We start from the raw sequence: 133,844 nt of genomic DNA, 5'->3' as shown, positions 1-133,844 counted from the left end.
TTGTTGCGGCACCTGGCCACACTGCACGAAACGATGAGTGGCGAAATTTAGGTAGTTGAATTCAACGCGCGTCGGAAATGTCAACCATCTAGAGAAAGGGAGAAACAAAAACAAAACCAAGGATTGCGAAGAGCTATTGCGGTGTGAATTTGTTCCTGAAAGAAAAGTTGAATTATCGGTTAAAGTGAATTAGTAGTACGGGTGTTATCAGTAATAATAGAAGGTAAAATTGAAGTTGAAAAGATTGAAATAATACTTACCGGAATTTATATTGTAGTAACGGACAGTTTAGAGAGATTGTTAGAGGAAGTTTGGAAAGTGATAGCGAGGAGTGAAAAACTATTCATGTATGTTAGAATTAGAACAAAATGGTGAAAAATGAAACTAATATACTATTTTTACAGTTTTGAGCTGCAACACCAGAAGCTGCTTCAAAAATTAGTTTGAGATCCGAACAGGCATAGACGAGGACAATGCTCGAAAAGGACCTGCAAGCGCTAGGAGTTTTTGAACGACGTGTGCTTAGGACGATCTTCGGCGGAGTATGTGAGAACGGCGTATGGAGGAGAAGAATGAACCACGAGCTTGTGCAACTCTACGGTGAACCCAGTATCACGAAAGTCGCCAAAGTTGGAAGGTACGATGGGCGGGACACGTTGTGAGAATTATCGAAACTGTACATTTAAAAGGAGAAAATGTGTATTATCTTGCCAAAACTGCAATTTTATGTGGGGATTTGAATTCGAAACATGTAATCTTCTGAGCTATTGGGTCACCAAGTGGTTCGGTAGCTTAGTTGGTAATGCACTTGTCTAGCATACAGTTTTACATACATACAGATACAGATTTTTTTTACAATTTCACCAATAATTTATCTATCTTTACCAAGCGTAAGGAGTTAATTAATTTGCAATATTCTTTTCAAATTTGTAAAATATTTTGTCCTAGAAAATTATTCCTTTTTTGACTGTTTTCACGACATCCATCGTATTAATGTATTCAGAAAATATTCAACTATATATTTTGCCCAATTTCCTTGGTAACCATTTTTTTTTTTAAATATAAATGATTTTGCATGTCATTTACCAAGCACTTTTCATCAGATTCGAAAAAATCTTCTGGAGTAATACGCAAATGACTACTTGTCTAGATTCTCTCCGCAAATTCTACTGAATAACGACAATGATTTCTGTACCACCTGGAAAGATAGTTGGCAAATATCTATTAAAGAAATTAATATATACTAACGATGGATCATCTATCGTGGAGTGGCACACGGTAAATTTGGTAATTTAATATTGGTGAACCTTTTATCTGCTAATCTACCGATATTGATGTTATAGGTGACCCTTTATTCTTTGAAGACCTGTTTCAGTCATCTTCTTCTTACTTAGGCTTTCAAATCTCCGGCTCGGTTACGTGCTCACTTTGAGTTTAACTTCATTACAATCGCCAAGAGTTGACAACGATGCTGCTGCTGCTGCTGCTGTTGAATTAAGAAAGAAGGAAAAAGTTAACGAAAACGAGAAAACCCGTAGCACGTGCTTGCATTTTCTTTGTGGATTGTGGATTCCCGATATGCATATTAATGTTCGCGTAAGAATTTTCCACACCGCCGCGTTCTTGTTGTCGTCGTTTGATGAAATGGATTTTCCCCTTTTCATTACTTATTTCTGCATTGCTTGGCATAAGCTTTTCCGACGAAAGCTTTTCTGGAAATTCTGCGGCACATTCCTTTACGGAAGGGGTGACGATTTGATCGATTGCTGGTCGAAAGAGGAGGGGACATCGCAAAGGCTTAACTACATCATTCGTCAATTTCGATGCGGTGGTTATGAATTTGTTGATGATTTTGAATGAAAAAGAAACTTCTTTGAATAACAACACGTTTAACAAATGGTAAACCATCAGGGTAAGCAAACTGATATGTTTTACCGGTATCACGAACTAAATCTGTTGGTTGCAATCATCCCGAAGGGATTTTGCAAAATGGAATTTCATGCCATGTTGCCACTTTGACGGTAAACTATAAATCATCAATTTTATTGATTCGATATCCATCGTCGGATGCCTTCGGGTGAAGAATTCCCACAAGTTCGAAACAAAGCAAAAAAAGTCTACCCCAAAAGGAACGAAACAGTACATCAATCTGGAAGATGATTATGGTGAAAAGGACAATCTCTTGTACAGAATAAAAAGAATGAAATCGACTTGGACACAGTTTATGATAACTAAGAAACTGGAAGGGGCCTTTCTCCGGAATTGATAAATGACAGTGTGTCTGGTTTAATAGCATAGACACTCTTGGAGCCCAAGCATGACAGCGGAGAATTTTCCTTTCTGGTAGGCTTGCGGAACGAGTTTTATTGGTTTTCACTCACACAAACTGGCGAAAACCCCGGAGATTCGTAGATTTAAGAAACAAGCTGCTCTCTTGATGGTTCATTGTAGAAGTATTTTCTACGAACGTCTTCATGCTCTGGAAAGTTTCAAAGTTTTCGAAGGACACGTTCATTTGGTCTTGATTTGCTGTTTGAGTAGAATGAGCGAAATGAAAATACAATGTCATAAATCATGAGCACAATGGAAGGAATGAAAATGAATCTTAGTTTGCCTTGTGAATCGATGAAACGGATAGATACTAAAGGTATAATCATGGTCATAAAACTATGCGAACAGGACTATTTGCTCAGAGTTTTTTGACAAATGATTTCACCTTCTTTATCGTTATCCGTAATACAGACTTTTTTTTTTTTTTTTTTTTTTTTTTTTTGTGAAATAATAAGTACAGTTCGCAATTGGATTACATGGTAGCTTAAATCTACAGCTTAAACATAACGCCTGCTCTAAGTTTCCATTTAACAAATGTTTAAATAACGTCCAAAATGCTTAAACGAAATCACTCGCACTGTCAACCATAATGCAGCTTTTTGTTTCTGCGATCTCAAACATACTCTTTGTGAAAGGAAATTTTCTAAATCAGATACGTCCGTTTTCATTCGCGTCCGAATGATCTCACTACACCATTGCCATACTCGCTTAGCATTTGGGCACATTTTAAGTCTGTGGGACACGTCATCTACGGCCCCGCATTTTCCACACAAGCTTGCATTTCTTCGAACATTGTAGGCTGAAAGCTTTTCTCCTGTAGGGATCAAATTGTTCACAAAACAAAACATCTTTGATCGGTCATTGAGCGTAATAAAATTATAATTAATATTCTTCCTCAAAGTTGCCCAATCAACGTTAATTTTCTCTTCAATCTTCGGAATACAGTTGTTCATGTCAACGAAATAGTCATAAAAACGCTTTGTTGAGTTTAAATCTGTTCTCGCTTTTAAGGAAACTGCATTTGATATTCACTCTCTTGCGTTCTTCGTCAGCCTTTGCGATGTACTTAAATCAAGTAAATATTTCTCTTCAAAAAAGCATCCTTCAGCATCTTCATTGTAAAGCAAATTTTTCATGAAAAGTGCTTTCATTTTTGCTTCTGGATCAATCAACCTTAATCCGCCTTTCAAATAATCTAGATACAATTGATTGCGTTCTACCCTAAAAATCGACCCGTTCCAGATAAAATTTCCACAATGTTTCTTAATTTCTGCTATGTGTCGATTCAGAGGTGGAAAAATTTGCGCAACATACCAATTCTTTGACAAAATGAATGTATTTAGTACTACACATCTTTCAAAGAGATTTAAATTCCTTATTTTATGTTTTTGCATTGTACTTTTAATGTTGATTATCATAGAATCGTAATTAGCTACAACTGTCTGATTCCAAGTTTTATAAAACTTTACACCTAAAATTTTGATAGTGTCTACTTCCTTGATTTTTTGTGGTCCTAACTGAGCTTTATTAATACGCATAAATGAAGATTTATTAAAGTTTATTTTTATTCTCGCATATTTTGAATAACACTCAAATATATTCAAAAGTAAATCAAACTCTTGCTCACTTCGCACTATCACATTAAAATCATCTGCAAAAACTATAACTGTTATGAATTTATCATATACTAAAAACCCCTGCAAATTTTCAGCAATTGTCCTGACTAGAGGCTCTAAGTAAAGCACAAATAAAACCATGCTCAAAGGACAACCTTGTCTCACCGACCTCGTTATCCTGAAAGCATTCGTTAAAAAACCATTCACCAATACACGAGAGGATGCAATATCATAGAGATTTTTAACACAATTGATCAAAATTGGAGGGAAACCAAATTTCTCCAGGATTTTCCACAAGTACTCATGGTCTACTCTATCAAAGGCTTTGTTCAAATCTATGCTTACTAAACACCCCTTGAATCTTTTGTTTTCGCAAGATTTTGTAAATATCCTTCTTAGATCCTTCAGGTTATCAATACACGATTTTTTGGGGAGACACGCTGTCTGACCAATTCCAACTAATTTATGTAGCTTGCTTTTAATCCTTTCTGCCAAAACTTTTGTGAACAATTTATAATCGCAATTAAGCATAGAAATTGGTCGATAGTCATCTAACGACAAACTATTACTTTTGCCTTTCGGTATCAACGTAATCACTCCATCAGAAAAACCTTTCGGAGGCAAAAAGGCGCCAGAGAGATAAGCGTTGAAAATCTCTAAAATATCATTTTTCATAACCTCGAAGTTTTGCAGGTAAAACTCATAGGTTAATCCATCAGGCCCTGGGGATTTTTTCTTTTTAGCTGTTTCTAACACTTTCTTCAATTCATCTGTGGTGATCGGGGTTACAAGCTGTTCTCTATCTTCATCATCTAAGCAATTTGTAAGGAAGTTTAATGGGTCATTTCTCTCTTCTGGATCCGAAACGATTTCTTTCTTGAATTGATTTGAAAAATGTTCAAAAACCATTTTTCTAAGCCTTGTTGAATCACTGACCACAACGTTATCTTCTTTCAACTTTAAAATACTGCTTTGTTCTTGACGTTTAATCTGCGCGGCTATTTGAAAAATATTCATGATTTCACCTTGAAGTACATTTTGAGCGCTATAAGTGCTGCCTAAATGGTTCAATCTTTCTGTCTCAATTTCCATTATTCTAGATTTCATCACTTTTATATCTAAGTACGTATCCTCACCCTTATTTTTCTTTTCCATGTATTCCCTAATTTTACAATAAAAATAATGTTTCTCATTCGTTATTCTAGTTATCAGCTCCCAGTTTTTTGATTTGTAAAATTGTTTGCACTTAGTTTTGAAAACATCATTCCACCATTTACTTTTATCGATATTATAAACTTGTCGTAACTTCCACGTATCGCACTCTTCAGAAAATTGTTCCAAGACTTGTTCGTCCTTCAGAATAGTGGGATTTATTTTCCAATATCCTCTTCCCCGACTGACAATCATTTCTCTATTCACTTTAATCTTCATGATTATACCACAGTGATCAGAAAAGGGAAGTACTTCCGTTTTAAAATCAAGGATGTTATCGCAAAACTTTCGTGGAACATAGAATCGGTCCAGTCGGGAGGCTGAACTCATTCTATGGAAAGTGAATTGATTCTGTTTAAGCTCGCAGGCTACATCTTTCCATTTAAAAGCTTCCACCAACTGTCGAAGACCAGTGCAGTAATTTTTTGAATCACCCACGCAATCGGAACTATTGATAATACAATTAAAATCCCCTCCCACAATGTTCACAGAAACGTTAGCCTTTGCCAAATGTGTTGTGAGATCATTCAGAAATAAATTATCTCTCTCTTTTCTACGGTTTGCCCCGGAAAAAGCGTACACATTCACAAAGTTCATGTTCTCAATCACTATAGATGTAATTCTTCCATTCAAGCTGAATAGAGGTTGACCAGTATCAAATGAATTTCGCACTAATATAGCAGTCCCAGATTCCCCCTCATTCAAATTGACAAACGGTATGAAAAATGGAACAAAAGAAAAGTTCGAGTAACATACTTCTTGCAAGAAGACAATATCTAAAGCGTTGTTGAAAATAAAATCTTTTAAAAGGCATTTGTTCACTAAATTTGAGCTACTGTTTAAATTAACGCTCGCTACCCTAATTATATGATTCATCATGAAGTTTCTAAACTCTTCCCTAGCTGAAACCAAAAAATTAACTCATACAGATATAAGCGCTCAGCATCAATCAAAACTACTTCATTTTTCTGATACCTAAATACTATCAACATCGTTGCTTAAGCAATCTAATGCCGCAGACCCACCTTCGACCACAGTAATAGGCTTCTCACTACCACTAATTTTTCGCTGTTTCGACTTGCTACGCGTGATACGATCAAGGGACTCACTTAAAGTGCCTGACTTGTTCCCTGGCTGAGTGTATCGCTCTCGATGAACTTTACCCGAAGCAGATTCATCCGAATCCGAAGTACCCTCTTTATTTGTACCCGACCGCTGTTGCTTACGTCCTCTTTTGCCCGTGACCTTGGTGAAATCGCTCTCTGCTACTACCATATCGACGTTCGACTCGACATTGTCTACGCCTCGCTCTGCTAGCCCCATTGTTACTGGAATACTCTCATTACCGTTGTCTGGGGCTGTTTGACTTTCATCTACACTGCTATTCTCCCTCCCCTCTGCTTTCTCCTCACCACCGAGTTCACTTTGATCTGATTGCAGCTGACCTGTATTCAATCGTTTCGGCAGACCTTGACCGAGTTTGATCATCCCTTCGCTATCGGTATTACCTTGTTTAGACTGGTGCTGTCTCACCCACCTTTCTCCGCCCTTCAGAATTCCACTGTAAGACGTGCCCTGGTGTTCTCGCAATCGATCGTTGACCGATTTCTTTTCGGGACACTCCGCTTTCAAGTGCTCCTTACTACCGCACATGTAACACTTGTTGATGATACCTTCATACGAAACTCGGGCACGCATATTTCTGATGTAAATCGTGGCTGGTATTTCTACCCCTTCTCGCAACTCCAAATACACTCCACGGACCGAGGTCCAAATAGGAAACCCCGTTTCCTCCCCATACTTCTCGCGTACCATCCGGACAATCTTCCCGAACCTCTGCATTACAACCGAAATCTCCTTATCATCTATCTCCGGCGGCAGATTGAAAAGTCTGATGTATCGCACTATGGCGTTCGCTGATGATAACCTAACTTCAGTACTGTCATATTTATTATATTCGAAAAGCATTTTTCCCGGTAGATCACTCAACGTGTTACGCATGTCTTCCTCCTTCTTGAACTTTATTATAATCGACGTTTCGTTTTTATCCTTGTACATCGACAGTAATTTGTCACTGTTTAGCTTCATCTTCGACTTCATAAACTTGAAGATCTCACTATCGGCTGGTTCTGGTACACCACGCTCAAACCTGACTCGCAGGGAGTTAGCTCTTAACTCTGTATCCGCCATTTTTCTCGCTTTAGTACCCACTATCGCACTTTTATCACATGTGGCTTCAGCTCTGCTGAGAACCGACTCACAACCGACACACAGGATTTGATTTCTTTTTCTGCTCTATCTATCGCACGTCTGTACAGCTCGAAATCCAAGCGCGAACTGATAGGATTAGTGGTCAGTTTATGTTTTTGGTAGAACCAACCCGTGCGGCACATCAAATTTTGCAGAATTTTATAACAAATTGATCCAAAACGTTGCCACTCGAATATGGCAATTTTGTCCACATAGGTTACCATGACAGATTTTTGGGTGCCCTTGGGGTCCTGGGAAAGTGGCAAATTCAATCATTTGGTAGAATTACACCATGCGACCTATCAAACTTTTCAGAATCTCATACAGACTTTATTGGAGATGCCTTCAATTATCTAAGGCAACATTGGCCACCTATTGGTTCCGTAACAGGTTCCGGGATTCCCGGAGATTGGCCACTTCTCAAACATATGATAGAACAGATCAGTGTGGCACATCAAAATTTTCATGATTCCATTTAAAATCATCAGATATATTTTCTGTTACTCAAAACAACATTGGCCGCCTAGCGGTTCCGTAATAGGTTCCAGGAATCCTGGAAAAGTGGTCAATTCGTTCATTTGATGAAACCACATCACGCGATACATAAAACTTTTCAGCATTTCATACAGAATTCATGAGACATTCATTTACAGTACTGACCCGATTTTGCCACGGAGAACTTTTTGCTTAATTTAATTATTAAATTTTCTCTCAACCCAGTTAAAGGTAAATAGGGACGTTCCGATATATCGAATCAGTTTCATCAACTAGTTCCTTTTTCCTGCTCGTGACTTTCAAAATCGATATGTTATGCTGAACTTATATGTTTATCCAATAAACTAATGAGTAATGATCACCATGAAAAATCTTAACCTTCGGGCTGTCGCGCTGATGTACTTTGTACAATAGTTGTGATTTATATGCTATCATTCTGCAACAAAGATATCTATCGACACCAAACCAAAATGTATTCCTCAAGAATCTTCTTAAGAACAATACTCGACAGTTTTTATTTACAGTATGGCCCTTTATAATACGGTAAAATCAACAAATGTACATGCAAGTCGCATTATAATGAACGCACTATGTACGGTTCGAGGAAACCACAGTTTGAAATCGTCATATCTCAAAATCCAGATAATATAGAAACCATTTAGAAGGATGTCGTCTTCGGCAAAGTTGTTTAATAAGTTACGGACTATTATTTTTCGAGCTAGTTGATTTAAAATTTTGCCACTAGGCGGCGCTAGTGAGCATGAAACTTTTGTTTGCAGATATCTCAGGAGCCTGACCACTTAGAAAGATGATGTCTTCGGCAAAGTAGTTTGGTAGCTCATGGGCTATCATTATTTGAGCCAAGAAATACGATATTTTGCCATCAGGCGGCGCTTGTGAGCATGAAATTTTTGTTTTGCAAATACTGCAGGATCTTGACTTTTTAGACAGGCACCTTCGGCAAAGTTGTTCAGAAGCTCAGGGACTATCATTATTTTGCAAAATCTCGAACTTTAAGGATTAAACAAAGAAAGAATTTTAGCTACTGAACAACTCTGCCGAAGACACCATCTTTCTAAGTGATCAGGCTCCTGAGATATTTGCGAAACAAATGTTTTATGCTCACTAGCGCCACCTAGTGGCAAAATTTTGAATCAACTAGCTCAAACAATGATAGTGCTTGAGTTACCGAGCAACTTTGCCGAAAACGCCATCTTTCTAAGTGGTCAGAATCATGAGATCTGGGAAACAAAAGCTCACTAGCGCCACCTAGTGGCAAAATCCCGAATTTCTTGGCTATAATAATGATAGCCCTTAAGCTACTGATCAATTTTGCTGAAGACGTCATCTATCTAAGTGGTCAGACTCCTGAGATATTCGCAAAACCAAGGGTGTTGTACAAAGTACAACGCGCGGCTACTCGCGTTACGAAAATTCGCACGACGACCGAAAGGTTAAAATAATCAGCACCTACGCAAAAATAAAGAACTTTGTATTTTGGATTCCTTTCGATACTTTTTTCTTTCGATACATCGAAACAAAAAATATCGGAAGAAAGTCATACGAAAAACCAAAAGTAAAATAATGTTTTCCAACATATTTTTATTAATACGATAAACCTTATACTTTGAATTATTGATAGAAAATGTTACATGACGCAAAAACTTTAAATTGAACTTTCACGAATAGCAAATAGGAGTCGGTAGGTCAAAATGATTAGATATATCGGAACGTCCGCAAATGTAATATGAACATGTATGACATAGTGAAAAAAGAATTTCGATAACTTATTTATTTTTTGAAGGTGAGCTGTAAAACGTTTTGAAAAAGGGGCTAACAAAAACGGGTCATCTATGTAGTTACCTTTGTAAATATTGCTTACCATGTGGTTACAGGTTCCGGGATTCTGCACCGTGCGGATTGTCAAAATTTTTAGAATACCATTTTGAATTTATCAAAAATATCTACAGTTATTTCAGTGACCTTAACTGGTATTTTGAAAACATATTTTTGGGTTCCGGTTTGCAATCACAATCAAAAGCGTTTGATTGTAACTGCAAGCCGAAATCCAAAAATAAATATCTTTTAAATAAATTTCTACTACAATAACATAATCTTCTATATTCAACAGATGCGTAATACCGGCTGAATTGCTGGGCAGTGCTTCGGGGAAGCCCAAACAATCGTGTTTTTTTATTGTATCGAGGCAACGTTACGTTTTTATGTTTTTTTTTTTTGTTTTTTTCAAATGAACCATGAATGGTTCGTCACTACAAGTGTCGGCATAAACCCTCATTCTGTTTTAAATAATTTTAATTTACATATAGGGTAGGTATACCAGTTATGGACATAGTGGTTCCCTATTTCGCCATACGAGATTACTTGAATGTTTTCACACTTTGAAAGATTTGGTGTGTTGTAATAGTAAGATCTAAGATATATCTTGATGTTTATACATTCAAAAAGATTTCAAATGTGAAAGTTATCGAAATTTCACATATAATCAATAGCCTGGGACACGGTTATATGAAAAATTAAGATTCTCGCTCCAGTCCACTTTTTGGATTGCATTTAGGTCCCATAACAACTGTGCAAAATTTCAGCTCGATCGGAGAAACTATGTTTTAGCGCCGGCCGTTCAAAGTTTGTATGGAATTTACTATGGACAAACTTACTTTAGCAAAGAAAAATTGCCAGAGGTCGCCCATTGACCTCTATAAATATTCTGAACAGAGATCTCGATAGGTATTTTTACGATGTACAACATTGCCGAAGACCGCAAAGCAATCCGATGCTTGTAAAAAAAATTATTAGGCATAGATTATTCTGAAATTATGCCCGATTTTGTTATTATTGTTATTCCTTTACGTGTTAATCAACGTCGCCTTGCCAATAGGTTTTCATTGAATAACTTTTCACAAGTGTCAGATTCTTTCGCGGTCTTCGACAATATTCTTCATCGTAAAAATACCTATTGAGGTCTGTATTCAAAATTTTTATAGAGGTCAATGGGCTACCTCTGGAGATTTTTCTTTGCAAAAGTAAGTTTTTCCATAGTAAATCCCATACAAATTTCGAACAGCTGGCGCTAAAATATAGTTTTTCCGATCGAGCTGATATTTTGCACAGTTGTTATGGGACCTAAATGCAATCCAAAAAGTGGATTGGAGCGAGAATCTAAATTTTGTCCCACACTAATGACCAAATAGGAAACCACTATGGCCATAACTGGTGCGCTTTCCCCACCTTTCCTTTTTCGTCATTACTAAGAACTACTATGGGATCCTATACTATAGGATTACGTTTTCTTGGATATATTCAATAGGTTTTTTAAGTCAATTTTCATGACTGTTTTACTTATTTACATCGAACTGCATTAATTTAAGAAGTTTGATTAGAGTTTTGAACTTACTTTTGAAAACTTCGTTTTTGTATTTCAAACCAACTATGGATGACTCGTCACTTAAACACTTCATTCATTTATTTAGTTAACTTCTAAACAGATAGCACTGAGTCAACAATTTCACGCCACAATACGTACTTAATCCGCCCACCTAGCTCGCTGCGCTCCACGCCTTCTTGTACCAACCGGATCCGACGCAAACACCATCTTTGCAGGGTTATTGTCCGGCATTCCTGCTACATGCCCTGCCCATCGTATCCTTCCAAACTTGGCCACCTTCTGGATACTGGGTTCGCCATAGAATTGGGAGAGCTCGTGGTTCTTCCTTCGCCGCCACACTCCATTTTCCTGCACACCGCCAAAGATCGTCCTAAGCACCCGACGTTCGAAGACTACAAGTGCTTGCAATACCTCCTCGAGTATCGTCCACGTTCCATGCCCATGGTAGTCCTCTATTACCAGCCTTATGAGCGTTTTATACATGGTACATTTGGTGCGGGTGTGAATCTTTTTTGACCGCAGCTTCCTGTGGGCCATAGTAGACCCGACTTCCACTGATGATGCGCCTCCGTATTTCATGGCTAACGTTATTGTCAGCTGTCAGCAAGGATCCAAGGTAGACGAATTCGTCGACCACCTCAAACGTATCCCCATCTATCGTAACACTGCTACACCACCAGCCCAACTTTTGCTGCCTCGCGTTTCAGGCGGGTGTACAAGTCTGCCACCTTTTCAAATGTTCGGCTGACAATATCCATATCATCCGCGAAGCAATCAAATTGACTGGATTTTTTTAAAATCTTACCCGGCTGTTTAGCCCGGCTCTCCGCATAACACCTTCTAGCGCAATATTGAACAACAGGCACGAAAGTCCATCACCTTGGCGTAGTCCCCGGCGGGATCCAAACGAACTGGAGTGTTCGCCTGAAACCTTTACACAATTTTTCACACCTTCGATTGTTGCTCTTATCAGTCTCGTGAGTTTCCCGGGAAAGCTGTTCTCGTCCATGATTTTCCATCTTTGGAGGATTTGCCGTAAAGTAAAGATCTGGTCCGTTGTCGATCGGCCGTCAACGAAGCCAGCTTGAAAACTTCCCACAAACTCGCTAACTATAGGTGACAGACGAAGGAAGATAATCTTGGATAATACTTTGTAGGCCGCATTTAGAATGGTGATCGCTCGAAAATTTTCACAATCTAACTTATCGCCTTTCTTGTAGGGGCGATCCATTAATTACGTAAGACAATTTTCGGGGGTTTTCAACCCCCCCTCCCCCCATGGTAAGATTTTTTGTATGAAAATTAAAAATAAATTGTATGGCAAGTAAGAAATCGCAAACCCGCCCTCCCCCCATAAACCCTTACATAATTAATGGACAGCCCCGTAGATGGGGCATACCACTCCTTCCTTCCACTCCTCCAGTAGATGTTCTGTTTCCCAGATTATGCCTATCAGCTAGTGCAAACAAATGGCCAGCCTCTCCGGGCCCATCTTTATGAGTTCGGCTCCGATACCATCCTTACCAGCAGCTTTATTGTTCTTGAGCTGGTGAATGGCATCCTTAACCTCCCTCATTGTTTTGATTATTAAATTATGTTTGAAATCCACAAACTAGCCTTCCGACTACTTTCGCTTTGCCAACAACAGCTGTATTAGACCTTCAATCATGAATACCATATTATTTCAACATGATATCCTTTGCGTTTAGTGGATTTATGACTAGAGGGTTGTCCATTAATTACGTAAGGGGTTATGGGTGGAGGGGGGATTTGAGATGTCTTACGTGTCATACAAATTATTTTTAATTTTCATGCATAATTAATTGACGGCCCCTAGGTGATTTACAGCATCAATATTGACAGATTTTCTTCGAGACTCATGGTGTAGTTTGAACGAGTTACTTGAAGTCTTTCTGGCGATAATATTTTTAGAAGATCATTGATGTGCTCATTGAAATTTTCTTGGTAAGATCCATTGGAAATTCTATAACAATATCAAATATTTACCTAGCAGTTTGTTAATATTCTCTCAATTTCTCTGCCAAAGATTTGACAAGGTAAATAGTTGCTAATCAAGTAAAAATCTATCAAAAATCTGTCACTGAACAATAACTTGTCGTTTTTGCAAGAATAACTCAGTTCACCAATGTCTAAGATAGCATTCGCCTATAATCTCGTAGATTGCCATAGCAATCCTGGGGATCTCGATAAAAATGTATCATCAAATTCGGCTCTCAAAGCATTCCCTTAGAAATTTGAATGGAAAACTGTCAATGAATACTCATAGTCTTTTTGTTGATTCTTGATAAATAGAATTGTTGATTCCTGAAAAAAAAAACGAAAAGAATTAGCTTATAATTTCTGGAGCAATTATTGAGTAACTTCCCATGAATACGGCATGGATTTGACTACAAGTTTATCGAGGAATATCCAATAAGGATATTTCACAGGAGGGGCCCAGATAGCCGTAGCGGTAAACGCGCAGTTATTCAGCATGACCATGCCGAGGGTCGTGGGTTCGAGTCCCGCTGGTCGAGAATCTTTTCGGGTTGAAAATTTTCTCGATTCCCAGGGCATAGAGTTTCTTCGTACCTGCCACACGATATACACATGCAAAAATGGTCAATCGGCAAAGAAAGCTCTCAGTTAATAACAGTGGAAGTGCTCATAAGAACACTAATCTGAGAAGTAAGCTTTGTCCCAGTTGGGACGTAATGCCAGAGAGAAGAAGAAGATCCAATAAGGATCCTATGTGTGATATCTGCAAAGGAATTTGCAAAAGATTTAGCATTAGACTCAGGACTTGGCACAATCGGGAAACATTCTACGCAAAAAAAAAACTTTCCGGACTGAGGGGGAAATCGAACCTATCCTCTTTGCGGATAAAGACCTAGTGACTATACGGCTAGGAAGGCCAAACTAAAACCATCGTATAACGGAACGTTCATAAATTACTATAATTACATCCCACACATAAAGTGTTTGTGTAAGGGAACGTCCCTATATTGCGTCATGTACCGACCACTTAGTTTAAAACTGAGTCTATGAATGAAGAGTTGCGCAAAGAGAACTGGCAACAAGTTTCCCAATCACAAATCATTTAATTATTCTGGCCACCTATTTGAATGTGCTTTCCAGTGACTTCACTCAAATGCATTCTCAGCTTGGAAGTCGCAAAGAGCAAAATTGAAATTGATCTCTATTGGAAAACCATGCGATGTCGTTTTGCAACCCTGAATTGTGATGCTACTATTTATTTGGTAAGAAGATAAAGGTCAGTGATACTAAACTACGTGATGTAAAACAGTATTTTTGAACCAGTGTTTCAAAATACTTGAATTATTATTCTGCCTGTGAACCAATCTCCATTCGAAATCATCGCCAAACAACCCCAAGTTGCAGATTTTTCATGTTCATGTATGGATACAACGAAATAAGTTAAGGTTCAATTCTGCTATTCTAAACATGATGTTGGGTAGTAAACTGAAGAATATAACCATACAACTTGTAAACTACTGTGTACTGTAAATTTTAGTAACGTAAGGTAAAAACGCTGTAATTTAATAGTCATAAGCAAGTTCAATTGTTTGATTGAATTCACTATCTCTCTGTCTCACTCTGCGTCACCAAAACTGTCAGAGAGCTGCACGTAACATACAGTATTGGACAAAACATTTGCAACTTTTTCGATTTTCTATACAAAATGACCAACTTTGGTAAGATAGATCTCAGGTATTAGAGACCCGATTTGAATAAAATTTTCACAGAACATCAGTCATAACTTAAATTTTAGGGGGAGATCCCCCAGTGTCGGACAGCACCCAATACCGGACAAAGTCGAAAATTGAGAAATCATGGTCTAATCAAGATTGTGTTTTAGTAGAAAAGGAAGCTATTATGGAGACTAATGTTTGCGTAGAATAACTGATCCTTGAAATATGCACGCCTTTTCAAAAAAGTACAAAAGCTTGAAAATTTAAAAAAATAGACGTATCGCCTTAATTTTGAGCCTATTTAGTTATTACTTCCAATATGGAAAAATAATTTGGATCACTCAAGCATGTTCGAACATAATCCTTAATTGATAGTAAGAATGTATTTTGTACCATCATTGAACTAAACATGAACAAATTACAATTTTGGTTGAGCACCTCATGTCCCCCACTTTCGGACAGCTTGATTTGTTATTTGATATCTTTGTAATTATTGGACCATTGTCTCAAAATACATTCATTTTTCATGGATTCCGTCAATCATGATATCAAACATGCAATAAAATTAAGAACAATGAACATTCAGAATAACATCGTAAAATGTGCTATTTTTCATCCTATATGTAAGAGGTTTTTGTTGGACATCTTGCAAACTAAGAAAAACTCAAATTGTTCTTGTAAATGTTGCAAATGAATTGAATTGGCAATTATATACTATTCCTTTAGTAAACACATTCAAAGATGTTCAAATTCACATAATTCAATGCATTTCCAGATCGTTTCCGGTATTGAGTAACACCTTTCAAGATCGATCAATTTGGTACTAAAATACATCATCAAAATGCAATGTCAAAATTCATATTTATATTTTCAAATTTATTTTTGTACACCATAAAAATGATAATATTTATCATAAATGGGTAACACGAGCACATGAAATTAATGTTTTTCGAATTATGAATTTAGTGGCTTAAGTGTCCGGTACTGGGGGATCTCCCCCTAACACCTATTTTTGAGTGATTTTTCCAATCACGAGTTCAAAAGTAGTAACGGTTTGACTGAAGTTTTTTTTTACGATTTTTTATAATTGACATAACTAAACACATAATTTTTTAAATTGACACAACTAAACACATAAAGGAATAGCTTGATGGGGGATCTTCAGCAACGTTGTAGATTTTGACGAGATGAACAAGTTTGCTGAAGACGGTTTTTGTGTATGGCTATCAGATTTTGAGATAAATAGTTTTAAATTTTTCGTCAAAACTTGCATTTTGGTTAAACTATTATTAAATTAAAACTCGTAGTTGGAAAAAATATTCAAAAATTTATGATAAAATTCAAGTTTTGTCTGATGTTCTGTGAAAATTTTATTCACATCGGTCCATAAATATCTAAGATCTAGCTTACCAAAGTTGGTCATTTTGTATGGAAAATCTAAAAAGTGCAAATGTTTTGTCCAATACTGTATCAGCACATATATTTATATTCCACCCTGAATACCATCAAACATCCATCTAGCAAGATCAAATGTGGTGCGCTCTTATCAGCAAGTTTGTAATTCATCTCAATAGAATGTTGTGTTCTGGCTGAACGCTCCACATAGGCGGAATTCATTATTAGTCAGTATTGCTCTAAAATGGAAAAAAAAAGTTGTTGTTAATTTTATCCTGTTTCTCCATAAATGCGAAAACCCCGAATAACATACCTCATAAACTGTGGCGAGCCCATGCCCTTGTTAACGGTTTTACCGCCAAGTCTTAGGGTAAATTGTTTCTCGACCGGATCCGGCAGTGTCTGAAATTGAAATATATTTATTACCTCAAAAGTCAGCCCCATTCACACTTTCAAGCGTACAAGATAAGGTCCGTCAGCGAGCATAAAGCTTGCCAACGCAACAGGTAGCTCGTTCCCCTGTTCGTTTGCCGCCATCTTTGCCTCGGTGAACATGCTCAGCACTCGCTTTGCTATCGAGCTTTTCGCCCCATCGTCCAATTCGCTTTCGAATGCTTTCAACATTTGCGATAGCATCGATTTCTCCACTGCTCTATCCGAAGTTTCTCCGCTGTCGTCTTCGGATGAGGGGAAAAGCTTTTTGCGTAAGCTCCGCACTTGGATAATCACGTTCTCTAGTTGAGTGATGTCGCCGAGGAGGCTCTCGAATTTCCTCAAAGACGTTCCCCGAGGGGTCGGAGCATTGCTGATCCAGTTTTCGCGCGAAAGTTTGCAACATGTGCTCGTAACTTTTTCGAAATTTTCGGCAAAGTTGGGAATAATCTCACTGTCCGTTCCTGCTTCGCTCTGAAGCGTTCTCAAAGCGGAGTGGAACAACGACGACATGGTTAGCTGAGCGATTTGCCCTAAGGTTCTCGAATCGAAATAGTGCAGCACCTTTTCCGCTTCCTTGGCATCATCGAACAAGCGTCTTTGGCGTCTAGCAGGAACCGGTCTGGCATCGTCCCAAACCGTCTGCCAAGTGTTCCCCGGAATCATCATCCGAGAGCTCAAATGTCCCTTCCTTCCGAATGGATCCCTCTCATCAGTGTCCTCCTCGATCCAATCCCTCGGACTGTACCATCGGATGAAGTCCTCCAGTTTCCCAGCCGGATTGGCCGCCTTGAAGCTCTCCATATCGGACAGCAGCGAAGCGCTCATCATCTGGGTGCACAGCTCGCTGCCAGGACCCAATTTCAGCATCACTTCGGCGTCATCCTCCAGCTGGTCTTCGGTTTTCGGTACCGGCTCTTGAGTGATCGGAATGTAGAGAGGCTCATCCGAGTCGACCAGTAGCATTTTTCCCAGCTTCGAGAGCCGTCCAACTGGTTGGTTCCACGGGGCGTGACGTCTCTTGGATTCTGCGGAATAGAAAGAGAGTGTGGGTGTGATAAATTATCAAAAATAATTAATATAGAATCTTCTCATCAAGAAAAAAATATATTAAATTGACGAACATGAAACATTTGTAAAATCTAAAGGTCGCATAATTAATTTACATTCAAATTAATCACAATAGATCATAACTAATCAAAATTGTTCGAATAACGGCATACAGTGACAAAAGTTAGTAATCAAATAATGTTTTCTACACAAAATGGCCAAGTTTGGAGCTCTACACATTAGCCTCTGGTGGTCAGAATTTTCTGAAATTTGAATGACGAACTACAAAAACTGGATTTTCTTGTGTATTCAATTCATTGTCATTTTTCAAAGTGTTTCATAGGATTATGCAAACATAAAAATAAGGGACGGAGAGATTATTAGCATTGTTTTAAAACCGATTGGATATCGAAGGTTGTTTATTTTTTACAAAGTTGTTCATTTCCATGCAACATGCAAATTTTCCGAACACACGAACCAATCACAATTTTATGTTTTTTGAATCATAAGAAGAAGAAATGACTAAAATTTAATCAATTTATTACAGACAAAACTATAGGTTATTTGCAGTTCGTCATTTAAATTTTAGCCAATTTGGAGTACCAGAAGCTGAGATACAGACCCCTCAACTTGAGCATTTTGTCAATAGCATTTGGTTATTAACTTTTGTCTTTGACTGTAGATATTAACCAGGAATATTTGAATATTCGTCGCAGGTAAACCTTTTGAATTGATTGTAAATGTTTTTGGATTTGTGCGCCAACATTGTGAACGGCTCTTTCAACGGCAAGAATAAGTGGTTCTAATGCCGCACTCCATAGTGGTCAAGAAAGTAGATTTGCAAAAAAACAAAAGATTCTTCAGGAGTCTTAGTCATATTTTTTTTTGTGGTGGGGAGCGCTTCCCAAGAAGAATGTCACAAATACTCTAAAATATGAAAATATCACGTTAATAAATAACAGTATTCCACCGGAGGAGCTTTACTTGCATTAATTGTCCCTCGATTTTCAGTTATCGAACTTTTTGATAGTTGCAACGGATTGTTTCATATGTATGTGAGTTTTATGTTCTTGTATTCTTCCATGAAGACTAGCCTAGAAATTCATCTTAAAATCCTCGTCGAACGTTCATTTGTTTTAATCTAGATTAATTTGTCTTCATGTTTGCCAACAATGATAGAGAAATGTTCAGAAATTTATTCAGTGATTCCTTCAGAATCATCTTTAGATTTCTCCAAATACTTACAATCCTCATGAATTTCACAGAAATAGTTCCAGAAAATCCAGGGACTTTTCCCGTAATACCTCCACTAATTCCACCAGCAATTTCTTCAACCTTTCCCCTAAGTTGTTACAAAAGCTCTTCCTAAGATTCTTTATTATTACTCCGTTAAATCAACCCTTACAAAAATTCTAAGAACAATTTCTTCAGCGAATCATTTAGAAATTACTTCAGCGATTCCTACAAGAACTCTTCAAAGGATCCTTCCAGGAGTTTTTTTTTACAAAAAAAAAGAATAATACTTTGTTTTTGCCGTTTAAAGCCTGTCTGGGAATAATTGATTTGAAAAACTCATGTACCCAACATTGGCCACTTCATTAGATTATCGCAATTATTCTACTGTAGTGAGGATGTCTACGTGAGTTTCGCGAAATTCAAGACAATTACTTACAATCCCCGGCCTTGTCTAGAAATATTGATAATAAATTATCAAGGATTCATTCAAAAAAGAGATTTCTCTTGAAACATCTCATTCATGGAAGACCTCGTCAACTTTCTTTGAAAAATCTTGAAGAAGATCTATCTCTTTTTAACACTTTTATCAATAGTTGCAGTTCTATAGAGATCAAACTAAAGCAGGTCTGCCCAAGGTACTCGATTTATTGCGGAAGTTTAAAGGGCCTGCCCATATCTGGCCCGTTAGAGAAGATTAAAAAAAGACGTCCATTGTTTTCCGAGATGAACTAGCCCAGGGCTAAAAATCTCGTTAATAAAGATAGAAAAAAAAAAAAAAAAAAAAAAACGTCCATTGTTTTTAGAAATTTCTAGAACTCCTTCCCCTACTGCACTGTGTTTTATTTTCTCGATTTCATGCGCTTTTTGAATAGTGCCTATACCGTTGATTTTAGCGATATAGTTTGTTCGGAGAAGTTGCTTGGTGTATTAAAGCGCATCTTTTGATGCAAAAAGTTTTGTGATCAATCCACCTAGCAGTGAGATAGAAAAATTAATTTTTCAAAACATCTAGATAGACATATGGTGTCTTCGGCAAAGTTGTAGAATAGGCTATTTGAAACAACTTTGTCGAAGACACGATTTTTCTATCCTTATACTTTTTGAGATACATGCCGTTGTATGTGAATGGCCCCTAAAAATCATACTTTTTATCATAACTTTTTTCCAAGATTTTTAACATTTTTTGTGTCTTCTACAAAGTTGTTTGTCATGAAAAAACCCGTGTTTTTGTTGAACATATTATCACCCTATCTTTTGAAGTAACAAAGTAATTCTTTAATTACTCTTTTTTCAAGGGGTAGTTTAGGCCGTTATAACTGGCTTCGGCGCAAAATGGCGCAGACAACTCTTACAAATCATGAAAGTACCATATCTCTCCTTTTGGCAGTTGATAAAAACTTTTGTCTTTAAGCGTCTTTGCATGGGTTTTTACTATCAAACAAATAAGCCTTGTTTAAACGAATTCGACTGATAATTCCTACACTTTAAGAGATAGGGAGGTGCGATGTTCAACAAAAACACGCGTTTCAAGATGTTTAACAACTTTGTAGAAGACATGAAAAATGTAAAAGAATTATCAGTCGAATTCGTTTTAACAAGGCTTATTTGTTTGATAGTAAAAACCCATGCAAAGACGCCAGTTATAGGGGCCTAAACTACCACTTGAAAAAAGAGTAATTCATGAATTACTTTGTTACTTCAAAAGATAGGTTATCCTTTTGATGCTTTCGACTGGTATGTTTCGCACTGGGGGATTTTTTCGGCAATGCAGTCTTAGGAGCAATTAAAACGACAAAATTTGTTCTATGCCCGACGTTTCAATGGTCTATGCCATCTTTCTCAAGGGTTAGAAAAAGGTCGTTCTTCGTCAGGTGGGACGTTATACACATTCAATATCGTCAAAGTTTTACAAAATGCCATCAATTTTTATTAATTTAATCGAAAAAAACTAAATTAATAAAAATGGGGAAACAACTTTGTAGAAGACACAAAAAATGTTAAAAATCATGGAAAAAAGTTATGATAAAAAGTCGAAGACTTGTCGAAGACACCATATGTCTATCTAAATTTTTTGAAAAATTAGTTTTTCTTTCTCACTGCTAGGTGGGTTGATCACAAAACTTTTTGCATCAAAAGATGCGTTTTAATACACCAAGAAACTTCTCTGAACAAACTATATCGCTAAAATCAACGGTTTAGGCGCTATTTAAAAAGCGCATGAAATCGAGAAAATAAAACACAGTGCACTGTCAAGCTTTTCCAATATCTAACACACGCTTTCGTAAAATACGCGAAATATCCGGGAATTTTGAGAACACACCCGGATAATATGTATTTCAAACATAAGAACACCGATTTGTTTCAATTTCAAGCATTATGGGTAAAACTAGTTTTTTTTTTTGCATGAGGTGCTCAACTGTCTGTCAACTCATGCTTCGCACCATGACTAACTTTTGGCGAGTTGGTAGAGAGGAAGCTAACGATTAAGATCTTTGAAACATTTCTTGAAGGGTACTTAGAGATTTCAGGCAAGGTTATTGTTCGGGAGTAACGTCACCCTATCGCTACAACCCTGGGCCTAATAATTCTCTCGAATCAAATTACCATACACTTACACATATCTGGGAAAATATTCGGCAATCATGAAGAAGTAGTAAGAGGCTTAGATAATTAGGCATTCGAGTCAGTACCCACTAGCCAACGGTCAGGAACGGTTAGATGGAGTAAAATCCAATATTTTAATGTGTTCTTTGTATAATTAATTGTCCTGTAAATAAATGTAAATTATGTGTAGTTATTTGTGAAATATATGTAGTATTTGTACGGTATTTGCGAATGTTTTGAGTGCCTGTAAATTGGAGCTTAATAAGACTCTACTGGAACTTGTATGGCGTAGGTACCCCCCCCCCCCTCTCCTTTCTTCTGGATGGAATCGTGTTGGGGTCTGGAACCAATCCCACTGCTCGGCTATCGAAGGATTCCTGGCGAAGGACCACTCCCCAACAGTTATTGATGAGATGATTGTTAGATTTCTTTTTACATTCATGGTAAATTTTTAGTTTAAATCTTTACTGAAATCCTAACGGAATGTTCTTTTTCATGGATCACTGAATAGTATAGGGGGAGATCCCCCAGTACCGGTCAGCGCTCAATACCGGACAAAGTCGAAATATTGAGAAATCATGGTTTAATCAAGATGGTGTATGAGAAGAAAAGAAAGCCATTCCATGAAAAACCGATCTAGTGGGTCACCGGATTCCGTGATTTTTTTTTTCTTTATCCGAAATAAGGATACACAGGATGTTATTGGATTTTTTGATTAGGGTGACTATTACCGAAATATGGTGACCAGAAAAATCGCGACTTTGCAAAATTTGTATTTTTGAAAAATCACAATTTTTGAACCGCTTGACCAATTTTCAATTTTCTTGGACGAAATGAAGGCAAAAAATTTTAATTTCCAAGAAAAATATAAAAATTCTCTAAAATTGTTTTTTGTTTACATGACAATTTCTTGTGATATTGGGTGCCACATATTAAGATTGGTCAATTTGGCACTTGAATACATCGTCAAAATGCAATGTCAAAATTCATGTCTATATTTTCAAATTTATTTTTTTACGCTACAAAAATGATAATATTTGTCATACATGGACACCAAAACCACATAAAATCAATAGCAAATTTCTTGTAATATTATTTATGAATGCAAATAAGGGGCGGTCCATTAATAACGTAAAACAATTTTGGCAGTTTTTCGACCCCACCCCCCACTCCCCCAGGGTAAGCTTTTTGTATGAAAGTTACAAATAATTTGTATGGCGCGTAAGAAATCTCAAACCCCCCATCCCCCCATAATCCCTTACGTAATTAATGGACCGCCCCTAATAAAGTAAATAGCGACGTTCTTTAAATATTCTTGTCTTCTTCGTATAAATCTATGGTCCTCGAAAATTGCAATTTTGGATTTGTTTCAAACATTTTAAACAGTTCCATAAGAAAACAACAAAACAAAATGTGTCGATATATTATTCTTGCTAAAAAGATCTTTCATTGGAGCCAACATGAAATTAATCAGATCAAAAATTTCTCCAGGAACCAGTCATGGGCCATATCTAACGCATACCTACAAAAGCATTCTTAGGCATTTGCCCTTTTGTGGAAAATAAAGATTTAGATACACAGAGCAAAATATCTCTGAACGTCCTACAAATTATAGGGGGTGGATAATCTGTAGGAATTTTCAACAAATAGTTTATATTGGTTTGTCCAAAAACTTTCAAAATTCAAACGGTTTAGAGCTCACAGTATTTTAAAAATATAAGCAAAAACTAGTTCATAAATAAGTTTGATCAAGTCCTACACCTTTTTACCATTTATTTGTTTATTGTTTTAGCCTCCGGGAAAGCCCGAGATGACCCTTGAAATTTTAAACGGCCACAACTCAAAGACTAGTAAATCAATAAAAATGAAATCAATTTTGAAGTAGGTAAGTTAGTAAGCGATGAATTGGTCTTACAATCCTTGGGTTAGACATTCTTCTGAACCCTCCCCTTTTTCTAAGTAACGGGAAAAAAAGTGGGCACAAAGGGTTCAAAATTGGCCTCAAGTGGATATCTTCAGCTATTTGGCGTTGGAAAAGCTGATTAACCCCTCTACCGGCAGCTTCATTTTTTACCGCAAAATTCAAATTCAAATCGTTATAACTTTTTTGTTTTCAATATTTTTGTACCATATTTTCACAAGTTCTCAAAAAACTCTTCTAGTTTTAGGATCTGTATCGATATTGATCATTGGTCATCTGGTGTTGAAGATATTCCAAAATTCCTTGGGGGACCGACCCGTAACTAGAACCCCCCATTAATTTCTCAGGCTACAGAATTTTAATCGTATTCGGATATTCACTCTTAGGAACAATTCATTAATGAGAGTATGTTGTGAAAAAATGACGCAATTGGGTGCAGCAAAGTAATGAGCATTTAGGTTTCTGGAACCACGCTGGCCAAATAAAGATAAAAAAAACTTCAAAAAACATCATATCGTAATTTTCAGATATCTCCAAGATTACTGAACCGATTTGTATGATTTTTTTCAGAGTAGCTTTTTATTACCTGGCGTTATATAGCCCACATTTATTGATCAAAAATAAAATGGCCGCCAAAGACATTTTATATGGAAAATGTCGGTCCCCCAAGGAACATCGAAATATCTTTGAAATCAGATCACCAATAATTAATATCGACAAGGATTCCTAAACTAGAAGAGTTGTTTGAAAATTTGTGAAAAAATTGTGCAAAAATATTGAAAAACAAAAAAGTAACAACGATTTGAATATTTATTTTGCGGTAAAAAATGAAGCTGCCGGTAGAGGGGTTAAGAATTCATTCGCTAGGTGGCTCTAGTGACAAATTTTCTTCAATCATATGTATCTCAAGATCCTAATCAGTTGGTAGGTTGGTTGTTTTGGTAAAGCTGTTCAGGATATCAAGTGCTATCTTGCGGAGAAGACACTGATAGGAAATTAATCCGCTAGGTGGTGCTAGTGAAAAGAAATCTTCAATCTACTCTACCTTAAGATGCTTATCATCTACAAGGTTGCTGTCTTCGGCAAAGATTGAGGACTATCTGTAGAAGAAAAGTCTGATTGAGACCTTATCCGATAGGTGGTGCTAGTAATAAATGTTCATCAATTGTCTGTATTTCAAGTTTCTTATCAGCTAGAAGTTTGGTGTCTTCATCGAAGCTTCAAACCAATTCTGAAATAAAGATTCAGGGTTATCTGGAGCATGATCATGAGCATACATGACCGTACAAATCGTGGTTGCTACTCCGTGATTGACCAGAACAATCAAAGTTGCACAGGGAATTAATGAATGGGGCTTGGGATTAGTTTACCATTAGTCTCAATGTGCACAAATCCAGAGCTCAAATTTTAAAAATCAATAACGGCGTCGGCCACGTCCATACAGTCAACGAGGAAGGGAAGGAATGTTAGTTAGACAACCGTTGTTACTGGAGACCGAGTATACCTCTGCATATCCACAGTTGTCATGGAAAGGATATTGGGTTAGTGGGATAAGGTATAGATCTGGGAGTCACCAATGTTTGGTGATGCGATCCATGATATAATCACGCTTAACCGGATTCGCGAAATAATTCGATAATCGCATTACGACGAACAAGTGTCGTCGCCCACGCAAGAGCAAGCGACGTGATCAATAGGTCAAACACTACTGACGAATCGCGGCATTTTTTTTTCACTATAACGCGAATGACGCGCCACATGTTTGATCCTGCCCTCATCGCCTGCCCCCGCAGGAGCAAGCGTCAAGTTCGAAGGATCAAACACTACTCAAATAAAGATTAAGGGTTATCTGGAGGAGAAAAAATATTGGCGCTAATATATGCATGTATGTATGCAATGTAATGTAAGTTACTCAAAAAGTTATACAGTGTAAAGGCTAAAGTTGACTTCCTTAAAACGCAAATCATAATAAGAATGGCTGTTCAAAACCTGATTGGACACATGACCGTACCATACCAGAAACAATACTTGAATAACCTATGATCTCACCATGAAAGCCATTGGTAACCTAGTGTGTAGCTCGTTGTTTTTAAGCAAATGAATCGACCAAGATAAAAACTTTCATCACTGGGAGATAGAGGAGGTTCTTCTCTTCATAGATGAATTGTTGAATAACGTGTAAATCCATTTCGTTGCTTAGTAACAACAAGATACACACTCGGTTACCAATGGCTTTTAGGGCGAGATCAAAAGTTATGCGAGAATATTGTTGCTCTAGATCTTTATCAGCTAGAAGGTTGTGAGGAGGATCCTGCAAGGACCTCCAAAATTCTAGCTTTAACGCCAGACGACGTAAGTCGTCTGCCAGAATTCACTGTTTGATTGCCCAGCTAACTCAAGATCTAGTCCTTTGAAGAATCCCCCTCCTTTTTACCTTCCAAATCTCCCAAGCTTCCTTCCCAAAATTGGTTTTCCTTTCCAACGCAAAATTCAAAACTATTCACTAAACGTTCTTTTAAACATTCCCAAAGTTTATTCATAAAATTAAGTTAAAATTTTTGAAGCTGATCAAAAGAATTAAATTGTTCTCAAAAATCTATTTATTATTAGAAAAAAAAAAAAATAATTTAGTTTCAAAAGCTACTTTGCAGTTTGAATTTTGTATTTGGTTGCATGCAACACTTCTTTCCTAGCTATCTCTCATCTCTGCAACATTTCCTTGAGCTTGCAACAATTTATTAAAAAAAATCCTATCAGTGACGTCACTTGCAAATCTATTTATCGGTTCTCTGTGAGTCGAAACAAATTACTCTCGTTTTCACTACTATTACAATCCCATCGGCCGTTACTGTTATTAGTGGTGGTATCAAATCGGTTCACTACTGTCGTGGTATGGTTTTGGTACTTACAGCTCTCCGTAGACTCGTGGGTTACCTGGCGGATAACGGCCGCCGGCCGTCGGTTCTTGCACGATCACTTTCGAGAGTCGGGATGGTAGGCCCCGATGAAACTGTGGAGGATCGTACTGCTTCAATCTCACGGCAGCACGAGGTTCGGGGTCGTCGTTTGGGCGTCGTCCACGAATTGAGCTCGGGCGAAGCTCGATCCCGCGACGGTCGATGTAAACAACCCCACGACGAGATGGATCCCGATGATGGGGTGGATGGAAGACGGATCAGACGGCCTGATTACCATGGGTTTTTCCCGGGACGTGAGTCAAGGGCGATTCACTCCGGCGATGACAGACTTTCCTCACTCAGACGTCTCGCAAATCTCTGCAACCACGGGGTGACGGGTGGTGCTCGCGAGACCGGACTCCTTACACCGTTGGCCACGCTCTCTGGGTATATCTTTAGTGGCCTGGAGCCACGAGGCGAAATATATCCCCAGGGGATCGCCCCTCGTCTGATCCTTAGCACATGTGTTGAAGATAGGTGCTATTGGTTTCTGTGCTGGCGGTGATGGACTCGCATGCACTAGCGACGATTCGCTCCTCCACACTATACACCTCCACTAACCACCCAATGGCGGTGTGGTCACTGCTGGTGACTCACAATTCAGCTAGGCTTTTCTTTTCCGTATTTTTACTGGCTATTAATGACTCACGATTGATTTTCCCTGATAGAATTTCTTCCACAACTAGACTCACGATTTTTTTTAATAATGGAATTTTAGCAAAACTTCACTCTGAAAATAGTTTGAGCAAACTTAGCAAACACTTTTAATTAGCTTCTTTTGAAATATTCACTTTATAACGATCTTCTCAGTCCGGTGGTCTGAACGGGAAAAGCTCGAGTAGATTTGATCTCCGTTCCAGGACCCCTTATAATTTCTTTTTTTCTTTTCATTTAGGTTTCCGGTTCAATTTCTTGATTACCTATTTCATATTAAAAATTTACTTTCCTGGTACTGCTTAACCAACACACACTATCGTCCGACTGGACTTTAAACAAAATTTTAATACTTTTAAAACAACTATCGATTCGAGCACTTTTACATAAGGGTTGCCTATTTTGCAGGCGCAAATTCAATTTGGATAGGGTTCTGAATGAGACGGTTGTAAATCCGTTTCATCATCCCCCACTTATCCCAAAAAAATTGCTTCGCAATTTTTTTTTTCTTACTTTATCTACTATGCACTTTATCTTATCTAGCACATAAAAACGCTTTTCTACTAACCGAATTCATTCTTAATGACGATACCGACGTAATAAACTAATAACCGAAACTTTTTTTGGCGAGAAACCGACATTTTGAACCGAAACAGCGCACCCGAGATCCGTGCTTTCCGGATCATTTACACGACACTAACTGAGTTGTATCCCAAAATCTCCAATAGACTTATTGGAAACTCCTTTGTCAAATTATTTACTCCAATACACATATTGGATACTGAACCCAAACTACTATGAATACATGTTCCAAACAATCCAAAAACGAATCACGAATTGAATAATGCGTATTCGTATTGGTTATTAAAAAAAATGTATCTACTCTAACCGATTCTACACCATATCACGATATGGAAACAACCTCAACTCTCTGAAAAAAACGTGTATTACCGCACATATCTCTCGGGTTTTGTATTATTGCTTTTGGGTACCTAGGCTATTGCTGGCTATCAAATCAAACATTGCGAGCAGTTGAATATGAAATCTATAATGCCAATGAACTGTGTGTACCGGGCTATTGTGGATAATGATCGTGGATGAAAACCTGTGTTTACTTCACCATAAACGTAAGTACCGTATTCCTTAATAATAAATATTCTATTTTTTTTATTACTTTAAATATTTAGTTTATATACATGGCTTTTTGAACTTGTTAGTGTATTCTTTGACCTAAAACTAATTTTTTTTTTTGAATAATTAACTCCAATGTATTGGATGGTCTCGGTTGCTAGATTCTTGTGAATCTAACGCTGAGCCAACCTTTATTTTGTTTTGATTTTTTTTTTTAAACTTTTGATGTCTTTTTGCTAAAAGATTCAAAGCTCTGGCTATAATTATTTAAACCTACTATTTACATATTTACAAAATAATTTCTTATTTTAGCACACCAATTGGAGGAATCAAACACGTAGGACACTTGATCCTCAGGCATGCAATGATTGTGGTTTTTGGTAAGTCGCTAGTTTTTATTCCGTTTTCTTCATCGTTTTAATTTTTGTCCTTCCCTACTAAAACTCCTATTACCGACTTAGCGTATTTTTGTGCTTCAGTTATTTTCCTGCAACCTTGTTTGTGTACATAGCTTGTAATTTTTCTTTTCATTCGCTTTTCAGCTTGAGTTTCTTTTTTTTTTTTTTTGTTTTTTTTGTACTATTATGCTCTTTTAAGATAATTCGAATTCAAAAACTCCTTTTTATATTTCGTAGTACGTTGCGATGTGTAAAAATCCTGTAAATAATTAAGATTTGTTTTCCTTATTTGCTCGTTTAGCTTTTTTTTTTTATTTGTTAAATTTCCGATTTGACGTATTTTTATGCATCAGCATTTGCAATTTGCTTGCTTTGTTTCTGTACATAGCTGGTTCCTTTTTACTTTTTACTTTTATAACTTTTTCAATTGGGATACATGGTATAGTCCTAACGATTTCCCATTTAAGTCTTCTAAAATGTAACAAACTTCCCCTACTTTCTTTCTTATTATTGCCTCCGAAAATTTTGGAGCTAATTTGGCATTGAATGCTTTTGATTTATCTGACAAAAAGTGATTTTTCCTTAACACTTTGTCTCCATCCCGAAATTCAATTAATTTCCCAGTTCTTAAATTATAATATTTTGAATATTTATCATACGCTATTTTTAAATTATTTCTAACCTTTTCATATATTTGTTTCATTGATTCAGAATGCTCTTTCCCTGAGGGTGTGGTATCATTGTTTAAGTCTCTCAGATTTTGATATTCTTCACCTGAACTTATTTGATTCTTACCAAAATTTATAAAGTACGGCGAAAATCCACTGGATGAATGAATCGCATTATTAATCGCATTTGCAATCTTGTAAATATTTTCGTCCCAGTGATCCTGTTCCTTTTTTATTAGAGCCTCAATCGACGAAGTAATCACACGGTTGGTCCTTTCAGCATTATTTACTTGTGGAAAATACACAGGCGTTAACCAGTGAGTCACACTGTATTTTTCCAAAAGACTTTTGAAGTCCTTAGACAAAAATTGGGCTCCATTATCGGATAAAACTATTTCGGGCACTCCGAAAAGTAAAAATATCATATTTTCTAGGAAGAAAACTAGTTGTTTGGCTTTGGCTTCTTTTAACGGCTGTATTATAACAAATTTAGAAAAAATGTCAGTGATGACAAGGAGGCATGTATTTCCTGTCTTTTTCGCCCTTGGAAATGGGCCAACATAATCAATAGCTATAATTTGCCAAGGTTGTGTTGCTAATTTTTGTTTTCCCATTGGTGGGACATGATTTTGATTATCAGATTTAGACGTTTTACATGCCAAACATGAATTACAAAATGCTTTCACTTCCGTGTACATTAAAGGCCAGACATATTTTTCTTTAATTTTTTCTACCGTTTTTTCAAATCCTAGGTGTGCTTCCTCATGGGTAGTTTTTATTAGTTGAAATCTCTGATCTTTTTTAGGCACAATTTTCCAATTAAATCGATTGTCTGCTATTTTAGAGTCATCTTTAACATATTTGTAAATGTTATTATCGATCACTTTAAAATCTTTAAACTCATTTGGGTATTCTGAGATTTTTTTCTTCAGGCTATCGTGCTCCAAGTCCTCCCATTTCGTTGAAATGGTGTTGAGAGATCTTGATAGGCAATCAGCTGTTATATTGTCGCGCCCTTTTCGATATTCAATACTGAAATCGAATTGTTGCAGTTTTAAAGCCCACCTGCACAATTTAGCCGATCCTTTCTCTGCACTTACCTTAGATAGCCATACTAAACTACGAGCATCTGTTATAACTTTAAAATGTGTTCCTTCTACGTAATTCCTAAATGCCTCAATAGCCCACAAAACCACCAAACACTCTTTTTCAACAGCTGCATATTTTCTTCTGGTAGAGTTCAGTTTCTTACTGAAATAGGCTATTATTCGTTTTTCCCCGTTTTGAATTTGGGTCAAAACTGCCCCTACTGCCAGATCAGATGCGTCAGATTCGATCGTAAATAGCTCATTGAAATCTGGGTTAGCTAAAATTGGTGGACTTATAAGAGCTTCTTTGAGATTCTCCAGTGCTTTCTCTGCCTCTGCAGTCCATAAAAACTTTTTATTCTCTTTTCTTAATAGCTCTGTTATAGGCGCTGTAATCGCGCTATAGTTTTTAATGAATTTCTGATAGAAATTCGCTAATCCTAATAGTCGCCTTATATCCTTTACCGTCTTTGGTGGCTGATAATCCAATATCGGTCGCACTTTTTCCATATCAATGGAAATTCCCTGCTCAGAAACAATATAACCAAGGTATCTAACGCTTTTTCTGCAAAATTTCGACTTAGCCAAGCTAATCGTTAAATTATCTTGTTTCAATCGTTTTGCTACCTCTTTTATTAGTTGAATATGATGGCTAAGTGTTTTGGTAGCGATGATGATATCATCTAAATAGACCCACACATATGGTTGTAAATCGCAGCCTAATGCTAGGTCCATTAATTTCGCCATGGTGAATGGGGCTCCTTTTAATCCAAAAGGCATTACCTTAAATCTAAAAAGGCCCATTTTCGTCCTAAAAGCCGTGAGACCCCGAGAGTTCTCGGTTAGAGGAATTTGCCAATAAGCTTCCTTTAAGTCGATCACACTAAAATATTTGGCGTGTTCTATTCTGTGCAAAATCTCATGTAGATGAGGCATAGGATATGCGTCATTTTTTGTCGCTGAATTAACTCGACGCGAATCGAGGCATACTCTAAATTTACCATTAGATTTTTTTACTGGAAGCAACGGACTTGCGTATTCGGACTCGCATGGTTCGATAACATCCATTAGCTTCATCCTTTCTATTTCCTCATCTACGAATTTTTGTACGTATGGAGAGCATGTGTACATTGGAGATGCCTTCAATTCTACACCTGGGATTAACTTAATCTCATGTTCTAGCAAAGCTGTTTTCCCTATTCTGTTTTCTTCAGAAACTTCAAATTGGCCTATCGCGTCGAGTAATTTTGCTCGGTCTTGTTCAGTGAGCGAATGTTCCGTTTCAATAGTGTCTATTGGCACAGACTCGAAATCTAATGTCGGAATATCGAGAGTTAGGTCCTCTTCATTATCCATGGTTTCTTCCAGTGCCCCCACAAAGGTGTTGAATTTTAAGGCAATGCATTGATTCTCACTCGAAAAGTGATTTTCTGAAAATTCCAATGAATCATTTGATTGAATTTCTGACAAATGAGTAGTGCAAATCTGATTGCTTTCGCCTTTAATTGCAGGCACAATGTCAAAGGCCTTCCAAAAATTGATTCCAAGAATTAACTTTTTTGAAAACTCTGAGACCACGTAAATCCGAATAACTTTGGTGATATTATTATAAGTGATTGGTAAATTTACAAAACCTACGCATTCATAGCTACTATCACCTGCCGTATCAACTTTTAGCTTACTTTTATGTAGTTTAAAATTATATTTATTTACAATATCCAAGGAATTCATAACTGATATTTCCGCGCCCAAATCTAAGAGTGCCATAATTTCTGAGTCCACTATTTTAATTTTGATATGAGGGCATTTTCTGGGCTCAACGATCAACTCATAAACATTGGAAATCTCCCCGTTGTTGGGGTTATTTTTGATATTTGGAAAAGAAATACCCCTTAGTTCTCTTCCAAAACCTCGTTTTTTGAGTTTTTTTGTGGTAGCAAATGGCTTTTTGGGCAAGTCAAAAATGTCACCCCTGGCGTTCCACAAGCGTGACAAAAAATTATTTTTGGCTGTTTGCAGTCTCGCCAACGGTGCCCATATTTTCGACAATTCCAGCACAGTAGGTTCTTTCAACACTTCTTTCCCTGCTGACAAGTCACCTGTTTTCTGTGAAAAATATTTAGATCTTTCTTTTTGTTCTTGTCTGTTCCTGCGTTCAAAAGCACAAACATCAGCGTCTTCCGAAGATGACGATGAAGATTCTGAAGTAGCTTCGACATTCCTAACATGTTTTTTAAACGGTTGAGTATTCTTGGAATAAATCCTACCACTGTCTTTGTCAAGCTGTTGGCATAACATACTGAGATGAGCAATGCTTTTAATTTTGTAAAACGTAAGTTTTGTTTTATACCACCTACGCATATTATTTCTTAGAACATTTAGCCTCTTTCTTTCGGAATATTGCTTCGTCATTCGCTCAAACATGCCTTCGATTTCTGCACAAAACGCGACAAAAGATTCCCATTTTTTCTGTTTCCTGTCCTTAATATCCTGCAGTAACTTTCTATCTTTATTCGGATCTCCAAACCGTATTTTCAAGTGCTTAGCAAAACTATTCCATGTTTTGTATTTCTTCTTATAGGTGAAGTACCAACGTCGCGCTTCTCCGGAAAAAAGAATGTATGCCTGATCTAGAAACCTGTCATCAGGGATTCGTTCCGAAGCTATCAATTCTTTTACTTGGAATACAAAATCAGCGACATCCATTCCTTGAGCATCACCACTAAACTGAATTCCCCATCTATCTAAACGATAATGCTGAAAACGATCATCGCGACGATTCCTGGAGAATCCTCTCTCAGAACTTTCTAGAAGTTCTGCATCTGAGCTAGAATCTGAGGACAACAAACTACTCAGCGAATCTAAGGAAGAACTCTCTTCTGAGGATGACGAACTTTGAGGTAACCGTTTTTTACTGCTCTTATCATGTTTCTTGTGTTTCTCAACTTTATGTCCTTTGATTTTAACTTCCTTATGTCTCTGATTAAGGTCTTTTGGTCTTGTTCCTAATCTCAACGCCTCCCTTTCATCCATCATGCTCCTCGCGGTTTCTGGACCAATTCTAATATCCCTAATGTTCGGTAGATTTGTAAAAAGATCGCCCACTGTTTTATGAGTATTTTTACCAGCATTATTTTCATAAGGCATTTCATTAACTTTAGGAGCCCTAGGAGCCAAACTACTGTGAAATTGTATATTACCCTCAACTTTCTCCTGAAATTGTGTTTTCGGTTTACTGTTCTGACCTAGTTTTAATCCTTCCATATCCCATTTTAGCTTATCCTTTTCGGAGTCGCTCAAGTTCATTAACTTTTTAATCGTTTCTTTATAATTATTCATGAGCTGTCGAATGGCCAATAAAACATCGTATTTTTGTTCTTCTTGTGCCAAATCTGTTACTTTTGCTCTTTCTATGCGTTCTTTCCAATGGCGAAGCTGAGATATCCACCGAATGTGAATGTCTCCTTTTAGTCCTTGTTCAATAATCCTGAGTTTTCTTACAGCTATGGGCCACTCATTTAGGAAATAAATGGCCTCAGTCAGCACTGGTGCTTGACTTTCATTTTTAAAAGCATTCCTCAATCTTTCTCGTTTGTGTGGTTCTGGTTCTTCTAGAAATATGTTTCTGATTTTAAGTTCGTAGTCTAGTTCTTCTTCACTTAAATCAAATGCATTTATTATGCTTGCATTACTAGCTTTCGCCATTGTTAATTATTTTTATGTTTATTTTTTTTTTTTAGGAAATCGGTACCCCGTTGATGGTTAAGGAAAACAATTTCGTCCGAATAAAAACTTTAAAAGAAGAAGAAAAAAATATAGAAAATAGCAAAATATAAAACAAAATTCAAGAAAGAAACAAAAATCTTTTTTTATCTACTTATCCTTTAAAACAAAGAAAAAAAAAACGTTTCACCAAAAAAAAAGAAAAAAAACACGAAAAGAAAAATAATAATAAAGAAAAAACTTTGCTTAATTCAATATCCAATTCAAATATTTCTTAATCTAAGTGCTCGAATCAATAATTCTTCAATATATCTCATAAACTAATATAACTTTTCCTTAATTAACTAAAATAATAGGTGTTGTTGGTCTAATTCAAATATTCAAAATTCCAATTCCAGTGGGTCGAAGCTTTAAGAAAGTTGGGCGCCAATGTGAGAAGGATTGAAGCTGATCAAAAGAATTAAATTGTTCTCAAAAATCTATTTATTATTAGAAAAAAAAAAATTTAGTTTCAAAAGCTACTTTGCAGTTTGAATTTTGTATTTGGTTGCATGCAACACTTCTTTCCTAGCTATCTCTCATCTCTGCAACATTTCCTTGAGCTTGCAACAATTTATTAAAAAAAATCCTATCAGTGACGTCACTTGCAAATCTATTTATCGGTTCTCTGTGAGTCGAAACAAATTACTCTCGTTTTCACTACTATTACAATCCCATCGGCCGTTACTGTTATTAGTGGTGGTATCAAATCGGTTCACTACTGTCGTGGTATGGTTTTGGTACTTACAGCTCTCCGTAGACTCGTGGGTTACCTGGCGGATAACGGCCGCCGGCCGTCGGTTCTTGCACGATCACTTTCGAGAGTCGGGATGGTAGACTCCGATGAAACTGTGGAGGATCGTACTGCTTCAATCTCACGGCAGCACGAGGTTCGGGGTCGTCGTATGGGCGTCGTCCACGAATTGAGCTCGGGCGAAGCTCGATCCCGCGACGGTCGATGTAAACAACCCCACGACGAGATGGATCCCGATGATGGGGTGGATGGAAGACGGATCAGACGGCCTGATTACCATGGGTTTTTCCCGGGACGTGAGTCAAGGGCGATTCACTCCGGCGATGACAGACTTTCCTCACTCAGACGTCTCGCAAATCTCTGCAACCACGGGGTGACGGGTGGTGCTTAGCGTTGGGCATATTTGACCAGAACATCGATGTTACTGAATCGATTCAAATTCAATATGTCGAATCGATTCACCGATTAAATCGAATCATTTGAATCGATGTTTTTAAATCGATTCGTTTATCAAGCTCATATGAAAGTTTGCAAAACAAGCTTTCAAAATAAGATCAAATGAAATTGCATGTAATTGGTAAATTCCTCCAATTGAATGACGTTTGAAATTAAAAATTATATATTAAAAACTTCAAGGCAGATTCAAAACTATGTCAACTCATTGAAAAATTCTAATCAATTACATCATTTTGAATCGAAACAAAAAATCGAATGAAGAAAATCGATTCACTCGATTTTGAGTACTCCGAACATCGATTCAAAAAATCGATTAATCGGAACAAAAAAATCGATTTTCCGAACATCGATTCAAAATCGCCCATCTCTAGTGGTGCTCGCGAGACCGGACTCCTTACACCGTTGGCCACGCTCTCTGGGTATATCTTTAGTGGCCTGGAGCCACGAGGCGAAATATATCCCCAGGGGATCGCCCCTCGTCTGATCCTTAGCACACGTGTTGAAGATAGGTGCTATTGGTTTCTGTGCTGGCGGCAAGCTTCCGAATTCTCACTCACTCTCACGATAATGGATTTCTCCATCACCACAGTTTTCAGCGAAAAGCTGCCTTGCGAAATTATCCGTCTACAAAACAAAGCGAAAATAGATAATGGCACAACTCCACAGCTGTGAGAATTTTAGTTTTATCATTCTCCTCTCCATGGAGAACTTTTCATGTGTCCATCGTCACAAGCAGCAGTTGCTTTTATGCATCAAATTAACAGCTGCTTTCGTCAAGTTGATGTGGTAGCATGGATAGCGTGCACGCATCGCGGTTGTTTTTAGCAATGTTCTAGGATCGAATCCCGTCGCCGGCACTAGTTTTTGTGTATCCACATAGTGATAATTATCGGGAGCAGTTGGTGAGCGATAATATGATGGAGTGAAAAATAAATTATCCCCAGAGTGGAGTGATTTTCGGTTATCCTCCATCGTAGCTCCAGGGAAAATTTGAGTGAGCGATAAAAGATGTTCACGTGAGGAAGCGAAAAAAGCATTCTCCTTACGTGCGAAAAATCGTAGATTTCGCATCATTGATACGAAAATTCAGAACCCTGGCTGGCGGTGATGGACTCGCATGCACTAGCGACGATTCGCTCCTCCACACTATACACCTCCACTAACCACCCAATGGCGGTGTGGTCACTGCTGGTGACTCACAATTCAGCTAGGCTTTTCTTTTCCGTATTTTTACTGGCTATTAATGACTCACGATTGATTTTCCCTGATAGAATTTCTTCCACAACTAGACTCACGATTTTTTTTAATAATGGAATTTTAGCAAAACTTCACTCTGAAAATAGTTTGAGCAAACTTAGCAAACACTTTTAATTAGCTTCTTTTGAAATATTCACTTTATAACGATCTTCTCAGTCCGGTGGTCTGAACGGGAAAAGCTCGAGTAGATTTGATCTCCGTTCCAGGACCCCTTATAATTTCTTTTTTCTTTTCATTTAGGTTTCCGGTTCAATTTCTTGATTACCTATTTCATATTAAAAATTTACTTTCCTGGTACTACTTAACCAACACACACTATCGTCCGACTGGACTTTAAACAAAATTTTAATACTTTTAAAACAACTATCGATTCGACCACTTTTACATAAGGGTTGCTTATTTTGCAGGCGCAAATTCAATTTGGATAGGGTTCTGAATGAGATGGTTGTAAATCCGTTTCAAGGTTGGTGATATTCCACTAAGCAGCTCGAAGATTCATTATCACGCCAAGATATTTAATCTCACGCACGAAATCAATCATCAATTAAATTCTTCCATATCAAATGGTATTGAAAATATTAGCTTTAATCTTCAACATCACCACTGTTTGCAATACGAGTCGTGTTCGGAATTTGAGAAACCACGGTAAATATTTAGTTTTTATATTGCACTTATTGGTTTACAGTTATATTTTGCAGAGAAGATGAACATTTCACAAATATTAGCTGATTTATGCCTATAAGCTGCGTGTAAAGTCACTGTAACCCTTTAGTGTTCGAAAAATGTGTCAAAACGGTGCTTCTTCTATGTCTCGACCACTCGACATTGAACGGAATTCGTTCGTCCTGGCTAGTGATGTTCAAAAGTTCCGTTCTGTCTCTACTTCCGAACAGACGAGATTTCTAAAAAAAATAGTACTTATAATAGAAGCGTTTTTTCGAAGACTGTTTTCGATCATAGTCATGGGAAGAAAGAATTGAATAGTCATATGTCATTCCGGCCTAACGGTATTCGACCTAAAGACATTCAACCTAACGGCCTGCTCCCGTGATGTTTAAATGTTTTGCATTTCCGTTTTCCATTGGAAGGTGGAGTGTTAATTGTATAAGAAATGTTTAATTGTATAAGAAAAACTGAATTTTCATAGTGTTCGCAACCACCGATTTGAAATTTGTTTGTATCATTGGAAAGCTACGTAAGATTTTCATAAAATATATTCAGATCGGAGGTGTATGTTTTCATCATCAAAAGTTATCTGTGATTTTGTGTAACATTACTTATAGCGCTGGTGCGATGATATGATGATTTCCAACAATTAAAATACAATCATGCGTAAATCACTATTCGCACCAATATATGATTGCAAATTACACCAGTGCGATAGGAAATGTTTCAAAAAATTGCACACAACTTTTGATTAAGAAAACGCACACCTCTGATTGTTAAATTATTTATGTCAAACTAACTCAGCTTTCATTTGATTTTTATTGAAGATTTCAGGTTGAATTTAAATGATTATTTTGCTGAATAATGATTTTCTGCTGTATTTTATCAAAATTATTAGAGGATTTTTTCACAGAGTTATAAGTATCTCAAGAGGAATTTGTAGTAAAATTATTGAATGAATTTGTTATGGAATTAAAAAAAAAAGTGGAAAAGGAGCCTTATAAAGAACAGCAACTTTAGCCAAATGAATTTTATATAGATCCGAAAATTCAAAATAAATGCCTTTTTAATTTATCCAATGATTCTCGTAGAAATCTCAACAACGTAAGGGTCAAAATTCATGCAGGATATCTACCATTAATTTGTCCCTATATTTCAGCTACACTAAATTCAAACTATCTCTTAATAAACTGTCCAAATCTGTTATAATTTCTTCTTCCCCTTTAATTTCTATCAGAAATTCCTTCTTCTATAGGGAATTCAATAGAGGAGACTTTTTACACACCAACACCTTTCACAAAGAGCATTGCTAGCGTTAAAATATTCAAATGCTATAGATTTGTCAATCAGATTCTTTGAATTTTTGTTGGCATGTTATGTTGAAAATAATGAGCATATCATGGAATTAAATCAAGGGTTTTGAATAGGTTGCCTGACTTAATTTTTTTTCTATTCCTACACCAATGATCACTGCACTTATAAAAGCATTTCAACGTATCCGATTCAACTTTTGGTCATTCGACATTTTGTCCTTTAGAAATTTTGACATTCGATAAAGTTTAAAAAAGTCTAAGTGAATTCAAGATTTCATAATTTGTCTTCCTTAGTTAGATTTGGAAAAATAATAATGAAGGGGCTCAGCTATTCAGCAAGACCAAGCTGAGGTTCGTGGGTTCGAATCCCACCGGTCGAGGATCTTTTCGCGTTGGAAATTTTCGCGACTTCCCAGGGCAAAGAGTATCTTCGTACCTGCCACACGATATACACAAGCAAAACTGGTCATTGGCATAGTAAGCTCTCAGTTAATAACTGTGGAAGTGCTCATAAGGCCACTAAGCTGCGAAGCAGGCTCTGTCCCAGTGAGGACGTAACGCAAGAAAGAAGAAGAAGAAGGGCTTGCTGAATTTAATTAATTGAATCTACTCCATTTGTACAAAAACATTCATCATGGCTGTCATAATAAACACAACTCTGCTCAAATCTTACCTTCCTCATCCTCATCAGAGCAATCGAAGAACTCATCCTCCGACTCGTGGCTTCCCTCGCGGCCCTCCATTTCGCCTTCTGCACCCGTCATCGAGAAGGGCAATCCTCCCTCACGAATTCTCCTCCGCTCCATGCAAACGTTCAGCATCTGCAGCTTCTGATGGAGCAGGCATGTTCTCGAATCCGGGAATCCGGCAGCCACTCTGCAATTTGAAACAGAAAAAAAAGAATAATGAACCGATCAGTCTTTGGAGTATTGGTGGATATCTTCGTCAGCCAACAATTCAAATTGAGCCCAACCCCTCTTGAATCGATTGGGAGAGATAACTCTCATCGATGAAGCTTGGTTTTACGATTTGGGTAACAGGTGGCACGCAAATGCTCGCGATATCAAGTGCCAGAGGAATAAATCAACCTTTGAAGATCTGCTAGGAAAGTACTTCCCAGCGCCTCTCAAAATCAATCAATGGGAAACAACATAAAACGATGAACTTGTCCGTCGAATGGTAAAAGTCTCGATGGGAAACATTATTCATCCACCGTGATGACGCCGAGAGTGACTTGCGTTTACAGAAATTGCACAACAATTCGCCGGATGGTTTTCTGCTAAGCTTTTGCGGTTGAAATCAGTCTAGTGAAGGAAAAATTTGGCTGAAGAATTTTGATTTTGATGACTTGATTTAAGAAACTATATTTAGAAAATTGATAAATTTCACATCTTATTAACAAACCTGTAGAAAAAAGGATTTTGTGATCAGGTATTTTTCAAAATTTTCAATTAGGATCGATGTACCAATAGCCGCATAGCTAAGAACAAATATTTGTATAAAATCGAAAAATAACGCTAGCGTCATTATTTTTACATCATCTGAAAGCTTTTTATCTTGGGGGAAAACTATGAAAACTACGACAACTCATATGTTTGTATTTATTATCGCTTGTGCCACTATAGGAATACATGTGCCTATAGTAGCACTATTTCTACTCTCTGTTCCTATAGTAGCACTAGCATCACGGTGTTGGCAAAATACTAATCAAAACCATATTTTTACAAAGCTTTTATATTTTTCCTTCAAAGTGTGGATCAAAAGCTTTCGTTTGATGTAAAAAAAGTTCTTAATTCAATAATTATTTCGTATAATAAAAAATAGTTTCTCTCAGTAGTGCTACTATAGGAACAATAGGTTCACTATAGGCGCAAGGGAGTTCAAATTTTAAGCAAAACTAATTATTTCGATCATTTTTGAACAAAATCAAGCTGTGTATCAATGGTACTTATATAAATAGCTTCTGACCTTCATGTAAAAAAATATTTCAAAAAGATTTATAGCAAAACGGCCGTTAAAAGCCACTAGTGCGACTATAGGGGACTGTCCACTAAGGGAACACTGACCCTACCCTATGTTGTCGCAAATTATATTAACTTTGACATTATTGTTGAGTAAGGAATTTGAAGCTAGTGATTCCAGAAAGAAGATTGCGAGGCAGATGATTCCTGTTTATACCTTTCGGGTAAAAGTTGTGGATGCGGGGGGAAACTAAAAATCTTTTTTTTTTTTTGTAAAAGATAGTAAGATAATGATGCCGTGAAACAGCTTCAAGACTAGCATCTAGATTTCTATCCTGAAAAAAAAAATGATAGGAATTATTTTGATAGAATACTTTGAAGATTTTTTTCTTCTGGGAATTTCTGCATGGAAGATTTCTGTAAAGCATCACTACCAATCACACAACCATTCTGTTTCTGTTCGGGATGAACCACTGCGACCAGTTTTCTTTGATCTTTTGAGGTATACCCGTGTCCTTTGTTTAGTGCATGTCGTTCTACTCCATTACTATTGAGAAATAATGAAGTAGTCGTTTTTATACAAATATCATTCTTTACCATTTTGCATAGAGCCTCTTTAGAAAAAGATACCGCTATTTATACCTTTTGGAGAAAACAGTTTGTCACCATAAAACTCTCAAAACCGCGCCCCTTAATCAGGTTCGGCCACTAAGCTGGTTGAATGATACTGATTTTGACCATTCATCGGTACTCTAGCGTATCATATTATTGCTTCTACTTATAAGGTTCAAAGTCGTTTTTTTTTGTGAACAGGTTTCATCGCATGAGACATTTAGATTCCTTGAAACAAAAAGCTTATTTTAGAAGTTAAGAGGTATGCTACTCCACTGATTCGGAATCGTTTCCCTCCTAGATATCGAAAGATAAACTCTTGAACTTGGAAAGAAGCTGTCTCATGCGTTGAAACCAACCTCAGATGCTGATTGAGCCATTTTTCCACTTCGACCTCCTCATCATCTAGGACAAATAGGTGGGTCTTAGTGGCTTGTTACTCTCTTATACTCTTCCGACCGTAACTTATAAGTATTCAAAAGAACAGATACAGAAAGAGTACAATTTGGTAGATCTTACCCCGTAACGCATCTCGAAAAGGTGATCTACCCGCGTTACGGTTAACCACACAATCATGCTTATGTTTTCAATTTCAATATTGTTGAAGGTCTCTTGGTTTTGAATCTTCATTCTAAGGTTTTCATCCAGATATTCCTCTGTAAATTCCTTATTATGTTTGTAGCGAATGTTCAAAGAATGTTTCAGTAAAACTGGTGACACTGTGATCTGGAGGTCTTAGGCTCCATTGATAGTGTATAATAATCAGTCGGTTGGGGAGTATGTGTCTCTAGTAGTGTCGATTTAGGAACTATCATGTAAGCTATAAATCATGTTATTGGAGTATTTGAAATGAGTTTAAATAAATAATTACAGCATTGAGCATTGGGCCTTCCTTAGCGGAGTGGTTAGAGTCCGCGTCTACAAAGTATAGCCATGCTGGGTTCGAGTCCCGGTCGGTCCAGGATCTTTTCGTAATGGAAATTTCCTTGACTTCCCTGGGCATAGAGTATCATCGTACCTGCCACACGATATACGATTGCGAAAATGGCAACTTCGGCAAAGAAAGCTCTCAGTTAATAACTGTGGAAGTACTCATAAGAACACCAAGCTGAGAAGCAGGCTCTTTCCCAGTGAGGACGTTAATGCCAAGAAGAAGAAGAAGCATTGAAGCTGATGTAAAGTAAACGCTGCTTTCAATATGTGTTCATCGTACTAGAGACGACTGAGCCATTGAAGCCATGAGAAACATTGTTGTTCTTTTATCCAGTAGCTTAGCTAGAGGGGTGCGGTGGATGCGGACCGTACTGGGCCCCGGGTTCTTAAAGGTCCCAAGATCGTGGTGAAAATTCTTCACAGCATTAAAAGTTGAGTTTTTGACAACCTGCAATGCATCGGCAAGGGTAATCAGGTTTGGAGGGGGCCCTGAGCTGGTAATATAATCAGTGGGGGCCCTTATGTCATCTAATATATTGATAAAGGTAGCGTCTATTCCAACACTATAGAACAGTACTTATGAACAGAACATCGTGGTTTTGAATTCGAAAATACATAGTTCTATGAGTCATCGAATATTAGGGACCTTCTATAACTTGACCCTGAAGAAGCCAGGAACTGGTTTGGAACTATTTAATTATGAGCCATATTCTGAAGTAAGCCGAAACAATATTTTGTATATTCTCAAAAAGTACCAAACCATATTTCGGTAACGCGAAAAGAGGTGAACAATGGTCTCTAGTCTATTTTCTACATCTTCTAAACATCTAATCTATGTAAAGTATTTTTTTGCTTTTTGAATTGCAATGAATCATAATGTAAATTATTGTGGCTCCAGAGATCACTACTCCAAAGGGTTAATACTTTTTCATTATCAGGAATTTTTCTAGAGATTTATTCAGAGCTTTCTTCACGTATACGTACAACAATTTCTCCGGGATCGCCCCAAGAATTCATATTCCTCTAGCAAATCTTCCACAAATTGGTCAAAAAATTTCTTAAACGATGTCCTTATAAATTTCCTCCAGAAAATCCTTCAGCAGTCCAATAACGGAATCACAACGAAAATTCTTTCACAAATTCTTGTAACTATTTTTCCATGTATTACACTGAGACACCTTAAAAATATTTCTACAGATTTTAGGAATTTTTCCAAAAATTTCACAATAAATTCAACCATGGATTCCTCATAAATTTCTCCATAATTAAGGATTCCTTTCAAAGATTTGTGGAATTTGTTTTTAAGTAAATTCTACTTGGATTCTTCAATTTAAATAATTATTCAGTGTTTAAAATCACAATATCCCACAGCAATTATTTCTGTAGTTCCTCAAAGAGTTCCACTCAAGATTTTCCAGGGGTACCCTCTTGAATGTGTTGGATGGGTAAGTTTACAATTATTTTATTTTATTAGTTTCTCTGAAAACTCATCCAAGACTTTCTCAAGAGTCCAGAAGAGATCCGGAGATCTTTGAAATACTTCTCTCTTGTAGGAATTAATCATGTATTTCATCAGTGATATCTTTACGGTCTCGTTTAGAAATATATCTATCCTCCAATAAAATCTGAAACATTTTTTCAGCATCTTCCTAGAGACGTCTTTTAATAATTCTTTGAGGACTCCTTTGGCAAATTTTCTGAGGGGATCATTGGAAAAAAATCTGTGCGTGTCATTCTAAAAATTTATGGTTGAGTTTTTCAAGGTACCTCGAATTAAAATTCTGGAGGAATTCCTTGGAAAGTCTGTGAAGGATTCGTTCAACGTACTCGTTGAGAAATCTTCAAAAATTAAAGTTGAACCTTTCTTTTAGCAAATTCCTGAATTTCGAAGAAAATCAATAAATCCCACAAAAACTTTTAAAAAGACGCTTGGGGAGTTGTCTGGTCCCTGTCTCATTTTGTTTTCATTTTTCAGGCAAAAGATATAGCTCATTTTTTAGATACTTAGTTGCTATTAATCCTGAATTGGTTGTAGGTGTCCATTCAAAATCTGTTTTCCAATTCTCGGATGCCTAACATTTTTAAACCGGACTACATCAAGAACTTTTGATTTGATATTTTCTAGGCCTTTGTCAGTAAGTTCTGATATTTGAATTGACTTTAAAATATTCGTTTTTAAATTCAAAGGATTTTTTACCGTTATGTTTTAATACTTTATGATAACATTAGAACATAATTTATTTTTCTTTACATTTAGATTGTCAAATATTGGAAAATATTAACAATACTATTGCAATGAAATCTAAGATTAAATAGAGTAGGAGATTTAATAGGTATTGAAATCTAAACATTGAAGCGTTTTTTTTTAAATTCTGCAACTGTTAGCTATAGGATGTTGAGTAGTACAGAATTAGGCAAAGCATTTGCAACTTTTCATTCTGTTTTCATACCATAAGCTAGTTATGCTGTTCCGCTCAAGAAAAGTAAAATGTCTGCAGAAGAAATAGTCAAGAAATGTTATACAGTTTGAATTGACATTCAGCATTTCGTACAAGAAATTTCCCACTCATCGAGATAGGCGATTAATTTTCTTTTCTGGAGCATAGTCCTTAATATGTTTAAATTTGGAGGACTTGATCTAAGATATTCATGAATTATTTTAATGATATTTCTAATGCATTTTGGGTTAAAAATTATGTCGGTTTAAATTCCGAAAAAGTTTCGGACAGACACATATTAAAAATGTATTGGAAAGTCCAAAATATCAGCACTAAATCATCAGATCAGCATCTTTTCAGCAAACTTCAAAAAAATGTCAGGACTAAAAGAACTGTGGCCTAAATTACCTTTAGACTAGGTCTTAACCCTAGAAAAACTCTTAATCTAGTTTCTTAATTCTCATTGGAAAGATATTTTAAGCAGAAACGATATCTCGCCAGAAGAACATTTCGACATAGATTTTTCATGAAGCCTTATCTGCATTCAACGATTTCTCTTCATCGTTGCTCTCTTTGCATTATTGCACTGATTTACTTTTCGTAATACGTTTACGTGCTGTAGGAAAAAAAAACACTAGCTTCATGAACAAGAAATATTACAGATTCGTTTAATTTGGCGAAGTAATAAGCGAAATATAGGATCGATGACAAGGAACCTCTCATGTCAGTTAAACCCTTATGAAGGAACAGTAAATCGACACGTTTTTTCATCCATGAAGCTTACTAAAAAATTGATATTAACCCAAAACAGCATCTTTCCAGCAATCCATCTGCCCAAAAATACTTAACCAAGAATAAGCATATCCAAGAATCCATTAAACAGAAAATTTGAATAAATCCGCCTGGGCTTTCAGCAGTAAAACCACCTAGATCTCCTTAGAAAATTGAACGCAAATCTTTTTAGATTAACTTTCCACCATCCACTTAGAATCTGCTAAGATAAAAAAAATTAGATTCTTTTATAAAACCTACTTGAAGTTTTATTAGATATCCACTACTTAACTTTCAAGTGATTTTTCAAAGCACCTTCCCGATATTTTTTAACAAATTCTCGTTTTAATTAAATAATACGAAAGAGCGTGTTCTCACAAATACTCTAGCAATTCCAGCTGAAATAACGGCTATAACATATTAAAGATTTTATTTTAAAAATGGTTTAAAATATGAACCTTGACACCTTAGATCATGTTTGACGTTCACTTTGTTGACAAAAATTACCCAGTGGTTTTAGTTTTAACACTGGGGTTGTTACTATTTGACATTTCGAAAATTTTAGTTTCAACCAAGGGGTATGACAAAATCTCAAAAACCTTAGCCATTTTTTTTTTACTTAACTCCTCAAGAATTTGCTATGAATCCCAATAGAAATCTATCAATCATCTCACCAAGAACGTTGTCAAGAATCTTCAAGTGCCCTTCTAGAAATGTTTCAAGGGTAACAATGTTTCATAAGATCTCCTTTTAATTTGCTCAAAATGCTGTCGCCAGAAATCTTTGAATCATCTCACAAAAAATCGGTCTCTCGGAGAAAATTTTTGGCAATTTTTTCTAGCTAAATTTGCCAAAAATCTTTCCAAAAAAACAACAATGTTTGTTCATTAGGAGTACTAGAAACCGAAAATTGCTCACCTCTAAGTACCATTGTATAGAGAAATGAATTTACTACCATTGAATCTCTATACATTTCATGCACTACCTTGCTTAAGCGATAAAAATAAATATTACGTTTCAAATGTTTTGAAACCAATGTGTTTGACATTGATTTCGGAAACCATAATCATGACGACAGCATCACACCCCAACGGTCAAATTAAGGTTTTCGGGGCGTATTCTAAAACTTGTTCTCAGTGTTTGGATTTTGATCCGAATAAGCCGATCGAACGATATTCGCTGAGTGAAACAATTCGTGACACATCAAATCAGAGAGCCTTATGAATATTGCTATTCACTCTCTCGTTTGGTATGTGACAAGAGAGCGTTCAAGAACAGTAACTCTCACAGACTACAACGGTATCGAAGGTGATTTATTGTTTTGGCAAATAAAAGAGTTATGTGCTCTTTGATTTGTCTATTTGAAAAGAGAAAACCGCTTTTTCAGTTTTGACTATTGCACCATTTTTAATTGGGCCTTAAGCAACTTGATTCTAATCTATTGGATAATCGAACACCCCTTTGGCAGCAAACATAGCACAGAAAATGGAAAATATTCCTGTCTGTTTCTTGATCAGAATGAGAATGTATCAGCGAACGTTAGTGCTGACACGACACTCAGTTTTCGGCGCCAAACAGCGGATGGTGTGTGTCTGTCTTTTTTCCTTTCGCGACTCGAACTAAAAATGTCATACGTGTTGTGTGAATGCAACCGGACAAATTAATACAAAAAATAAAAAATAAAAACATTTATTTGTTTGAACAAAATAAAAACATTTATTTGTTTGAACAAATATTGTGATTCTCGATATAAAAGTGGTGCCCATACTTTCTGGGACACCCTATATTAAAATCAGATTTTGAATTTTGGGCGATTGTTTTGCTACTTTTTAATTGAAAGAGTTACATTTCTAGAACCTTTCCTTATAAGTTTCGCACAAATCTGAGCGACTTTGTTGTACGAAATTTGTACTTGGCCATAAAGTATTATTGATATAATAAATAATCTGATTATTACTTATTTTAATAGAAATATATAAGCTAAGATTTATGAAATTTTATTACAAACTGAAACTCAGATTTCTGCTGATATAATTTAAAAATGATCAAAAACAAATTTTTATGTTTTTAAATTATTTTTGTTCGTATTAAAATATCTGAAAAGTTAAGATTTCATGATGTTATCTTAATTCTTAATTTTATCATTTTGTGAAATGCTTTTTAGCAAAGCCAAATAAAATTTTAAGCAAAAACTTTTGTGGAGCATCTTAGATACAATGCACATGAACTCATCACATCGATGGATTTTGATAAACACATTTAATACTACCGTCATTTCGGGTGAAATTGATCACTTTTTACGGTTTTTCTTGTCTGATTTCTATAATGTTGACAATGCCAAACAACTGAATGCAGGAAAACAAGTATGAAGGTGAGCCTCATTGACTCAAGTATCGAAATTTTCTAACGAATGTAATTTTTGTGCTAAGAAATATGTCTAAAATAAAAAATCGGGAGATCTCATTTCGGGGTGATATTGATCACATATCAACGCCATTGTTGTTAGTTCTCAAAACAACTTTACTTAATAAATTTGAGCTCCCTGAATCCGAATATGCTTGCCAAATTCTTAACAATACCATATTTATAGAAATAATGAATGTTTAAATTTCAAGAATAACGCAGAAAACGCCTAAATGTATGCAATTTCCTAAGGAATTTCCTGATATATACCAGAAACTCAATTATTTCAACCAAATCAACGAATTGGTACGAGTTTTGGTTATGAAATCTAGTTTGGGGATATATATTAAGTATCCTCACAAACTTTCAGGATTATACTATGTCCAAATCCATGTCTAGAACTAGAAGCTAATTGATGTTCGTCAACACTGCACCGTACAAGATTTTGAAATTTTACATTATTTTAATAGAAATGATCATTTGTTAACGCAAAAAACTTCACAACACACAATTTGGACATACTTACGACAAATAACGTTCATTCACTGCGGGTTACATTGATATTTGTGCTCCATTACGAAAAAATAAAATCGAGTGACATAGTGATCAATTTCACCCTACTGATCAATTTCACCCGAATTTACGGTATTTAAGTTCTAACTCAATTCGAAAGTAAGGTCTGTGATGGCAAGGTGAGAATTGATTTAAAAAAATCAAAAATTCCAAAGGTTGAAAGGTTATTTAATCATACAAAATTTCACAGGCAGCAATTACAAATGCACCAAAATAAAATACAAAAAAGAATAACAATAATTGTTTGTTTAAAACAATATTATGATATTCGTTATCAAAATCACGCCCATACTTTCTGGGACACCCTATAGTAGTTAGTTTGCCTCCGTTTATAATTTCACTGAATAAAAACATCTCCGCATTACTGTTTTCATTATTCGAAAAAGAACACTTCTAGAGAGCTTGGTTACGTATTAGAACCCTTTGAGAGCAGAATCTGAATAAATATAATCTGAAAAGTCAATTTAAAAATTGTATCTCTTAATTTCGTCCTAATTGTATATATTTTGACAAACACCCGTATTATTAATACGAATACTTAAAGTTTTATTCAGTGTAATTTACTCACATTCACTTGACTTCTGCGGAAGAAATTATCAAAAATGGTATGATTAATAATATCTACAAGCTTATTTTTTGGTTGGTGTTCAGACAGACTGGACTAAACAATATTTTGACCTTGTTAATAAATGTCAAGGACTTCTTCAAATCTTTATTTGCCGCAAAGCCTTGAATCAGCGCTGGCGGAAGAGGGAGAGCTCACCGAAGCCCTTCCTGAAGACTGCTAGAGTTGTGTCAATGCAGCCATTGACAATGCAGCGGAGGGTGCCATTGGGTTCGTGGAAGGAAATCGACGGAACGGTTGGTTCGATGAGGAGTGTCAGACCGTTTTGGACGAGAAGAATGAAGCGCGGTCGATTATGCTGCAGCAAGGCATCCGTCAAAACACGGAACGATACAAACAGAAGCGGAGACAGCAAACCCATCTATTCCGGGATAAAAAGCGCCGCCTGGAAGAGTTGGAATGCGAAGAGATGGAGCAGCTGTATCGTTCTCAAGAAACGCGTAAGTTCTACAAGAAACTCAATGCATACCGCAAAGGATTTGTTCCGCGAGCCGAAATGTACCGGGATAAGAAAGGAGGTATCTTGACGAACGAACGTGAGGTGATTAAAAGGTGAAAGCAGCACTACGATGAACACTTTAATGGCGTAAAGAAGAAATACCAAGGTAGCAGGAGGAATGACTTCATCAGTACGGCGGATGAGGGAGGCGTGCCAACTTCCACAATAGGTGAAGTTAAGAATGCTACCAAACAGCTCAAAACAACAAAGCAGCAGGAAAGGATGATATTGGAGCGGAACTTATTAAAATGGGCCTGGAATGCCACTTGTCTGCACCGATTGATAGCCAGAATCTGGGATACAGAGCAGCTACCGGAGCTACCGTGTACCTAGGACGATCTTCGGCAGAGTATGTGAGAACGACGTATGGATGGGAAGAATGAACCACGAGCTTGCGCAACTCTACGGTGAACCCAGTATCAACAAAAAGTCGCCAAAGCTGGAAGGGTACGATGGGCGGGACACGTTGTGAGAATGCCGGACAACAATCCCGCAAAAATGGTGTTCACCTCATATCCGGCCGGTACAAGACGAAGGGGAGCGCAACGAGCTAGGTGGTTTGACCAAGTGGAGCAGGATCTTGGAAGTGTGGGGCGATCGAGAAACTGGAGGTTAGCAGCCATGGATCGAGTTTGTTGGCGTAACATTGTGGCGCAGGTCATGTCTTGAAGGACGTAGCACCATCAACAGCAAAGTAAGTATGTCGATATGAACACTATCAAACGTTACTTGACCAGATTTAAGTGATTCAGAACAATTTGGGAACTTGAAATGAAGTTTGTTTGTTTATTATTTTCCTAGTAACGGAGTGATTTTCAACGTAATGTTCATTAAAATAATGTTCTTTGTCTCGATCTCTCCTTACCGTTTTGCTTCGAATTGCCGGACGCTTCGAAAGCCGGACACTACGACTATTTTTACGTTTTTAATCATATAATTTTAAATGTTTCTTCAATAATTATACACAAAACCATTCTTCCAGTTCGATTGTACGTTATAGATTTTAATGTATCGCAGTAGGCTGCATTATATTAAAAATAAAAATAAAAACACAAAAAGTGTATCGATACTCTACACATTCCAGTATTTGTTGGACTGAATCCAGACGCTAGCGTAAGGTGAGTGCACCAGTTTTTGCAAAACTTTTGTCACCTTTGTGGCGACTCAGTGCTCCTTTAGACTAGTAACTATTGTGATTTTGTATAGTAAACTGTTCAGAATCCTGGAATTTAAAGCTAATGAGTGGAATTTCATACAAAATAGGCAATTAAATCGTCGAAAAGAAGTGTCCGGAAATTGAAGCAATTCAATAGTAGTGTCCGGATTTCGAAGCAAGACACATCACTTGTATTTGCATATTTAAACCCTTTTTACATAACTATTCGCAATTTTTATTACACCATGCTAAATAATACACATATAATTTCAAAATAATTAACAGTGCCTCATGAAAATAGATGTCGTCAATTAGCAAAACGATGTTTGAAGTTGACCCTGTGCTTAAGTGTCCGGATTTCGAGTCAAAACGGTATCTCGGTGGTCCCTTCGATATCGAGATGTGGAGAGGCGACTGTAATATCAAAATGAATAGCTGAAAAGTCTATTTAATTAGCTTAATGGAATCCATTGAGTTCAACCACAGCCAAAAATACTCTGTTTTCTTTCAAAAGATATATTTTTCAAAACTGAGATGCACAAAAGAATCCCAAAACACTCATATTTTTTGAAATGTAAGACATAATCAACCCACCTGGCATTTCGGGTTTGAGCATGAAAAATGCATTTAAAACTGCAACATTCTTCTCCAAACAGATTGTGCAAATCCTAGTGCGATGACCTGAACTACATGATTCTAGACATTTGCTCAGCGTGTGGTATACGCTCAACTGCCTTTGGCTTTTCCCAGCTTTGGAGTTAACACATTTCATAGGACCAAACCAAACTGCCAAGTTGGTCTTCCCCACGAGCCTTGTCTGTATGCCTCCTCCTTCTTGGCAGAGGTGCCAAGTGAGTCAGCAATAAAGTGTTTATGTTTCACGGTACTGCCGGCTGGTAAAGTGGCTCCGCCGATACCTACTAGTTCAAATCGCGCGAAAAAGAGAGTAAGTAAACCACCGACAGACGTTTTGGCTGAGTTTCGTTCGATACACAAAGTATTTGCTCTAATGTTTGATTGCCATCAAAAGAGTATTGTTATCATAGGACAAAGCTGAATTGCGCTCAAGTTGTTGAGATTATCTTTTGATATTTTTGTAATTGCTTTATAAGTATCATTCCAAAATTTACTTTCATTTCTTATGTCTAGGGGTTCTGTGTTATTAGACAACACTATCATCCTAATTTGGTAAAACAAATTTAAGATTTTATTAACATTTTGTTAACAACATATTACATTTAATTTGCCGTAGCAGTTCAGAAATTTTACAGGTGAGTTGATTTCACCTGCTTATAAGAGAAAAAAAAACACGTTTTCTATTTACTTAACCTAATTTAACCTAAATATATAACGAATTAATCGTGGCAATAGAATATTGTAACGAATTTGGCCTGAAATTATTAATTATTTTATTTGACATTTGTTCCAATGTTCCAATGGATATTCTATGGAACTCATTGATAGTATACCAGGGAGAAAGCTTCAAATCATTTTCAAAATTTTATTTTGAAATCTTTGCAGAGCTTTCTTCCTGGTATTACAACAGCTAGTCCATATTGGTACAGCATACAACATGGCTGGCCTGCAAATTTGTCTGCATATCAAAAGCTTGTTCTTAAGACAAAGTTTCGATTTTCTATTAATGAGGGGAGAGAGACATTTTACATATTTGTTACATTTGGCTTGAATGCCCTCAATGTGATTTTTGAAAGTTGAATTCTTATCTAGCATGAGCCCTAGATACTTAATTTCCTCTCATCAATTTATAGGAACCCCTCTCATCCTGACAGCATGTCTACTTGAAGGTTCCAAATAAAGAGCTTTTGGTTTATGTGGGAATATTATTAGTTGTGTTTTGAAAGCATTAGGAGAAATCTTCCATTTTTGAAAGTATGAAAAAAAACATATCCAAACTTTTTTGCAATCGACTACAGATGACACGCAGGCTCCTTTGGCGGAGAGGCCTGTGTCATCCGCAAACAAAGATTTTTGAGGTAACTCAGTAAGTCAGATGTGAAAATATTGTATAATATTGGTCCCAAAATGCTGCCTTGGAGAACACCAGCTCTTAAAGGAAGTCTTTCAGGCCTGGAGTTCTGATAATTAACCTGAAGTGTACAATTTGACAGACAACTTTGAATTATTCTAACAATGTAGTTGGAAAATTAAAGTTTTTTTTTTATTTTACGATCAAACCTTAATGTCAAACACTGTCGAATGCTTTTTCTATGTCTAGAAGAGCAAGACCAGTAGAATAGCCTTCAGATTTATTGGAACGGATCAAATTTGTTACACGTAAAAGTTGATGAGTTGTCGAATATCCATGGCGGAATTCGAACTGTTCATTGTCAAAAAATGAATTTTCTTTGATGTTGGGCATCATTCTGTTCAAAATGACCTTTTCAAAAAGTATACTGATGGAGGAAAGCAAACTGATTGGACGATAGCTAGAAGCTTCTGCAGGATTTTTGTCTGGTTTTAAAATTGGAACAACCTTAGCATTTTTCCATTTGTCAGGAAAATATGCTAATTGAAAACATTTGTTAAATATATCAACTAAAAATGATAAGCTACTTTCTAGAAGTTTCTTGATGAGGATGTAGAAAATTTCATCATCGCCAGGAGCTTTCATATTTTTGAATTTTTTAATAATAGTTCTCACTTCTTCCAAATCAGTCTACCAGGCATTTTCGAAAACGTTCTCTTGATTGAGAATATTTTCGAAGTCCTGAGTAACTTGATTTTCAATTGGACTAGTAAGCCCTAAATTAAAATTGTGCGCGCTTTCAAACTGAATAGCAAGTTTTTGAGCTTTTTCGCAATTAGTTGGTAATAATTTGTTTTCCTCTTTCAATACCGGTATTGGCTTCTGAGGTTTTTTCAAAATTTTAGATAATTTCCAAAAGGGCTTAGAGCCAGCGTCAAATTGAGAAATCTTATTTTCAAAATTCGTAATTCTTAAATGTGAAAAACGTTTTTTGATTTCTTTCTGCAAATCCTGCCATATAATTTTCATAGCAGGATCGCGAGTGCATTGAAATTGCCTTCTCCTCACGTTTTTAAGGCGGACAAGAGTTTAAGATCATCGTCTATGATCACGGATGCAAATTTTACTTCACATTTTGGAATTGCAATGCTCCTGGCTTCAACAATGGAATTTGTTAAAGTTTCAAGAGCATTGTCTATATCAAGTTTTGTTTGTTAAGAAGTGTTAACATCAAGATAAGAATCAATATATGTTTCATAAATATTCCAGTCGGCTCGAAAATAATAAAAAAGTCGAGCTGATAGGATTGAGAATTGCTTCTTGGGATATTTGAAACGTAACAGGGAAATGATCAGAATCAAAATCAGCATGAGTAACTAATTGGCTACAAAGATGGCTAGAGTCGGTTAAGACCAAATCATTCGTAGGAGGATTTCTAGAAGATGAAAAACACGTAGGGCTATCAGGGTATTGAATTGAGAAATATCCTGAAGAGCACTCATCAAATAAAATTCTGCCGTTGGAATTACTTTGAGAATTATTCCATGACCGATGTTTGGCATTAAAGTCACCGATGACAAAAAAAAATTGACTTATTGCGAGTCAATTTTCGCAAGTCAGTTTGGAGCAAATTAACTTGCTGTCCAGAGCATTGAAAAGGCAAATAGGCAGCTATGAAAGTATATTTACCAAACTGTGTTATAACAGAAACACCTAATGTTTCAAAAACTTTAGTTTCAAATGACGAAAACAGTTGATGTTTTATACACCTATGAATGATGATTGCAACTCCCCCACATGCCCCATCAAGTCGATCATTACGATAAACAAAAATGTTAGGATGTTTTTGAGTTTAGATCCAGGTTTTAAATAAGTTTCGGTAATAACTGCTATATGCACGTTATTAACTGTAAGAAAATTAAACAGCTCGTCCTCTTTACCATTCAAAGAACGAGCATTCCAATTTGAAATATTTAAATTATTATTTGGATCCATTAGAAAAACGTAATCCAATAACAATTTGATTTGTAAAATTTACACCAACTTGGACTGCTTCAGTCATAGTGGTGGCTTTGAACATTGCATCAATCATTAGATTCAATTGTTCAGTTAGAAACTTTAAATCAGAGGCAGACATATCACTTGAAGTGGGTACATTATCTGATGAATTCCCATTGGAATTTTTGGTAGACGAAGAAGCGGAGTTACCTGTGGCGGTAGGGTTTTTCCCATTTGATTTGAAACAATTAGAATGGGTACTCATAGTACGAACAGGGGAGGAGTTCAAATTTCCTACTACGATATCGGCAAAGGATTTTCCGTAGGTAGATACATTCGAAATTGAAAGTTTCGAACGGCTACCCGACGGATTAAAATTAGTTTGTGAATGAGCATGATTATGATCTTCCTAATGGGTATGATTCATGATCAAGCGATCGTTAACTGAAAAATGAGTAGATGAAAAAACCGAATTTAGTACTATACCATTTAATTCCACTAGAGTGGTATAGTGGTAAATTCGGTTTTTTCATCTACTTATAGGTATTCTACTAAACAGCTCGAAGATTTATTATGAAACATGAGTATTGTTCGATATTCTACCAGGGAAATTCCGAAAACGACCGTTATCGTAACGGATATTATCTTTCATCTGCCTGGCACGAGCCTCAATGACTCTTTTGCGTGAAGGGCAATTCCAAAAATTTGACTTATGATTAGCCCCGCAATTAGAGCATATGAACTTGGTGGTATCTTCCTTCACCGGACACTGAACCGGACTTTTTGAAAAAGCCCTTTCCGAACAATGCCAGATTGGGCTCTCTTTTTCGTAATGATTACTTGGACTGGGGAAAATCCAAGTAAATCATTTATTCCATTTTTGATCTCTTCAGGTGATTTATAGTCACTTGAGAGACCTTTCAAGACAACTTTGAACAAACGTTCAGTTTTGTCGTCATAAGTAAACAAAATGTGCTTCTTCTCTTCAAGATGTTTGAGAAGAAGTTCGCGATCTTCAAGGCACTCTTTGCTAGCTCACTTGAATCAAAGAGCCTGAGCTAGAGACAGCTTCGATTTGGTGTTCGGAAAATTTGTCTAGAGCATCGATTGCTGATTGCTCATTTCGATGCAATTACTAACATTATCCATTTCACCCTTGGAAGAAAGTTCGCATTCCGGAGAAACGTCCTTTCTTCCATTCTTACCACGATTAGTGACAGTTTTAAGTCCCACTTTTTTGGAAGGAAGTTGTGAATTCAGAGATTCACCCTTCCTTTTGTTTGTTGTTGCAACCATGTTTAGTGAATATACGAAAGAAGACGTGACCTTCGAGAGGTTCTTTCCCAAGACGGTGTCCAAGAAGGATTACCACCGCTAGCTTTCGCCAACGGATTCAAAGAAAACTCGAAGGAGCGGGTCCAAACAAGGATCGTAAAGGGATCAATAGTAGAAAAAATAGAACTGAAAAGTACTGTTTTAGTAGCACTGAAAAGTACTGTTTTATTGCTTCAGGTAGTTTTTAAAAAACTTCCAAGAGCAGAGAGAACTCGTGTGCGCACAGCACGAAGGTACGATGTGCACTGCACAAATGATGTAATTCTGTAAAATTTAACTATATTTTGTTCGTGTCATAATGCTGTTCAGTCAAATTGAACAAGAATGGCACATTGTAAGCTTGAGCTTCAGCTTGATTGGCCGCCCATTGTTGCTACTGCAGTATCGCCAGATCAGCTGCACTCATACAAGGAACCAACCAGATGACTGCTTGGGACTAACTAGCATCCTCTTTGTATAAGTGCTGGTGATCTTCTGTTTCAAGGCACAATGGCGCCTGCTACGGCAGAATGCTGACCAACTGGGGGAAGGGGAAGGAATTGATGTTTAAAACTCATAGTAAACCGGATATACCCCTGCATCTACACCAGTTCATGTGGGAAGATATAGGGGTTAGGTAAGTTTATGAAAGAGAGCCTTCCTTTCTGGTTAACAGACTACCTATCAGGCGTAAGGAAAAGCGTGCCTAAAGGATGGAAGAATGGAAGCGTAGGGAAACGGTTTCTTGCCCGTCTCTGGTTCTAGCGATTGCTATGAAAAAATAGTTTCTTTCAGTGTGATAGATTAAAAGTGGAATATAGAAGCGAGTGATAAATCAACTACAAAGTACGAAAAAAGGGCCTGGGATTGAATCCATGGCCTTCTGCTTATGAAGCAGAAGCGGTAGCCAGTAGACCACCTACCCCGTCTTTTACAAAAATAAGACATATTGCAGCGTTAATCTATGGAATTTACGTCATTTCATAATTTACATCGAGTATTTAGCGTGATATAAGTTTCACATGTTTTTTTTTTCGTAGTTTGTAAACATCCACCAGATTATACGATTGATCAAGTATATCCGTGACAACTATCAATCTACGAATCACTTCGTTACTAATAATGCAAATTTATATGGCAGATCTTGTCAGCGATCCAAGAAAGTTTCAACCAGCGCTAGGTGGATTAATCTCGATCAATCCACTGTTTTTGCCTCTCGCGATGAACTTGATATTGCTTCATGTAGAGATTGTGGATCGCCGGACGGACACCGTAGTTATTATTACACACTTTTTCTTCCAACTCTGAGCGAGATGCTGCTGCTTCGTCTGCTGATTATCTGCGCTGATTTCTTCAAGTGCGAAACATTGGCACTTGTTAATTTGGCTGTGCGTTGTTGTTTTGCGTGCTCTACCTTCTCTGCGAATGCGTGGTTTGTTATTATTTTGCGATTCCCAATTCGATTGGGCTGCTGCTGCTCGACATGATTTAGTTACGGCGGCGGAATGCAGCCGATCGATTTCGAGTTTGGTGAAAAACACGGCAGCGGAAAGATAAACAAATGGACGACATCGAGGCCTCGGTGAGTAAAGTGGGAAATGGAGCAACCGCTAGAGGCTAACATTGATGCATCGATCTGAAAGCTTTAACTAGAGCACAGGCGATTCACTTTTTTGTACCACAAGTCTGGTGATCTAAATTGTCGCTTCGTATGAAACAGTGATTTTTGTACACTTATTTCAATATTTTTTATTGTGTTGTTTTTATTATAATGGACATGAGTTCGATAGACAAAAATTTTGAACAAAATAAAAAGTCGATGAAATAGTTAGAAAAGGACAAAATTTTAGTTTCTTTTTGAAAAAATAGTGAATTGTTTGATTCTTTAGGAGGAGATAATTTCCCATGAAATAAATCTTTTTCGACCTTTGCTCCTTAGTCGAGTGGTTAGAGTCCGTGGCCACAAAGCAAAGTCATGCTGAAGGTGTCTGGGTTCGATTCCCGGTTGGTCCAGGATCATTTCGTAATGGAAATTTCCTTGACTTCCCTGGGCATAGAGTATCATCGTAACTGTCACACGATATACGAATGTGAAAATGGCAACTTTGCCAAAGAAAGCTCTCAGTTAATAACTGTGGCAGCGCTCATTGAACACTAAGCTGAGAAGCAGGCTCTATCCCAGTGAGGACGTAATGCCAAGAAGAAGAAACTAAATGCCAAGAAGATGAATAAAATGCTCACTCCACACTCCGAGATGACTTTACATGAATACAATGTTCGAATTAGCACCTTGTATTCTTATGCTCCGTTTCTTAAGAATTATATGATTGCCGGAAGTGCAACTATACATTCCAGAACAATCCGTCGCCTTGCTACAATAGTGATTTGCACCACAGTTGACTGCAGATTAGGCACGTGGGAGCGGAAAATCAAAGAAGGAATAAATTTCTGCGGCCACTGTATAGCCACTCACCTCGCATCTAAGCGCGTACAACATAATTGGATGCAGCTGCAATGCCACTTTATTCCCAATTGCAGTGCATTCATAGAAAACGTACGTTACTTACAAAGAACGAGAGGCGTTGCGTTTAAAAATCCCTCACTCGAAGAAACGAATGAACGGTGACTGGTTTTGTGCCACTGCCTGGCAGGAGCTTGATCTTGAAACCCTCCCACCGTTGGATTGTGGAGCCTTACGGGCATCGTCGACGTCGTCGTCGTTGGGGTGCATAATTACTGTTGCAAGCATTCGGCTGCAACCAGCTTCTAAGTAACCGTGATCCAACATACCGTTCTTCGGTCTGATGCTGCAAAATGCATATCTAGTATCATGGGCGTAGTCAGAGGGGGCGTTGAAAGGGGCCGTTGCACTGTGGTACCGCCTATAGGTCATAAATCGAAAAACAAAATGTCTTGGTTGTCATTCCTTTATCTTTTCATGGATCAATTATGATCTCAAGAATGTAAAAACAGAAACATTATAGACGTTCCTGTATGATATGCATAGTAAGGCTATGAATGATTGAGTGTATTTTCATATGTGAAAAATACGTTAAAAATTAAGCGATTTCAGCACTTTGTTTATTGTCTTCGCAAACCAGAAACAAATCTCGCGGAACATTACTAAAGGACCTATCTAACATTGAGAGGCTCTCTTTGTTTACTTTCTCTTTCATTAATAACTGAGTCACATTAATCTCTTCTGTTGTGTTTTTTGTATGAAACGCTAGTCAAGGAAATTGACTTTCGATCTATAGTGAAAAACTTCCCAAAATCTTTAGTGTTCCACTGTTATAATCGAAAGAGAACGAGAGAGGAGAGAATCTCTCATTTGTACATAGGTCCTTTAGTAATGTTTCGCGAGAAATGATTTTTCAATCAGTTAAGATTACAGAACAATAGTACAGATGTATATCTATCACTTCCGATTAGATCTATGCGCCGTCGCGCCACGCCGCCGCCACCGATAGATTTTACGTCACGCCACCGCCGAATGAGGCATCGGCGGCGCGCCATACGCCGATCAGCACTTCACCGCCGATTTTGTATTTTCACGCCGATAAACAATTCGGCTCGTAAAGTTGAATAATTTTATTTAAAGAAAATGATTCACAAAATACTTCAATATTGCTTAAGGAATTCATATAGGGATTCTTACAGAAATTAATCAAGGAGTTAATACAAAGAATTCCTCCATGTATTGCTTTAGGGACTTCAGGAATTTATCTATCAACTCAATCTCGAAACCTTCCTGAGATTCTTCAGGGATTTATACTGGAATACATACACGGATTTCTCCTTGAACTCTTTCTGAGCTTCGGTAAGGAATCCATCAGATATTACTTTAGAATTCTTATTATACTCTAAGAATGCTAAGAAGGTTCCTCCAGTAAGCACTCAACAAGCGAATCCTCGATAAAAATCAATTGAAATTACTCCAGGAGTTCCTCCAAAACTCTACTAAGGAATCTTTATAGGAAGATTATAGAATATTTCTCAAATAGTTGAAGCAAGTGTATGCCCAAGAATTATTTCCAAAGAAGTTTTTTCACAGTTTTCTCTCATATGCTTATTAAGGGAATTCACTAGTGATTTCTTCCTAAATTATTTCACAGATATTTCTAAGGTTGCTCTGGCGTATCTTAAGGAACTGGATTTTTGTCCGGAAATCTGAAGGAATCCTTCACATAAATTACTCCAGAGATTTTTCCTACAGCCTTTTTGAAAACAATCGTGTTAAACAGATAATCCAGGGATCCCTTCATTTACGAGTAGGTAATTCGTTGAGGATTCAGAACATTGTAAATATAATCTCCTATAGTTTTTCCATAAATTTTCACATGATCTTCTCCATCGACTTCTCCCGGAATACGACCGAAGATACTTCTTCGATTTTTTCCGTCAAATTTTCATTCAAATTTTTTCTAAGGAATATACCTTAAAGGTTAATCCAAGATTATCTAGTGAATTTTCCTCGAATTTAAAATCGGTACTTAAAAATTTCCTTTGGTACAAGAATTCTTTCAATAAATTTCGTAAGGATTTTTGAAAAATAAATTCATTCTTGTATAAATTTCTATGAGCGCACCAGTATTTACAGTAAGTCTAGTACACGACACTGCACTATAGGCCAGGGACGCAATCTGTCGGGACAAAATTAATAACTCGGTAACGAAGCCTTATCGGTATTTGGTGTCTTCGGCAAAGTTTTTTGTAACAACGAGGACCATCTACTGACATAAACGGATAGTTCGTAAATCGAAAAAAAGTTTAAGCGCAGTTCCTTGAGTTGATATCGAGTAATGTAGATTCAAACTGGGTACATATTTGTTTTGTTTGTTTGTTTAATTTAAATGATATAATATGCCATGAAAAACTTGATCATGTGTCAGTTAATTGTTGTCATCAAGGCTCGATGTGAGCAATTTATTTAGTGAATGTGTTACTTTTAATACGGAAAATCAAATTTTTAAGCATATTCATGTCGATATCTCCAAATACTAAAATTTCAGAGCGCACGATCTCTTGTCCGGAGCTTGTAGATTTTTTTTAAAGCGGAAAGAGGATACAGAGCAAAGGTATCAATTTGGAGATTTCTTCGATTTTGAGAACTGTTAGGTTGTTTAACCTTAAATATGTGTTTAATCACCGGATTTGCTTAAATTTTGAGCTTCCGGAAAACTGTAACAGACGAATTCGAGATGAAATCCAAAGCCAGCTTGTAATGTGAGCAATTATAATAATTTAATGAAATAATAAAATATATATTTCCGCTAATTTCAAAATACACTTAAATATTTGCCACGAAAATATTAATCGCGTAATGAAAAAAAAAAAAAAAAAAAAACAAAATATACCTCTCTAAAATTTTGACATCCGTTTCATCAAGTAAAGGTTAAAAAATTGGTCAATTTTTAAAGTTTTTTCATAATTTCTTAATTTTTATGCGTCGTATTATTAATTATTTTCCACCAGAGCTTGTGTTTGTTATATATTTATCAGCAAAAAATATTATATGACATAGTTCTTAAGAAAAATGACAAATTCGGTGAAAAAAAAAATAGTTTTTTCAAGATTTTTTCCTAATTTTGCCAATAACTTCGAAAACAGTAGGCTGTGGAATTTTGACGTCTTCGAGAGAGTTGTTTATTTTATTAAAACGAACAACTTTGTCGAACATGCCAAGTCTCTAGAACGTCACAGTAAAAAGTTAGATTGTGGTGCCACCTATGCGGACGATTTACGAACTATCCGTTTATGTCAGTAGATGGTCCTCGTTGTTACAAAAAACTTTGCCGAAGACACCAAATATCGGAAACGCTTCTTTACCGAGTTATTTTTTTTCCCGCCAGATTGCGTCCCTGCCCCATACTGCACTGAAGACGACCTTACAGTTGTCGAAATACGCGTGTCTGTCACTGAATACTGACTCTAGTGGAAAAAAAATTGTATAGTACTAAGTTCGGTTTTTCTTTTACTTATAGGTATTCCACTGAACAGCTCGAAGATTTATTATAATATAGTATTATTATCATAATTTTAATCGATGCAAATGTATTGTGTTTGATGTAAAAGTAGTATGCTAATAGGACTTCCACGCACTATTATAGTTATATTATAGCTCCTTCAGAATTGTTTCCAGCATTGATGTAGCTAATTCCCAAATTTCTTCACGTTTCACGTGCATAAGAATAATATCGCCTATGATAGCGCATGTAAATCTGTTCAAAAATGATCTCAATGTTCTTATAAAAATGAAACCTCTTCTATGTCTTTATTTTAAAGTTTCTCCAAGTTTACTTCATTTTTTTCAACGGTAAAATTAGAAAAAAATAATTCTGATTGTATTTTTTTAGAACTGAACCAGAGATTCGTTGTATAGCCACTCTAAGAACTACTCAAACAATTTCTAGGATTAATTCAAAATACTTCTGTAGGTCAAACTCCTGAAGATCTTTCAGGAAATGCTCCATGCGTTTCTTCAAGGATTCGTTCAAAAACTTCTACAGCGATTCTGAAAAAAAAAATTCCTCTGAAATACTCACTTATGATTCGTCCTAGAACTCCTTCAGTAATACGTACAATGATGCTCACAAGATTTTTTCTTGTATTTCTGAAGGGGTTCCTCCAAAGTCCAAGTAAGTCTTTACTAGTACATATATTGCTGCTCGAATTTTGTAAAGGTCCTTGATTTTTTTCAGGATTACTTTGAGAATTTTTCAAACATCTTCAAAGAGTTCCAAAAGACAAACAAAATCCATTTTTTTCGATAAATCTTACACATTTTTCTGTGGTATTTAATGTTTGTGATTGTTCAGTATGTGCAGCCTTTGGCTGAAGACGGTGTAAATTGTCTTTTTTTTCTGTGGTAATTTCACCAAATATTCTTGTGAGTTCCTTCCTGGTTCTTTGAATATTTTTCCTGGGTCTGAATTATTTTCCCAAGGATTCGTGCAGGAACTATTTTTAGATTTTGTTCGAAGATTAATTATAATAAATTTTTCAAATATATTCGATTTGTATCCCATCAGGGAATGTTTCAGGAATGTGCTACCAGGAATATTTCCATAAGTTTTCTTGAAAGGATTTCACCATAAATTTCTTCAAGTTTTTGTTTAGGGTTTGTTGTAAATATTTCTTCAGATATTTTTGAAGATTATTCCAGCTAAGCGAATATGGGACAACAATTTCAATCGCTGTAATTTGAATTATTGTGATGGTGCCTCAACTGCATCATAGTTTTTATTGCAATTTATATTTATGCATCCACATATATCTAGTACCAAACGCGAAAATATTCAGAATGAGCTTGGGTGTTGGGTTGTGAGTTCAGGACATAGAGATCGTGGAGGCCTTCCTTAGCCCAATCGCAATTCCACCATGCTGAAGGTGTCTGGGTTCGATCCCCGGCTAGTTCACGATTCTTTTTGTATATTTGAAAATATCCATACTTTACTTGGGACCAGCCACACGAAACTCAAACACAAAAATAGCAACTTTCAGCCACACGAAACTCAAATGCAAAAATAGCAACTTTGGCAAGGAAAACTCTCAATTAACCACTGTGAAAGTACTTGTAGAAAACTAAGTTAATAAGTAGGCTCTGTCTCAGTAGGAACGAAACGCCGGAAAAAGAAGACAAATGCAAACATTTTGATGACCGATTTTATCCACGCCGATGTACGCCGCCGCCGAAACTTGATAACGGCGTGACACCGATGACGCCGCCGCCGGTATAAAAATGCTCTCACGCCGCCGCCGATTAAAAATATTTCGGTGCACAGGTCTACTTCAGATATGTTTAAGAGTGTTATTTGACATCTAGGAGTCAGAATTGATGTGAGTAATGAGAATAAAAATATACTCACTTCGTAACTACATCACTTTATTTGAAGTACGTTTCTAAATATGTTCTTAATAACATTTAATCAAACTTCTGCCACCAAATGATCATGTTTAAGTATGAAAATGAACCTGTGAAGGTTCTAGCTGCAAATATTTGCAGCGTGCCAACTAAGTTGCGAGTTTTTACCAATAAAAGCAATGATAAAAATATTCATAGAATTGATTGCATATCATATGAATGACATGACTGCCCAAAGTGTGGGTGGAATGACATGAAATTGTTCTTGTATTTATTTTGAGCATCAAAACAAGATATGCAACGAATTCCAACGCTAAAAAATAAAATTGAGAGAATAAAAAATATTGAGAAGCAACAAAATATTACCAAACAATTCATTAGTTATTTCTCAGTTGTGAATATTTGAAACTTAAGGTTAGTTACATTAAGTGACATGTTCGTTATTTGGTTTTGGTAAAGATTTGATGTGAAATTGGCATTATCAATTAATAAGTATTTCAAGTATTTATTTGGTATGTACAACTTCGGCACTTGGAAAAGTGTTCATTATCTTTTTACATCCATATAACTTTTCAATCATTTGATCGATTTTGATGAAATTTTCAGGAAAAATCACAAATGATATATTAAGTTATATGTTTGATCCAGACATTGAAAATTTAGAACTCGACTTAGGTCCAAATTTGTTGGGGTATTTAGAAATGTAAATATGTGGAAATTCGAGATATTTTATCAATAATCAGAATGTATCAAATATTTGGAATTTGCAGAATGTTGCATATAAATATAACAAATGTGTAATTTGCAAAGAAAGCTCTAAAGTAATTAACCTGAAAGATCTTTTAAACATCCAATTGAGAAGCAGTCTATTCCGATATTCCGATTTGGTCGTGAGACCAAACAGAAAAGGAATCATTTGAGAAGATTTCCCGAGTAGAAGCGAAGTTCTGACAATCAACCCGTGATATTGATTGGATTGACATAAGAGATAAAACATCTGAAGATAATAGAAAAATTTAGTTCCTAAAACTTCTGAACCACAGCAAAACATGATGTTTGTAGATCAAATAAATAGCTCGAAGCTATTGATCAGATCTTACAAAAGCTCAATATGATATGTCAATGTTATTTCTGGAGTAAATATTATATTTCTAGATTTTTTATCTCTTATATCTTTCAAGGTAATATTACTGTTAGCTCTCAATATCAGAATTTGTTATTTTTTTTCAGGTTTTTAAAGATTACGAAGCTACAGAATTGTTAAACTATGATGTCAGCACCCAGTACTTCAAAGTTGGAAGTGTTCCTCAATAGAATAAGGTCCTTGTTCCCGAACGTCAAAACAAACACAGTTCTTCTAGTTGCAGACTTAGCAGCTACAAAGCTGTAATTTTTAAATTCATTTTAGTGAACAAACAATGATGGTACTTAACCGAATTCTTACATTTCCAGTATTTATCTGTCTCCTACTGTATCAGGTGTATCGGTAATCGGGAAGCGACGTAAGTTGTACAGTCTACAGATAAATTACAGTTATAATTCATTTAATTTCAGATTATGGTGTTTTACACACATGGAGACCGGGATCACCTCTGAATCTCCATGGGTGTCATGGGAAGAAGTTTTGTTAGTGGGGAGGGATCATAGCTGCATGATCAGGATTCACCTTGGTAAGTGATGCGATTCATGAAACCACAGTTCAAAAACTCACCTATCAGTACTCTAAAGACAATATGAACAACACTTTTAGCGTCGAACCACTCAAAGGTTATTTTTCTATAATGATAAAAATCAGGTAAAATGAAAGATGTCGACACTTACAGTGTTCATATTTTGTTAAATATATTCATTTAAGTAACATTCCCATCATTGTTTTTATAAAAAACGTTACATAACATATTGTACATTTAAAATAAAAGCATGAAACGAGCTCAACAAATTGATTATCCATCCCTTATTGAGCAGCTGTAGCAACTTTAATCAGCATTCTCATTTCACAAGAGCAAAATATCGCTCCGGCGACGCAAAAATGAACTGGATCGAATGAAAAAACTTCGGCAACGCGACAACGCAAAAACAACGATTTTCCTAGTGAAGATTAAACGAAGCCAAAACTCAAACCCTCAAGAGCACAAACCTAGAGTTCCAGACAGCGGTTCAAGCTGATAATCTGATCGATAGGTCACCACCGGCGAGTGACCATTCGATCAAGCCCTAAGCCCGATCTGCTGTCCGGCTTTCCTGACTTGTGCTCATGGAAATTTGTGGCTTGGCTTCGATACATCTTCATCTTTTGCTTGGGCTTTAACAAAGCACTGCCCAGTAGAACGCGTGCAGAATAAACCATTATTTTTCCATTATTTAACTTTTTTTTTCAAAACTGCACCGGCCATTCCACCAGCCAAATATAATAATTTGCGGAGATGATAAAAACGTAACAGATAAATTTCAACACATTGCAATGTTCGCGCATTGGTTCGCGCGCGCTGCCTAGTGCGATCCCTGAAAGGAACTTCCCTAAGGATTTATTCAGAAACTTCTCCATGCGTCAACATAAATTTCTGTAGGAATTTCGTCAATACCTCCACGGACTACTGTCGCTTATCAAGAGCTTGCTCTTGCTAATTTTTCCAGAAAATTGTAAGAAATTACTTTATGGATTTGTCCAGGAGAGAATATCCCCAAAAATATCTCAAGAAGTCCTGGGAGAATATTTCTAGGGAAATTCCTGAGACATTTTTAAGACGTGCTATTGTCTGCAGCATCCATCGAGATTTTATTGAGAATTTTTTCGCAGGGATTCTAAAATAATCTCTAAATGGGTGTGATTCTAGGAGGAATTTAATACGGAATCTCTGAAACAATTGTTCTAAGAATACCATCAATCTACATACAAATCAATAAATATTAAATCCAAACAATTAAATTAAACAATACAGAAATGTAATAAACAATAAAAAATCAATTTTTTATCATAAATTCACGAAATCCGTTCTAAATTGAAACCATGGTTTGTAAACTATTTTGTGTTAAATATTTTCTCAAGATTGCACAATAATTGAAAAAATATCAGATGCTGAAAATATGAGGTGCATTCCCGTTCAAAACATTGGGTAGGACAAATATGTTGTGCTCAGTGAAGCTAAGAGAAATTTTAACCCTAGACTTGAAATTGAGAGTTACTGTACTTGAAGGGCTGAAACGCAAACGGGATGAAAGTGACATTTTGGTCGGTTTTGAGTTGAGTTGAGCTCTACTTCTACTGTTTCCAAGCGTTGAAAGGATATTTTCAGGCGATTTATCCGCAAAAAACAATAACATAATTCTTATAAAAAAATGACATAGTTCTTAGAGCACTAGCTTGTTTTTTCAACTCAAAGTAGATTTTCTCAAAACTAGGTTTTGTTACTGACACCACTTTGCTTCTAACCCTCTCATTTTCATGCCAGCCATTACCACAAGACTAAGGAAAATCAAAATTAGATAAAAAAGAGTTTTCTTCTTTATAGTATCTGAGCAGATATTTCTCTAAGATCTATGACTTTTTTAAAAGAATTCCTCGTGAAATTACATCAAGTATTACTGTATATGTTTTTTCATGATTTACTCTGGGAATTTCATCAGAAATTTATTCAGGTTATTGTCCAAATATTCAGATATTACTCCAGAAATTTCTGAAGGAGTTCCTTAGAGTGATTTTTGTTTTCAGAAAATTCCTCCAAACATTTTGTTTAGGATACCTCAAGAATTGCCAAGGAGAATCATAGAAATGGAATTTTTCAATAAAACGTCTTCTAAGATTAAATCAATAACTTCTCCATACATTTCTAGGGATTTTCTTTGATATTTCAACTAGGGATTTCTCTAAAAATACCTTCGGCTCCAATGAATCCTGCATTTTTTCAAAGAAATTCCACCAGAAATTTTTTGAAATTTTCTCAAGCTAGCCTTGGAAGTTTTTTTTTCAGGACTTTCTCCAGGAATGTCTCCTGGGAAATGCTAAGTAAATTTTTCTGAAAAATAAATCCAAAAAGTATTTCCAAAAAGTAAGTTTCAAAGTCACCCATAATGAACGAAGATCTTTGAAATAACTCCTTGACTCTTGAGAAAGTATTAGATGATTTCCAAGATAATTTGCTAAGATAATCGAGCAAAAATCATTTGAATCTCGGGATAGTATTCCGCAAGATTTTCTTAAGAAACTTCTCGAAAAAGTGTTGAGGATTTTTTTCAGAAATGGTTCGTAAAACTGCACGAGGATGAAATGCTGGAAAAGTTAAATTAAAAAAAAAATAGATTTGTTCGTAGAATCCCTTATATTTTATAATTCTGGGGGAAAACGTGGATGAATTCTGGAATCCACATAAACAAGCGGATGAATTCTTGTTAATTTTCTTGAAAAAAAAACAAGCATTTTTCCCAAACGCTCTACATTAATCCTTAGTGGATTTCCTCGGAAGAATGTGTTTAATCGAAAACAAACGATCAATGATATAAATTGGAATTCTAACGATAGGTGCCAATGGCGGCTTGCTTTCAGCGAGAATTTCTCTGCAGAGCTTTCTTCCTGGGATTTCAAAAGTTGAATTATAATGGTACAGAGTTCAAAATGATCAACCTGAAAATTTGTTTAAAGATCAAAATCTTGTTTTTTTAGACAAAGTTTCGATTTTCTATCAATAAGAGAATATAAACATTTTATTTATTTGTTAAATTTGGCTTGAATGCCATCAATGTGATTTTTGAAGGATAAATTTTTATCTAGCACTAGTGGTCCCGGCAAACTTCGTCTTGCCATCAAGTAGTCTGTTGAAAAACACTACTGATCGTCCCATAAAAAAGACAGTTCCGTTCACGCTCGTTTTTCAAACTTTCCCGGTGAATATCCTAGGATTTGTATACTCACAAACACGTCGGAACCCTTAACAAATAAAACGGAGAAAGAATCGTTCATATCCGTTTACCCGTTCGTAAGTCATTTCGTGACATACAAACACCATTCCATTTTTATTTATATAGATAAGCCCTAGATATTTTACTTCATCTGACCAACTTATTGTAACTCTGCTCATTGTGACAACATTTCTACTTGAAGGTTCCAAATAAAGAGCTCTTGGTTTATGTGGGAATATATAAGCTAATTCTTAGAAGCATTAGCAGAAATCTTCTATTTTTGCAAGTATGAAAAAAAATCCAAACTTTTTTGCAATCTACTACAGATGACACGTAGGGGTCAGATGTGGAAATATAGAATAATATTCGTCTAAAAATGCTGCTTTGAGAAACACCAGCTCTTACAAGAAGTCTTTCAGTCTTGGAGTTCTGATAGTTAAGTTATGAGTGTCAAAAATGGTAATTTTTGTGCGAAATATTTGAAATAACTTTAAAGATTGTTCGACCTTTTTTCCGGAAATCCTGGCTACGTCCATACCTGGTATCATGCACAGAGAGGGCAGCACCGGGTAGTGGAGGCGCCCATAGAGAACAAAACACAGCAAATAGAGATGCTGATTCGCCGCCTCGTGTGCCACGATTCTATTCAATTATCCATCGCGTCTAGAAGGAAGCAGCAACCGTCGGTCGGTCGGTCGTCTTCGTGGCAGCTAAGCCAAGCGTTCATGTTTTGTGTGATGCCGGGTCTCACCTCGGGCTAAAAGTGAGCCAGAGGTGGAGGGGGTGTTGAGCGAGGAGTGTCCATAATCTGTTTAAAGCTTGAACGGAATCTCCCGCTGATAAGCGGCAGCTGTGCACTGGAGCCATTCAACCAAAGTTATGCTGATGGGGGGATATGCGTCTGTGTGTTTCTTAAGATGAGCCGTTTTCTTTACAAGTACGTTCCGCTGCATCCAGAGGTGCATTTCCTGGTTGGTGCGCAGGCAGATAGACTCTGTATTCTGAAGACGACCGGGAGTGAATGCAAATGTTGGGAGCTGTTGGGAAGTCCCGTCAGCCCTGAATGGTCGTAAGCGTGAAACAAGGCTAACATATTCTGCTATGATGAGGAAATGGTTCATATAGCAAAAATGTTTCTTTTTTAAGCTAATTTTGAGCTTAATATGAAATCTCTTTTAATTATTTAGCCATAGGTTCTTTAAAAAAGCAGTGAAGTTAGAAATTCAGCCTTTGTTCTTTTTGTTATAGCAACTATATTTATACTTGGCCTTTTAAGAAGTGTCTGTTTCTTAAAATATTACCACCGCTAACGAAATGTTACTTCCGCAAAAGAGTCCAACTCGAAATAACGGGTCTTAAGAAACAAAAATAATAACAACAAGGGTTGAAAAAAGTTTTATAGATGGCAGCAAACTAAAAATCTCAAAATCGGTAACAAAAAATTTACGCATTTTAACCATAATTTGGAAGAGCTGTATCAAATATTCAACGCCGACATCAGCAACTACACAATTAAAATTTCTTTTCCAATGATTATTTGATAACTCATCATTTCCTGTCAAAAAGTTTGTCTCAAGAGCTTTCCAGTTCTGTACACGATATGAAATCATCTTCTACCCTTGGGTGCCCGAATTTCACCACACCCAAAATAAACTGCAACTCGAGACCATTTTGGCATTGTTTATTGACTCCCGTCGTCTTCTTGACTAAGTCCGCTAACAGCACATTCAGGAAGCCACCAGTCTGAGTCAACGGAGCCAATTTCGCCGTTCACCCGCAACTCCAACACATAATTCTACAAACACACGTGCCTCACCCATGTGCTTGTTTCCCTCCCCCCTCATCTTGGTCTCCTAAATTTGGATGCCAATGTCTCTGCCTAATGGCATGTGAATGCCTTTGCGTCTATTACCCGTTCTCTTGTTTCAGCGCTGGCTTCCCGAGCAATTCGAAAACCTTATCTTGGTTTCAGCATCAAGTTGATATCATAATTTGATATCAATGTATTATTATTGTATTCATCATCATATTCTGTTTGTTTTCGTCCTGCTATCTTTTAAATTTTTTATATTATAATTTTGCATATACTGTAACCTCGATATAACATTAATCAATTTTTATATCAATTACTTTGTATAGAAGTAGAATATTTCAATTTTCAGTCCGTTCAATCGTTCTTACAATTTATATGTTTTTTTTAGTTCAATGTTTTGAGTTTTTTTTATTAAATTTTTAGTTTTGCATTTTTTTGAACAAAAATGACAGCATAAAATGTTTTGTATTTTTCTATGCATTGTATCCCTATTGGAATAGTATGTATTCCTCGGCTAAGTATTCTATGAGAACTTTTGTTGGAATGTTATGATAGTTCGAGGACTTTTCTAAAAAATCCTGGACTTGCCTGGGGGAAAACTAGCATCGAGCCTGCTATGCCATACACAATGCAAATTTCCATTTTTGGAAAAATGAGGTTGGGAACAAAATGACCTTAATAAAAATAAACTTGGTTTTCGAAATCTGAAATATCATAGCATCAAAATAAGTTTCCAATATGATCTCAAGCACTGCTCGGGATGCGGAGCTACAGAAAAGTCGCGCTTTCGCTGCCATTACGAGGGTTCGACGTGCGGTGTCGCGACTTGAAGAGAAGACAGTCTCTTATTGCCATCACGGAAAGCCTGAGCTGAAATATTGATTGCAGCAATCGACCATGCCTGGTCCTCCCAAATGGTGATGAGAGAAAAGGATGACTTTCGCATGCTTCCCAAATAGAACACAGACCGAGGACATTCATTACCCTAGAGTCGCGGCGACAGGAAGAAGGGAAGACACCCCGAGGAGGAACAAATAACTCCCCAATAACTTATGCATACCATTTTTTGGTATCATACCAAAATTAGGTATTGTTCAGTTGTCAATACCTCAATTTGGTATTTTAATGGTATTGAAAAAAATCTTTAAAACAATTAAAAATACTTCATTGAGGTATTAAACAGCTATTGAGGTCTGCTGGAGGTATTGAACTACAATTGAAAAATTTCATTTTTATATGAAAATCCATCAAGTATTATTGAGGTATTACAATACCTGATCTAGTTATCAGTTTGGTGTTCGTAGAATATGCTTGAGATATTATTTGAGGTATTTTACCTCTTATGCAGGGCTAATTCATACCTCATTCAGGTATGTAGTATTGGAAATTATCTGGTATGGAATACCTCAATTTGGTATTCAGTAGTTATTTTCTTCTGCTCGGGACGATACACGATTCCAATAAATTATAAACGACACATCGGATTGACACATGTGTCAAGCGGTGTCGACATCATTGTTGTTCTCTGCTCCTCCGCTGACGTTCTGATGATTTGAAGAGGCCTTTTGGTTGTTCTAGGCGTGTCATCGGTTGACCGCCAGCGAATGACAGGAATGCAATTTGTTTCGCTTGTCTCGGATAGCAAATTAAATCACATGGGCTGGGATTGTGGCGGGCTTTTTAACAATAGTAACTGAACAATCCAGGCAGGTGGAAATTATTTATTAACTCGTTAACGCCCAAGAAATCCCATAATTGCGCTTTTATTCCGGATTTGCTATCAATAGTTACGTTCCCATAAAATAAACACAGTTTCAGCAACAAAATTAAAGTTTATGGTGAGGATCCAAAAAAATCTAAAAAGTGTGTCGTCGATATTTAATAGCTGTATTGAATTGATTTTGCATTTTATTGAGCGAATAGCTAGTTGATCCTTTAGGAACAGTAAAGGCCCAAATGCAATGATAGCGGAACGGCAACGGAAAGCGGAACCGGTTCGCCAACATGAACATACTAATCGACTCAGTGTTGGTTCACTTTCATTCGTTGACAGCTCAGTCGAGATGGTGTGATTCATGCTGGCGAACCGGTTCCGCTTTCCGTTGCCGTTCCGCTATCATTGCGTTTGGGCCTCAAGTTGAAGATGAATCGATGCCAAAGTTCAAATTTTCAAAGCCAAAGTTCAAATTTTCAAGAGCACGGATCTGGAGAATCAAACATCCATTGGAGGTGAAAACCTAATCGATTGGTCAGCACCAGCTAGTGACCAATCGATTAAGTTTTCAGCTTAAACGGATGCTTGGTTCTCCAGATCCGTGCTCTTGAAAATTTGAACTTTGGCTTCGATTCATCTTCACTTTAAGCGTTGTAGAAAATATTTTCTGTTAGAAACGTTCAATTCTTTTACTGCCATGGAGGAGAAAACTTACGTTTATCACAAAGATTCCAGAAAAAGTTAAAAGCTTAATTTGGATAATGCATATCTCCGTTGTTTCCTAAGCGATTTTTTTCCGGCAGAGGAATAAGACACTATTCGAGATCAATAGCCATTTAAAATTTATTTAAAAACATAGTTTATCCAAACTAATTGAACAAAAGATACTTCTTAGTGTTATCTGGTACGGATTTGTGGCACAAAATAAGCAATGCAATAATATTTAAGGTGATAAATTATAGTTTTCTTGGTGAAAAATGAGTTCCGGAACCACAATTCACATGTTTTGGGATGAAATATAAAATTTTAATTACACCCAAAATTTGTTTTAGCATAGCATAGCATAGCATAGCATAGACTGACTGTACATGTCATGGTTTGGTACTCCGTGATTGATTGGAACTGGTAAGAATTTCACTTTGATCCAAATGAATAAGGGATGGGAGTTTATTATCATATTATTGATCAATAACGGCGCCGCCGGCCTTACAGTCAGTTTGGATGGGGAACGAATGTTAAGGTGTAGTGATTGTTGCTTATAGAGACCGAGAATATCTCTGCAAAATACGGAAACAATAATGATAGAATTTAAAAAAATAAGTTAAAAACCCTAATCAATTTTCTTATTTTAATGCAGTTTGATTTAATCGAACTAATCAAAGGTTATTTTTGGTAAAGACAAAATAATAAACGTATATGTATACTAGAATTATTTGAAAAAGAATAAAAGTTTATGCCGACACTGGTAGTGTCAAACTATCCATGTTTTCTTTGGAAAATACAAACGTAACGATGCCTCGCTATAAATGTGTAATCATAAACACAAAACGAGCTCACCAATTTACAATCCATTCTTGACTAAACACGAATATCTCTTCACACTTGCACAACGCGAATCAGAAACGATTGACCTTGATTCCATCGTTCGCTCTACAGGAACATTGAACCACACCGTCGACTCGAGAAAAAAAACGGGCTTCTCCGATACATTGCCCAGAATCACGCGAAAACGAAGAAACGGGAACCGCACCGAAACAAAAAAAAAAAAAAAGAACTCGATTGCTTGGTCTTCCCCGAAGCAGTTTTAATTTGTTTTACTCAAAAAACCTCGAAAAACCCTATTTTGAAAACTTTTTTCCTGCAAATCCAAATGTTAGTGTTTGGATTTCGATCAGAACAAGCCGATCGAATCATTTTCGGAGAGTGTAACAGTTCGCGTACCATAGCAGTTCGTGGCACATCGCATTCGGAGAGCCCTATGAATGTAAACATTCACTCTCTTGTTTGGTACGTGGCACGAGAGCGTTTAAGAGCAGCAACTCTCACAGACTCCAACAGTATCGAGTCATTCGGGTGATTTATGTTTTGCATAAAATTGGTAATAACTTTCATATTTTCTGATAATGCAGCCTTTAACAATTTAACTTCAATCTGTTGGACCATTGAACGCCCTTTTGGTTGCAAACATAGCACAGAAAATAAAAAAATATTCGCCTCTGTTTCTTGATCAGAATGAATGTGGGTCAGCGAATGTTACAAGTGTTGACACACAGTGATCGGGGCCAAACAGTGGGTGGTGTGTGTCTGTCTTGTTTTAGTTCATGGCTCGTTATCTTCAACGAACGATAAGTGTCATGCGTGTTGTGTGAATGCAGGCGGAAAAATTGGCTGAAATTATGGCTCGTGTGTCAATGTCGTTAAATTTTCCAAAGCCTGCAAAATTCGACCCGGTGACATGTAGTTTTTTCTACATGAATTTTATTATAGAAGCCCAGCAAACACTTCTGGGCAGAAATTGAATTTTTTATTTAACTCAAAATACCTATAAGATAATTAAGACACTCAAGACGGCCTAACAGTTGAAGTCGAAATACGCGTATCTGTCAAAGGATACACATTCTGATGAAATTAAATGGTGCTAAACAGCACAAACATTTATTATCAAAATATCTTTTAATTCAAAATCTATGAAACATTTAATTCTTCAACACTATGTACTTGTAAAGTGAAATAAAAACAATAACTGGTGGATTTCTCGACTAAAACATGTCTGCTGAAGTGTATTGAATATATTTGTGTAGAAATATATTTTTATTACGCTCTAAAGTGATTTAAATTTTGAAAATTAAGAAAATCCCATTTTTATGCAATTTGTCAACAAACTAAAATTTGATACGCTGACATCTTGGTTTGTCGCTATAAATTTTATCATAGAAGCTTGGTGAACATGTTTGACCAGAAAATAAAGTTTTTGAGAGCATTCAAAATTTATTTCATTGCATAAACTATGAAAAGACCTTTTTAAACTTTTCGCCTACAAATCAAAAATATAAAACAAATTTTTCGACTTCCACGCTCCTAGAAAAACGATCCGGAGAAAGATCAAACTTCCGTTTTTCCTTCATTTCTTGGTGAATAACGAAATTGTACTTGAATTGATGTCATGGGTTGTGTGTAACAATAATTGTCAAACTAGAATGAGTTAGTTCATTAGGATCTGTTTTTCTCTATTGATGTTATCCTATAAAATAAGTAAAACATTTTTTACATCGATCAGCTAATAGACGTCTTTGAAAAATTTATGGTTTGAAAAAAAAAGTTTATATTATACTCGAATTTATTTTACTCGAATTACGCAGAAAGCATTTTCGTAACTGTTTGTTTTCAAACCGAAATTTAATGCGATGACTCGTGAATTCGTTAATTTCTGACATATAAACGGATAACACTGAATCAACAATTTCACGCCACAATACTCGGTTCGTGGCCGCATCTCTCCATCCTCGGTTCTGCCCCACGCTCGCCAAATCGATACGCACTTGATCCGCCCACCTAGCTCGCTGCGCTCCACGCCTTCTTGTACCAACCGGATCCGAAGCGAACACCATCTTTACAGGATTGCTGTCCGGCATTCTTGCAACATGCCCTGCCCATCGTATCCTTCCAGCTTTGGCCACCTTCTGGATACTGGGTTCGCCGTAGAGTTGTCGTAGCGGCACATCCGGTTGCTTGAGCCACTCTAGGTCATACCGGGGCGTCCGTCGGTACCGTACGTTGTTAACGACGGAGAGTTTTGGGCGCAGTTTAACCATCACCAGATAGTGGTCAGAGTCGATGTTAGCGCAACGATAGGTCCTGACGTCGATAATGTCGGAGAAGTGCCGTCCATCAATCAGAACGGTGGTCGATTTTTAATTCTGTCAGCTGTAGTGATCTCCAGGTGTATCGGTATGGAAGGCCGTGCTGAAAGTAGGAGCTACGGATGGCCATATTCTTGGAGGCGGCGAAATCAATTAGTCGTAAGCCGTTTTTGTTCGTCAGCCGGTGGGCGCTGAACTTTCCAATAGTCGGTCTGAACTCCTCCTCCTGGCCAACCCGAGCGTTGAAATCTCCTATGATGATTTTAACGTCCTGTCTTGGGCAGCTGTCGTACTCGCGTTCGAGCTGCGCGTAAAAAGCGTCTTTATCATCATCAGTGCTTCCGGAGTGAGGGCTGTGCACTTTTATTATGCTGAAGATGAAGAACCGGCCTTTGAGCCCCAACATGCACATTCTCTCATTGATCGGCCACCACCCGATCACGCGCCTCTGCATGGATGTTCTCAACACGTGTGTGTTGCCGCAGCTCTGGTAGATGGTATGGTTACCTCTGAACGTTCGCACCATTGATCCCTTCCAACACACTTCCTGCAACGCTACGATGCCGAATTCACGGTCCTTCAGCACGTCGGCGAATGCGTGTGCTCCCGATTAAATTGAGAGATTTACAGTTCCACGTACCGAGCTTCCAATCGCTAGTCCCTTTACGTCGCTGTGGTCTTCGCCGATTGTCCCGGTTCGTATTCTCTCGTTGATTATTCGTTGCTTGATGTTTTTACGGCTGGCTTGCAGGGCCTGACACCAACCCCCTAGATTTCCGGAGGACCATTCCCCCTAAATGTTCGGAGGACCATAGTGCGCAGCTTAGCTTAGAGTCCTTCTTTTCCACTCGGACGATGATCAGCCGCCCCTGACATGGGGAACAGACGCTGTTGTGAGCCGCTCCTAATATGGAGTACAGATGCTCCAGGTTTGCAGAAGCAAGAGCAAAAGCAACCCACCCCGCCCCCTCCCCCTCCCCGTTCAGCATACGACCAAAGATCCCACCGGGGGTTGGTTACCCGATCTTTCCTAAGGTTACTCGTACCCCGGCCAGTACCGCGAGGAGGTAGGGATAGGAGTTGCTGGGCAAGAAGCTAATGACCGCACAGAGGGGTCTATTTTATTCCAATGGTACGCCATGCCCAGCCATTTACCAACCAATGTCATCGCATTGAGTTTTGATTCAAAGTAAAAAAGGTTAAATAATAGTGTACGAGAATGGACTGTAGTTTTTAAAACTTTGACATAGGCGGACTGACGTATCTCCTTGAAGACCACTTCACCAGGGAACCGATACCGGATGAAAACACTCTTTACTTAACAGTTCAAAACATCTATTTACAGACTATTTACATGACTTAGTTAAATGGAATTCACTTGAATCTTTAATTTGGCAACGACACGCCTTAACACGTTGGAAGCACGGCGAACAAAGATGGCATCCAATCGCGGGTGCGGCTGGTTACATCACACGATGTCCTTTCGTGCATCACGCAACTCAGCAGGCTGCGGTTGGGCGATGCACTGACAAAATAATCATTCGGGGTGAACGGCTCGAACAAAAAGGATCTTTACTAGTTTTTATGTAAAATAAATTTTGAGTGTTATCTATTATCAAATTCTTGCTCAAACATGTTCACCAGGCATTTTGAAGGAAATCATTACCAAAAACATAACATATCGTTGCTTGTAGTAATTACCATGAATTTTGATTTACAGGCAAACAATTGAAAAAAAAAAAGATTTTAAGTACTTTCTACGTAAAAGAAATTTTGAATGTTTTCCTAACATTATATTCCTGCTCAAAAATATTTTATAGACTTTTAGAATGAAATTTATGACATTTGGATTTACTAGCAAACGATTTAAAACAATGAGGTTTTTCAAAAAATTTTCGCAAAAAGCAAAATAAATTTTGAGCGTAATCTAAAATGCCAAAACCAAACTTCTGTAAGAAAAAAAATACAAAAAAAAATGTAATCGCTTTGAATTTCAATTTATTGGCCAATAAGTTATAGTTTTTTTTTTTTAAGTAAAAGAAATTTTGGGTATAATTGAAAATTTCTCTTTTTGCTCAAATATAATCACAATCAAATTTATTACGAAGAACTACACCGTGTCCAATATATTCTCATACACTTTTTCTTTTCTTTGTTATAACTTCACTGAATGTAGGATAAACCAATGTTGTAGTATTTCATTGTAGTCTGGTAGTATTATACTAACGTAGAATAGCTTGTTTTATAAATAAGAAAAAATAATTGCTATGATAAGTGATGAAATGTCCATTGCAGTCGTGTTTTGCACTTAAAATGAATTTTTGTTCATATTTGTCTGGATTACATAATGAAAATCAGAGCATTCACAAAAAAGTTTCAGAAACTTTAAGTTAATCATATTGCATTTTGAATAGATTAATATTGATAAAATTTGATAAATATATGTGCGATAACTGCAGATTACAATTGGACTCTGCCTATCAGCGTGCCGCTGGAAATATTTTTCGTAAATTCTTAAGTTGATAAAATAAGTTTATAATTGAAATATTTCCAAAATATTTCCTGTAGTAAATCAGTATAATAACCACTTTCAAAAAATATTATCACCAATGATGTCAGTTAGACAAGCGCAAAGTAATGTTATCTTGAATTTGTAAGAGAATATACAGGACACGGTGTACATGCCATTGCTTTGAATTCTGGGCAAATATGATTTTTGAAGTTTATTTTTGGTAAAACGAATTTTGAGTGTTTCCATAATTTACTTTTTCTTTCCATAGATGGTGCTGAATTTCTACAAGTATGTTCATGCCAAAAAAATATATATATGCCATTGCTTATGCATTGATTTTTAAGCAGAAGTTGAAAATCTTGGGCTACTGGTAAATTTGTGGTAAAAAATGTGTTATGTGTAATCCAAAAAAGTCTGTTCAAATATGTTCGCTGGCCATGAACAAGCAAATTTATTATGCTATATATCATCGCTGTGAATTTTGATTTACATGCAAACAGATTGGAAACCTAAAGCGTCCCGTAGTTTTTTTTTTTTTGAGTTGGATAACACAGCGTAACAAAAATGACATTTTTGCGTGTCTCAAGAATTAAATTATGTGTCTCTAGTAGATTTGGAGTTGCTGAATCTGATGCCATTTTCAGAAATGTTCCAGCACGTCACAATTTTTAGCTACCTGTCGCATAAAGTTGTATAAACACAGGTTTTATTGATGTTTACATGAAATTTAAAGTACAATTTATCTAACTTTTTTTATAATCTAATCGACCAAACATGCAATAAGAACTTAAACTTTCATTCCAGATATAATTTGATTGAAATTGCACGATATAATTTCGTTCAAACCGATTTTTTCAACATGCTTGCAGTCTCCATAGAAAATTCTTCGTTTCTCTTATATGGCAAAATACAATAATACTCTAAACCATCAAAAAATAACTTTTCCGCATCAAAAATATAATAAACTTTGATGAAAAGTATTGTTAAACACATAAATTTTAAATTCTGTGGCAAATAAAGCAAATAAATTGCCGTACAAGCTGTCAAACTTGCATGCAAGTTGGCTGAAATAGTCAATTTTCGCATTTTCAACAGTCAATATCTCAAAAACTAGACGTGCTATGATATTGCTGAAAACGGCAACGGATTCAGAAAGCCTTAATAAAGTGAAAGGCGGTATTTTGGTGCTGAAGACAACAACGTGTTCTACAGTGTAATTTATATTTCAATCCGAAAACGTTCACTTGACTACTGCAGCCAAATTGATGTCAATGAAACTACATGTCATCGCATTGGATTTCGTTTTAGGAGCAAACAGTTTCAAATACAGAGTATTTATTATTATTTTTTATTTAAATAAATTTTGAGTGTAACAGAAAAAATCTATCATGCTAAAACGATTTCGCTGCACTTCTACAATAACTTCCATGACGAAAAAATGTCATCGCTCTGAATTTTGTTTTATTGCTGAATGTATTTTCCAAAATGCTTGGAAGTGCCTGTTGCTAAATAACTATGGGTAAACGCAAAAATGGACAATGTTCTTGAATGATGCTCGGTTCCATTGCTGAAAGAGTTTTCGAAATCGGTTTCGAGTTATTTGTGCAAATCACTGTCCTCAATTGAGGACGCTGGGCGTTCGGCGCATCTGTCTTTAAAATAGGACGCTGGGCGTTAACGGGTTAATTCACTTGATATTAAATCATTTAATTCCGTAAAACCTCGGTATCGTTATGAGGCCATTTAAGTAAAATAAATTTTGCTAGGTTGTTGTTCGGTAGTCTTGCAATATGCTCTGCCCAGCGTATCCTTCCGGCTTCAACCACCTTCTGTTCCAGGATTCGCCGTAGAGTTCACTCTTCACAGCCATTTTCCAATCTATAGGCCATTTTCATCACTGTGGTCTTTGCAGATTGTTCCGGTCGGCATTGTCTCTTTGACGCTCGTAAATAAGAGGACTGCAGTGTCCATGAACATTTATATAAAAAAATTATTATTTGTTTCTTCAGCTAAGTGTTCAGCTATCACTATGATAAACAATATACTACATCAATTAGCTAATCTTACTGTTCACATTCACTGTTACTTTAACGCTTTGGGGCCGGCGCGGTCATATATGACCGCAGTACAAAAAAGGCTGCAAAAAAAGAACCAATGAACAAATGTATATACTGTCTTCAGCAAAGTTGTCCCAAATATACTCTTTTATCAGAGAAAAATATGAAGTATATGCCTTTATAACCTAATTGACAACCTAGAACATCCTGAACATCCTGAAGTTTGGAAAATTGAACTATAAGTACATACGAAGCGTGAAATGCTGTTTGTGAACGTAAATGATGTTCAGGCTAGATAATACAGAATTACTCTTTGAACGAAAACACTATTTGACTTGCTTTGCTATGTCCTGAGATGTTCTAGGACGTCCAAACTGTCCTGAAGCACACTCTTTGAAATCTACAACCGTAACAGTAATTGTTTGGGTTAAAAACAATAACAGTACAAATTCAAATAGAATCTACCAACCTCTGAGAATCTCAAGAGCTATTTCAAGGAACGTTTGGGATATTCCAGGCCCTCCAAATTACCCTGGAGTTCAGAACATCAGGTCTACACTTGTTCCAGTAGTTATTCTCGCTAAACTGAGTGAAGTTATATAATCTACGATGTTTACTGAACCTTGTCACGGATCAAAAGGCTACTTCAAGAAACGTTTGAGGTATTCCAGGCCCTCCAAATTACCCTGGAAATCTGAATTTCATGTCTACATTTATTCCAGTAGTATTTCTTGCTAAACTGGGTGAAGTTATATATTCTACCATGTTCACTGAACTTTCGCACGTATCAATAGGATGTTTAAAATAATGTTTGGAGTATTCCGGGCCCTCCAAATTACCCTGGAGCTCAGAACTTCAGGGCTACACTTATTCCAGAAATTTATCTCGCTAAACTGAGTGAATTTATAAAATCTTTCCTGTTCACTAAACCTTCTCATGCATCAATAAGCTGTTTCAAGGAACGTTTGGGATATTATAGGTGCTCTAAATTACCCTTGAGTTCAGAACTTCAGGTCTACACTTATTCCAGTATTTTTTCTTGTTAAACTGAGTAAAGATATATAACTTACCAAGTTTACTGAACCTTGTCACGGATCAATAGGCTAATTCAAGGAATGTTTGGGGTATTCTAGGCCCTCCAAATTAGTGTTCGTAACTTCAGGTTTACATTTGTTTCAGTAATTTATCTCACTAAACTGAGTGAAGTTATATAATCTAACATGCTCACTAAACCATCTCATGGATCAATAAGCTCTTTCAAGGAACGTTTGGCATATTCCAGGCCCTCCAAATTACCCTGGAGTTCAGAACTTCAGGTCTGCACTTGTTCAAGTAATTGATCTCGCTAAACTGAGTGAAGTTATAAAATCTAACATGTTCACTGAATTTTCTCACGGATCAATTAGCTGTTTCAAGGAACGTTTGGGGTATTCCGAGCCACCCAGATTACCCCGAAGTTCAGAAATTCAGATCTACAATTGTTCTAGTAATTTTTCTTACTGAACGATGAGGTTATTTAATGTTCACTGAGCTTTCTCACGAATCAAAAAGATATTTCAAGGAACATTTGGAGTATTCCAGGCCCTCCAAATTATCCTGGAGTTCAGAACTACAGGTCTTCCCTAGTTGCAATATTTTTTCTTTCTAAACTGAGTGAAGTTATATCAATATGCTGTTTCAAGGAACGATTGAGGTATTGCAGATCCTTCAAAATTTCCCCAGGACTTCAGAACTTCAGGTCTACTATTTTTCCAGTAATATTTCCTTCTAAACTGAGTGAAGTTATATAATCAACCATGTTCACTGAACCTTCTCACAGACCAATTGGCTATTTCAAGGAACGTTAGTGATATTCCAGGCCCTCCAATTTACCCTGGAGTTCAGAACTTCAGGTCTACCCTTGTTCCAGTAACTTTTCTCGCTAAAATGATCAAAGTTTTACCTTTGGGGCCGGCACGGTCATTTATGACCGCAGTCGGAAAATGGCTGTATAAAAAGAACCAATGAATAAAATTTACTGTCTTCGGAAAAATCCTTGCAAATATACTTCCCTGTCAGGGAAAAAAATTAGGTGTATGCCTTAATGTCCTACTTGGCAACCTAGAACATCCTGAACATGCAGAAGTCTGACAAATAGAAAAAATAGTATAAAAGTAGCTTAAAATGCCTTTTGTAAATAAGCGGGGGGAGAGATCCCCGGCATTGCAATTCCGTAGATTTCCGTTGGAAAAATCCGTAAATTACCGTAGAATAATGAGAATTTCCGTAGCTTTCTGTAGAAAATATACATTTTCCGTAGAATTATCTTACGGATCCGTAGAAAGTGCTCAATTCCGTAGATCTACGGAAATTTCCGTAGATCTGGCAACGCTGCAAATAATAATATTTTCAACTCAAACGGAATCTATTGACCTCTGAGAATCTCAAAAGCTTTTCCAAACTATCCTGGACCTCAGAACTTCAAATCTGCCCTTGTGGCAGTGTTTTTTTTTGGCTAAATAGAGTTCAGGTTATATGGGGCCCCCATAGCCGAAGCTGTAAAGACGCGGGTATTCATCATGACCATGCTGAGGGTTCCGGGTTCGATTCCGACCCAGGAACTTTTCGTAATGAAAATATTCTTGACTGCCTTGGGCATAAAGTAAAGGGTGTCCACGATGAAATTGCCACACACAAAATTGATTCGCAAAATTCGAGTTTTCATCTGATTGCCATCAAAACTTCAGGGATTGAGAAATAACTATCAAACTTCATTTTACCATTTTTGGCCTCAAGCCCGGCCATGAGATTCTGCACAACCTGTGAATCAACCGTTTTTTGCATGTAAACCCATACTTTCATGGACAACGAAACATATGTGAAGGCCGACTTCAAACAGATCCCCGGCAACCTGTTTTTCACGGCCAAGGATAAGTTCAGCGTTCTGGAGCATGTCCGCACTCAGAAGAGGTCCAAATTTGCGAAGAAATTCCTGGTTTGGCAAGCCATCTGCACGTGCGGGAAGCGGAGTGCACCTTTCGTGACCTAGGACACGATGAACGGACAAGTGTACATGAAAGAGTGCCTCCAGAAGCGGCTGCTCCCTCTCCTGAAGGCCCACAACGTCCCAACAATCTTCTGGCCGGATTTGGCCTCATGCCACTACTCCAAGGACGTGCTGAAGTGGTATGCGGATAATAAGGTCAATTTCGTGCCGAAAATGTTCAACCCTTCCAACACTCCGGAGCTCCGCTCCATCGAGAATTATTATGAAGCAGCACCTTCTTACACACTTAAATTATTTTGCCGACCTCTGCAAACGGATTGTCGAGAATCCAACAGCTGAAATCTTTTCGTAAAGGAAAGAGTCTTGACTTCCTTGGGCACAGAGTATGTGCGCATGCCTGCCACACGATATATCCATGCAAAAAGGTCATTAGCTGAGAAAGATCTCAGGTAATAAATGTAGAAGTGCTAAACTAACACTAAGCTGAGAAGCCAGCATCCCAGTGGGAACGATATGCCAAGAAAAAAGAAGGTGATTCGTCGACAAACACATATATTCAAAACGTGTTTCTACTCGTTTACGCATTTAGACTCTACTGACGTTTTCACAAATTGTTCTCAAACATAAGGTGAAAAGCAGGGGGGTTAAAAATAGTATATTTTTACGTGACATAATTTATGGATGCTTCCCAATAGATGTCGCTAATCATGACTGGAAACTTTGTCGAATACACCATGTTTCGGAAGTGCTTCGTTTCGTGGTTATTAATTTACTACCACTAAATCCTGACTCTCATCGCGTTGTAGATCTTATGTACTGAACATCCCGACAAGTTAGATAATCTAGAACATTCGAAATGATCCGATAATATTTGCTGAACACTCAGAAGGTTCAGAATATACGGTAGATTACAGTTTATCACCTTGTATGATGAACAAGGTTGTTATTACAAGCATAGACTTCTAGTTACGAACTCAAGAGCAGTTTGGAAGACCTAGCACCTCCCAAAAAAATATTTGTCATCATTTCTTGTTATGTTTAGCATTTTGAGCACCAAAACTATTGAAAGACGTTCAAAAAACTGTATAATAGTTCTAGGAAAAAATCAGGCCCCAAAGGGTTAAAGTTACATAAAGAGGCAAAATCTGGAAGAATACGATAGGCATAGCATGTTGCAAGAATGTCGAACTGTAACCCTGCAAAAATTCTTATGCTCTTTATAACATTATCACAATATCATTTTATCGCCCATCAAATCTTATCTGAAAACATAAGCCAAGCAAAGTTTTGCTTTATTCATTCGACAAAATTTATCGTTTCATACTGAAAGCCAGTTCAATCATCTAGCTTCTAATGCTCGGGTCAACACTAAATCCACTAAACTGTGCAATGACTACCCAACACAACAAGCAGATCTGCTAATTCCTCATCCCAAAATCTCAGATAAAGCTCGAACCATATAATTCACGGCGTTCCATCGGCAATCAATCATATTGATGGTATCGGATGGCAGTCCCGATTCAACAAACGTCGTCGTCATCATCATTATGATAATTCTCCTCTCGTCATCCAACGTCTTGTCGTCGTCTACTCGGCCAATTCCATTCGCATGGCTACATTAGCACACTTGCCCTGTTTATTTCGCAAGGCCGTCGTCGCATCGTATCGTCACCGTCTTCGTCTACCGGAAGGTACACATTTATGCCATCCGTCCCATAATGGCCCCTCCCCCACCCATTCTTGCAGTCCACCGAAGATTTCACAGACTCCCAAACGTGTCAATTAAAAAGTGATAAAATTTGCGCTTCTCTCAGTCGATGATTTGAACGGTTGGCGCGGTTTTGTCCGGTAAATTGTCCGGAGACCACGTGCCTGCTACCTTGAGAAGGTATCTTCAGCCCCCGAAAATAACGGCACAATTCACGCACCGCAAAGCCCCAATAACAACCGGAGAAATGCGTCCAGGCTTCGTAATTACCAGAAGCGGCGGAGACGACGACGACGACGCGTAAAACTTTTCATATTCCCACGATTACACGTAATTTCCTACCTGCGTAAACAGTGACTGCGTTGACGCTTTACCAGCACGTGGGTGGGAAACGGACACTGTTCTGCCCGCGTGAGTGTGAGGGAGGTATCTGACTCAACAAATTAATGCCCACGGCGTTGAAGCTATATGCAGTATAATTAGTACGGCTCAGCGACACCCCAAAATTGGGGCACGCTTCCTATAAATTAACCGAAATAATACGTGACACTTGGTGCCGGTGGACCTCTGCTCGCTTTTGTGAATGAAGTCACCGTTTTCAACACCGAAGAATAAGTTTCGCCACCGAAGGAGTTACATATCTGTCACCGCCGCCGGCCGTTTGGGGGAAACCGATCTGTGAGCCGAGAAAATTATCATAATTGATAGACACCGGTTTTTTATTGCCTTTGGGCGGGTAACGTGTTACCAAAGCAAACACCGGGAGGAACCCCAAAGGTAGAATGCCATACCTTACAACAGACTGACTTGGATTCTGGGTTTGTTCTACTCCGGAAGCCCAGAATTGTGAAACAATGACAATGGGACAGCAGTGCCAGTGCCAATGCCAATGTTTGCAAAGGACAATGTTGATTTTATGCTGAATGGGTGGATAGCAGCAATGGATACAATAAGCGGTGGAAATTTTCGTGTTGGGATTTGGGGAGTTTACACCGTTTATTTGCTGCCAGAATTTATCCGTGAGGCACACGGTTGATGGGTTTGTGTTCTAATCGGGATTTGTTCGAATTCCGGGGATAATTTGACCTTATTTTTGTCATTTATTCAATTTTTTTTATGAATGCAAAGGGTGGCTTGGTCCTTTGACAGCGTTGTTTGCTCCTGCGGGTATGAACAATCGATAAGCATGAAATAAATTGGGCTTACAGCGCACATATTGTGTAATATCTTTTTTTCTCCCACCAGAACTAGTCTTCTCCCATGACAACTATGAAGAATCAGAGAATCTCTCGTTCTATAGTAATGATGGGTTTCTAACTTACATTCCTTTCCATTCTGTTGACTGTTAGCACGCACTGTGGGTAGTTTCTATATAGACTAGCGAAAAAAAATATTTTCCCGTGTCATGTCATATTTATAAGTTTTGTAATACAAATTTTACGTCTAGTTTAAAAAAATAGGCTCAAACTTTTGAATAGGGCCTATAGCGACATAATGAGTTTTATGGCTAACCAGCCAAGTGGAAGTTTGAACAGCTACCGTATAACCACAGACAACATACGTAACACTGGCAAAATTTGTAGGTAAGTGACCCTACAACCCAGCCTTGAACATATGGTAAAATTAACACAATAAGAGTTGATGTCTAGTATTGGTTTTCTGAGTTGATTTCATGACGTTTAAATTGTCGCATATGTTGCTTCGGGTCAAATTTACATGTGTTCCTTGGCCTCGGCTCCTACCCGGAAAGTACTTCCGGAACCAGGTTCCGGCTTTTGTCCCATGCAAGAAAATAAACCAATTAGTGTATTTTTGCCTTAGTCCGTTACATAATGTCTAAAAATGGCTAAAACTCATCGTTAAACATTGGTTTAGTTGTTAAAGTTGTAAAATATGTAACTAAGGAACACTTATTTCCGGTTGAAAAAACATGTCCAGAACTGAATTTCTGGTTTGAAAACCCCACTCGCAGGAAGTTTTACTCATTCCAACAATCATAGTGAAAACCGCATTTCGTTAAACTTGTTTGTTTCTGAGCACCAGTCGATTGAAAATAAAAGGTTTGACCCGGGGCTTTGAGGGTTAATAAAGGAAAATGGTTAATAACTATTGAAAAACTCAAAAAAAAAAAAACGTAAATGGAAAAAGTGCAGATATTTGCAGCTAAATTCTTCACGATCCTTTAGTTTAGATCCTCAAATACAGTTGAAAATAAATTTTAGCCTGGGATCATGAGCGTAGCCAGAGGGAGGCAGGGATGGGCCGTTGCCTTCCCCTGGCCGACGGGAAGAAAAATCAAAATCAACAATTTTGCAACGAAGATTAATATATTTGGGCTTATTCTACGAGTAGTGTGAGGTGAGAATCGTCGGTCTCGTATGAAAATTCTCGACTGGCATCGTATGGAATCAAAAGTATGTTGCCAAGTAATCTTTAAATTAAGTCATCCAGGAATTCATCGAAGAATACACCAAAGCAGCTGAAAAAATATAGCTTCACATATTCCCCAAGATTTACACATGGGATTTGCCTAAATGTTTTTCCTTCGATTTAAAAAAAAAAATCTTCAATAATCACCCCAGGGTTTATTCCAAGATATCGTTTATAGGACTAAATCAAATTTTTCCAATCTCTGCCAGAAATTTCTCCAAAACACAAGGAATTATTTCATGAATAGTTTAAAATATCTCGCAAAGCACTTATCGGGAAGCTCAAAGAGATTCCTTCAAGTTCAGTCTTAATACTTCTACCTATTTTAGGAATCACAAGGTTTTTTTTTTATTCCTAGTAAAATTCGTCCATTGTTTTTCCTTATATTTATTTTGTAATTTTTAAAAACATTCCTTCAAAAATTGCTCCTGATTTCTCACTTGAGATTCATAAACTCCTTCGAGGATGTCTCCAAAAATCTATTTCCCTGACACTTTCTCTGGAAATCTAGAACTAAATCAACTTTAGGCTAATCAATAATTTGTTTATGGTACTTTTAAGAGCTCCTTGAAGAACTCGTTCAGATATTGTTACAAACATATCTCTCATACTAGTTTTTTTTTAAATACACCATACTTAATTCTTGATGATATTTCTGAGCAATTCCACCAAAACTGCTTTGATTGTCGAAGGCTTCCTACCGGAATTGTGCTAGGCAGTTTAGTTTTTTTTTTTTCGCTAGTTACATCTTGACAATGCTTAGTACTTTGGCAGATATTGCACAAGAAATTGCTCCAGGAATTGTCCTAAGTAATTTGGCATAAACAGCTCTTATATACTATCTTAGGAATTTTATCAGGAATACCTTATGAGATTCTTCAAACAAGTTCTCCGCTCATAAGACTTTGTAAACGAATTTTCCCTGTATTTTCCAGCATGCTAGGAATTATTCCATGTATTGAAAAAGGGGGTCCTTTGGCGATTCCTACAGAAATTTCTTCAGTAAATAATGGGGAATTTAATTATTTTTCAGTTTTTTTTTCAAATTAATCCTGTGATTTCCAATAGTAAAAGTTTATTTTATGTTTCACAGGAATCGTCCAAATTTCCAAACAGGAATTCCTGCTCATGATGCACTAGATAGATTAGGAATTACTTCAGAGATTTATTTTCGGGACTTTGTCCAATATTTACTTCAGGTTTTACTATCACTTCTTCTTGAAATTCTCTAAGAACATCAAGAAATCATCTACATAATTCAAAATAAATCTCTAAACATATTGTTAAACATTTTCAAGATATATTAAAAGAAAAGTTGGATATCCTAAAAGAATTCCAGTTGGATTGGCTTAAACATTCCCTGATGGAAATTTACCAGAATAAATCCGTTGGATGTCATAAAAAATCCAGAAAGAATTAGTAATGTAACAACTGGATGAATTTTTTGTGCATGCTTGGAGAAATTTATCTGGGTATATGTGAATGAAATTCTGGAGGGTTTTTGTGAGATTGTACCCAAATAGATTTCAAGAATTTCTGAAGGCAATACTAAGAGGATTTTCGAGTTTTTCTCATTTTTATCTCTGAATAAAATCTGTGTTGGATTTGATGGAAAAATGTATGGCCGAGTTCCGGAAAAAATACCAGGAGTAATTTCTGAAGAAATATCTTAAGAAAATATTAGTTGAAATTCAAATTCCTTGAAAAATCCAAAATTGTAAACTTCTCTTCCAGAGCCAGGAAATTTCACAGTCTGAATACCTTTTTCCAGAAACCAAAAAGCTTTTCTTCCAGAAGCTGACAAGCTATTCTGGCAGAAACTTCTTTGATGAAGTTGAAAACCTGTTATTCTTGAAACTGTTAAGCCTTTTTACCAAAAGTTGAAAAGCTTTTATTGCAAAAGCTTAAAGCTTCTCCTCAAGAACCTGAAAATCGTCTCTTTGGAAGCTGAAAAGTTGCACTTCTACAAGTTAAAAAAACTTACCCTCTACATATTCTAATATTTTTATCAGTGTGACCTTCACATTGAACTACAGTACGATTTTTTATTTTATGTTATTTTTCTAAGATAGCTTTCGAATAGTGTATAAAGTTCTGTATACAATATTTCGATTATGCAGTATATTTCATTCATCGTATACTTAATATTTGCACTAAATTTTTGTTTTTTTTCTTTAAAAATCTCATTTTAACATACTGTATAACTGAAACTATAAAAGATCTTGCTCTGATATTTCGAAAATATCGTCATAGAAGTTTTTGCTACGAAATGATGTGCAAGAACAATCTATCAACACAAGTATTTTTTTTGAAATATTGGCCGATCGCCCATAGTGGCACGGCACCATTATTGAATTTAAATTTTTGTTCCCATTCGTACACTTTTACAATGGCTAGGTAACCCCAAGCTCCGTTCATTGGATCTCTGTGCAATTTCAATGATTCACGACTAACTATTGGGGATATTTGCACAGTTTTCGCAAAGCTGGTTATTTGTATTAATTTGTCGTGTGTTTTCCTAAGGGGTCGTACACAAATTATGTCACGCTCCAAGGGAAGGGAGCGGGTCAGGCATACCGTGACAAGCCTTACAACATTTTTAGAGCACTCATACCAAAACCGTGACAAGGGTAGAATGAGGGGGGTTCCAGAAGATTTTTCTGAGAATATCTACAGGAATTTTGAGAGCAAGTTCCTAGGATAATCATTCAGAAACTCTTACATTAATTATCCTGATATTGTCTTGTTTTTTTTTAATGAAATCTCGTACAAATTATCAATGAATGTTTCATGTGGAGCTCTATCATGAATTTCTTATGTGATTTTACAGAACTGCTTTCTTAAAATCGTTCATAAAATCAATTACGTACTCACTGGGACAAAACCTGCTGCTCAGTTTAAAGTTAGATGAGCACTTCTACTGTTATTAACTGAGAGCTTTCTTTGTCATTTTTGCATGTGTATATCGTGTGGCAGGTACGATGATACTCTATGCTCAAAGAAGTCAAGGAAATTTCAATAACGAAAAGTTCTTGGACCAACCGGGAATCGAACCGAGACACCTTCAGCATGGCTTTGAAGCCGTGGATCCTAACCACTCGCCTAAGGAAGACCCTAACTAGCTACTTTTAATTTTAATGATGAACAAGTCGCATAAAGGTTAAAACTACTCTCTAGTCTAGTCACTGGTCTCTTCTCCTAGCTTATCTGTCATGAAACAATAAACAATTTGCCTCCCAATTCGCTCAAACCTCTGTAATTATCAGTTCCATTTAATTTGCAGTTTATGTTTCTCGAAAATCAACTGTACCTACAACATGCGATAGAGATCTCCTCGCTCGCAAGCCTCGTTCCGTTTTGTTGTGACCTGTCTTCTGATTAACCTGTATTACATCTTCCACGCCGGTCACGCTTCTCTCGCGTTCCTTTACCCGACAGTAAAGTGAAATGAACATTTATCGTATTCATCACAATCACAGTCATCATCATCATCAATATCATCTTACTCTACGCCGGTCATGACCTGAACGCGAGTGACGTCGCCGGCAGCCGTTCAGCATCCTCCCCAAAGTCATGAATGACAACCCATGCCGTGTCGGGTGGTCTCAAGTCTCAACCACCCCCGACGTCATGCGGTGTTCACAGGCGTCACTCGATTGCCGATGGGGATAACGTGAATCGTGGTTCACCCTAAAGCGCAGCAAGAGCGTCAACCAATCCAGTGCATTGTCACCCAAGCCGGTTGCACTGAGAGCGGCGACTGCATTGAGGTCGACCACCATTCGGAATCGGAACATGTTTTTATGCTGCTGCGGCCGAACCGAAGCCGGATCCGTTCGTTTTTATGCCGCGAAGACGGTCGGATGGCACTCACGATTGAACCAGCTCGAAAAAGCCGGAATGTTGTTGTGACACGAAAAAATACGGGAGTGAGAGAATGGGAGAGTGAGAACGCCATGCGAGTTAGTTGGCAAAAGTGGATGTTCAATGGGAGGTTTGTAACCCGATTGGAATGTTATGTCGAAGGGTGATCAAAAATTGAATATGGGAAGTTTTACTATTTCCGGCAAAATGAACAATCAAAAACACAAAAGTTTGTATCTTTTGACATATACACAGAAACAGTAAAACGTTCAAAAACAATCGAAACGATGAAAAACTACCAAAGACAGTCACAAATAAGCAAACGACTAAAAATAGCCAAATACGGTAAAAAACAGTTAGAACCAGTGAAGAATAGAGTAAAGTGTAGCAAAAGTTCGAGTAGGGCAAGAGTTTATTTTGTAGATTTCTTGCACAATTCGAAGTAAATAATATAAATGTGGTTCGAATGCCATTCAAGTGAGAGACTTTCACTTCAAATATTGTAGAAATAGTTTTAGGGTAAGAAAAATAATGGTTAAACTTTCTTTACATGGAACGAAATCCAATCTTATTCATTTTTTATGCAAGGGCATTTCTAGGCTTTTCATAATGATGCTTTGAGGAGTATTAGTTTTCGCATAAATGGTTGAAAAACACTTTTGGCGCATCCAGCGGAAAAATTTGCAAATTGCCAATAATCACTTATTTGATCTTTAAGTTTATCAAACTATGCCTGATCAAGCGAAAAAAAGTCACCAAAATTACAAGTTTTTATTTAGTTTTGCGAAACACTGCTATTTTTGGGTATATAAAATTAAACCTTTTTTGGGATTTTTTTGATGAAAATTTAGTGGTTTTTTTTTTCCTGTATAACATAAGTTTACTACTGGTATAGAGTTTGCCTGACATAAAAGTATCTCCCTACCGGTGGGGCAAAAGTTAGTTCAATCCATTACATTTAAAACTGTTCTAACTAAAATTAGGAAACGGAAATGCTCGCAAACTATAAAAACGGTAAAAAAGCTGTCAAAAAGAATCAACACAGTCAAAAACATCAATATTAGTTTAAAACGTTTAGAAACCATCAAAACCAGCCAAAATGGTCAATAACATACAAAAACGATCAAAAATAGTTAGAAAAAAGACAAAGACAGAAAACCAAAAACAGAAAAAATGGTCAAAATCGGTTAAAAGCAATCAAAACAGATAAAAACTGCCAAAAATGACCATAACATACACAGTCAACTCTTCCTTACTCGATATTTCGCAAATTGAAATCGAGTAAGAGAACCATAGTAAAATTTGGTTTTCATGACTGCCTTCTTGGATGCACCGGTTTTGTGTCCTATAACTCGATACCTCCCTAACGCGATGGTCCCTTCAATATCGAGCTATGGAGAGCTGACTGTTCATAGTTTCAATCGGTCCAAAATGGTCAAAAAATTATTATTATTATCTTTATTAACGAGATTTGCAGCCCGAGGCTGGCTCATCTCGGAGGTCAAAAAATGTCAAAATGGCCTGAATCAGCTATAAATGTTTACTAAAAGTAAATAATAGCCCAAACAGTTAAAAAGAAAGAACAATAATTCAAAATATTGGGAAACAATCAACAGAAGAAAAATGATCCGAAACATTCAAAAATGATTACAAATATTTGTCCATTTTTGAATAAAAAAAACTGTACAAAAAGGATCAAAAACATCTAAAAATGCATTAAACAGACTAAAACGTTCGAAAAAAGACAAACTAAAAAAGTGTCAGATATGGGTAACAACAGTAAAACACGAACACATAGAAAAAATGATCGAAAACATTCAGAAATGGTCGAAATGATAAAAAAAAACAAGTGAAAAAAGACACGGACACGTTAATGCTTCCAGTGGACGGTTATGTCCTTTGAAAGAAGCACCACACTAGACAACGGTCTAGTATGCAACGCCCAGTGGCACAGTCGGAATACGTTCCTGAAGAAAAGTTTTCCGGACTGAAGCGGGAATCGAACCCACACTCCTTGACGCGATGCGGCTAAATGCTTGCACGAAGCCCACAAAATATTCAAAACCAGTTAAAAATGACCATAAACTGACCAACAAAGCTGCAAACGTCCAAGCATAAAAAAAACTGTCAAAAAAGGTCAAAACAATTAAAAAAACAACAGCCAAAGAAATGAAAACCAGATGAAAACAAATGTCATAAATATTTACCAATAATGAAGATTGTTTTCTTTAACTCGATAGTTCCCTTATTCGATGGTCTTCAATATTGAGGTATCGAGAGTAGACTATATATAGTTTCAATCGGTCAAAAACGGTCAAAATCAGACAAAACCATCAAAAAATTGTCACAAAAAGTCAATAATTGGGCTGTTAAAAATAGTATTAAAAAAAAACAAGTATAGTTGTAACCACTCAAAGGAATAAAAATGATCGTAAACAGTCAAAAACAATAAAAAAATGTTCAAACATGGATAAGACTAAGAAAAACAGATCAAAAACAGTTATTAAAACATAAAAATAGTCTAAAACGGTCAATAACAGGGGACGATCCATTAATTACGTAAGGGTTTTTCAACCCCCCTCCCCCCATGGTAAGTTTTTTTGTATGAAAATTAAAAATAAATTGTATGGCGCGTAAGAAATCCCAAAACCCCCCTCCCCCCATAAACCTTTACATAATTAATGGACAGCCCCCAGTCTGAAAAAGATGGAAACAGTAAAAAATTGAAAAAAACGGCCCTAAACAGTCCAAAACGTTAAAAAATAATAATCACAAACAGTCAAAACCGGTCTGAATGATCAGAAATGGTCAAACACAGTAAAGCACCGACACAAAGAAAAATGGTCAGATTTATGAAAGATTATAAATGATCAAAATATCTTAAACAAGTGAGAAAAAAGCAAACATCCAAAAACATTGAAAACCAGCCGACAATAAGAAAACTTGTCAATGGTTTATAAAAACAATGTAAAAATTATCTGGAAAGTGAAAAACAGCCAAATCAATCAATAGGTAAAATACGGTACAAAATAGTCAATAACAGTCAATAACGGTTAGAATGTATAAATACGGTGAAAACCAGTAAAATATAGAAAAAGTGGCCGATAATAGTTAAGAACGGTCAAAAAGAGTCAGAAACCGACAACCCAGTTAAAAATGACCAAAAACGGCGAAGTTCAAGCAAAACAAGGTGATTAAAACACTTGTCTATAAGAGTCTTTCCATGCGTTGTTGCCACAAAACAAATAAGCCTTATTATCAGTGAATCAATCCATTACTGAAACAGACGCAAAATAAATTACAAAACAAGCGCGCTTACAATGGTTTGACCCTACTCTGGTGGATTGGGATGCAATCAGTGCTGGGAATGGTAATAGTAGTAGGCTTGAATTTCGAGAAACTCACGTGGCTTTTCTTAGTACAGTAGCTTAAAAACGTGAATCTCATCAAGTAGCCTATGTTGGGTGCATATGTTTTCTAAATCATTAGTTTCACTTAAGGCTCTAAACGCGGGAAATGCAGCGGGAAATAGAACATTTTTGTACAGTAATTTTGTGTTGCTCTTAGCAACGGGTGTTTCGCTATTTTCAAGGCTTTTTGCCTACAGCAGCGGTAAGCATGAATTTCACTGGCTTTTTTTAAAAGTTCGTTTATTTGGGGCTCAAAAGCGTGTAACGCTTTACGGAGCTGAAGTTCATTTTTGTACTATTTACAATTTATTTACTTTTTCATTACCAAAGTTAGTATGGGATGGAGCCAGGGTACTCGTGGCAACTCGAGGTTAATGGTCACAATTTTGAAAGGGAAGGACATGGTAAGGATTGGGTTTAGGGTTCTCTGCAGCTCATCCGGGAGGTATAGCGTGGTAGCACTATTATCGTGTCATGGCGTTGGTACCAATTTCTTGCCGGTATTCGTCTGCCGGATGGCCAGGATCCTCAATCCAACACAAAAGGGACAACACAGAGAAAAAAAAAACTGGAGAAGAGAACACAAGAGAATTAAACTTTTATACAAGACAAGCGAAGGAAATCGTAAATTGCGACCATATAAGTGAAATCGCGGGTGCCCAACACATCTCTAACTGGAACATAGGGTTGTCTACCTCGGGCCGCAAGGGTATCCAAAAGTTGCGCTCTGGAGGCGTCCATATCCGGGCACTGCCAAACTACGTAATCGATGTCATCATAACCGGAACCACACCTATTAAAAATATTGCTCAGCGCGAGGTTAATCCTGTGTAGATGTGCATCTAGCGAGTAATAGTTGGACATAAGTCTTGACATCACGCGAATGAAATTTCGACTTATGTCCAAACCTTTCCACCAGGCTCGCTATTTTACTGGCTTAGCTGACTGTGATTTGCTGTGCTTGGCTACTGTAAAGTGATTTTCAAGATTTTTCCCAACCCTGGATGCAATCTTATACTGTCTTAAACTGCCAGTACTTATTAGCTTGAAAGTCGTGTTTTGTAACTGTGAACAGGTTTCATTGCATTAGACATTTTGATTCCTTGTAACAAAAAGCTTATTTTAGAAGGTAGGTCTGCTACCTCCTAAATACTGAAAGATAAATACTTGAACTCGCAAAGGACTTATCTCATGATTTGAAAATAGAGCAGATGCTGATTGAGTCTCTTTTCCACTTCGGTCTTCTCATCATCCAGGACAAATAGGTGGGTCTTAGTGGTTCGTTTTATCATACTCTTCCCTCCGTTACTTATTAGTATTAACAAGAACAGATACAACAAGAGTGTAATATGGTAGATCTTACTCCGTAATGCACCTCGAAAAAGTGATCTTATGATTTGCTCGCGTTACGGATACTGTGATTGATACATAAAAAATCCTGAATATGCTGCAGTTTTCTGAGGTTTTACGAATAAATTCCTCGGGATAAAGGTTTCAAGTAGTTTATGCTATTTTATGACTGTAGACCTGCAGCAGTTCTTGAGAAAATTTCGTAATTTCTTTGAAAATCCCTGCATTGGAGTAACACTTGAAGATGTGATGTCTATGCTCACGAATAGGTTGAAGCGATGAATGTTTATCTGCCTCTCAATGAAAATACGCTTTTCTGAGCTGTTTAAGTTTAATGGGGTATTAAGTTTTTAAAGGATGATCATACAGATTTTTTTTTTCATCATATTAACTTACCCTGGAATATGAATGCAGCGTTCCACTCGGTAGCGCATCTCCTGCGAAAACTCGACCCACAACTGAGCCATCGCACGTTTTCCGCCATAGTACGAATTGCAAGCGGCCAACAGTGTGGCCAAACGATGCACCAGCGAATCCGGATCAGCAGATTTAATCCTCAGTGGGTTGAATTCCGTTTGCCCATCCGGCGGTATCTGATACTGATGAATCGCATCGCTGTGTGCATCCGGAAACAGATAGTACAGCATTTCTTTCAGCAGTTCCTCGTTTATCGGGCCTTCCAGCTTGAAGTTTCCGATCTTCGGTTCACCGGATGCGATTCCCGGTATAACAGAAGTCAGCGTTGGGATCTTGGACTCGGTCAATCGTTCCAATGCTTTGGAACTTTCCAAATTCTGAGTAGCTCCGAATGCAAGCTCCGGAAAATACTCAGTGATGGCCTGTCGTGACTCGGAAACTTGAAGGAATTCTTGGATACAATCCGACATGTAGCATACCGGAGAGTCCTCAAAGCGAGCTCTCAGATTCCAGATTGGAGCCGTGAATGGATCGAAATCCGAGTAGGATTGAGAATCGACCACCACATTGTCGGCGACGTGTAGCCACGTGCAATACAGGACCAACTCCGATACCGGATCGACGGCCACTCCAAACGGAAGCGATATGGTCAACTCCTTCACATCATCTTCAGAGTTGCAGAAAGGAATCTTTTTCGCCATCACGTACGAAGTACTCAAAAACTTGGATAGTGAGTACGTAAACCGCACCGAAACCGCAACCGGATCCACATACGACACACCGATTTTTCCCTTGAACACGTCGAGTAATCCCGAAAGATACTTGCACGTCGAAGGTGTAACGTTCAAGTGCACAATATCGAACGACAATCGCGTCGATCCGGACTCACAAACCCCCAGAAACACTTGCTGAACCTTGTCCAGAACTTGTACGAATACCGGGACGTCGCAGCCACTCTCCGTCACAGCGATATGGATCGAACTCATCAGTATACGAATCTGGCTCTCGTTGGTTATGGACTTTTTCACTGGAACCACCACGACGAACTCTCTCAATCCGTACCACTGGGCCAGCGGGTGCAACTCTCCATCGTCAATCTTCTGATCAACGATGCAGTAATCGTTCTCGTTGGCCATCAAGTCGACAAACGCTTGGCAATCAACGGAATCACCTTCCTTTACAGCGATTTCCCCTTCAGGGACATCAGCCTTGACCCAAACCACGTCCAGTTCAACGTCGGCAAACTTGATTCTCTCGCTGGATTGAGTCCACTCGCAGAGTGAAAGTTGATTCTTTTCGAGTCGCGTTCGACAGCCGGATGTCGCGTAGGATAACTTCCACTCGTGAAAGATTTCCTCCAACCGAGCGTTGAATATCTCCCACTCGGACGCGGTGGTGAAATCCTGCTGGAAGAACTCGGTGTCGTCCAGCTCTTCGTTCAGCATTGTTGAGTAAATGACAGACAATTAATGCTTCCGCAATTTAGGCACTATTTAGATTTTAGAAATTTCAGTTGATTTTTTATGTTGAATTATCACGTCAGTTTGTTTTATCACTATAGATTTTTGAAAAAAAAAAAATGAATTGTTGTATAATGTTATGAGCATTTCTGCAGTTATCGCGAAAAATAACATGTAAAAGTTGAGATTTTTTTTTGTTTAAAATCGTCAATCACTAGGAACTGTTTTTTTTTTTTTTTGAACACAATCGTCTTTGTATAAGCGCGTAATCTTCTAGCTTTCACATAATAACTTATGTTGCGTAACGAAATCCAATTCTACAAATTTGAACAATCTCTTCACTCGGGAAACCTTCTAGCGCTCTCGCATCTCCGCCACATTTCATCTCCTAGAGCGAAACAACAGTTATTTGGAAAACAGCGAAAACAGTTCACGCAGCGTGGTTTATTCACTTCAACGAATAAAATCAACAAACCACCGCCTTCCACCCTGCGGATTCCACCAACCGATTTCACCACCCAGAAAAAACACATGTTATACACATATCTCTCCAAGGTGCGCTGCGAGAGTCTAGCGGAATAACAGCGAGAGCATAAAGTGGAACGAACAGTCGGTCGGTCACTCAAAGCTTACGGTATCGAGGATCTCGGAGAACCCCTTCACCGAATGACGGGATAGATCTGATTGATGGAGTGGATACCACAATCACTGTATGCTTGCATGGGGCTAAGTCAATACGTAGATTCAGCTATTTTCTCCGGTACGAATGAACGATCAACCGAAAGAACGCGTGCATTAGTCCGAAACGAGACCTAACAGCACCGACACTAGCTCGATTCGAAGGCAACACTTACGCGAAACCAGAAGCATCAGTAGAGGAACTCCGCGCGAGACTGACTTCGGCCCATCTGATGCGGGAAGGATTTGAAGCGGTGGAGTCACTCATCGGCAACGATGCCAGATTTTCAAAGTATTTATGTCGTAGATTTACTAACATTATCTCCATTCAACTCCAAATTCTTTTAGATGCTTTTTTTAGTTATATGAATATTGTTAACAATTTGTCGACATTTTTCCCATCAATAATTGTCTAACCTATTTAATCAATGATTGTACATTTTGACTTTAGGGATTATGCATACCCAAGCGTTACATGCAAACATTTTCGGAGGACTCATACAAAAAGTGTGACAAAGTAGGGGGCGATGGTCGAAAAAGTTGAAACTAAGCGTGGCATAGTTTGTGTACCATCCCTTATTGGGAATTATATCATTGAACACTTCAAAGAGAACAGATTTACTCTCCGACGAGATATAATTCTTGCTAATACTTTCTCATACGTTATCCCACCCTTCACATGAATATTTTCTTTGTATTGTATCTTTTTCATTCAACGTACTTCAAAACAAATTGTCTTTTTTTTACATAAAAGCGTTGAAAAAATGTATGGGGTAACATTGATTACCCATGTAAACAATGATCGGTTATATTGAAAATGTCGTTACTAACTAAAATCATAGTCCCTACAGTCAAAGGCCAAACTCTTATAACTCATTTATTTTTTCAATTATTTGAAAATCGTTTTGACGATGCCATGTTTAGTGAAAGTCGCATTTTTCTTGTTTAGATCATTTGCAAAACTCATATGAGACATTAATCTTTCGTAGTGTCAACCATAATCATGGAAATTATTATTTTGGAAAGTTGAGAAAATGCGCATGAAAATATTAATTTTAACGATTTGCTCATGTTTTAGCTAATGCATATAACAAAGAGTTACATTGTTTTACGGTACACAAGAAAACAATACAGCGAAAATAATTATGGTATACGGATAGCTTCATTCCCGCATAGAAAAACACAGTTTGCCTTATATTTTTATTGTACTGTAGGACGAAAATTGGCGATAAATGGTAAACACGTACCGTAACATTCATGAAACGCGACGCGAGACAAGACATAACACTTATAGTTCTTACTATCGTCAAAAAGTTTTAAAAATTACCTTTCTGTCGACCGGTTTCGGGCGCGATGTAGCCCATCTACGGGACAATGTCCGACATTGTCCCGTAGATGGGCTACATCGCGCCCGAAACCGGTCGACAGAAAGGTAATTTTTAAAACTTTTTGACGATAGTAAGAACTATAAGTGTTATGTCTTGTCTCGCGTCGCGTTTCATGAATGTCGTGTTGTTCTTACGTTAGCACAAATCACACAAATTGATAGTGACGTACCGTAACCTTTTTTTCAAATGGGTTGTTTTTATGTCTACACAACCCAACATGTGTGTACTTCACCATTAATTACAATTGTTTAACAGTTTGGAAAACAGTTGTATTTATTGGTTGTATATATTAAAAGTCGAGAAATGAATGAGGAACTAGAGGAATCCGAAAAGCAAATGGACAAGTATCACACTAGTGAAACAATTTTAAAGCTGAATATCACAATACGCAGATTACACACGCAAACAAAACCGTTCCAGGATATGAGAACATCCAGGCACGAAACCCAGAACAAGCAGTTTTTTGCTTTACGAATATACACCATGAACAAAAATCACGGAACCCGGACCATTGTTCTACAAATCATTCGTAACGTCTGCGAAAAGAAAGCAAATCATGGAACCGTGATTTTTGTTTTGATAGTCAAGAATACTGTTCTTGGAAGCTGGAACACTTTTTATGATGGTGTTTCGGAAACTGTGAATCACCATCACAAATAAAAATAAAATACTTTATGACCCGCTTCCTTAAGATGAATCATTCTATAATATGTAGGAATTACAGCGTTAGTACTGACCTGTGAATCCTCAAACTGCACACCAGAAAAATGAGCGCAAGTTAGCAATCAGTTCTGTTGGACGCTACACACCCACAGTATACGACAATTTCACGCACCAAATCCGGCATCTCCTAAGCAACACACATGCACGATTTCTGCAGCAATATAAATAACTATTATTATTATTCGTTAGTGGAGTATCAACTCAATAATCTCACTAACAAAAATCTCTGGAAAGCAAAAACAGAGTTGTGACTCTAATTAAGAAGTGGTTTATTAATTACAGTTTATTTGCTTTTTTTGCGCACGCATTATTGATTTTGGAAATCGCGAATATGATTTTATAGTTTCTGGATATCGTGATTTCAGAGTCATGGTATAAACAGCGTTACTGAAAAAGCATGCAAGACGAACAGACAAGAACTGAGTTCTTAGAATAGTGACAACGTTCATGAATAAGATATACAATGAAAATCGAATAAGCAATGCGTTCCGTTTACCATGACTTTTTGTTCATGAGAATGGGAATAGATTTTTTTGCGTGCACGAGCTACAATGACTCTGAGTACTGGGCTTATAATATCCGGTTAGAATGGAATGAATTTCACCCACAAAACAATGATATTGGATATTGTCTTGGTGGTAAATAGAAGCATTTGGATTTTGATACATGTACGATCAATGTAATTTTTCCATGTTGTAGAACGAACCAAATGTTTGAACAGTGATTACGTTTATCCGGATAAGTTGGTGTGACTATGGTATGCTTTCTGCAAAATCAACTTTTCTGCCCTAGATCAAATATGGTATATACGCACTATGCTGAGATGTCAAATAGTACAGATATTCAACGACGACAGCTGATCCGCCATTCCGCAGCCGGAGTAACATTTGAGAGAAAAATTATACTGTGGTTCGAAAAATTCACTTTAAAATTATTTAAATTCCACTTCAAAGGAAAAATAACAATCCAAGCAAAAAAAAAAAAAAACAGATTAAATAGACATAATAAAATACAATATGAAATCTAATGTTATTTGACTCATTTACCCCAAATAATTGAAAATGTATGAATGTAAGGGTATAATACAGCATAAACCGCTATAATACACCGCCCGCATAGAAAAATACTATTTGCCTCAGTCGACAGCAAACTGTGTTCGCGAACTGTCGTGATACATCCACTCTCGTCTGGTATCACCGGGTAGTTTTCACGCGTTAGTGTTTTTTCCACCCATTCGAATCGTCTAAGAAGGCAGATTGAAAAAGATTTGAAAGTAAATCGATAGTGGCCAGTGAAAACCTGCAGTTCTGCCTATTGCCCTGAAAGAGCTTCACTTCTGCACCTGACGCTTTTCGAGCTCCGTACAGGGCCCCATTTTGAAGTGAGGTTAGTGAACCACGTGTTTAAGGACATATAGGAAAGAATCCCTGTCATGGCAGGGAAGATGGCTTCCTCACACATACAGACACTTTCAGCCAGCGGTTTGCTCTTTTTCGCAAATTATGCAACCTACCAGTAATTAATCACAGCCAAATTGCTAAAACACTGCAATAACTATATTACCTTTCCATTTTACTCATTTTCTCAACTAATTATGCTCGAAATTTGAAGATTCGTGGTCATTTTCTACACGCACGACTACTATTTCGGTGCTTGTTTACATTAATCCACTTGTAAACAAAGGACATTTTTCACTAAATTTCCTAGTTTCTGCTAAAGGTAGGAAGTTCAGCACGATTTACTTTCACTTATTGTATATTTAAGAACACGTACTAGATAATTTCTGGTAGATATAACTCAAAACTTAGCAAAACCGTGGTCAAAACATTCACGATGTTAGAATATTTCATTTTTTTTATTTTTCTATTTTTTGATCGCTTTCGTTGTTGCAGTGTTGTCAGTGTCGTTTAAAGATATGTAAGACATCCAGCAGTTTGAAAGCGAATTGAAAATAAACGCCAATCACAAATATGAAATGAACATCAATTGTTGGCAACGATGTACATTTGATTTAAATTTCACTACTACCCGGAAATAATAAAAAAAAAGTTGTGCATACTACTACATTTACATTAAAATTTGTGGATTCAACGGAGTTTCACCTTAAGCTGCGAGGTCAAAAAGCTGCTACCGCTTCGAAGTAAGGGGTGCCGAGATTGAGAGAAGCTGAGAGAGAAACCCGTGAGTAATTTGAGAGTGCATTTTAGGTAATCCCCTACTCGCCGCTGAGCCAGCATGGAGCTAGCTTACGGCTTCCCGACTCTTCCAGGGGACCCTGGGGGCCCCATAGGAGGAAGCGGAGGTATATCGAACCGTGTAAATGGTGAATACACTGGACCACGCTACCCTGAGAGTCTACCGTGTTGTGCCTCGAAGCTGGAAGGCCAGAGGACCCGAAATCGATATGGCCATGAAGTCTCTATTTCTTAAGGGTGGGAACCCAAAGCAGGCCAAGCTTCTGTTCATTAAAAGAATTAGAAGCCATTACTCTAACGCGGATATCCGATGGCTCTAAGGCAAAAGGTACCGTAGGAGTAGGCGTATTCAGTCCTGTGTGGAAAGCTCAATACAGTTTGCCTGGTCAATGCTCCGCATTTTCCGCTGAGGAAGCAGCACTGTTCAAAGCAATTGCGAGACCAAGTGATAAGCCCATTTTAGTTGCTACGGATTCAGCTAGTGTCCTGTCAGCTCTGGAATCACCAATGGCAAAGCACCCCTGGATCCAATCGATACAGAACACCATAACGACAGAAATAGAAGAATCGCTTTTACTTGGGTCCCAGGCCACACTGGAATACACGGCAACATCTCTTGGTCGGTCAAGTTGCCGTCTATATCAGAAAGTACCTGCAGCGGATGACAAAATATGGATCAACAATGTTATTGAGAATGCCTGGGCAGAAGAATGGCGCGCCAACCAATTCCTGTTTCTCCGAAAAATTAAAGCAAGTACAGAAGCCTAAGAAGACAGAACAAACTGGAAGGAGCAGGCAGCCCTGTCGTCGTAAAATTTGAGCTTCTCAGTCGTCCCTTTTTGAGGGGGGCGTTACTATAGCCCAGAGGGCGCTTCTGTTTCCAGGCGTTATAATGTTTTCTCATAAGAAATATCACACATATTTTAGTATATAGGGATCAACTATGACGGAGGTTATATTTGCTATGGGTTTTCGACTTTTAGTCTGTACAGATCACAAACGGAAATCCAAAAAACCTTAGCAATATTTAATATATAAAAATTACGAATATCACATATACTTCAATATACATTCCTAACAAACGAAAACTTATATGCTTTTGCACGTATTTAGTTTGTATTCCATTTCTATTAAAATATGGAACGAAGGTATCAAGTACATGGGCTTAAAATGATTCAGTTGATATATTTGCTAATGTAAAAAGTGAAAATTATTTACTCCATGTACCAATTGAAACTACCATAACAACGCCTGTGACTATTTATTAGAGTCTAACAACTAAGACTATTACGATGTGCACTTTAAAATTAATCTCAATCCATGAAATAAACTCAATCTTTTAGAACCTATCACTCAATGTAAAACGGATCATCGAGTGCAAATCCAAAAACCTCATCGAGCCGTTTATTTAAAAAGTGTCTGTGTCCGCCTCAAATTTAAATTGTTTTCTAATGTTTGGCATTTTGCTTTTATAACAATATATTGATTGTGAAACTGATGCAAACTGATGCAACAGTCAAAAGTCAAAAGCAAAATTTAGACAATACAACTGAATAGTATGATATTTTTTATTACTTGACTTTTTTGTATTTCTTTTTGTTTGATAAATGGACTAAGAATGAAATGGCCTTGTACAAAATATGATGATTGCATTTAATCAGAAATTCGTCCATTCGGTTAATATTATTGGACAGTTTATGCAGCTGCTCAAACTCAGTTTTTTATAAGCTTTTTGATGCTTATCTCAGAATTCAAAACGAAGCACTAACGGTGAAACACGTTTTTCTGATAGAATTCAAAATGGAGTCGAATTCGAAATACCCCTTAGATTGCTTTGTGTTTCAAGGAATATATGAAAAGAAAGATACGTGAAGAAACACATAGATTTTTTAGATAGAAAACTGAGCTTTTTGCAAACTGTCAAACCTAGGGTTCAGCATTTTGAGTTATTTTTTTGTTTTTTTTTATTTATGAGGGTTTAAACTTGATTAGCCAGTTCATTCGCCTCGCAATTTTAATTAACCAAAACGCTTCTCCTCTAGTTTTATGAAATTGAAGCGAAATACGACACAAACTGTAATTCTAATTATGTATGCCAATGGTAATCACATTTCAGCGATATTTACTCAACCATACCTCGAAACATTTTTAACGAAGTATTGTGCGTATTCTCAGTTCTGTCAGACTAAGAAAATTTGATTAGGAAGCAAAGAAAAGTTTTAAAGTTGAGCATAATTAAATTAATACTTAAGATTCAATGTTTCAAATGATTGATTATATTTGAACGTTAAGTATTCATATTTTATGCATACATATAGAAAAATATTATATATTTTTCTTTAAAAATTAAATCAAATAATAAAGTTAACAAAGACTTTTTTTGAGTTTTCTAAAAGCAGGACATCTAGAACGTTCGAACTTTTTTTTAACTCTAAGAAGAGGTGTTCAATTTTCAGCCAAATCTTATTTCTGGCATTACGTCCCCACTGGGACAGAACCTGCTTCTCAGCTTAATGTTCTTATGAGCACTTCCACAGTTATTAACTGAGAGCTTACTGTGCCAATGACCATTTTTTGCATGCGTATATCGTGTGGCAGGTACGAAGATATTCTATGCCCTGGGCGGTCGAGAAAATTTCCAACCCGAAATGATCCTCGACCGGTGGTATTCGAACCCACGACCCTCAGATTGATCTTGCTGAATAACTGCGCGTTTACCGCTACGGCTGGCTTAAATTAAAATAAAATATCCCTCTTGAAGTGATATCAAAATGAAAAAAGTCAACAATTACTCTGAATTTCATTATATTTCGATATGGTTTTATCTTTTGTAGTTTTATGTTGGATATATTGTGAATCTTGGAATTGTCAAGTATCAATTACAGAATTTCATCAAATTGATTAACACGAAAATGCTGCTCTTTTTGCATACTTGATTATGAAAGTTTACTTGAAAATTATTGGTCCAAAATAAACAAGGGTATGAACTGACTGTCTTAAGAACATATAAGTTGAAAATTTTTTCAGCTTTAAACATTAACATATTTCATCAAACTTCGAGAGTGGTCTTGGGCCTCTTAATAATCACGTGCTGTTATCGAAGGATCTCTTAAGATAATTTAACCAACAATTTCTTTAATAATACTGAATATTTGGGATAAAGCGCGTACAGCCCATTTAATTAAGGTATTGTGCTACTTTGCCCTCAAATGTCGTTTCCTCGAACGTCAGTCCCTTGAATGTCTGTTCTCCGAATATCCCGTTTCACAACTTCCTACATTTCAGAGTAGTGAATGGACCAGTCATCTGGTAGCACTCTGTCACTGAGAACTATTCTTGCACCTTCATGAACTGCATCACTTCTCGAAGTGACAAAATCATTCGGAAAAATGGGATTCAAGGATAAGGGTTATTCAGGCAACTGTCATTCGCAGAAGCGACATTCGAGGAGAAGTAGCAAAATCGTTTGACAAACAGTATGGAAATATAATATGAGACAAAATAAAGATATTATAAACAAAGTATCGGCCCATTCACAAATATCATAACGCTTGAGGGAGAGGGTGGGTGTCCTAAGGATGTTACGGCCCATACAAAAATTAAATAATGTTCATACAAAAAGCGTTACAAAAGGGTGGGTGGGTGTCCAAAATGGTCAATTTTAGCGTTATGAAATAAATGAATAAGCCCTTTTAAACGGAATGAACTCACCAATATAATAAATAAATTGTTCAGCATACACAATCAACATTGATCTTGATTGCATCGCTCGTTCTCGCAAGAGCATACGACGCAACTAAAGTACCAAATACTACTCTCCACTTGATATACGTTAGTTAAGGTCATCGAGCAAACAAAATTTAATTGTTTTTTTTTTTTACAGGGCGTTAAGATGCAGCTGATCTACGTGAAACAAAGTATTATCACTTCAGGGCGTTGATACATAATGAAAAAATTGATTGATTTTTTCATGGCGTTAAGATTTAATTCATTAATGTGGACTTAAGTTAAATTACTGCAGGATGTTGATAGAGCTTTGAATTTTCAATTAATGACCTACAGAGCATTGAGATCTACCTGATCTACATAGAATAAGGTCAAATTACTCCAGGGCGGTAATACAGCTTGGAATATTCAAATGATGTTCTAAAGGGCGTTAAGATGCACCTGAACTACATAAGATAAGCTTGAAATATTCCAGGACGTTGAACAGGCTAGAATTTCCAATTGATGGCATATAGGACGTTAAGGTATACGTGAGAAAGGAACAAATTAATCCAGGGCGTTGATATATTTTGACAATTTCGATGACATAAATCAGAGCGTTGAGATGCACCTGATCTTCAAAGGATAAAGTCAAATTACTCCAGGGCGTTTATACTACTGAGAAATTTCTATTGATTTTAAACAAGGCGTAAATATGCTCCAGATCTTGCAAAGATCTATATGGAATAAAACAGAATTACTTCAGACCATTGATATAGCTTGGTCGATTGATGTTATACAAAGTGTTAGGATGTTTCTGAACTATGTAAAATAAGGGCGTTGCAAAAGCTTGAAATTTTTAATTGATGTCCTACAGGGCGTTGCAATGTACCTGATCTATATAAAATAAGCTCAAATTACTCCAGGGCATTGATGCAGCTTGGAATTTTCAATGGATACAGGGCATTAGGTTGCACCTGATTTACGTAAGACAAGGTCAGTGGACAAGGTCGTAAGACAAGGAAAATAGATATCGAACAGGGAGTTAATATGAATTGATTGCATGACACGAGTCCAAATTACTCTAGGACGTTGATACTGCATGGAGTTTTCAATTGATGTCCTACAGGGCGTTAATGTGCACTTTATCTAAGATCTACGTGAAACAAGGTCGAATTACTCCAGGGCGTCAATACAGATTGGAATTTTCAATCGATACAGGGCATTGAGATGCACCTGATCTTCGTAAGACAAGGTCAAATAAGTGAAGGGCGTTTATACATCTTAATATTTGTCCCACAGGGCGTTAAAATGCAGCTTATTTACATGTAACAAGGTCAATTCACTTCAGGGCGTTGAATATTCAATTGATGTCCTACAGGGCGTAAAGATACACTTGGTCTACGTAAAATAATGTCACATTACTCCAGGACGTTGATGAAGCTTGAATTTTCAATTGATGTCCTACAGGGCGATGAGATATATTTGATCGACATAGGATTAGGTCAAATTACTCCAGGGCGTTGATAGTGCTTAAAGTTTCTTTTGAGGTTACACAGGGCGTCAAGATGCACTTGATTTACTTGGGATGAGGTTAAATTAATCTAGGGCATTTAAACAGCTTGAAATTTTTTGATAATGTCCTACAGCCATGTACGTTAAAATGTTGCTGATCTATATGAGACAGGTTCAAATCACTCTAGGGCGTCAATAGATTGTAGCTTTCAATCGATGCAGGTCATTGAGCTACACCTGATCTACGTGAGACAAGGTCAAATCAGTCAAGGGCGTTTGTACATCTTGACATTTGTCCCATAGGGCGTTAAGATGCAGATGATTTACATGGCACGACTCCAAGTTACTCCAGGGCGTCGATAATGCTAAAAATATTCAAGTGATGTGGGGCGTAAAGATGGGCATAAGGATGCACTTGGTCTACATAAGGGAGGTCAAGTTACTCTTCGGCGTTGATAAAGCTTGAATTTTTAATTGATGTCATACAGGGCGTTAGGATGCTACGGATCTATATGGGACAAAGTAAAATTAATCCAGGGCGTTGATACAGCTTGTAGTTTTCAATTTTAATCTACGTGGAATAATGTGAAATTACTCTAGGGCGTTGATACAGCTCAAAAGGTGGTAATATGTTCTATATGAAGTATATAAGAGCGTTGGTAGGTACAGGTTGGAAATTTCGATTGATATCTTATGGGGCGTTAGATTGTTGTTGATTTTGCACATTTTTTTCTATGACTTCGGGTGAAAAATTCAAAAAAAATCTGAGAAAAGCTTCTTAGTCGTCGACTAAGCGTGACTAAGCAGGACGACAGGGCTGGGAGCAGGTCGTGCTTTCGCGACTTTGTACAGGACATACGAGGGCCTCACACGACTTCTCAAGTAATTCATCGTTTCGCAGAACCTGTGAGACATGCGGAACTCGTAATACAGTGGATCACATTCTATATGAGTGCCCTACACTCGAGCATCTCAGAACCCTCTATCAAATGGGAAACATCAGGAATCCAAAATGACCAGACAAGTGAAACCAACCTTATTTGTTTTCTAAAGGATGCAGGCTTATTTGCGCTAATTTGAGTCTCCTTAAATTATTTCCCAAACAACAATCAATCTACCCAACCCCGCCGGGTGCAGTCCCTTCCTGGGACATGCATTTCGTGAGGCAATGACGAAAATAGCAATTACATAACGGTCACCGGCAGAAGGTGTAGCAGACGAGTACAGCCGGAAGCTTGATGAGCGGATAAGGGGATACAACGTAGGCGAAACCCTCAACAATCTGTGGGAGTCTATCCACGGTGCGATGAGTACAGCAGCGCGAGAGGTGATAGGTACTGCTCAGAGACGACCCAGAAACGGTTGGTTTGATGAGGAGTGCCAGAATGTAACGGATGAGAAGAATGTTGCCAGAAGTCGGATGTTAGTGTCTGGTACCCGGCAGAATAGAGAGCGGTACAAGGAAGCTAGAGCAGCCGAGAAACGAATTCACCGCAGAAAGAAAAGGCAGTATGAAGAAGACATCATTACTGAGGCGCAAAAAGCATCGAACAAAACGATATGCGGAGATTTTACGAAACTGTCAATGGCGTACGGAGAAAAACTGCGCCATCCTCCGTCATGTGCAATGACCGCGAAGGTAACTTGCTGACAGACAAAATCTTGGTGGCTGCCAAGTGGAAAGAACACTTCGAGCAATTGTTGAATGGAGAGAACACGAGCGAGTCTGAGAACAGATTAATCATCAGAAACGATGGACAAGCTGTGGAGCCCCTGACGCTAGATAGGTTAGAAGAGCGATTAAGGAGTTGAAGAACTGTAAGGCTGCTGGAAAAGACGAGCTCCCGGCCGAACTTTTCAAGCATGGTAGTGAGCAGCTGTACGAAATACTGCACCGTACTCTGTTAAAGATATGGGAGGAAGAAAAATTGCCTGCTAGCTGGCTGGAGGGCCTCATCTGCCCTCTGTATAAGAAGGGCCACAGATTGGAGTGCGCCAATTACCGAGGAATAACGCTCCTCAATTCGGCGTACAAAATAATGTCGCGTGTTCTGTTCAACAGATTGAGACTGCTGGAGGAGTCCTTCGTCGGCGAATACCAAGCTCGTTTTCGGGAGGGCCGATCAACGACGGATCAAATGTTTACCTTGCGACAAATCCTTCATAAATTCCGGGAATACAACTTGCAGACTCATCATCTGTTCATTGAGTTCAAGGCGGCGTACGATTCAGTAAAGAGAAATGAGTTATGGCAGATAATGGTAGAACACGGTTTTCCGGCGAAACTGATTAGACTGATTCGTGCAACGTTGGATGGATCGAAATCAAGTGTGCGGGTTGCGGATGAGACTTCAACCTCCTTCGTAACCTTAGATGGATTGAAGCAAGGAGACGCGCTTTCGAATCTTTTGTTCAACATTGCTCTCGAAGGAGCTATTAGGAGAGCGGGCGTGCAAAGAAGCGGTACCATCGTCACCCGGTCGCATATGCTCCTGGGTTTTGCGGACGATATCGATATAATCGGAATTGATCGTCGAGCCGTAGAAGAGGCATTCGTGCCTTTTCAAAGGGAGACAGCGAGGATTGGACTTACCGTCAACACCAGCAAAACTAAGTACATGATCGCTGGTAGACAGCGTGGTTCCAATCGTGACGTTGGTAGTGAAGTGGTGCTAGGTGGTGAAAAATTTGAAGTAGTGAAAGAATTTGTGTATCTTGGTACTTTAGTGACTTGCGATAATGATGTTACCCGCGAGGTGAAAAGGCGTCTTGCAGCTGCGAATCGGGCTTTTTACGGGCTCCGTAACCAGCTTAAGTCCCGTAGCGTGCAGACGAAAACAAAATTCGCGCTATATAAGACTCTTATCCTTCCGGTTGCTCTAAACGGCCATGAATCCTGGACGTTAAAAGAGGTCGACCGGAAAGCGTTTGGAGTTTTTGAGCGTAAAGTGCTGCGAACAATACTCGGCGGTAAACAAGAAAATGGCATCTGGCGGCGTCGCATGAATCATGAGTTGTACCAAGTATATAAAGAAGTAGATAATATCAAGCTCATAAAACACGGCAGGCTGCGTTGGGCTGGTCACGTGGTACGAATGCCGGAAGAACGACAAGCAAAAATAATATTCAGTAGAGAACCCGGACGAGGCCGTCGGCTTCGTGGTAGGCCGCGCACACGTTGGCTTTTTGCAGTTGAAGAGGACTTAAGGGCACTTAACGTTCAGGGTGACTGGAAGCAATTGGCTCAGGACCGAGCCCAGTGGAGAAGAATTATCCATTCGGCGTAGATTCAACGTAGCGGATTGTAGCCCATCAAGTAAGTAACAGTCACCAGCCCAGGCATGAAAATGGATCATCAAACGGAAAACTACTATAAGGGGCTATCCATTAATTACGTAAGACAATTTTTGCGATTTTTCAAAGCCCCCCTCCCCCCATGGTAAGATTTTTTGTATGAAAATAAAAAAATAAATTGTATGACGCGTAAGAAATGTGAAACCCCCCCTCCCCCCGTTAACCCTTACTTAATTAATGGACAGCCCCTAACCCCAGTTATAGTTTATGTTTCAATTAAGGTGAAGACGAATCGAAGCCAAATATCAAATTTTCAAGAGCTCAGATCTGAATTGATTTCTTATGGTAACATAACTTCCCAGACAACCATAAGTCGCATAACAGTTTATGAACAAATTCGTTTATTTACACAAATTTCATCACACCCGCACTACATGGTAGATGAGATTGTTTGATCGATGAGTTTCCTCGCATAAAACGCTATTTTCTGGATTTCGTTTGTACATTCCATTTCGTCCCGTATACTTGTACAAAGTCAGTCAGATCAATCCGTAGCAGCTGTCAAATCAATTTTGTTATCATAAATTAAGTCGCCTAAGAGTACAGACTAGTTCACAAGAAAATTTACAAACTCGCATTGTATGGTATTTTTTATCATACAAAATATCCACGTATATCGCCTCCACTTTCGTACGTATAAGGCCTTTTCGCAACATCTTATACGTGAAATTTTGAGCATATAAGCATCGCATAACGCAAAAGGCGATTTCGTTATACGTACATTTTGGTTGTCTGGGTTAACCGCCTATTTCCCATATTGTACTTTTTCCAATTATTATTTATCAAACTGTCGATACCATTTCTGGTAGTGTACATTTATTGTTATTATGCATTTTACAAGAAATTGATCTGTTTATTTGCCAGCTAAAACTGCTTATGAATTTCAATTTCTCGATTACATATCGAAGTCATGCTATACAAATAAACATATTTAAATTACAATGTAGTGTAAACTGGGGCATATAGTAAAGATAAATAGAATTCATCTACAGGGTGTCCGTAAATTATCCGCACAAACTTTGAAGACCTGTCTCTATACAATCAAGCATAATAAATTCAATATTCTTGCATGGTTTCAACCATTAGCTTATTATATCCTCAAGGTGTAAGTTTGACACATTTACGAACTCAAATATTTGTCAAACCAAGCCAAATGTGTTGAGGTGTCTTAAAAATAGTTGTTTTTCGAGCTTTATGACGGAAGAGAAATGTCTATAGAACTCATTGAATTTGAACCGAATAATTTTCTATTTCCAGTCAAACTTGAAGCCACTAAACTGTAGGTTACTTCAAATGATAATAGAACATTTGGATTCGTCTCTTTTAGATTTTAGGGATAACACATCTCCAGTATGACTAGCGGCCCTCAGGAAAACCGTCCCGGAAAAATTTAAATTTATGTTTCTCAGTAACAAGCACTCAATTTGAAATTATTTAAAGTTGTATTTTGGTTAGCATGTTGATGTATTATAAAAGGTACATGGACATTGATTTTTCATTGTTTCAAATGAGAGATCATCTTTCCCAAAATTTTGCTGTTCGGATAATTTGCGGACACCCTGTATTGCTACGGCATCACGTTTGATGTTCAACTAAATATGCTTGAGTGCAACATGATTGTGTAAATTTAAATTGCATTCGATTGAAAAATAAGACATTGATCGTTGACATTTGATTTTATTTTGATGATCCAAACATGTGCATATAAAAAACATAAATTTATAGTTTTTGTTAGCTGTGTAGAGTTTTGAACTCCGAAGGAATTTGATTATAACTTTTAGAATTTTTCAAAAACTGGTAAAATTTGTCGAGAGGATGCTGTCGATTGCGGAATGAAATCGTTTATAAGAAGTCGGTTATTTTAAAAGGAATTCATAAATTGAAAAAAAAAGTAAGGTAACAGAATATTTCAGAGCAAATTTAAAGATATTTGTAAGACTATTGAGGGGCCCATACATAAGGAAGTGAGAGTGATATTTTGGTCAATTTTGAGTAAGGTATACTAAAAATGCCTATTGTTATCAAATTTTCAATTACATTTTCAAGTGATTTTCAGTCTAACATAAAAAAATAATTCATAGAAGATTTGCTTGCATTATTGGCTCTCATAGATTTAGTATGGAATGAAAAAATGCTGAAAAACTTTAAAGTCGATTTTCTCAAAACTAGGTTTTGTTACTTACACCCCTTCGCTTCTAACTTTGCTTCTAAATCTTTTTATGAAATCAATATTCAGAAGATAGTTAAGCTGGCCAGAAAGAAGCTAAAGATCACAAGAAGCCAAGATAATACTACAAATTTTCAAAGAATTCTTTTATAAATTTCTTGAGGAATGTGTGATTCCTCCACGATCTAAGAAGTAATTCAAAATTCCTAACGGTATTTTTGATACTATTAGAATAATTAATGTAAGTATGCATCCAGTAAAATCGTCGAGATAAATTATAGAGAACAGCTCGAAAATGATGCGACCGGGAGTTTAAATCTTGACCTTCCGATCACGAAGCAGACTTGTTAGGGGAAATCAACAACTTTAACGTTCAACGCTCCGTCAACGTAATCATCGTCACCATTGAAACTTCAACACAGGAGTAGTGACTGGAAAGAAAGTTTGAATATTATAATAGTAGTAATACAATTCTATTTTTAAGAACTAAGGATATAACAGCTTTATAAGCAAGAAACTCAAAAACTTTAAAAACAATTCCCCTGTCGTTAAGACTGCGTGTTGGTAATGTGCCAGAGCTTAAACAAAATGAACTCAAATGATTCTACAGAAGTTGATGCCACAGAACTGTTCGTTAGTATTTTATAAATTTTTATTAAATTTCTTTGTTCCTGCGTATTTTTTTTTTTTGTTAAGTCCGTAAATCTGGCATTGCTGTTCAAACACTAAGCGTACGCAAAATCAGTATAGGAACTCGGCGTGAGACTGATTCCGACCCATCGGATGTGCGGGAAGAATTTGAGTCTGTGGAATCACTCATCGGAGCCACTCAATCACGACAACGCTGCTGCCGCTCAGAGCGGAGATCACTCACTTTCCGTCGCGAGACCGCTTTTGCTGCTGCTGCGGCCGACGAAGAGATTTTCTTCTTGAGGGCTTTCTTCGTGGATCCGCCCGCCGCCGTCGCCGCCGCGCATTCCACACTCTGTTCCACTTCCACACGCTGAGTTGAGTTGCAGCACAGAAGCACCAGGCTGCTGGTCGCGTTAGTCACCTGTGAACGCTCGAGCCAGACGCACCACCCGTTCGTCGGCCACAACCGCAAACCGGAGATTGAAGGAACGTTGATTGGAAAGGATTTTGGAGTAGAGTTCTGCTCTGAGTGCGCGCGCGACTAGAGGTTTCTTTACGGACCAGCTCAATCGGGGATCGAAACGGGATTCGCCGGCCAATTAGTGGTGTTTTGCTATTTTGTTTCGCTTTCGCGGATTGCAAGAAGAACTCCGCGGGGAACTTGGTTGTTCTAAGGAGGATTTTTTGAATCCGGGTATTAAGAGTCTGTCGAGGGATAGATTAATAATTGAGTATGACGAGCTCTAGGATTGTCTCAGCGAGAGTGGTAATAATTCTGAGGAAAACACTTGAAGCGCGCCAAGTGTCTGGACAGCGAAAGGCTGAATTGTAGCTTCTTGAACGAACGGAGCGTGTGTAGAGCCGAAGAAGTGTGCTTATGAGTCGAAGAAGTGCCGTTAGATTTTTGCGCCGTTGAAGAACGTGTGCTCGCTCCGCGGGGGGACGTGAAAGTCGAGTGGAGTGCTTTGGGAGAAATGTTATAATTCTTGTTCACGTTTTGATGAATCACATTTTGGGCCGACCGAACAGAATTCGTGTCCAAATTGAACAACATAACCGTCGAAAATAACATTGAATCCGGGAGAAGAACTCGTAAACGACGGAATCGGTGCTAAGACCCAATCGCCTCGGCCATCGACCAACCAGATCAGTGATCACGATAATACGATAATTCGGCGAAATTGTTTTTGATGAAGCGTTTAGTTCAGTGCAATAATAGTAGCAAGCAATATCTGGTTCGGTGATTGCAATAAATTTCGTTTCGTTCGGAAGCTGACCCACATTGTGGCCCATTTTCCACCGCCGCCGCTGCCTCTTGGTTAAGCGAGCATAATAATAGAGAGCCGAGTGAAACAGAGTGCAACTAAAACATACGACGGCGAAAAGCGACGACGAGATGGTGAAAGAGAAGAAAAGTCTAGTGGAATAAATTGAATTACTCATCTCTCCATAAAGGAAGGCAAAAAAAAACAAGTGATTAAGGTTAACAGTAAAAATTCGGTGAAAACACGACGCGCGAAGGATTCCCCGGATTGATATTGGTTCAAGTGGTTACGTGATAGTGAGTTCGGAAAAAAAGGAAGAATCGACTTGTTGGAGTTGAAGCGGGAACCGGTTACTTCAAGCAGCCACCAGGAATTGACAGGTGTATGTGTTCAGATTTGTTTAATTTATTATTTAAATCTAGAATATAGTTGACAGTATCCATTTAGTAGAATGGGTACATAGATGAGTTTAAAACGGATGCAGATTGAAAGAGGATTTAGACCGTTTGTCTCATATTGGGAACGTTTAAAGCTTTCAGTGACTTTAGAGCTTTGGGGCAGTTTAAAGCTTTCATTGATTAACCAATTTGATTAATTTACATGAACAAAATTTAGATTACAAATGATTATTTGTCAAGTTTGATCATACATTTCAGGCAATAGTACATAACTTTTGTAGTCGAAATGCGCGTGCATATCAAAAGATAAGCAATTAAGGTGGAATTAAAAGGTACAATACTCAAATCTAGTCTTTTGATTCTCTTCATTGAGATTGTGCTCAGAGAGTTTGACTACGTTAAAGAAGGAATAACACATCAAGTCAAATTACGAATAGCATGACTAACTGAAGAACAAATGATTGATTTCGTAAATAATTCATCTTTACTGATTGAACTAGACTCGAAATTTTGTCACGATTCAAATTGAATGAACTAGTTCTAACAGCACTTAAACTGATATGAAATTAAAAAAAAATTAGATGTAATACCTCTATATAAACATCTCGATACTCATCTAGTAGTTTCTGAATCATTTCCATAGAAAACAAAAATGCTTCATGCATTGTTCCTGGAGTTTTCGTAAAAAAATTCTACAAAAAAAAAAATGTTAGAAATAATAATACTTAGGATTTCATCAAGAATTTAATAAGGAATTCCTGCAGAATTTCAGTATAGTCGTCAAAAATTTCCTCTAATGGCAATTTCTCTAAATATTTTTTTTAAGACAATTTACACCGTCTTCAGACATTGGCTGCATAGATTGAACATAACTAACATTAGACAACGGACACACAGAACGACCAGTAGACCAGTGAAGAATTTTTCGTTTGACGAAAAGTTTTCACCGAGTGGATCGGGAATCGAACCCACAATCCTTAGCACATTACGACTAAACGACTGACGCCACTAACCGCATTGCTACGAAGCCCACTTTCCAAGATTCATTCATGTAGGGTAAAAGCACCGGTTTGACCAGCCTAAGAATAAACATCTCTGGAAAATATATTGAAAGCTCCATATATAATGTAAATTCGCCAAGTGTTAGCTTTCAATCCCAATATTAAATATGAAAAATATCAGAACTGAGCATAACCCACATTTTTGCATTGATAATCGCGTTAGTTAACATAGGTCACCAAAACCAGTTTCAGCCACATTCCTAACTTGAGTTCTTAAATTGAGCAATCACATTGATATCTCATGAGAGTGGCCAAATTAGGAATATCCTGACCGAATTAGGAGTATGGGAGTTAACATTTTAAGAAAAATAAGGTTTTCCTTTGTTTTTGAATCAATTTGGACGACTTAACGAATGTTGCTTTACCTTGTGAATGTGTTCTACGAGACACGAAATGTTACTAATTTTCTGTGTAAAACTGTGTAACATCCACTATGGCTACAACCGACGCAATGGCCAAAACCGGTGCTTGTAACCCTTGTAGGTCATCCAGGAATTAGAAAGCGAATTCCACCAGGGATTGCTTCAGAAATACCTTCAAAGTTTCTTTAATATTCATTTAAAAATTCATAAAGATATTTATTTGTAATCATTACATCTAATTCGGAGGGATTCTGGTACAAATCTCCCAATTGGGGATGAACGTGCATCTGGAGCCGACTTTTCTATATCTTAAACCTTTAAGAATCAGAATTTTCTTCAGAAAATCCTTCACAATTAAATTTATACGGGTATTTGCTAAGGAATTCTCACTAGTTCAGCAAGAAATTTCTCAAACCTTATCAGACGATTTCATTCAAAGTCATCTTAGATTTTGTCCAGATTTCTTGCATTTCTGTCCAAGATTTTATCCAAATACTTGTCATATGCTTCTGTTCTAAACAAAGAGTAAAGCGGAGTAAAAGTTTGAGTGGATCAAGAGTACCTTTTCAAGATTTTGTTAAACAGTTTGTTTATCAAAATTGTAGCCAATATGTATTTTTTGTTTATTGGGCTGATTATCCGGGAAATTTGAACAATCAAATCTCCTAAGTATCCAAATATAATTTTGATTCGCCCTGCGTGTCAACTTTGCGTCCCTGACCTAATTTTTCAACTTATTTCAATAAAATTTTGGCACAACACTATTCAAGTTTCGTGACCCATACTGGGCACCTCAGACGGTCGGTTCCGGTTTTATACGGATGTCTTGTGGGGTCTTTTCGAAGGTCATTTGAGTCATTTCCATACTTATTTTGTACGAATCGAGCAAAACTACAGTGTTTGTAACTGAATCATAATCCATTAGTATATTCCGGTTATTTCAATTCATTTGGAATCATTCTGACTAGTTCCGAAATCCCTGAAACCGGTTCCTGGGACATCAGTTGGAGACCATGATTTGATCAGCATAAACCATATCATGCGACACATCAATCTTCAAGATTTTACAACAGAATTGTAATAAGGTACAGTGGGGGAAGTGTATCAGTGGGGTAAGTGGATCATTCGTCAATATTAAGCATAAATACTTGAAAATGTTGAATATTTTCGCATCATTGCTTCGTCTTAGGTTATATTCTTACGTCCACACTGATACTATTGCAAAACTGGTACTACACGTACACTAACACAAGCAAACTTGTTAGCTGAAAAAAATAATTAATATCAAAATTGTTTTCCATCAATCAAAAATCCATTGTACCTCTGTCTAAAATCGAATTCTATTAGTTTTTTCGACACTTGGTGAGCATTACAGTTCTTATTGAATTAATCACAATGAAAAATATGTGATTTTTATGAGTAATTATAGATATATTGTACATGGTACACTTACCCCTACTTTTTAATGGGGTGGGGTAAGGCGGCATCCACAAATTACGTAACGCTCGAAGAGGGGGGGAGGGGGTAGGCTCGAGCGTTACGACTCATACAAAATTTTAAAAATTTCCATACAAAAAGCATTACGAAGGGGGGGAGGGGGTCGAAAATTTTCAATTTTAGCGTTACGTAATAAATGGATGCCGCCTAAGTGGATCAAGTATTATTATCAGCAGACTGGTTACGAGAATTGTAATAAGTTTCAATATTCGCAAATGTTGTTTTCCTTTATTTTTTTCATTCCCAGCTTAAATTTGTCAAATTGACCATAGAGAATTTGAATTAATTCACCAAACATTTTTTTTTTAATTATTTTGGTATAAAAAATAAATAAAATAATAATAATTTCAAAACTTACATGAAACTTTTCGTGGTTTATCTAAGCTGAGTTGCAAAATATACTAATTCTCCAATTGAAAGCATATTATCGTACCTTATTTGACCATATAAATTATTCTAGACAGATGATACAAACATATTCATAAATAGAATAAAAAGATTTCAGTTTGTTATTCAAAAATGAATGTAACTAATATTTTCAAACAACGAGTGTTTTTCGATAACATCGTTCGTAATAATCTTACAATACTTCCGTATAACTTTTGTGTATAAATGGATGAATTTTCTCCAAATTATTATAATTACAATGTTTTTTTTTTGTTATGCGAATTAGTGTAAACTAAAGTATACATATTTTTAAATATATTTTGAATTAATAAAGATACTTGTTAATTTCAAAGTATTAAAATGTACCATTACTAGCACTAATAATAAGAACGAGAGCAAAATCATTCTTACTATACATAATTACATCACATTTGTTTTGGGAACAGATTTTTTTCTATTGGTGATCCACTTACCCCACCATAGTGGGGCAAGTGGATCATTTGGCGCAAATTTTTAAGTCCCTCATACTCAATACATAACAATCAGAAAAATCGAAATAATCGATTATTTGAAGTAAGGTACCGTGGGGAAGGTGGATACAGAAAAATCAATAGTCAACTTCATTATTATGTACAGCTTACGTAAATAATGTAATTCAAACTTTTTTCTGTGGATAAAAAATGAAGGACTAATATACTTCAAATCGTCATTTATTTAGATTTTTCTGATTTTTATTTATTGAGTATGAGGGACTTGAAAATTTGCGCCAAATAATCCACTTGCTCCACTATGGTGGGGTAAGTGGATCACCACTAAAAAAAATCTATTCTCAAAACGTATATGGAGTAGTTAAGTATACTAAGAATGATATTGCTCTTATTCTTGTTATTAGTGCTAGAAATATCATGTTTTGATACTTTAAAAATTAAAAAGTGTCTTCATTTTATTATTGAAAATAGTAATACGTTAGTTCACACAAGTTTGTACTTATTCGAACAAAAAAAAACATTGTAGCTAGAATTATTTGGATAAAATTCTTCTTTATATTTACAAAAGTTAAACTGAAGAATCGTAGAATTATTCCTAACGAAGTTTTTAAAAAACACTGGTAGTTTAAAAATATTAGTTACATCTATTTTTGTGTAACAAACTGAAATCTTCTTATTCTATTCATGAATGTATTTCTATCATCTGTCTAGAACAATTTAGATGGTCAAAAAAGGTAAGATAATATGTTTTCAATTGGAAAAGTTGTATATTTTGCTCTTTTGCAACTCTGCTTTAATAAACCACGAAAAGTTTTGTTTGAGTTTTGCAATATTCGTTCTTTTATATTTTCTTGTACCAGAAGTATTAAAATAAATTGTAGGTGTATTAATTCAAATTTTCTATAGTCAATTAGACAAATTTAAGCTAGTAATGAGCTAAAGTAAAAACAAAACAATATTTGCGAGTATTTAAACTTATTCAAATTATCGTAAGCAGTCTGCCAATAAATGATGATAATACTTGATCCACTTACCCCACCCCATTAAAAAGTGGGGGTAAGTGTACCATGTCCAAAATATCTGTATTTATATATAAAAATCACATATTTTTCATTGTGATTCATTCAATTAGAACTGAAATGTTCACCATGCGTTGAAAAAACTAGTAGAATTTGATTTAAGGCAAAGATACAATGGATTTTTGATTGACGGAAAACAATTTTGATATTAATTCATTTTTGCAGCCAACAAGTTTGCTTGTGTTAGTGTACGTATAGTACCAGTTTTACATTAGTATCAGTGTGGACGTAAAAACATAGCCTAAAACGATGCAATGGTGCGAAAACATTCAACATATTCAAGTATTTATGCTCAATATGGACAAATGATCCACTTACCCCACTGATACACTTCCCCCACTGTACCTCATATTAGTACCTCATTTCTCATCCACAGAGAAAAAGTTTGAATTACATTATTCACGTTAGCTGTACATAACAATGAAGTTGACTATTGATTTTTCTGTATCCACTTACCCCACGGTACCTTACAATGAATATTGAGTAATTTCTTGCAACATATGGCCATCTACAAGTATCTTTGCAATATCCTAGAGCCGATTCCAAAACCCTGGAATAGGACATTCATCCGATGTCTGCAAACCAGTTTTAGGATATTCCTGAAGCACTTGTAGATGGCCCTATGTTGAACAATTACTCAATATGCATCGTAGTTTGGGGGCTTCGTGGCTAGTGTTACCAAGCGTTTAGCCGCATCGTGTCAAGAAGTGTGGGTTCGATTATCGCTACAGCCCGAAAAAAAATTCGTCAGGAAAGTACTTCGACTGTGCCACTGGGTGTTGCACGCTAGTCCGTTGTCTACTGTGGTGCTTCTTCAAAGGGCAAACCGTCCACTGGAAGCATTAACGTGTCAGAGTCTATTACAATTCTGCTGTAAAATCTTGAAAATGTATATGTCGCATGATATGATTTGTGCTGATCAGAGTTTGGTTCCCAACTGATGCCCCAGGAATTGGTTTCAGGAAATCCTGAACTGGCGTTGTAATCTACTAATAGTTTATTATACCCCACGTAATATCCGTATAAATCCGGAACCGACCATCCGATTGATGTCCCCAGTACAGGTCACGAAACTTGAATAGTGTTTTGTAATCCACTGAAACTTATGGAAATTAAAACCAACATATCACGAAAAATGTGCTAAAAAAGCGAATTATCGGGCTAGAAGTCACTTTAGATTACTTTTTCTTTCAATTTTCCTTATCCGTTACAAAAAATAATCATGGAAAATTTCTAATCTCCGTATGATGGTGCCATTTTTTGGTACATAATTGGTCCTGAAATGAAATCACCGGCTGATTGAGTCCATTCTCCAAAAGACATTTACATAAATTCCGCTAAGAGACTCGTAATGAAATCACTGAAATTTTGTAAAAACATCTCAAGCAAAAAAAAAAATTGTAAAAATATCTCAAGCAGTTTTTCAAGAAATTGCCTCATTTTGAAAAATACCTACTTAAAATAGTTTCTCTGACGAAACAAGTCTTTTCATTGTCACGAAACGAAACTAACCTATTATTTATTCGTTTTATGAAGTGGCAATGACTAAAGTCTTACTACAGAATTTTGAAGGTTGTCTTGAAATAAGAACTTCTGCCTTTATTCAGATAAATCTCGGGAAGTAAAAGTTTGTAAGGGTAACTAATCCATCATTCAATCGTCAGCAAACATCAACAAATCAAGATAAGTTTATTCGTACAAATTTGAATGAATCTTTATTCTGCATTCTAAACGGCAAATGAAGTGCAATGATAAATTTTCATAAATCGTAAATTCACCATAACTATTTTCCTCTCAACAAATTCAGCCGATATGCTTTTACGATCAACGATAATGGGAGTTAGATCGGTTATTGAACCATACATTCTACGTTTACAAACCAAGATACATGGTCAAATACAAGATAATTTGAAAAAAAAAATAAATCTGTAATTATCTCAGTGTTTCTGTAAAAACCGTCCTTGACACGATTTCTGGGCATTGACGCTTGTCAGCACTATATCACCACCTTTTCTATCAAAAAATTAGTAAGATGTATCTCTTAGACTCTGAAATTCCTTCTGGATTTTTAAATAGATGTTTTCACAGTAAACGCTTAATATTATTTAGGGATCTCTTCAATTCCATTCCCTTTAGGAGTATTTGCAGAAGTTCCTCCGTATACTCCTACAGAAATTCATTTAGAAAATTTCTCAAACAATATCATTAGGATACTCAAAACAATCCTCGAAAATATGCTTTAAAAATGAACTTAAGAAACGCTTTCAAAAATTTTAAGACTTCTCTAAGAATATAGAATATAATGTAATTACGGGTGCTGTCATGATTATAACAAACAATAACGGCGCCGGCTGCGTCCGAATGCAGGTCAATTTGGTGATGGGAGGGAAATGTTGACGTGTTACTTGCTTTATAGAAACCAAGGAGTCCTCTACACTTCCACAAGAAAACACTGGAGTTTGAATCTTGAAAGGATAAGTTTTGGTAAACGATAGAGATACAACTTGAAATACTCATTCTGTCGAAAATGACTCCTTAGAAAAACAGTTCTTAAAAGTTAACATAATTTTTCGCATAACAAAAATCTTCAATTTTATGAACAAATTGCATATTGTATCCTCTACTATTCTACTGAAAGTGGAGCTTTCAAACAACCAATAATATTCCACCAATCTCTGACACTAAGTCACTCTAGTTTTCTGAAATACCGGCCTTTTACTTTCAGCAAAAAAGTAAAAAGCATGTTCAAATTCTTTCTAGATTACTTGAGAAACAGAAAGAAAGAAATGTGTAATATAGCTAAATCGATTGTTTTAACTGCATTTTAATGTATAAATTATACTCTTTATGGCGGCTTATACTTTTAAAAACTTGTACGCTTATTTACCGATAAACATCAATTTGTAAATTTTTTTCTCTAAATGTCAATCCAATTCAATCGATAATCTTGGAATAACATTGTTGTGATACATGAAAACAAAATTCGATTTCATTACAGCAGTGTTCCCAAATCTCATGATTTTTTATTGTGCTTTGAGAATTTGCATGCTAGAAAAGCAATTTCATGCTATTTATTATTATATATATTTATTTAGGTAGCTTTTCGTCTTTGGCGAGTTCTTAACACTTCGAATATATAAAGTCAAGTTGAATTTCTTGAGGCAAAGGATGGAGGAATTCTCGGAAGAACGCTGGGATGTTTTTGGTTTAGATTCCGATTTAATGAAAATGCAAGAAGGCGTTGCAAGATAAATTTATTTGAATTTTTTTTTAAATTCTTGAGAATATCGAGAGTCATGCGTAAGTTTTCTGAAAACCCCGGATTATCTCAGAGGTTTTTGTGACGCAAAAGACGAATTTCATTCAGAATGATTCGGAAAAATTACAAATTGTGCTTGCTGATTTTCGATTTGGCCTATGGGTTTTTGCATGCAATTTATTTGGAAAATTCTATTTCCGAAAATGTTGATTATAGATAAAAATGTTCTATGGAGAAGTTGTAGCGGGGCTACAAGAAAAAATATACTAATAATATGTTTTATATTTTTTTGATATGGAACATAAAAAAATAACACTTAAATTTCAAATTACACAGAAACGCCAGTTTTTTTAGTTTTCACCATATAATCTTGATAGGAAACAGGTTTTTGGGACAGAATGGGACTCTAAATCTTGAAAATGTTCTAAATCATAAGGATTATCACGATCATTTCTCCAGAAGTAGCTATTTTCGGATGATTTTAAATTTATTGCATACAAATATTATTTAAATAATAAAATAGTCCATTTCCATTAGTTTTTTGCAGTTCTCCATCAATAAAAATAAGTCAGTTTAGGTCTATACTCTCAAAAACCTATTATTTTTTTATGAAGGATCGCAAATAACTAATGTAAAAGGCCTATTTTATTGTTCAATTAATATGTTTTTTCTTCTTCTTCTTCTTGGCATTACGTCCTCACTGGAACAGAGCCTGCTTCTCAGCTTAGTGTTCTTATGATCACTTCCACAGTTATTAACTAAGAGCTTTCTTTGCCAAAGTTGCCATTTTCGCATTCGTGTGGCAGGTACGATTATACTCTGTGCCCAGGGAAGTCAAGGAAATTTCCATTACGAAAAGATCCTGGACCGACCGGGAATCGAACCCAGACACCTTCAGCATGGCTCAGCTTTGTAACCGCGGACTTTAACCACTCGTCTAAGGAAGGCCCCATCCTGAATAGCTGCGTGTTTACCGCTACGGCTATCTGGGCGCCCACTGTTACTGACCTATTTGACATGGAATTCGTCAATATCTCAAGAAAGAGCTAAAGGCAAAGAGGGTTTCGACGCTAAACTTTTCAAGATGGATAGTAAGGACAGCTGAAAGTCAGAATTTTAAAACGACCAACAGTGGATTTGACACAAGATGATGTATGCCATATCATTGAGGAAGTTATTCAGCGGGTTATAATGACAACCACTCGAAAACGGACCAGATATTTTCTACGGGGCAATTCCTTGTGAATTGTTTTGAATGGCAGATTGTGAATTTGAACACGACAGATGATACTATCGTCCATGTAAAGATATGGAAGATCATAGACGGCACAGTTTTGCTGGGAGCCTTACAAGATTGATTATGGCTACGATGAATATTGATATCAAGTCAATTTGTTTGCTTCGCGAGTTGGATGGATTAGGTTCAAGCAGTGACAGAAATTAGTTATCAAATCTGTTTTCCATTCAAAACGATGTTTGGAGATCTGAATCTCAGCTTGTGTCCGAATAAGTGAGTTAGAATTGGCTGAAGTTTGAATGACAAGCTACAAATAATTTAAATAAAATATAAATATAAATAAATAGAATATAAAAACATTATATTTCAGTCATTTTCTAGAAGTCTGAAACTTTAGGTTATTCATAATTTAATCTAGTAGTATATTACTTCACCCTTTAGATATTGTTTGAGTGCTCAGTGCACTTCATACATAAAAGCAAATATTTCCGTCTGAAAAACGGTGCAATGTCTATAACATAAGTAACATTCATTTATCCTTAGCTCACGAGAATATACACCAGCTGGTGCAGGTGTATATTCAAGAAGGAAGCCATCAGTGCAACATACAATATTGTTTGATCAACTTCTTTCCAAATAGACAGACGTCCACTATTCCCGTGAACGAAATTGTCTAGAGAATATCCTGTGGGAAAAGTTACAAATTCTTCTTCTTCTTCTCGGCGTTACGTCCCAACTGGGAAAGAGCCTGCTTCTCTGTGTTCTTCAGAGCAGTTCCACAGTTATTAGCTAAGAGCTTTCTTTGCCAATATTGCCATTTTGGCATTCGTATAACGTGCTGCAGGAATGATAATATTCTAAACCAAGGGAAGTCAAGAAATATTCATTACGAAAAGATCCTCGACCGACCGGGAATCGAATCCAGACACCTTCAGCGTTGCTCTGCTTGGTTATTAATTCAATTGTTTCAACATTGGGAGAAAGCTTCAGAAACTCTGCAGAGCTTTCTTCCTGCTTCCTGTTATGACAACAGCTTGGTACAGCATACAACATGAAGATGAAAAGCTTGTTCTCAAGACAATGTTTTGATTTTCTGTTAATAAATTTATTGCATTTGGCTTGAAGTTAAATTTTTATCTACCATGAACCCAAGATACTTAACTTCATCTGACCAATTTATTGGAACCCCTCTCATCGTGACAACATGTCTATTTAAAAGTTTAATATAAAAAGCTTTTGGTTTATGTGGGAATATTATTAGTTGAGTTTTAAAGCATCAGGAGAAATCTACCATTTTTGCAGGTATTAAGAAAAATCAACCAAACTTTGTTTGCAATCTACTACATATGACACGCAGGCTATGTCCTTTGGCGGAGAGGCCTATATCATCTGCAAACAAAGATTTTTGACATCCTTGAGGTAACTCGGGTAAGCCAGAAGTAAAAATATTGTATAATATGGCCCCCAAAATGCTGCCTCGAGAAACACTAGCTCTTGAAAGAAGTCTTTCAGACTTGGAGTTGTAATAATTAACCTGAAGTGTACGATTTAACAGATAACTTTGGATTATTCTAACAATGTTTGTTGTAAAATTATTTTTTTTTTAAATTTCCTTCATGCCTTCATGCCAAATACTGTAGAATGCTTTTTCTATGTTTAGAAGTGCAAGACCAGTAGAATAGCCTTCAGATTTGTTGGACTTATTTCAATTGATTTCAGATAATTTTGGGGTCCATAAATATACTATATATACTTTTTGCAACGTAAGCTGTGGTTGCAAAACGCTTTGCTATTGGACATCGCCACTTCAACTTACTCAACCCCAATTCAATGAATCAGACGGATTTCCTCCGATCATCTTCTTACGAACTCCCTAACAATGGTATACTCAAAGACTTGTCACGCAATACGAAATTCTTGTTCCATTCGCACCCCGATGGAGATATGTGTCGTGTCTCAACCCTACCCCATAGGTAGGTATTGACCAGCAGATGATTCAACTCGCATTCCTCGCGTTTCAACTTGTTGAACATCACATCACAATCACACCCAGCAAATATTCGTCACCATTTTTTCACCGCGGTCCAATGATTCCACCTTCCTACTTAAATTAAAAATCCAACAGCTGCGAGTGGAAGATCATTCACCTTGCTCGTGGGGCGTGATTTCTTCTGCTTATTCGACTGCAAATCGAAGACCCGCTGCCTTTTTTCTGTTCTGCTGGGTGAAGAAGCTCGGAAATTTTAAGTCTATCGATTTTAGGCAGACCCATCTTCGCACCTCGAGTCCAAAACCAAACGGAACACTGTTTACACTAATCATTTGCATACCTATCGAATAAATTTCGACGCCCCTCTACGCGGTTCCCAGGCTTCCGATTTAATATCACCATTAAACTTCCCCCCAATTCGGTGATGGGCCACATTGAGTAATTGTTCTTGGGGGCAATTTTCGCCAATTTCGGAACTCAGCGGTAGCGTTCCCTTCTTTGGACGCACTTTCCGGGACACGATTTCGGCGTCGAAGCCACTCGACGAGGAAACCGTTTTGCCAGTGGCACCGATTGCCTTCCGCGATTACCCGGACGACGACAGTGACAGTGACCACCGGACAATTGGAGAAAATCATTCAAACATAACTCGATGGGGCCATTGTTAGGTTCCGCAAATCGCGCCCCGTTAACAATGTCCCTCTCGACGCTGTGGCGTAGTTTCCCCCCGAGGGAACACCGTTACCTGCGCGCGCCGTATTCTAATTAGGTTACACCCCAAGCCGTCTCATGAACGTCGCCGTCGCTGTCATTCGGTAGCGCAACAGCTTAGCAGCACAGCGTGACTCGGTTTCTAGTGGGGCACGTTCTCCATCTGCTGCCCGGGCTGAATGGGACTCTTTCCATGCATGGGTGGAGCCAGGGGGGGTTCAAGGGAGGCGAGAGTCCTACCCCCCTTTTGACCACTGAAAACCAAATGCAAGGTAAACTTCCCACTGCAACACGTATTGTATGAGAATGTGCGTATCACTTGCTGGTGTAGTGGTAAGGCGTCGGATTTTATATCCAAAGGCGCGTGTTCGAGTCTAGGTGAAAACCTTTTTTAATACATCAAATTTTTGTGATATCGTGTTTCTGATTACAAAAAGTTTGGAAAAGTCGTACAAAGTAAAGCCTCCTCTATAGTAGACAAGGTAAAAAATGAGCTACAAATCAAAAACGAACTGTGAAAATCATAAGCAACACCATCCAAATGCTTGTGTTGTGTATCTCTGAACGTCGTTTCTCCGAACGCCAGTTCCCGAATTTCACTTCCCCGAATACCTTGTTCCCCAGAATAATCTATTTCCCGAAAAGATTTTGGCACTCATAGTTGGGATAACTTCATATATTTTAAGGTGATGAATGAATCAGTAGACTGGTATGCATCCTTCTTTACTTAATTGACGATTCTTTTGAATGTTGACATGACGTTTCTAGGGAAGTGCAACCAGGAATTGCAAGAAATGATTGTTTCCTGTTCTCGTTAGTTCACCATCCTGCCACTTAAAACGTTTTCTGCTTATATTTGAACTACAATACTTTCGGGGAAACGGGTCATCCGGTGAACTGAGGAAAAGGTATTGCAAAATTCACTCTCATTTGATTCTGAAGCACGATCAAAGCAAGCGACAACAAATATCCTACCTTTATCGGTAAATGATCGGCATTGTTCAGCAAGCTGTACCAAGCTTGATAAATAACAGCAGCAAATGAGAGCCTCAACAAGAAAACGATGAAAAAACCCATTTTCTAGCATATTTACCATTGGGGTTAAGTGTTTTATTTTATTGTCATGATAAACAATTCCCGAACATCCGGTAGAAATACTGTCCACCAGGTTTGGAGTTTGTTTAGATGGGTTTTATCATGCACTGTTTTTCCTCGATATACTCAGAGCTGTAGCAGAAAATGATTAACATACTCTCATGATGTGTTACGAGTCATGATTATTACAGATAGCGAAAAGTGAGAGATACTCTCAATTTTCTCAGCATTCAACCCCTGAAAGGGTCATTTGGGAAACTGGCGATCGATTGAAAGTAGCATTGTCACCCCAAATTTCATTTGGACCCTTAGAAGCTGCTGTTAAATTGTGAGTTTTACAGTATGGCCCATAAAAAATGCGAAAATTGTTTAAACGTGAATATAGCACCCATTGTATTTATGAGTGTATGTAATGTCTGATTACTGTAGTATATTTTGACATAACTTCGCTATCTAGAACAATTTTTGTCATATTTTTCTTATTGTTATAAATAATGTAATAAAGCAAAGAAGTTTATAGGTTTTGTCCGCATAAAGTTAGAAACAGCGTCTGATTGTCGTATACTCTGGTGATGATCTTTCTACCTTCGAAAATCACACATTATTGTTGAAAATTTTAATTTGTTTGGTATCAGAGAATGGAAGTGTTCTTAGATAACGTGTTTTTCAAGGTCACAATAAATTATTGCCATAGTTTTGAGGGCATTTGCGTCTTATAGGTTTGATATGGCTTTATTTTTGTTAAAGTTCAATAAAAAAAAATAAATATGGAGGTCTATCAAAGTTTTTTGAAGATGAACTATGTTCCTTCGGTTAGCGACATTATTAAATCAATACTAGCTCATAGGGTTTGAGAAAAACAGAGCCAATTATCACACTTATGTTAAGGTTCAACCACGGCTCTCCAAAATGAGCCGTTTTCTCGAAAATAATTGTAAGTCTCAAGTGACCCAGGCATGAATTAATTCTATCATTTGACATGGGCGAATGCTAGAGACAAGGCCTTGCAGAATCTCACGCCATCGTTGATGTTTAAGAAGATTTTATCACAAAGATATTGATCTCGACGACCGCATGACAAAATTAGAAGGCAGGCTTCTAATTCCTCTCTAGTAAGAAGAAAGTAATAGATAAAAATCATGTTCAAAGCGAAAAACTGAGTCTAAATAAATAAAAAAATACAAAATAACATATAAATTTTATGTTTCGTTCACATTTTCTATATAAAAATTACCATAAATTATGATATGACAATTTTCACATTTTTTATGGGCCATACTGTACACATTATATCCCACTATTGATCATATTTTTGGAATCTGAAATTCAGTTCTCACCCGGTGAGGAATGGGCAGAAAATTCAGGTTCTAAACCACCCTATCCGAAACAAGAACACTTTCATACCAAATCAGTTCTATTTCTCTGAAAAACGATTCGATTCAAAATTTGAGAAAACATTTTTCAAATTTCGTTTCCAACTTTCATGCAGATTCTAAAAAAGTAAAATTTTTCCTCGATTCCAACTATATCTAGGGTTTCTACTGAAGAACATTCAAATATTTCGTTATGAATCCGTTACGCGTCTTACAAGAAATCTACCTCAAATAAATGTTATGAAATTCACCAAAATTCGAACAAATATCTAGTCAGCTGAACTTTTAGTTATTTCAAAATAAATATCTTCGGGTTCCTTTATTAGTTTATACCCCAATTATTTTTTTCTTAGGAGTTTACCTCCGAAATTTATTTCACATTTTTTTTTTCTGATTTTTTGTATCCAGATTTCATATTTCATCAAAGAGATCTTAATGAATTATCTAAGGATATTTACAGATACTTATCCATGAATTCCGTTAAGAAATCTTCTCTACATTACCTAGAGAAATTTGTTAGCCTCGTGGCCGTGTAGATAGTGTCATCATTTAAGCGCATTGTGTCATGGGGTGTGGGTTCGACTCCCGCTACAGCCAACTTTTCGTCAGAAATATTTCTCGGCTGTGCCACTGGAGCATGCTTGTCCGTCGTCTAGTTTTAAATTTACAGTCTGTGCAACTAAATAACTAAAGACGGTGTCCGTGTCTTTTTTTAATTTGAGCAATTTCTCTAAAAAAAATCAAAAGAAAATTCATTGTTTCCTAATTTCTAAACCTTCTTATAAACGTTTAGTTACTCCACTAAAGGCACTTCCTGTTAATTTTTAAGAAATTTTTCAGGCATATCCTCTCGAATTCTTCCAGAAATTACTACTGGAATTTTTCCAGGATTCGATTTGTATGTTTGGCAATCATTTCAAGAAAAATATTGATTCCTTAAAAACACATTGCGTTTTTTCTTTCTACAATTCTTAAGATGAAAGTGAAACGAAGCCAAACCTCAAATTCATAAAGGCACAAATCCAGAGAACCTGATAGCCGTTCGCTCTTAAAATTTGATCGATTGATATGGTGTTGATCAATCGATCAAATTTTAAGAGCGAACGGCTATCAGGTGACCAGTAAGTAAAATTTTCAGCATAAAGGGTTGTCTGGTTCACTAGATTTGTGCTTTTGTGAATTCAAGGTTTGGCTTCGTTTCACTTCCACCTTAAAAATTGTAGAAAGAAAAACGCAATGTATTTTTAAGGAATCAATATTTTTCTTGAAATGATTGCGAAAAAGGAAAAAATGTATAAAAAACATGCTCAAAGGCAACAAAATGGATCTGTGTTTGGCAACATTTTTGAATAGTATAGAAATTTGTGCATTTTTTAAATATCATCGTGTCTTTTGCTTCAAACATTCAAAAAATAGGCCAGATTCACAGCACCATCATCGATAATCCCCGAAGCCCTTGCATTTTTTAGGGTCTCTCGAACGAGTTTATTCACTTCGGGATGGTCATGTATTCACAACGTTTCATGGCGTCGTTGATGTTTATATGTATCTCAAATGGAATTCCAACATCTTTTCTCAGGCATCCATACTGTGTGACCAGCCCACTTGAATTTGACAAGAAGTACACTTAATAAAACCCACTTTTCTTCAGTTTTAAAACAACACGTCCGAACAAACCACAAGCATTGTCTCGCCATAAAGTACAAATTTTATATCGGCTTTTCAGCTCACAGCTCTTATCAGTGTGGATTTAGATGCATTGCGTATCTAAAAGAATTCCACAGTAGTATAAACAAATGTAGCAAATGTCGTATTTCTTCACTTTTAACTTACATACTGTGAATTTATATTTAGAGTATTTCAGGCAAAATCTTGAGGATTCTGAAAAGGTTTTCAGCGAAATATTGGAACATTAGAATTTTTAGCAATATTGCAATGAAATCTTAAAAGTCTTAGCCGCCTTAGTATTTCTAGTGAGCTCTTGGGCATATCAGAATCAGGAATGTCTATTAATATTACTGGTCCAAAGATGCAGAGCATAGTTCAATCCTAAAATAAGCTTCGAAGTGAACTGATTCGAAGGCTGGCCATCATATGGTTCCATAAGGACGATAAGAAAAAACCTAAAAACATTTTAATGATGTTCTAACAATTAATCATGGGAAAATAGAATAAAATAAAAAAATGTGTTCCGATTTGAAAATTTCGACTTTATTGCCAAAAACGGTATCCCACTGTATGACGATTTTCGCATTTTTATGGGCCATACTATACATGGAATGTTTCTGGTATTCCAAAGGGGATTTTTTTGAACAAAAATTAATCGAATCCAAAAATTAATTGAAACGTTAAATCAAAACATTCCCACAGGAATTCATGCAGAAAATTCTCCAGGAAATACTCGACGATTCCATCAGAGGTTTTTCCATGTTTCAAATATAGTTTAAGAATTTTTCCAGGATTATCATATCGAGCATATTAAATACATTTTTACAGGGATCACAGCGATTTATTTCGTAAATTTTTTCCCATTTTTTTTTTGTTATTGAAGCTCTTCGGATTACATACTGGTTGTTTGTTCACAGCATTAATTTCCACGTATTTTGTCTTGATTTCTTCCACAATTCATACCAGGGTTTGAGATTACATTATAAACTGAATTAATCAAAATATTTCTTTTAGAATTCTGTTGAATGTATCTTAAGCAATTACTGTTTGGAATTCTGGAATAGTTTTGGGAGAAGGATTCTCGGGATAATTCGTGTAGACAACAGTATACCTTCCGATGCATTTTCTTGAAATAAACCTAAGGATGAGTAGTCCGTCAGTAGTTCCAGCAGCTCGCAATTTGAACGTAATACATCTCATTCTTCATTGTAAATATTGGATCAAAAAACTATCACTACACGTGGAG

At 37.0% G+C, this 133,844-nt stretch overlaps 1 protein-coding gene across 2 annotated transcripts; it reads right to left on the bottom strand.

Moving 5' to 3' along the window:
- Positions 1 to 16,483: 16,483 nt before the first annotated feature.
- On the bottom strand, positions 16,484 to 99,286 carry LOC5568160 (rab3 GTPase-activating protein catalytic subunit). Of its 2 annotated transcripts, none has more exons than XM_021846129.1 (6): positions 99,225 to 99,286; positions 96,890 to 98,465; positions 39,436 to 39,638; positions 16,878 to 17,875; positions 16,729 to 16,817; positions 16,484 to 16,654 (listed from the first exon to the last, which is right to left on the bottom strand). In XM_021846129.1, the coding sequence occupies exons 2-6, from the start codon at positions 98,353 to 98,355 to the stop codon at positions 16,588 to 16,590; spliced, it is 2,823 nt and encodes a 940-aa protein (XP_021701821.1). In that variant the 5' UTR covers positions 98,356 to 98,465; positions 99,225 to 99,286; the 3' UTR covers positions 16,484 to 16,587. The 2 variants fall into 2 exon arrangements, with proteins under 2 accessions (XP_021701821.1, XP_021701820.1); XM_021846128.1 differs by having other exon boundaries at positions 99,004 to 99,285.
- Between the last annotated feature and the right edge of the window lie 34,558 nt (positions 99,287 to 133,844).

The sequence above is a fragment of the Aedes aegypti genome, chromosome 2 (genome assembly GCF_002204515.2).
Source record: "Aedes aegypti strain LVP_AGWG chromosome 2, AaegL5.0 Primary Assembly, whole genome shotgun sequence".
Lineage (NCBI taxonomy): Eukaryota > Metazoa > Arthropoda > Insecta > Diptera > Culicidae > Aedes > Aedes aegypti.
This window is presented reverse-complemented; position numbering and strand designations above follow the sequence as displayed.

Bases quoted from the DNA above. Each gene is read 5' to 3' on its own strand.
- LOC5568160 (XM_021846129.1), bottom strand. From the start codon at position 98,355: ATGCTGAACGAAGAGCTGGACGACACCGAGTTCTTCCAGCAGGATTTC. The intron at 39,639-96,889 runs GTAAGTTAATAT...TTCAAATTGCAG, and splicing joins CGCTGCATTCATATTCCAGG to AGTGGCTGCCGGATTCCCGG. The intron at 17,876-39,435 runs GTAAGATTTGAG...TCTATTCCGCAG, and splicing joins CTCTGATGAGGATGAGGAAG to AATCCAAGAGACGTCACGCC.